A 144179-nucleotide genomic window follows, 5' to 3' on the forward strand; every position below is an offset into this window, starting at 1 on the left:
ATTGTTACCAAATCTCAAAATTACACGGTAAGGGGGAAAAATCAAAATCGGGTCCTCAAACTATATCAGAATTAATTTTTTATTGAATATTCATGAAAAAAATAAATGTGTTTGTTATGAAAAATCATGATATTAAAGCTAAAGGGCATACATTTATTTTAAAATGCTCATAATCAGATAACAGTTAGTTTTTATGGATTACATGATTACATATGGACACAATGGAAGTCAATTATTCACAGTTTGTTTCATTTACTGTTATTTTAAATTTTACTTTCTAAAGCAGGGGCCCCCAAACTTTTTTCTGTGCGGGCCACATAATTTTCTTTTCTTTAATGGGGGGCCGGGTCGGTTTATAAAAGAAAATTCCATGGGCTGGACTGACTACTTTTATTATTATTATTTTATTATGATTTTACCTGTATTTATTATACCTTTTAATGCTAGAATAGTTTATTTTATTTTTTTTATGCACCAGACAGACAAATTATCATTTCTTTTCAAAAGATATACTGGTGCTTCTCAATAAATTAGAATGTAATGGAAAAGTTCATTTATTTCAGTAATTCAACTCAAATTGTGAAACTTGTCTATTAAATACATTTAATGTACACAGAGTGAAGTAGTTTAAGTCTTTGGTTCTTTTAATTGGGATGATTTGGCTCACATTTAACAAAAATATATCTCTGGCATTGTTCAGAGGGCCGGTCCAAATGTGGGGGCGGGCCGCATTCGGCCCCCGGGCCTTAGTTTGGGGACCCCTGTTCTAAAGGAAACACTACCAGTCAAAGGTTTTTGATTTTTAATGTTTTTAAAGAAGTTTCTTCTGCTCACCGGGCCTTTATTTGATCCAAAGTACAACAAAAACAGTAACATTTTGAAATATTTGTACTATTTAAAATGACTGTTTTCTATTTGAATATATTTTAAAATGCAATTTATTCCTGTGATTAAAGCTGAATTTTCAGCATCATTACTCCAGTCTTTAGTGTCACATGATCCTTCAGAAATCATTCTAATATTCTGATTTGCTGCTCAAAAACATTTATTTGTATTCTTCTTATTTATTATGTTGAAAACAGCTTGCTTTTTTCGGGTTTCTTTGATTAATAGAAAGTTCAGAAGAACAGCATTTATCTGAAATAGAAATCTGTTGTAACATTATAAATGTCTTTATCATTATTATTGATCACTTTAAAGCATCCTTGCTAAATATAAGTATTAATTTCTTTCCCAATAAAAAATAAGTATACTGTGGTATAGTGTATAATGTTAGAAATTTTTTTTATTTCAGATAAATGCTGATCTTTGGATCTTTCTATTCATCAAAGAATCCTGAAAAAAGGTACTCAACTGTTTTAAATGTTGATAATAATGATAATAAATGTTTCTTGAACAGCAAATCAGCATATTAGAATGATTTCTGATGGATCATGTGACGCTGAAGACTAGAGTAATGATGCTGAACATTTAGATTTGATCACAGGAATAAATTACATTTTAAAATATATTCAAATAAAATCAGATATTTTAAATAGTACAAATATTTCAAAATTTTACTGTTTTTGCTGTACGTCAAATAAATGCAGGCTTAGTGAGCTGAAGAAAATTCTTACTGTTCAAAAACTTTTGACTGGTAGTGTACCTCTTATTTACATGTAAAGCCGCGGTCACACTTGACTTTGAGCATGCCAAATTCCCTCGGATGCTCCTGCAACGGTTGTGATATGACGTCATGCTCTGCAACGTCTTTTTAAAAACTTAAATTCAGCAGGACAACTAGTAATACATTTAAAATGTAAAAACATACAATCTACTACATTTTACCGCAGTGCTGCAGTTTTAAATGTTTATATTTAAGTAGGGTGACCATACGTCCTCTTTTACCCGGACATGTCCTCCTTTTTGGCTATAAAATTATGTCCAGGGGGATTTTGTAAAATATCATAAAATGTCCGGGTTTTTTACCTCATTTCACTTACCGCCATTAATTCAACACTTTAAATGCAGCCACTGCCCACCGGCATTATTCTGAGGTATCTGTCTGATGACGTGAAAGACCCAATTGTCAAAACAAAACAAACGAGGAGCTGCAAGAGCTGTGTGTCACTAACATGCCGAAACGCAAATGTAGTTTCACACATAGATATATATATATGTAGATGTCTCATTGCACCGCTCCAAGCACGTAGATGGGTCCGCCATATTGGAACGGTCCACTTGACCAACAGCTGTGCAGGACTGTGTAGAAGGGGTTCAGAAAAAAAATGGCAGCTGGCATCAGGAAGTACCTGTCATTGACAGCCGGAAGCCAGTTACTGGTATTCGGAGGGTAGGAGGAACCTGCCACTTGGTGACAGCCAATCAGCATCGACCAACTTGGCAGCAACCAATCATATGCAACTACGACAGACACGAATGGCAGTGTTTGTTGGAGCGGTACATTTTGAAATTAATGATCGGAGTAATGAATAATTGTTGCCTTGTATGTTTGATTATAACTTTTATGTTAGCGAACAACAATGTAACTGTCTACTATAGTTAATCGTTAATCTTAGTATGTTAGTGGGCTACCATTAACTTAAATTTCGTTTACTATTAAAATGAACATGATCAAATAATCTGACATCATACAAAGCCCGTTACAAATTTAAAGGCTTTATTAAACAACAGCAACAATGTTGTTTCTTGAAATACTACAAATGTAAAACTGAACCTTCATAACACAGCTTAAATTATTACAAAATAAAGGTAATAAGCCCGTGTACTTTTGTAATTCTGTCTTTAATCAGTTTACTGAATTTTTGAATATATATATATATATATATTGGTCTCTCTATAATTTTTTTTACACACACATATTATATATATATATATATATATATATATATATATATATATATATATATAGCCATTTAATGATACTTTTATTTGATAGATTTAATCGTATAGTACACAGTAATGACTTATTATATAAAAATTGGTATATATTTGTTATAAGTTTATATACGTTTTTACTATATATATATATATATATATATATATATATATATATATATATATATATATATATATATATAGTTGTTGTTTTCTTCCCCTCCGAGCGACAGCTGACGTCCGGTTTTAGTGGCAGGTACTGTCATCTGCCAGTGGCAGCCACTTCCTGCTGACAACTGCCGATTTTTCGCTGAACCCCCTCTCGGACTGTGGCATTTCGAATATTTAGTGATTACTAGGGTCAAGTCATAGATCTATGAGTGAATGTCGTCAAGTGGACTGCAGCGAAATGGCGGACGGCTTACGTATAACGGCCCATAGAGTCGCTAATAAGGAATCTACGTATATATCTATGGTTTCACACACGAATTGCAAAAAAATACCCGATGTTCAGTCGTGGTCAGTCTTCGTATTTAAGCATTTTATGTATTATCTATGTTTGCATTAGGTCTGTATAAAGAAAAGACTGAGAGAGATTTTTTTTTTTTTACAAGGCAATACTTATTTAAGCATTTTATGTATTGGAAGTAGTACAAGTATTTATTTATGTTTGTATTAGGCCAGTATAAAGAAAAGAATAAGAGAGATGATATTTTTTATGTTTTACAAGGCAATATTGAGCACTTGGGTACTTTTGTTGAATCCTGGGGAGGGTGTCCTCTTTTTGGATTCTCAAAATATGGTCACCCTATATTTAAGGTTCTTTTCATTCAGCTAGAGGTCATGCTGTGACATATCGATCTCCTGTTGGTCACAAGAGTCATGTGATGCGAATACGTTGCTCAGAGTTCACCAAGCTTGAACTTTCAAACGCAGCGAAATGCAAAAATATTTCGCACGGGCTTGCGTTTCCGGTCTAATGCATTCGCATGCGTATGAATGGAAGTCAATGGAACGAAAAGTGCAGTGTGACCGCGCCTTTACTAATAATTATGAAACAACGTTCAGCCATTTTGTGCTCTACCATTGCACCTTGATTAAAATCAGAAGTGAAGTGCATTCAAAACACCAGGAAAATGGAAAAAAAAACTACAAATGCTACCTTAAATTTTTTATATTTTCAGGTTCAGGATGTCATGCAACCTGGCCAAGGGAAGGCTTGAAGTTTTGCAGATCTACCGGCTGCTTCAGTGTGTCCAGGATGGAGATAAACCATACATAGAGAAATTAATCAGCATGGGTGTTCATGATCTCATTAATCTCACTGAGCCATGTGAGGGGAACGGTGTCCTGCACCTGGCATCGGTGGGCAACAAACCCGACATGCTGGAGTTCCTCATAGCTCAAGGTGCCCGTCCAGACGTGCAGGACAAAAGGGGGCGGACGCCCCTGATGCTGGCCACAGAGCTCGGATATGACGGTATCGTGTCTCTACTGGCCAAGAACAACGCAGACATGAAACCTGTAGACAAAGAAGGGAAAGGTAATATAGTTTAACTGACACTTTTTATATACAATATCACTTTTTCTCTTTTGGGTTAGATATTAATGAGGCTTCCAGTATTTGACGCCTCACCAAGAATTATTCTTAAGACAATTTGACAGCAACCACATAGTCCACTCCACAGAGACCATCAATGGCTGGCAGCATCCTGCCATTTTGGAGATTTACTGTATGCAGTCTATCTAATTACAGATCAGGGCAAGGCCAGGAAACTAGTGTGTAAACCGATCTGAGTAATCCGTATTCTGGCTTCTCTCCCAGGCTTGCTCTTCTACTGCATCCACCCTACAAAAAGGCACATGCGCTGCCTCCAGGTGGCCCTGAACGGCAATGCAGATGTCAACAATGTTTCAGAAACTGGGATGCCAGTGTTCTTGTTGGCCTGCGAACAAGCTCAGGACTGTGAAGGAATGTGTCTCAGTATCCTAGAGAGAGGAGCTGACCCCAATGCTACAAATCAGGTTTGCAAACGTTGTATAATTGATAATGGTATATTTAAAGCCGCTTTCCCTGAAATGGACTGTAAACTTATTTGAATGTGCACTTGCAGAGCACTCAGATCTTGTATATTTGACGTTTGTGTGTATATGTACACAGTTTTTGAACAGTAATGTTTTTAATGTTTTTTAAAGAAGTCTCCTCTGCTCACCAAGCCTGCATTTATTTGATCCAAAGTACAGCAAATATTTTTATTATTTAAAATAGCTGCTTTCTATTTGAATATATTTTAAAATGTAATTTATTCCTGTGATCAAAGCTAAATCTAAATTACATTTTAAAATATATTCAAATAGAAAAGAGTTAATTTAAATAGTAAAAATATTTAACAATTGTACTATTTTGATTAAAAAAAATGCAGGATTGGTGAGCAGAAAAGGCTTCTTTAAAAAACATTAAAAATCTTATTGTTAAAAAAACCTTTTAACTGGTAGTGTATATTTAAAAAGTGCACTTTGTAATGTCAAATCAAAAGTTTTACTTGACTGATTTTGTGTGTATCCCAGGAAACAGGTCGGACAGCTCTGATGGAGGCCACCAGAGCAGGAGCAATAGATCTTGTAAGAGTCATCCTCAAGAAAGGTGGAAATGTCAATGCCTTGGATAAGAAGCGATTCCATGCAGCTCACTTTGCAGCTGAAAGAGGCTTCTTTGAAGTTAGGATCACTTCTGTTGTTGTTTAACAATTATACAAAGAGTTAAAGATAAAATTTGCTTTTATTGAACAAAACTGCCCTAGCATTTGTATTTCACGTATGTATTTCTCCCAATTATTTATCATTACTACTTTTTTTATCCAGATCATTAAGGTGTTGTCTGCATATGCAGCAGACTTTGGAGTGGTAACATCAGAAGGGGATACACCACTGCACTTTGCTGCCTCTGGTGGCTACACAGATTGCTGCAGGTTTCTAGCTCAAAGAGGTAAATCAATTTATTTTAAGCCACACAGGATCAATAAACCAGGGGAGAATAAATTTTATTTTAAGGTGGTCGCTGTAAATTCTTGATGACAAAAAGGATATCAATAGTAAAACAACTGACTATACCTAAAAATCATAAAATAATTCACTGTATTTTGTGACTATTTTTCTATATTTTCTACATTACCATAAAAGCAGTCATGCTTGTTGATTTGAGCAAGCTTGATTTGAAATATTGTATTTGATGCCTTAAAGATTCAAGTTCCTACTTTAGGAAGCAATCCCAAATTGAAGAACCAAGAAGGTCTGCTTCCCCGTCAGATTGCTAAGGATTGTGGGCACAAAGCCACAGTAAAAGAGCTTAAGAAGGCTGAACGACTGCATGGAAAGTTCTCAAAAGGAGCGGGTGGCACAAATGAACCATGGGCTCTGATGCTTCACGACTGGTCTCATGAAAATGAGAATGCATTGAGAAGTGCTTTCGAGTCAGCATCAGACGGCTACATGGGAATAGAGATGGTGTCCAGAGCGACGTTTGTGTCTGTTCTTCAGGAACTTCATGCTCCTCTAGATGATAACCAAATTCATGCTCTTCTGCTTGCTCTTGATAAGAGACGAGAGGCCTTTATAAATATAAATGACTTCCTGAAAGGTCTCAAATATCTGCCGAAGACATATGTTATGGCTTCTTATGGGCCTAAGAAGAAGAAGGCAACCAAGGCAGGAAAGACCAAAAAGACTAAGTTCAATGCACCACTGCCCATCTGCACTGTCCCGCCTGATCATATTCATCGGCGTGATGATGGTGGGCCACCTCAGTTTTTGATTGAAAGTTACCAGCATGCTACAGACACCCACAGATATGACCGGGACCATCGACCAGGGCATCCTATCGAAGATGATACAGCATGGTACATCGATGACCCTGAAAAGATATACATAAATATGAACTACTGTGTTAAAACAGGAGATATTGAGTCTCTCAGGTTGGCACTCAGCCAAAAGATTCCTGTAGATGTGAAAGATCGCTTTTACAAGACGCCACTCATGGCTGCATGTGCAAGTGGGAACTACGAAGTGGCAAAATTCCTTCTTGATAATGGGTAAGTTTAATGAATTTATAAGAATTGACTTAGTGACTTGCGAAAGTATTTATACTTTCGCAAGTATTTATTTATATATTTTATTTATATTTTTTCACATTTTGTTATGTTGCAGCCTTATGTTGAACTGCTTTAAATTACTTTTTTCCACATCAATCTACACTCCGTACACCATAATGACAAAGCACAAAACAAGTTTGTAACAACTTAGCAAATTTAGTTGAAATAAAAAACTTAAATGATTGCATTGCAAAATAATCCATACCCTTTTCTGGGACGCTTGACATTTAGCTCAGGAGCATTCATATCGCTTGTAGATGTTAATGCACTTCGAGTTAAGTTAAACTGTGGCAAATTCATTTGAATGAGTATGTTTTGGAATAGCACACACCTCTCAGAAAAGGTCTAATAACCAAAAATGCATATCAGAGCAAAAACCAAGCCCTGAAGTCAAAATAACTGCCTGTAGAGCTCAGAAACAGGCTGGCATCAAGGCACAGATCTGGGGAAGAGTTGATAAAAACTTCTGCTCCATTGAAGGTTTACAGAAGCAAGTAGCCTCCATTATCCATAATGGAAGAAGCCTGAAACAACTAGAACTCTTTCTAGAGCTGGCCTGCTGGCCAAACTGAGCAATTGATGGAGAAGGGCTTTGGTTAGACTACTGACCAAGAAGCTGATGGTCACTCTAGTTGTGCTCTATGATCCTAAATCCAGTCTTTATGGCAGTGTGACAAAGTCAATCCTCTCCTCAGTAAAGACACATGAAAACCCACTTGGAATTTGCAAAAAAGCACCTAAAGGACCCTCAGACTGTGAGAAACAAGATTTTCTGGTCTGATGAACCTTAATTCCAAGCATCATGTTTGAAGGAAACCAGGCACTGCTCATCACCTGCAGAGTACCATCCCAAAAGTAAATTGTGCTGGTAGCAGCCTCATGCTGTGGGGCTGTTTTTCAGCAGCAGGGACTGAGGGACTTAACAGAGTAGAAGGAAAGCTCAGTGCACTAAAATATTGAGATAACCTTAATGAAAACCCAGTCCAGAGCATTCAGAATCTCAGACTAGGCAGAAGGTTCAACTTCCAACAAGACAATGACCCTAAGCACACAGCAAGAGTGGCTTATAGACAACTCTGTGAATGTCCTTGAGTAGCCCAGGCACAGCCTTGGCATGAACGCATTCAAATATTTCTGGAGAAACCTGAAAATGTCTGCCAGCAACCATCAAAGCTGACAGAGTTTGAGAGGTGAAGAGGTGAGGCGAAGAATAGCAGATAATTGCCAAATGCAGATGTGCAAAGCTTGTCGCATCATACCCAAAAACACTTGAGGCTGTAAAGGTGCTTTAACAAAGTACTGAGTTAAGGGTATGAATACTACTAATGCAATGTACTTATTTTAGTGTTTTATTTTTAATAAATTTGCGAAGTTCTCACAAGTTTCTTTTGTGCTTTGTCATTATGGTGGATGGAGTGCAAAGTGATGTGGGAAAATGTCATTCCAAACCTGTATTAAGATATTTTGAAGAATGTTGGTCACCAAACAGTTTTGATTCCGACTGACTTGGAAATCAATGGGAACTGAAACTGTTGGTTACCAACATGCTTCAAAATATCTTCTTTCATGTTCCACAGTGGAAGTTATACATGTTTGGAATGACATGAGAGTGAGTACAAATTTAAATTTTTGGGTGGACTATCCTTATAAAGGAATAGTTTAAAGTATTTTACATATTTGTAAAAATGATACCCAAATGATGATCTCGTCGCAGGGCTGACGTGAACGCATGCGATCAGTTTAGCTGGACTCCTCTACACCATGCCTGTCATGCAGGACAGCTGGACATCATACAGTTGCTGCTGGAGGCGGGAGCTGCTGTGGACTCGCCCACCCTCAATGGAGCCACTCCCCTAATGAGAGCCATTGAGAGCTGTAGGCCGTCTTGTGTGGAGTACCTCATCAAAGCTGGGGCCAAGGTCAATGCAGTAAACAAGACAGGTACAGTTCCCTTTCTAGCAAAGAACTATTGTAATACAACTTCAACATCTTGACAGATTATAAATCTATAGAACCACATGCACCTTCTTAATTTAATAACTATCTAAGTGCAGACTGTTTACGTCATTCCCACAATGCCACCTCATCTTTGCTGGAGAACTTTTCTTATGAACACCCTGATTTACAGTGCATTAAATCTCTGGGATTGATCAACTTTGGCTCTGCTGTCATTTGAGTCAGGAACTTTCAATCTTTTAATTGCAGAGCAAAACTGCTTGGACGTTGCCCACGCTTATGCAGACTTTAGGGTGGTGGATTTGATCCAGGCTAAGATTAATACGCTACCCAGACCGAAGGAGAATAAGAAGCCACAGCCTGTCAGAATTCACCGCAAACTAACGCCAGCCTCAACCCCTGGCTCTATAAAAGAAAAGGTAGAATCTGTACTGTACGTGACTCAACATATTTACTTAACATGTTTTTCAGAGTTATCGACACTTGCATAAGCAAATGACAATAATCGACGAGCCAGTCAATTTCTGACAAAATCAAGCCCTGTCCTACATTTTTTCTTAATTGAGAAGCTATTTCACTCATCTATACATTACAGTATTGAATAAAAGATGATTCTTTTTTCCCATTCACATCGACATTAACAACAACATACCTTCTCTCATTATTATAAAATTTAATACACTACTATAGTCATTCGTTTTTGAACAGTACAATTTTTTGTTTTAGTTAAATAATTCTCTTCTGCTCACCAAGCCTGCATTTATTTGATCCAAAGTACAGCAAAACCAGTTCAATTTTGAAATAGTTTTACTATTTAGAATAACTTTTTTTATTTGAATATATTTTAATATGTAATTTATTTCTGTGATCAAAGCTTTTCAGCATCATTACTCTATTGTTCAGTGTCACATGAGCCTTCAGAAATCATTCTCATATGCTGATTTGCTGTTCAAACAAACAAACATTTATTATTATTATTATCTATATTTAAAACAGTTGATTAGATTTTGTCAGGATCCTTTGATGAATAGAAAGATCCAAAGATCAGCTTTTGTAACACCATTTGGAGACAGTATAATATTTTTTATTTAGGATTTATTTAGTTTTATTTAGGATGCTGATGATGAAGACATTTATGTTACAAAAAATATTTTGGATAAATGCTGTCCTTCTGAACTTTCTATTCATCAAAGAAATCTGAAAAAAAAATCTACTCAGCTGTTTTCAACATAATAGTAATAAAAATAAATGTTTTTTGAGCAGCAAATTAAAATATTCAAATGATTTATGAAGGATCATTTGACTGGAGTAATGATGCTAAAATTTCAGCTTAGAAATCACAGTAATACTTACATTTTAAAATATATTCAAATAGAAAACATTAATTTTAAATAGTAAAAACATTTCAGAATTTTACTGTTTTTGCTCTACTTTGTATCAAATAAATGCAGGCTTGGTGAGCAGAAGAGACTTCTGTAAAAAAACATTTCAAGTCTTACTGTTCAAAAACTTTTGACTGGTAGTGTTCATAATATGAGACCAGGGATAAATATTATTTCCCCTTTCATATGCTGTTAAATATTTTTTTTAATACTACAGTAGTCCTGGACTTTATGCTGACACCAATGGCATGAATATACAGCATCACTGATGATATTATAGAAATATTCTATATATATTTTGTTTATATGTAAACCTTGGATTTTGGAGCAGTGCTAAAAATATATTATTTTTCATTACATATGTGTTGAGTACTATTCACAGTAATTCTCATTTTAAAATTGCTGTGTCAATTCAAATATAAAATTTCAAACCGCATAAGAGCTGTGATCAAACCAATCTGGCAAGGGAAATGAGATGACACAGCAAATGAAAACCCAGTTAAAGAGTAAGTAAATGAGTCCAGACGTGTCACATTACCCCCCAACAAGGCCCTGGCAGCTTTGTGACTCATTAGTGTGCTCAGGGAAAGCCTGCTGAACCTTTGTTGAAAGTCACACCATTGTCAATGTGTCATCACGTCCACTGTGTCTTGATTATGGTGTTGGTGCTTTATCTTCGCAGCAGGGCACCGTTCCCACTCCTACAGCCTCCTCAAACTCAGCAGTCAAGAAAGCAATGAAGAAAGACAGTGTTATCGTGCACAGCACTCAGATCACTAGCGGCAAGCTCAACAAATTGGACATCAGTTTTGTGCCAAGAACGGTAAGCTGGACACCATTCATAGGTGTACGCACAGAGAAATGTAAGCTAGGTGGGCGTGAGCACAGTGGGCCTCATGAGCTAATAATAAAAAGTGTTTTCATGCAAACACAGTGTGCACATAAATTTCTCTATCTATCTATCTATCTATCTATCTATCTATATATATATCTATTTACATGTATAAAAGCAGATGAGCACATTTTTTTTCAGTGGGCTATCATGTCAGTTTTTCTTGCTTTTTGTTGTAGACGTGGCAAAATCAGCTGACCACCAGCGAGCTGATGGATAGGAAAGCAAGGAGGAGGCAGCGTTTCAGTTTTGAGGTGGACTTTGATGACTTCAAGATGCCATTTAATAAAAACATTCAAAAGAAGTCTGTGGAGTTTGAGATGACTGACTGAAAGGTAAAGAAACAGTCTTGTTTGAGATCAAAAAGTAGAAATATCATTGCTTGCTAAGTCAAATGGTATTATTATTGCTAATTTTTTGGGTTAAGGGTTTGCACAGACCCCACAAACCAGAAGTTATAAATATTGGCATGTCCTCTTGCTTTTTGTTAAGTGATCAGACAAACAATTTCCACCTGGCAGATAATAAAATGGACAATAAATCTTATAAAAACAGGTATCTGTGCCATCTAAACACCAGGGGTTAAATTCAAGACAATTTTCTTAAGGAAGAATTCAAGACATTTCTTAAGGTAAATTATAAAGTTGGTAAAGAAGTGAAAGTCTTATTTTTCCTAGATCAGCGCTTGCCATTTCAACTTTGTCCCTATTTAAGTGTAAGTGAACATTATCAAAAAATTTTGTCACTTCAGAGTACTTAAATTTTGACTTCAGAGTCAAAATTGTAACCCTGGACCGCAAAACCAGTCAAGGTTCAATTTTTTTGAATTTGAGATTTATACATAATCTGAAATCTGAATAAATACGCTTTCCATTGATGTAATGTTTGTGAGGACAATATTTGGCCAAGATACAACTATTTGAAAATCTGAAATCCGATGGTGCAAAAAACAAAAATCAAAATATTGAGAAAATCGCCTTTAAAGTTGTCCAAATGAAGTTCTTAGCAATGCATATTACTAATCAAAAATTAAGTTTTGATATATTTACAGTAGGAAATTTACAAAATATCTTCATGGAACATGAGCTTTACTTAATATCCTAATGATTTTTGCCATAAAAGAAAATCCGATCACTTTGACCCATTTTTGGCTATTGCTACAAATATACCCGTGCTACTTATAACTGGTTTTGTGGTCCAGGGTCACAATTAATCTTTTATTTACATCATATCTGCACTGTGTTGTTTATGATGAGGGAATTCGAAACATGCGCACTCACCAACAGTCCTGGCGTTTTCAGCACTGACTAATGTAAGCGCCTCTGATTGGCCAATGCATTCCTAAGTTCAACAGAAACGTGTTTGATTGGTTAAGGCTCAACGTTGCACAAAACAGTGTGTAAAAGCAATCAGATGCAGTGTGAGCGAATCAAAATGTAATTCTGCGAATTGATAATTTTCATTCATTTTCACATTTAATTTTAATCGCCATGGCCATAATACATTACTTAATTGTGCAGGTGCATTTTTTGCCCCTTTGTCTTGAGTTAATGGGGCATTTTTGTTCATTTTGGTGGGATTTTTGCCACAAGCCCTTGTTAATTTCCAACCCTGTTGTGCACATTTCTAGTAGAAGTAATATGCCACAAGTTGCTAATGTTATTCTGTAATGCTTAATAATTTAAACAACCCACCTTGGGGATTTAAGACATTTAAGTTTAAGTTGAATATTATTCTAACTTTAAAGGCACAATATGGATGATTTTTTTTAATTAAAATATCCAAAAAAACACTAGAATAGTGTTACATATTTTGTTGACTTGTATATTTACATTACTCCCAAATGTTTCCAAGAATGTTTAAATCCAGAAAAATAGAAATTTAAGTAGTGTCAATGACATCAAACACCTTTGATTTCCGTGTTTATATTGTAGAAAACAGAGAAACACTAAAGACGCTTTATTTTGTTATGTGTTGTATTAGACAGGTGACAAACACACAGAGTAGCATTATAACAAAACTTTCAACACTCAAATGTATCTAGTATGACAAAACAGCGCTGTTTTACCCAACATACACATGACAGGAAGAAGCGAAAGTGGTCGACTGTGGCATAATAAAAGCTCCACCGCTTTTAAGCCGTGTGTGATCGTCTCTCAATAGCAATCGCTCATTTACTTCCATGGCTTTCTGCCTCACCCTGCTTCATACTATAGTGACGTTAATAAAACTTTAGTATATTAGCTCATCCATAAACATGATTTCTTCCTGAATCTCGTCGGACTGCATAAGATGTGGGAATAAAAACTTCAACTCCCATGATTCTACACGCTATGACGGTGTCATCAAACTACGCCTTTGTTTTGTTGTTTGTTTTGAATATGCACTCTCTAGCAGCGAAAATACATATTTTGCCTTTAAGAGAGGTTATTTACAATGATTTTTAGCAATATTCTTTTCAGTAATTCTAATTCTTCCTAAATTTGTCTTTAGAACAATCTTAGGAACCAAGATAAGAACATTAAGACAGGTTTTTTCGAATACAAAACATTACGTAGAAAATAGTTTAGAAAAATTTCATTTATAAGAATCTTTTGTAAATCCTGCCCCAAATTATAATAGAGATTTTGGGGTCAGCTAGCAACCACTCAGCACATCTTGGCAGCCTGATAGCAAAACCCTGGCAGCCTTCCAAAATGCCTTAGCATCATATCTTCAAATTTTCCATGAGCATCAGCACTTTAGTTTAGGTAACATTCTAACATACCGTGTGTTTCACGCTGTAGTTACTTAGGGATTATTCCTGCATGTCTCACGGCTGTTTCTCTGTCGCCTCAGAGAGGGAGGTACGTTAAGTAAGATTGATTATGCGTTTAGGAGAGGCAGGAGATGAGAGCTGCTGCCTACGTGCTGGCATGCAGTTTGTCTCCTCCATGTCTCAGCGTCTGTCGGGCGTGCTGAGTACAGGCCTTTCACCACAGGCAGCGCGGCGCAAAAACCCCTCATGTTGTTTATCTCAAAAATCCGAGCAATTCTATCCACTTGCTTTAACAAGAATCAGATACATTAACTGCTGATTAACAATGTCATAGTAGAAATGTATGATTGAAACTCTGACTAGTAGAAAGACTTGCAGTAAAAGCTGTTTTTGTTTTCAATACCTTACAGATTGAAGAGACATGCACCAGTTATCACCGACCTCAGAGCAGATTCTACATTCTTTCAGCTATAAGGAAATGTGCCACTCGGAAATGCACGGTTTCTCTGTTTGGCCAACAGATGGCGCAACAATGTTTACATACGAACAGTGTCTGTTTTGGATGGCTGTTCTAAGATCCTCAGGGACTCTTGTGTTACAGCTCAGCTCAGCACACCACACCACACCACAGTACTGCAAAATGGCAGCCAAAACAATTGTGATTGTTTAGTATTTTGAACCCGGTTAAAATATCATGTGATTGAACATTCATTCAAAATGTACAGGTATGTATTGTATGTTTAATGAATCATAGCTGCCATTCCATAAACAATCTCTCTGATTTATTCCCTGTTGTAATCTGTTTTAAGTTTAAAAATCAATACAAATGTACCACTAATGAGTACGAAGGATACTCACAGCGATAAGGAAATAAATATCCACATAAAAACAATGTAACAACACGTTTACTGTAACCGCCAAGCTCTGTTTAAAATGTCAACAGTGGCGTCTGAAAAACAGAGATAAGGTGTTTTGTATTTGTATGACGTGGATCTGATTAAATGCGCCCATGTCTGCTGATACCAGCGTTTACTGCTGAATTAGATCATTAGATTGCTATGCCTTCAAGGCCTTTGGGCATGGTTACATAACAAAATAAATGGTCAAAACCAACGGCTATAAATCAAGGCTACTGAAACTACAGGGTTTACACATATCCATTTGGTACCCAATCAGATTATGGAGAATTTATGTCAATTATCAGAGACTGTAACTAGCAACTGTGCGATATATATGGATTTTTGTACATGCATCTGTGTCTAAATCGAAATTTTTGATTGTTTGTTACAGAAGCTGAAAAAGAGACAACAAAAGAGCAAACATGAGAGTCATAGAGAGAGAGAGAGAGAGAGAGTTGGGGGGCGAGTCTGAGAGTTGGTGCATCAGAGAGAGAGAAGGACAGGGCGAATGAAAGCGATAGTGTGAGTGTGAACCCTTCGGTGACATTCATCCCTGTAGATGTGGGTAACGACACAGAGCAGTGTGGGGTGAGTCAGGGATAGAAATGGAGGAGTGAATTTTTAATAAAATCAATGCTCTGGGCTTTAGAGTAAACAAGATCTTTCAAGAGCGATGAGCACGCACATGCAAATTGTGTTTTCATGTGCTGAAGTGTCTGCATTTATGCATGAATGTCGATTCATCTCCATTGATGTTGTTTATTATCATAATACTCATGAACATTGTTGTATTTAATCGGATTTGTCATGACCATAATTAATTTACACTGTCAGTCAAAAAAGAAACAACGATTTCTATGTATGTATAGATACACACACACTACCAGTCAAAAGTTTTTGCACAGTAAGATTTTTAATGTTTTTTAATAAGTCTCTTCTGCTCCACAAGCCTGCATTTATTTGATCCAAAGTACAGCAAAACAGTAAGATTTTGAAATATTTTTAATATTTAAATGAACTGTTTTCTATTATAAAATGTAATTTATTCCTGTGATCAAAGTAAAATTATTAGTATCATTACTCCAGTCACATGATTCTTTAGAAATTATTCTAATATTCTGATTTGCTGCTCAAAAAAAAAACATTTATTATTATTATTATTATATTGAAAACAGCTGAGTTAAATTTTTTGATGAATAGAAAGTTCAAAAGAACAGCATTTATCTGAAATACAAATCCTTTGTACTATTATAAATGTCTGTATCATCACTTTATCATCAATTTAAAGCATCCTTGCTAAATAAAAGTATTCATTTCTATAAATTTCTTTCCCCAAAAAAATTATACTGACTCCAATCTTTTGAATGGTATAGTGTACGTTCCAAAAGCTTTTTATTCCAGATAAATGCTGATCTTTGAAGAATCCTGAAAAAATGTACTCAACTGTTTTAAATATTAATAATAATAAATGTTTCTTGAACAGAAAATCAGCATATTAGAATGATTTCTGAAGTATCATGTGACACTGAAGACTGATGCTGAAAATTTAGCTTTGATTACAAGAATAAATTACATTTTAAATATATATATATATATATATATATATATATATATATATATATATTGAAACAGAAAGCATTTATTTTAAATAGTACAAATTTTTGACTTAAAATTAAAAAAACATTACATGTATATATATAAGTAAGTCTTTTTATTTAAATTCATTCAGAAATCATTCTAATATGCTGATTTGGAGCTCAAGAGACATATTGTACTATTAGCACTTTCAACAACATTAAGCAGCAAATGATTAGCATTGATTATAAAAATCATTAATAACTGAGCACAAATACTAATTAAGCAGCAAATCTAAATAGAATGATTTATAAAGGATCATGTGACACTAAAGACTGGAGTAATGATGCTGAAAATTCAGTTTTCAAGAATTACAGGAATAAATTGCATTTTAAAATATATTAAAATAGAATCAGTTCTTTTAATTTGTAATAATATTTCAAAATATTAATGTTTTACTGTATTTTTAATAAAATAAATGAAGCTTGAGACTTCTAAACCAATTGTTACAAACTGGTAATGTATGCAAGTTTTATTTTCGTAAATTTGGTCATGTAGTGCTGTGCTACGACTTTGTTTTGCTCCATCTGAAATGATATGCCTGCCCCGTCCACCTTGTTTTCTGGGTTGAAAGTCTTTCCTTGCAGCACTGCAGTGTTTCTACTCATACACACCCCCACACCGAGCTTACTCAGCATTCTTCTTCCTCCTGGGACCAAGGGGAGACGGAGAGCTCTGGCCAGGCTTGGCCTGCGCTGTGTTTGTGTTTTATTCAGTGCCTGTCACAGCTTCTGCTCCATGCCAGGGGCCACTGATCTGAGCACAGCCGCCAGGGTCTGTCCTGACAGGGAGTTACGATGCTCCTGCAGACCACTAATTCTCAGTTCAGGGACTGAGAATCTGCATACGCATAGGCACAGAATAGAGATATAAACATCAGTGTTAGTGCTGTTACAATATCACAGGGACTGTGAATTACAGTTTTATATGAATACGCTGCGACTGTTTTATCATAATAAATCCCGGGATGCCATTATACAGCAACTTTCTTACGCCTAACTGGTGAAGAGTAGAGTCTGTCATTCGCAATAAAACAGGTGATTACTAGTTTATTAGGGTAATTCTTGTAAGATGGAGGAACGTGGAGATGTTTACAACCTTCAATGTGAAGCAGCACTTAAAATATGGACAGAAAGCCAGAATTAAAGTTTATTGGACATTATAAATCCCAGGCTTTATTTATCTGATCAAAATGCAGTATAATATTGTGAAATATTATTATTTAAAATAAGTTTTCTTTTAAAAGAAGATTTTAAAAATGTAATTTTCAGCATCATTACTCCAGTCTTCAGTGTCACATGATACTTAAGAAATGATTCTAATATGCTGATTTGGTGCTCATCATTTTTGGAAATAGCTGTGCTGCTTATCTTTTTTTTTTTTTTTGTGAAATTATGATACATTTGTTGACAGGATTCTTTGATGAATAGAAAGGTTAAAAAACCTGCATTTTTTCATAATTTATTACTTTTGTAACATTATAAACTGTTACTGACCCCAAACACACACACACACACACACACACACACACACACACACACACACACACATGTATATTTACACTACCGGTCAAAAGTTTTTGAACAGTAAAATTTTTTATGTTTTTAAGAATTCCCTTTGCTCACCAGGCCTGCATTTATTTGATCCAAAGTGCAGTAAAAACAGTAAAATTTGGAAATATTTTTACTATTTAAAATAACTGCATTCTATTTTAATCTATTTTAAAATGTAATTTATTCCTGTGATCAAAGCTAAATTTTCAGCATCATTACTCCAGTCGCCATTGTCACATGATCCTTCAGAAATCATTCTAATAATCTGATTTGCTGTTCGAGAAGCAATTTATATTAATAATATTATCAATATTTATTTTTTTCAAGGTTCTTTGATGAATAGTAAGATCCAAAGATCAGCATTTATCTGAAATAAAAAGCTTTTGTAATATCACCATTCAAAAGCTTGGAGTCCGTAGGGATTATAGAAATTAATACATTTTTATTTACCAAGGATGCTTTAAATTGATCAAATTGCTATTTCAGATAAATTATGTTCTTCTGAATTTTCGATTCATCAAAAAAACTTCTACTCAGCTGTTTTCAACAGAATAATAATAAATGTTTTTTGTATATAATTTCTATTTCTAATTTAAATAAAAGCTGTTCTTATTCTTTTACTATTCATCTAAGAATCCTGTTAAAATGTATGTATGTGACTGGAGTAATGATGCTAAAAATTCTGCTTTGAAATTAGGAATAAATGTTCAAATAGAAAACCGTTATTTTGAATAGTAAAAATATTTCAAAATTGTACTGTTTTTGCTCTACTTTGGATCAAATAAATGGAGGCTTGGTGAGCAGAAGAGACAACTTTAAAAACATTTAAAATCTTACTGTTCAAAAACTTTAGACTGGTAGTGTATGTATATTGCCTTTCATTGATGAATTGGAGCCTAGCCTAAACTTCCTTTCAACTGACTCAACCCAGATCAAATATAAGGCACGTGGTATCTCTAAAAGTAATATTCTTTCGAGTACCAAAACAGTTTTCTTTTTCTGATGAGCACAGTGAGATTTTCCTACCAGCAGCCTTAAATACAGCTGCTGTCGTTGTAGAGTAAATGATTGTTTTGGTTTGATTGCTTTACTCAAGTTCTTCTCCCAAGGAGTTGGTGTACAATTTCAGTCGATAGAAGCTGATGGCAGAAGTTCAAGTACCTTGCTGTTGAGCATTTTTCTGCAATTAGAGTTTGCATTTGGCATCTATTCTTTGCAGCATCACTTTTTGCCCACTGGCCACCTTTTACTTGCTGTCCTTAGTTTATTTTGGTAGCCACCCAAGGGAATGTGACAAAACAACATAGACGCAGACAAAAAAAAAAAAAACAAGTTTCACTGGTTTAAGAAATAGTCAGAAATAAACCAATGCCAGTGAAGGTTCAGTAACACAGTAAGTAATATAATCACAACAGAGGTCATTTAGCATTTGAATCAGAAATATGCAAAGGCGCTGTTGAGGATGGCAAACATTAATGTTTAATCTCACAACCAGATGCTGAGAGGAAAGAAATTATATTGTCTTGTTGCCATTCCAGCAGTCTGTGAAAAGCAATTTTTATGAACCCTCCAGGAATAATATCACTAATGTATGACTGTGTTGTAGTCAGGTCTAACGCACTGTGGTTGAGCAGCATGCAGTGTTGGAGTAAGTGCCCATATATCAGTGACAGGGTTCAGAGGCTTAGAGCATGGAGCTGAGCACTGCGGAGCCAGCAGGGTGAAGCTGGCAGAGATCTGCTCTGCACTCCATCGATCCGGCTGAACTGGAGTGGGTCACGGTTTCAGCACTGGGCAGCTTTGTTTTCACTGCAGTGGAGGCGTCTGCTGTTCCACCTCTGGGCACAGCCACATAAACACACACGCACACGCTCTTGCGTAGTCGGAAGCTGTGGTTCATTAAGCTGCAGAAGGCACCAAAGCACTAGTTTCCCTCTGAGCAGTCCTTAAGGGCAAGATCTGCCAGCAACACCCTGGCGAAAAAATGCTGCATCAGGTCTGCAAGAGATACTGCATGTATTTGCAGGCGTCAGACATGACTGTCTGGGTCCAGGTCTGTGCTCTAGACCTATTTTGTTTTAATGCTCAAGTACACAAATATGTGAAACAAACATTCTTGCCAATAAATGAAAATCGAGGCGCCATCTGTTCACCGTCGCATGATAGGAAATGCAGTATGCAATCACAATATTTGCAATGTGATCTTAAAATTACGAGTTAATGGTTTGAATCAGATTCACTCAGTGATGCTTATTGTGAGTTCACAACTGACTCAATGAAACCGCAAATACTTTTTTATTATGTCAGATTTGATATAAAGTGGGAATCTTTTACTCTGATATGTGACCCTGGATCACAAAACTAGTCATAAATAGCACGGGTCTATTTGTAGCAGTAGCCATAAATACATTGTATGGTTCAAAATGATAAATTTATCTTTCAAGCCAAAAATCTGGATATTAAGTAAAGATCATGTTCTATGAAGATATTTAGTAAATTTCCTACTGTAGATATATCAAAACTTAACTTTTATTTTCTCTACTTTTTAATTTTCTCAATATTTAGATTTTTTGCACCCTCAGATTTTCAAATAGTTTAATCTCGGCTAAATATTGTCCCATTCTAACAAACCATACATCAATGGAAAGCTTATTTATTCAAATCCAGCAATTGTACTCAGCTGTTTTCAACAATAATAATGTTTTTTGAGCAGCAAGTCAGAATATGAGAATGATTTCTGAAGGATCATGTGACTGGAGTAATGATGCTAAAAATTCAGCTTTGAAATCGCAGGATTAAATTACATTTAAAAATATATTCAAATAGAAAACAGCTAATTTAAATTGTACAAATATTTCAAAATTTGACAGTTTTTGCTGTACTTTGGATCAAATAAATGTAGGCTTGGTGAGCAGAAGAGATTTCTCTAAAAAAAACCATTAAAAATCTTACTGTTCAAAAACTTGTGACTGCTAGTGTATCTATATTGCCTTCCATTGAAGAATTGGAGCCTAGCCTAATCTTCCTGTGACAAATCACATTTTTCCCCATTTTAATTTTTCTGGATTCTATTTTAATTGTTAAATTCAATTTTAGTCATTAAATTCAACAAGTTATTAAATTACGTGCCACTCATTCACACAGACATGCAGAATATGCAGAATTAATATTTCAATAGCAGTCTTTTTGGATTTTAATATTCACAGACATTAGTCCGTGTTATGAATTGAAGTGTACAGTCCAACTTTTAATACATCAATTCAATATTTTGCCAAATTCTGTGACATTCCATGTTTTACTGTAAATTCCACTTTTAACATCTTGGAAATATATTGGATTTCATTATAAAGGAACTGAAATGTGTTAAGACATTCACTACAAAAATAATAATTACCTTAATTTTAATTGATTATTTTAACCTTTTGACAGAACTAATATTTTTTTCTTTACTTCCTATTTTACAGGTTTAACTAAGAAAAGTCGCAATCTTTCGCAGTACCTTCTGGAACCTATTTAAAGGGATAGTTTACCGAAAAATGAAAATTACCCCATGATTTACTTACCCTTAAGCCATGTTATGTGTATGTGACTTTCTTCCTTCAGACAAATACAATCGGAGTTATATATAAAAAAATTCTGGCTCTTCGAAGCTTTATAATGGCAGTGAATGGGTGTTGAGATTTTGAAGTCCAATAAAGGAAAGGAAGGAAAGGAGGTGAAGTGAGGCCAAGTATGGTGACCCATACTAGGAATTTGTGCTCTGCATTTAACCTATCCAAGCGCACACACACAGTAGTGAACACACACCCGGAGCAGTGGGCAGCCATTGCTGCAGCGCCCGGGGATTGGTGCTTTGCTCAAGGGACTCATCTTAGTCGTGGTATTGAGGGTGGAGAGAGTGCTGTACATTCACTCCCCCCACCTACAATCCCTGCCGGACCTGAGACTCGAACCTGCAACCTTTGGGTTACAAGTCCAACTCTCTAACCATTAGGCCACGGCTGCCCCACATTCATTCATCATAAAAGTGCATTCATTCATCATAAAAAGTGCTCTACTTGGTTCCGGGGTGTTAATAAAGGCCTCCTGAAGTTAATTGATGTGTTTGTATAAGAAACATATCCATATTTACAACTTCATACACCATAATCTCTAGCTTCCGCTAACTGTCATATGCAGGTTCATGAGAGAGTGGCATTCCAGCAGATGACAAAGGACGTAAGTGAACGTGGAAGTGTCATGAATTAGAAGTACAAAACGAGGATTTGTAAAGAAAAATGTCAAGCCAAGAGGAGACTGGTTTTCCACTAGCACTAGCATATTCTCACCGGTGCTTACGCTTTTGCCTGCATCATCCGCTGGAACACTACTGTAGTTAGCGGAAGCTAGAGATTACATTTTATAAGGTTTTAAATATGGATATATTTTTTATACACAAACACATCGCTTTTCTTCAGGAGGCCTTTATTAACCCCTGGAGCTTTGTGGAGTACTTTTTATGATGGCTGATGCACTTTATTGGACCATTAAATCTCAACAGCCATTCACTGCCATTATAAAGCTTGGACGAGCAGGACATTTTTTTAATATAACACCAATTGTATTCGTCTGAATGAAGAAAGTCATATACACCTAAGATGGTTTTTGAGTAAATCCTGGGGTAATTTTTATTTTTGGGTGAACTATCCCTTTAAGTACTCTTGGTTGGGAATCACTGCCCTACAGAAACTCAACGAAGCACAAAGAGAAACATCATGAGTGAATAGGAGTCTCATTCATCAAATGCGTATACATGCATTATGACACAATGTGGCTTGAGGACTTCCGTTTTCACCCCATCACACATTTTCTACACAAACGTGAGCATCTCTGCGTAAAAGCTGCAGGTGACGCATGGAGAGAGAACCCCCATGTTTCCATGGCAACACGCAGGTGAAGGCATCGACGACTAATCTGGTGTTAGATCTATGAAGCTTAAGCATTGTTACACTAGTCTTCGCTTAAATCCATCACACACACTCCCTCTCCATTACTTGTGTTCTACTGATGTCTCCAACTAAGCCTGAAATGATAATGATCACAAGCAGGCAGGTTTGACTCACCAACCAGAACACTGCACTACCCACAGCAGAGGGGGAGAAGAAGAGAATGAGCGAGAGACGCGGCAGTTATTGCACCATGTGTACGAGCCCTGAAAGACTGATAGCTTTCGCGACACGCTGCAATCTCCCCCACTTCCAATCTATTTTCCAAACAATAACACACAGGCGTTAAAAAATGCAATCAGCTGAAAACCTTCATGCTGTAGCAAGATGCAAGTCTGCCTGTTCTAACGGTGTTTTTTTGTTACTAGGCCTGATGTCCTTATTTTGAAAGTGCGGTCATTACGTCTGCTCACTGGACACATCAGATGTAGTCATGCAGTAAGAGCAACTCAGCTGTTCCAGTTCTTCCTGTGATGCAAATGAGCAAGTGCATCATTGCAAAAATCTTTGTCTTCATTAGAATTTTTGTCTCGTTTTCCACTTAAAATCGAAACATCCTTGGAACACGATTGATTTACTTGAAAAGCAGGGTTGTGCTGCATCTGTCTGCAAAAATAAGAGGGATCATACAAAATATATGTTACTGTTTGTCCTGAACAGTTAAACTGCCTGCTGTTCTTCTGAAAAATCCTTAAGATCCCACAAATTCTTGTTTTTTCAGCATTTTGTGTATTTAAAGCCTTTCCAACAATGACTGTCTGATTTTGAGATCCATCTTTTCACACTGAGGACAACTGAGGGACTCACATGCAACTATTACAGAAGGTTCAAATGCTCACTGATGCTCCAGAAGGACAAATGATGCATTAAAAGCCGAGGGTGTAAACTTTTGAACAGAATGGAGATTAACCGTTTGCCCATTGAGAGTCTTTGCATTAACCTCTCTTGCTATGCATTTGTTTTATGTGGATGACCAACCTTTTTGAGGTGCTTGAGTGAGTAAGTGTCATTGTAAACCTGCAATATTCAAAAAATCACAGATTTATAATGGCCAACTTCTCTTGCAGTGGCTGAAAGGGTCAACCCTTAGGCCTTCATCTGGACAACCTTCTGTCGCAGGGTTTCAGTGACCTTAGAGCGACCCACCATCTTGCAATCTCAGTGAAAATTGGAGGAATGCTGCCAGTTAAATAGGGTTTGTCATATAATTGAGGAAATTAGCACCAGGTGCCAGATTAACACCAATAACTTGGAGGTATCTGTACGTGTTCTCTAATTTTGATCAGAGTTCTTTTTCAAATATTTAAGTTTTTTAAATCGTGCTTCAGAATACAATTCATTTATGAAATATGCTTAAGAACTGCCCTTCTACTCCTGCTAGGATAACTTCAAATAGGACTGTTGTAGGCTGTTCTCTAATTTTGATCTCCACTGTATATTGCATATCTTTACATATTAAATATTAGATATTGCAGATCTTTAGATATTAAATAGGTTTTGTAGACCAGGGTGTCGGAACATCATTTTTCATGTGTTGAAATTTTTGGAATTACAAATTCTCCTTCCACTCATATAAATTCTAATTTCAACATCCTGCGTGTTGTGATCAGTTCTGTTCGATTTCCAAATTATCTGACAGAGGGCCAATTTATTAAGATGTTTTCAAAGAATATATTTCATTTTAAACAAACATGTTTAGGCTTAAAATATGTTCAAAATTATACACAATATTAGCCCATTTAAAAATAATAATAAAACAAATATAGCTGCAGGCAGTGATTACTGGGGTTCGAGTGCTTTAAGGCATTTAAGCGCATATAAAAAAAATGACATGTTTTGTAACGGTTATGACTGTTATAGTGGCAGCTGTGGTCCGATCTCCTTAAAACGTTGCATGCTTGTTTAGAATTACCTGTCGCATGTGCTCATCAGGTTTTGAGTTTTCTGTTTTTAGGATTTTGGGTACTTTCAGACAGGCCCCTTTTCTAAATGACCCCATTATAGCTTCCCAAAGGGTAATATTTGGTAATTATTGACCTAGAGAGTCCAGAGGATTGTACTGCAGTGTTTTTTTCCCAGCTTGAGCAAAAAAGACTAGTTAGCAGATCTTCTCAATCATTTAACAAAAACTATTTGATTGACAGCAGTGGTCCTAGAGGCAAAGTTGTCCGGAATAAGAAGTTCTGTCATATGATACGAATATCGCATTTATGTGCGAAAAACCACACAATGTACAATTGTTTACGCACTTAAAAAAAACCCGATATTGCCCCCCCATTGGTCAATTTCTTTAAAATTTCTCACAGACCTTTGGGGCCATGAGTCAAACAGGCCCACCGAGTTTCGTTCCGATCGGTCTCGCTTAACCATGTCTAATAGGTGCTCAAACTTCATCTGCCAGTGGCAGCCATGTTTTTTTTAAATACGCAAATGTCCTTATGGACACTTGTGGCACTTTGGACAAAGACCGTGCGCAGCGATTTTCATGTCAATAGGACAAATAGTTGCGTAGCCATTTTTATGTTTTTCCCTCTTATAATACCACCAAGTGGCCAAGCTCTGCAATTTTTTTTCCTGCGACCTCAGATTGAGCTCTTACATAAGCCTTCTGAGTATAGCAAAGATATCTCATTCTGTTCAGGAGTTATAGGCATTTTACTAAAAGTGTTCCTGCCCCTTTCGAACCTTTTGGCATCTCTTTTTGACAGTGAATCGAAAGTTGTTGTTTTTTTGTTTGATGATTATTGATATTCGCTCTCCAAAGAACCCTTCTGCACTGGTTTGGTTTTGATCAGGAGACAATCTGAAAAAATTTCCAAAAATCTGAAATACCCGAAAATTTCATCAGGCTCACAAATCTGAGGCATTTTGTCCAGCGTGAGCCAAGAATTCCAATGACATAAGCCATATGAGCGATTTTATACTTTTGATCGCTGTAGCACCCCCATCAGGCCGATTGGGCTGAGCCTTGGTGACGTTTTCACCAGTGTGAGTACTACCATCCCTCCAAGTTTCAATTCTCTATGACTTACGGTTTGGTCTGCACAATCAGTTTAATGTGAAGCTGATTTGTGACCATTCTAACAATTACAGATACTGTAAGTTTCTTGTTTTAAAGATGTTTACTGGGAAACCAAATAAAAATCACAAACATACGTTACACAGCCTGTAGAGAGCAAACAGACATCACTCTGCTATATATGCACATACATGTACAGAGCAGTACAGTACTGCACACTTAAAAGTATAAGCCATCTTGTTAATTAGCTAGAGGGGATATCACATTCCAGTCTAATGCACTCAGGCATATTCAAAACTATTCTCTACACTATCACCCACTCGAGAATGAAACATTTGTTCTTGTTCTGGTTCAACTTTGGACTGGGTCTACTTAAAACTCTACTGTGGTAACACCTGCGTATATATACATATACATAAATGCATATTGATGTTACATGACTTCCGATCAAATCAGGTTAGGTGGTAATTAACCTTTGACCTGAGTGCTACAGCATACTGCCTCAGTGCCCAAGGGATCAATGTAACCCTTTCCTGCCCCCATAACACTCTGAATGAGAATGACAGCAGTCATAAATTTAGATGCTTTGATACTAGTCCTGTGCATTTTGGTGATTATCCAAACATATTTTTAATAATAAACTTGCATTTTTTAATTGTTTTTTTAAATGACCCATTACAGTATATTTTAGTTTGAATTGAATGAAAGGGTGTGAGATAAAACTATAGTCCCATATAAAGAGAGTCAGTTGAAGCTCAGATCAATACGGATCTCTTCTGACATATATCTGCACTAGGGTCACACACTTATCAACACTGCCACCCGTCTCAAATAGCCGCTCATCAATTATCAGACTGAATATCACTTTCCCAAATTATCAAGCTTGCAGTCTGGCATTTTCACCCTGCAGGCCCAGCGGAGCAACTAAAGAGAGAAATCTGAATGAACCTCTGTGAAAAATAGGTCATGCACGTCTAGGACAAAGGAGACAGGATGTAATGAGTAGCTAGAACAATATCGCCTGCTGGAGTGACAAGACAGCCAAACCAAACTTTTGTGTAAATGCTAAATGAAAACAGCAGGATTAAGGTCACCAGAATAGAAAATGCTTGGGAAACAAACAAAAGTAGTGATGAGGAATTGAAAAAAAAGGAGATCTAAAACAATTCAAGTCTTGTGGTTATTTAATGCATGGGTTCTCAAAGCAGTCGTCATGCAAGTATAAAAAGCTACACTCTAAAAAATGCTGGGTCATTTTATTGGGTTGTTTTTAATATTTTACCCAGATGCTAGGTAGTTGTTCTGTAACTAAGCTACTGGGTTACTTTTTCTACCCAACCGCTGAGTTGAGCCTGTCTCTGATGAAACAAGCTGCTGAGTTACAGTCAGAGCGCAGGCTTTTTGCCTGTTCTCATTGCCACCGATTTGGTGCGCTTCTTCGGCAAAATAAAAGTTTGTATACATTTTATGTAATTTATGTAAATGATACTATTTTACGCAACACATGCAAGGACAAGATGTCAGTCAGCGGCATTGGCAGCAGTCATTTCGCATGATGGAAATGCCATTTCCTTGCATAACATAAATTGATTTTATTCATTATAATACTGAATTTTATTTAATTTGATGTTAAAATATGTTCTTTAATCTCAATACTGTTTGTCCATGGTTATGGAGTCAGTCATGGCATCTTTCCGCCATGAGTGAAATGCGAGGCGGCAGTTTGAGGTTCATAGATTTCACTGACACATCGGCATGAGAATTAGCACTATATTGATGAACTATATTGATGGTGGAATACACTTAAATTAAAATGCTGTTTTTAAATGTTATATTTTTCATTTCAAAAATGCTTGTTAAACATGTTTAAATGTATGTAATATTGTAAACTATGTATTCACCCAAATTAATTTAATTTGTCTTATATTTTTGTCCGTGGTTGTTCTGGCTTAATAATAATTGTTCATCTTTTGATCATTCCTGTAGTCTCTATAATTCTTTGTGATTTTTAATCTCCGGTCAATTTTAAGTCAGCAATATTATAATTTTTAAACAATAGTTGAAAAAAAAAAAAACAGCATGTTGGGTAAAAACATTAATATAAAAGAACCCAGAATGTGTTCTGTCCAATATTTACCCAGCGCTGGATTGCCAAATAACCCAAGTTGGGTTGTTTTTAACCCAGCATTTGTAGTGTAGATGTAATAATGAACATAGCAGTAGTCATTTACTCCTGACATCTGAGCCGCTTAAGAGGCAGAGGACGTTACTTTCCTTTTTAAAAGGAAAGTACCCATCCCGATCTACATATGCATCTATGTTTGTGTAAATCATTCGTGATGCAGCTGCTCCCACAGCAGAAGTGAGTATAAGGGTTTTTTTATGCATCTTTGCAAATGGCCTTTCTTAATAAAGTGCTTGTTGGCAAGTTTCGCCGATAAACGCGGCTAAATGCAGCTAAACATTACAGCTCGGTAATCCCTCAGCAGAGAGGGGCGGGGCGAGCAGAGCTCATTTGCATTTAAAGGGCCCATGCGATAAAATGAGCTGATACTTTGCAGAGCTGATTTTGACAAGGTAAAATGGTGTTTTTTACACTACTATTGAGAAGTTTTAACCAAAGTTTATTAGAGACTTTTCATTAAGACCCTAAAGCAGTGTTTTTCAACCACTGTGCCGCGGTACACTAGTGTGCCGCGAGAGATCGTCAGGTGTGCCGTGGGAAATTATTCAATTTCACCTAAACAGGCCCAGGTTTCACACTGAGTAGGTAGAAATATGAAAGATCAAAAAAGACTGTTTTCATTGTGTTTGTTTGATTCCTATTCAAGACACTTTGATAAGAATGACTATATTGTTAATTGCACTTTTTATTTGATAGAAGAAGGAATATCAGGGCTCGAAATTGCGACCATTTTGGTCGCATATGCTCCCAAAATTTAATCTGCTCGACCTCTAAATATATTTGGGAGCATTTGTGCAAGTGCGAGAAATTGTTGTGATGCGACTTGTTTTCATTTCTTTACAAAACTTTCGCTAGCCTAACTATTGCACAGACTGCTGTGAGCTGATGCAGTGACAGCCTCGCCGTTCTCTCTCCAATATTACATAACCAATTAAACGTAATCTTTAATTCTTAGCTTAAATTCAGATTTGAGATATTAGCCGTCAATCACTCCGTCACTGACACTGCGCTCCGCTCCGCTGAAACCGAACGTTTTTTTGCTCCAAATGTTTTCTCTCTCTCTCTCTCTCTCTCTCTCTCTCTCTCTCTCTCTCTCTCTCTCTCTCTCTCTCAACCTCCTTTTCGGATTTGCACAAACTGCATTGCAATTAAGGGTGTGTGATGTGACTTGATTGTGATTTTTGATTGTGAACCATTAAAATCTCTTCACAATATGCTTATGAAGAAATATAGTATCGTGCACATTCTCTCAGATGCAATTCTGGCGCCTCCGCCTCAGTATATAATGTACAAGGCATACATTCACATCAGACTTTTCGAAATCCCGTTTGTGGTCCCCCACTTTCAAATTCTTTTGTTAAATTAATGCGTTAATGCATGCTCAGCACCGCAGAGAGTTTCGTGCGATCGTCAAAACGAAACCGAAAGCAAAACACGCACGCGCATTCAAAGGCAATTTTGATACATCGGGTTTAGAGAGCGACTCCCCAATATGCAAATTAGGCTACATAGCATATCTAGGCTGTTATTAGTATATGTGGGTTATAATAGGTTCATAGGTTGCGTATTTGTCAATAGCTCTGTATCATGCTTGAAAAAATTGGTCTCTATTTGCACTTTGAAATTGAGAGAGTAGCCTACTTTGATTATGGCTGCATTTATTGTTTGCACTTAATAGGATTAAGAAAGAATTGTGTAGTTTATTTTTTGTTTTTTTCTACCATAGATTGTTTAAAAATGCAGTGGTTGCCTCTAATTTAAATGGCTCTACCTATAATAGAGAAAATAAACATCTTGTTCATGTACTCATATTTTAATATATTCTTGTCCCTTGCTTAAGGTTTAAAATAAATATTTTTTAAAAAGCCTTTTAGAATCTAGAGTCAGCCCATTTGCTTGTAAAGCATCAGCAATCAGAATCAGCCATGAAGAAATAAGTTTGGTGCATTACTAAAAAGAAATGCCAGGATGAGTGCTGGCTGATCTGCTCAATTGGCAGTTGTGGGGCTCCTTAATATTCAGTGGGTGCTCCTAAATTTTTTTTTGGTGCTCCTTACTTTTTGAGTGCTACCAAGTAAAAAAGTTAATTTTGAGCCCTGAATATGAAAGATCATAAAATACTTTTTTCTTTGTGTTTATTTGATTCGTGTTCAAGACACTTCGATAAGAATGGCTGTATATTGTTAATATAGGCTACAGAGTTACATTTTTTTACAGTTTCGATTGTTGGTGTGCCTTGTGATTTTTTTCAATTAAAAAATGTACCTTGGCTCAAAAAAGGTTGAAAAACACTGCCCTAAAGAATCATATGAACTTGTGGAAAATGGGCATCCGATGACCCCACTAATATACTCACATTTTATAGTTCACCCAGACATGAAAATGTACTCACCTTCAGGCCATCCAAGATGTAGAAGAGTTTGTTTCTGTATCAGAAAAAAATTGTAAAAAAAAATGATCCTTTGCACTGAATGGTTGCCGTCAGAACGAGAGTCCAAACAGCTGATAAAAACATCACAATAATCCACAAGTAATTCACACGACTCCAAAGCATCAACTATTGTCTTGTGAAACAAAAAGCTGCATATTTGTAAGAAACAAATCTATCATTACAATGTTTTTTCAATTTCAAACCATTGTTTTCAGTCCTCTATCCATAATATTGCTTTCTCCAGATCTCTGAATCAGTTCTGATGAAAAAACAAACCCATCTACATCTTGGGTGGCCTGAGGGTGAGTATTTTTTCCTGATCTCATGATGAAAACGTACCTGTGGGAACTTTTTTCGCAAGACGCCATCTACGTTTCGTGACATTCGATGTGAAATGTCCATTTAGTAGCGTTGAGTAGCGCTATAACTCTAATGCCCCATGACGTTTTAAAATAATATACCATCTGTAGTATCTGATAGTATGAACAAAAGTGAATGTGACATAAAAATGCAATCGCAAGCATGCTGTTTTAGCTTGTTTTTTAATCTCTCATCTTTCAGCTCTTTCATCATGAGTTGCAGAAAAAACGAACCTGATCCAAATTTTTCATTATGGATGAAAGTTTTGGAGGTAGTGTGTAAATGTGATTGACACAACGTGAGGTGGTATTTATTTTTTAACATGCAAAAATTACAGACTCCGTGTGCAATGACCTTAACTCAAAACATATCAAGTTGTAATCATAACTGTGTATGAAAACAGTGACAAGTGCTTGCTGTTTTACCGTCTCTAGTGTTCATTTCTGTTGGAAACTGCAGTGATATGTACTTATTGGTACTTATTTCGCGTCTTGCGAAAAAGTTCCCACAGGTATGATCTTTTAATGAAAAGCACATTTCAGCACATTTTCAATTTTGGGTGCACTATACCTTTAAAGGATCATTAGTTGAAAATTACATAATAGTTGAAATGAGACTTACGAAATGTCAAGCCAATATAAAACTGATATGGTGAACAGATCAAACCTGTTACCACTTTATGGATTTTCATCCATTTTATATATCATGCAGCTCTCTAGAGTACTTGATTCTGGTTAGTCACTCGCAGCATCCTGCAGTGTAATATTGTTGCATAATGACCACTGAAATTTATATCACATCTATTTCGTAAATAATGCTAGTGACTCTTTCGTCTCAGTTAATAATAAAATCAAATGAATATTTCATGGCCATTTATTCATTCAGGTAAGTAAGTTTTGATCAGCTTATGCACTGTAATGCACTGACTCTTAATAAAAATACATTTCATCCACTTTATGTATATTAGAAAATGTAATCAATAATTGTTGTATAGTGAATTTATTTTTATCAAAGCTCAGCATACTATGCTGCGTATTGTAAGATACAGCTGACCGACTGAAAATAAGACGCAAATAAGAGATCAATTTAAAATAAGTCATATAACTGCAGCTGTTGTATCAAAGCTGAGACTCTCATATTCTTCTGACTCGTATTTTAGAACCTCTTATAAGGATTCCTTTGTAGCAGCAGAGCATAAGCATGTTTTTAGGAGACTGCTGAGTCACTGGTCGAATCCATTGCAGAATCGTGCTCCCCCTCCCTTCAACGGCTCTCCTCCTCACGCTCTCACTTTCTTCCTCTCTCTGGACCGTGTTCACTCCCTACATCCCCCTCTCTCATTCCGATCGACACCCACCTGCTCCCGCCCCAACTTTTTCTGTGTCTTCATCTCTGTCAGCACCCCCCCCCCCTGCCAAGTTTCCTTTGCGTTCTCTTTCTCTTGCTCTCTTTCAGTCTCCTCTCTCTGGTTTAATTAAGGGGGAAATGAGTCTGTGAGTGACGTGTCAGAGAGCAAGGTCTAGTCACAAAGAGAGTTGATAATGCAACTACTAATTCTCTCCCGCTGCCTCTGTTCCAAAGGTGCAAAAACAGCATTGGCAAAGTCAAATGCTACAGATGAAAAAAAAAAAAAACTTCAAAGGCTTCAAAGATTCACTGAGCTTTTTTAAGCTTTACTTTAATCTCGACATTACAAAAAAGAGGCAACTGAGAGGAAAAGAAATCTGCAAGATCTGCTTTGTTTCAAGTTAAGTTAAATTTCATGACAAGCAGTTGTCTGCGGTGTTTAAAAATATTTTAATAGAAAATTATTGAAGATTTGTTGGAGCTACCTGTGTATTTAGTCATTTTTAGGTTGACAATCAAATTAAATTATTATTAATAATATTAATGATTTTTACACTACCAGTCAAAAGTTTTTGAACAGTAAGATTTTTAAATGTTTTTTAAAGAAGTCTCTTCTGCTCACCAAGCCTGTATTTATTTGATCCAAAGTGCAGCAAAAACACATTTTGAAATATTTTTACTATTTAACATAACCGTTTTCTATTTGAATATATTTTAAAATGTAATTTATTCCTGTGATTTCAAAGCTTTTTTTTAGCATCATTATTCCAGTCACATGGTCCTTCAAAAATCATTCTAATATTCTGATTACTCTGAAAAAACATTTATTATTATTAGACTTTTTTCAGGTTTCTTTAATGAATAGTAAGTTCAGAAGAACAGTGTTTATCTGACTTTGACATTTGTAACATTATATATATCTTTAACATCACTTTTGATCAATTTAAAGCATCCTTGCTAAATAAAAGTATTAATTTCTTTCCAAAAATAACAGACTCCAAGTTTTTGAATGCTATAGTGTATAATGTTACAAAAGCTTTTTATTTCAGATAAATGCTGATCTTTTAAATTTGGCTTTAAATTACATATTAAAATATATTCAAATAGAAAGCATTTATTTAAAATAGTAAAAATGCTTCACAATATTACTGCTTCTGTATTTTGGATCAAATAAATGCATGCTTGGTGAGCAGAAGAGACTGCTTAAAAATCTTACTGGTCAAAAACTTTTGACTGGTAGTGCATTTTACTCAAATTTACCATTAAATCATCACAAAACATTATTTATTGTACTAATATTTTCTCACTCCATCACTAATAGCATATTTACTGAGAAGATGAGAAAACTGTGGCTATTAAAGTGGTATACCACATAATATTATGCCACACTCTCTGCAGTATACGTATGAATGGAAGTCAATGGAAAAACAATTGTAGTGTGACCGGTCCTTTATTGCAGGAGCACCTACTTCAGCTTTTGCAAGTCATTCTTCCAGTTTTAGTTGTCCTTGCTGTAGCAGTTTGTCCTGCTGTTTTTTTTTTCTCCAGAGGGGTTTTCCTAATAAGCATGTTGAGCCATTGTCACGTGGTTTCCTGACATAACAAGTCAGTTCAACCTCATGCTGAGGGTATTTAAGTAAAATAGTTTTGACCGCATTGTTACTCTCTGAACTGAGCAAAATATGGATAAGTGTGAAAATTCCATTCCTGATTGGCTTACAAGATTTGCCATTTGACCAATGGCGGAGAGCATCCTCTGTCTCTGGTGCTCGCAGTGCTGATGTGCAGTCAAATGTGAAATTTTAATCTTAACATATTTAGGATTTTAACATTTTTCTTCTAACTGAGTGAATAAATAAACTAAAAAGGAACTATGCTAAATTCAACAAAATAAAAATTCACTCTCTCCACTCTCTTAGGCTACATTCAGAAGATACCAGTCAAAAGTTTTTGAATAGTAATATTTTTTATGTTTTTTAAAGAAGTCTCTTCTGCTCACATTAAGCACATAAGCATTTATTTGATCCAAAGTACAGCAAAAACAGTATTTTTTTATTATTATTTTTAAATTTTTTATTATTTAAAATAAGTTTTATATTTGAATATGTTTTAAAATTTAATTTATTCCTGTGATTTCAAAGCATCATTACTCCAGTCTTTAGTGTCACATGATCCTTCAGAAATCATTGTAATTTGCTGATTTGCTGTTCAAGAAACATTTATTATTATTATCAACATGTAAAACAGTTGAGTGGATTTTTTTCCAGGATTCTTTGATGAATAGAAAGATCTAAAGATCAGCCTTTATCTGAAATAAAAGGCTCAAATAAGTCAGTATAGAGGGGAAGAAATTATAGAAATTAACATTTTTATTTAGCAAGGATGCTTTAAATTGATCAAAAGTGATGATAAATACATTTATAAAGTTACAAAAGATTTCTATTTCAGATAAATGCTGTTCTTCTTAACGTTCTACTCATCAAAGAAAATTCTGCTCAGCTGTTTTCAACATAATAATAATAAATGTTTTTTTGAGAAGCAAATCAGAATCGTATAATGATTTTTGAAGGATTGTGACTAGAGTAATGATGCTAAAAATTCAGCTTTGAAATCACAGGAATAAATTACATTTTAAAATATATTCAAATAGAAAACAGTTATTTTAAACAGTACAAATATTTAAACATTTACTGTTTTTGCTGTACTTTGGATCAAATAAATGCAGGCTTGATGAGCAATAGAGACTTATTTAAAAACCAATAAACAGTTAAAAAATCTTTGATTCCCATTGTATATCCTAAAACATTCAGAAACAACTGTTTCACTTTCATTTCTACTTCCCCCCCCCAAAACAAACAAAAAAGTTCTGGGATACTCAGACCAAATTAGATTGGACTAGTTTAGTTTTTTTCTTGTCAACTCAACATTCACATGCTGCTGCCAAACAATGTTTCACGGCAGGTGCTAAATTTCATTTGGGCCTCTCCTCCCCGACAGATTTCTATTAAACGTCGCTGACGTCAAAGCGGACGCCATCTTTGTCGAGGGCAGAGCAGCACTCCATTGAAGAAGAACACACGCGCATTGGTGTTGCAGCAGCTCAGTCCCTACAGAAGGGGGTTGATGGTGGTTCGCTGTTGAAATTCGCAGACAGATACTTCATTACTGACGGTCGTCCACCGACTACGGGATCAGGTAAGCCTTATTTAAAAAAGGAGATGAGGAAAATGATTTGACGCGATTGTTTTTTCGTCTTTCTTTTAAATTTGTCTCAAAAAGTGGTTGACTTAAAGTCGCAACGCAGGGAAGAGCAACAGTGGATGTTTTTGTTAAAATTCAGTGCGAAGACTGGCTAATTAAAAGAAATCCGTAATCGCTTTTAAATACACTGTTTATAGGATGTCAGATTTTAGGGACAATCTTGTCTGGTTAGTACGCATTTGAATCGTGTGTTGGATGCGGCACGATGTGGGCGGTTTCTGCGTTTCAGCACCCTGGACAGAGACTGCATTTGCTCCATTGCGTTTCTGTCCTGAATTCACATCCAGCCCCTGCAGCTGAATTACCATTATACGTCTAGCAAAGTTTGGCGCAGAGGCGCCATCTAAATAATGATCGATTTGACCAGATATTTAAGAGAAGCAGATTGTTGATGTTACAGCATCAGGCCATTAATCACTAAATGACAGTGAGAACTAACGCCTAGAGGTTTTATTTTTATTTATTTTATAACCAGAGCAGTTCTTGTCGCTTTGCCTGCCAGATTCATTTTGTTCTATGAATATAAATACTAAAGCGTCGATGGCATCAATATGAGGATTTATCGAAAGTGATCAGCGAATTGATAGTGGGGGAGGTCAGTATGGCAAACTGCGACAAGGTGGTTGAGAATTAATGTGCGTGTTGCAGAGAAAGCCAGTCAGGTGGGATGATACAGTGATCAAACATACTGAATGAAAATGATATATTGGTTGTCTGCAGGACCAAATCTAAACCTTGCCGTATGTATGTGATGAGGCAGCGGTAATTATCAGTGCGTGTCTTCCTGGTGGTAGACGATGGGCGGGGGCTTGAGCAAAGACGAGCGGGGGCGGATGCTGGAGATACCCTCACCGACAATGATTCTTTGGGCTCACGTATGACTATGGATGGAAATCAGAAAAGAATCGAAGGATTCTTAAAGTAGACTACTTTTGAAGAACACATACTTGGAAAAAAAGACGTCTGTTGCCAAACAACGAGATCATTTCAGACTGTGACAGACTTTTTTTTAAAGCTATACATTAATTGGCCTGAGCTATACAAACAGAAAATATGGTGGCGTATTTTATTAGTCAATACCACTGATTACAACTAAACTCACAATGTGAAGCTACACGTTGTTGTATAAACAAACCAGTGAGTATCTACACTGATTTAAGCATCACAAGACTTAACACAGTAGCAACTGCCAGTCATACATGACTTTGTGTACAGAAACAGCTTGTAATTTTGAGTCACAAAGATCTGACTCATGAGAGTCAGACTTGGTGCTGTATGGTGTTGAGTCACTACAAAGAATCGACTCATTTGAATCATTCGATTGAGAATCGATCTACGCTGGTCGCGCTGTATATTCTTGATTCACTAAGAAGAACCGACTCGTGTGAATCGTTAGCTCGCGATCCGATCACTTGTACGTTTTTGATTTGCTAAAAGAACCAGTTCACAGAACTCATTCGTAATCGCTCTACATTCAGTGTTGAATAACACTGCTACAAGTGCCAGAGCACTTTAGTTTCATAACCGAAACGAAATATGACAAAAAATATGATAAAAATCGAACGGTTCTTTGTTTCCAAACTCTGTGTGATGCAGATTTAACAACGCCTTATGACACATCCTCACGTGTAAAACACATTCTGGCTCACAGAATGTACTGATTACACAATAGTATTATCGCGTAAAATCCCCCTACATTAACCGGATGTCCGTAACAACCCGAAATATCATCTAATCGGACAGTCAGATAGTGCAGTGCGACTTGGGTATATTGGGATACTGCAGAAGAGCTATTTTTTCTGTCACATGCCTTCATCTTGCACCTGCAAATGCTCTAAAGCCAGGGAATTGTTTCTCATCACGACTGTTTTTGGCCATCCTTCTGTTGTGGTGAGGTTTGTTAATGCGCATGATGTTACTGACGCATTTATGAGCAGCAGAAAATGATACTTTACTACGACGAGCGGAGCATTGGGTTTCGCTTGTTCCGGTCTGTATTTGTCTTGCGGCGGTTGTGAGAGACAGGTTGGCACGCTTCCGTTGTTGAATCTGATGGTTTAATGCGGCTTATTATGGTTTGACTGCAGAGCGCAGGGCGGCAGGGATGTTCCCCGAATAAGTGGTGACTCACGCAATGCCAGACCGCGATTCATCTTGATTTATCGATGTCCATTGCTACTTAATATATAAATATATCTAATATGAATAGATTTCAAATAATACACCGTGTAATTTGAATACAATTGAATACACTCTTAAAAATAAAGGTTCTTTATTGGCATCAGTGGTTCTATGAAGAACCTTGAACATCCATGGAATCTTTTAAATGCAGAAATCTTTACTGTTAAAAAAACCTTCTTTATATTTTTAAATGTTCTTCAAAATGGATCTTTTAGGAACTGTTCACTGAAAGGTTCTTTGTGGAACCAAAAACGGTTCTTCTATCACTCCAAAAACACCCTTTTGGAACCTTTATTTTTAAGAGTGTAGTCCACAAGATTCAGTGATTTATATATAAACTTATGGATTGATACATCCATTTATGCAAACAACCCATTTTGAACAGCACATGTTCACATATTCAAGTTTTAATAAATGGCTGAGCTCAGTCAGGAGTGATTCAATTAAATCCTACAGAGCAATTAACATGTCATCTGGAAATTGTTTAATCAAATCTTGACACTAAGACAGCGAAGTGCTATCTTGTGGTTGCTCCAATGTCTTAATCAATCACTGTATCAATGAAATGTTGCACAGTTATTGTCAGTTACATGTATAACCTAAAGGGATTGACTTCAAATTCCTAATTATATTTCATCCTTTAACCTTTAACACAAAATTGTTTTAGATTAAAGCAGCAGCTGGGTTAAAAATGAGAACTGATTTGTAATTTTCTGAATTAAAAACAGCAGCCGTTCTTGGAGGGGGGGGGGGGGCACTAAGCACTGAATCTTGAAAACAATAACATGGGTCGAAGTACAAAATGGCTTCTGGATATCTCTGCGACAGTCCTGCACAAGTGCACTTGGATGAACACTCACAGATTGAAAACATGGACAAATGCGTCACGAGAGCATAAAAGAGCGAAGACGGCTATGGATGAGAAGATGAGCAATGGGACGAGGGGGGATAATGTTGGTAGAAAAGAAAAATAGGCAGATAAGAATCGTCAGAAGAGGGGGGATGAGGATGCGAGGAGAAAAGACAAGATCCCCTGAAGTATTAGCTTGTATGATGCATGATGACTGCAGAAAGAAGCCCCCTCATGGCAAACATCTCAGCCTGTAAGCTCTGCCCACACATGTGGGTTTCCCCTCCACCATCTGCAAATATCAATAGTGCTGGAGGTTTCTGAAGGCGGAAAGAGAAGCATCATAAATCAGCATAAGGACTGACGCTGTCCTCGCTCTGTGAGCACAATTTTCGAGAGGTCACAGTGGTTAATAAGTGCAGTCTTAAATTTACAGAATAAAAGTGAGATTAAGCAAAGGATTAAGAGCTGGCTGATGTAACTTACTGTAGTTTGGACTTGCCACGTAATACTAAAAGAGCTGAAGCAACGCAGTGTGCACTGCATTTGACATCTAGTCTATGAAAATGCTCATAGAAGCCCTTATATTTGAAGAAATAGTATGCCTTTGTGGGTCATGCCTTATCAGATGCACTTGGTTAATTTAATTTTTATGCATTTGGCTACTTTTGCAAGCTGTTAGAGTGAGCAGTTTGGACCAATGCTGTGGCATCTGTTCATTTGCTCATAGCTGCAGTGTGAAGCCATTTTAGAATCATAGCTCTTTTGGAGTACTGTGAGTTCATGTAATGAAGTTTTCTACAGTGTGGCGCATATATAAGACATATAGTGTAGAGTATATAAAGGCACAGACGGATGAGCTCATGTAGATGATTCATTCTTTCTCGGTTTACATGTTAAGATTAGGCAGTCTGATTCCATTAAAGTGGAATCGTATTTCAGTATTGAGTAGCATGCTATAGTAAACACTACTTGGAAATTCAATAGTAGCCTTTGCTTCATGTTTGCATATTTATTTTCAGGATTATTTGACTGCTGACCCATGTTTGAGATGCCAAACAGTCGTTTGGTAATAATACACACTGGCTCATTTAAGCAATTCAATAGGATGAAGAAAGACAAATTTGCTATTGTTGAAGTATTAACGCTTGTATTTCTCGTTTGCTTGTCAATCACTGTTGCTCATTTAGAAAAAGTCCTTTCTATTGTCTACACTTTATGTGAATGTAGCTAAGCTAAATGTAATGAAGCGCTCTATATATGAAGAGTTCGTTTGCAAAAACAGATTTTTTCATTGTGCATTCCAATTAATCTCAAACTGCAGTTGAGTTATTTTGATATAAAGTAAAAATAACAAAAAAATACAGCTAACTAACACAATAAAACACAATAAAAACATGATAGCAATAAAAAACATATTTTTTGTAAGTTTTTGTAAGTAAGTAACAGAGTTATTTGTTTTTGCAAATAATCTCTTCAATATCATGCACGTTGAATAAATGATTTTGTGGTATTTACTATTTTTGATTAAACATATTCCAAAAATGAAAGATGGATAATTTAGATGGACTTGCAGTAAATATCCTTTTATTTTATTTTTTTATTTTATTGCACTTTTCATATGCTTATTTTTCCAAAGCAGATTTAAAATTAACAGTGTCCTGCAAAGCCAGAGTATTTTATTTTTATTTTTGCATTAGAAAATACATAAAAATCTTTCAAGCATGATACAGTTACTTGAGATGCAAAATTATTTTATTTTATTATATTTTAGGTTATTTTTTCAGCACTTTTCTTATGCTTATTGTTCTAAAGCAGATTAAAAATTAACAGTGCCCTGCAAAGCCAGAGTATTTTATTTTATTTTTGCATTAGAAAATACATAAAAATATTTAAAGCATGATACAGTTACTTGAGATGCAAAATTATTTTATTTTATTATTTTATTTTATTTTTGGTTATTTTTTTCAGCACTTTTCTTATGCTTATTGTTCTAAAGCAGATTAAAAATTAACAGTGCCCTGCAAAGCCAGAGTATTTTTGTTTTATTTTTACATTAGAAAACACATAAAAAATATTTAAACCATGATACATTTACTTGAGATGCAAAATTATTTTATTTTATTTTTGGTTATTTTTTAGCACTTTTCTTATGCTTATTGTTCCAATGCAGATTTAAAATTAACAGTGCCCTGCAAAGCCAGAGTATTTTATTTTATTTTTGCATTAGAAAATACATAAAAATCTTTAAAGCATGATACAGTTACTTGAGATGCAAAATTATTTTATTTTATTATTTTATTTTATTTTTGGTTATTTTTTTCAGCACTTTTCTTATGCTTATTGTTCTAAAGCAGATTAAAAATTAACAGTGCCCTGCAAAGCCAGAGTATTTTTGTTTTATTTTTACATTAGAAAACACATAAAAAAAATATTTAAACCATGATACATTTACTTGAGATGCAAAATTATTTTATTTTATTTTTGGTTAATTTTTTGCACTTTTCATATGCTTATTGTTCCAACGCAGATTTAAAAATTACCAATGCCCTGCAAAGCCAGAGTATTTCATTTTATTTTTCCACTACAAAATACATACAAATCTTTAAACCTTGATACATTTACTTGGGATGCAAAATGAGATATGATATACTAATACTTGTTTTCAAATATAATATCTACCCCGCTTAAATTTTATTCACTTATTTTAAGCACATTTATAAAAAAAATCTGCTTAAACAAGAATTAAGTAAAGAAAATAAATTAGATAACTTACATTTATAAATAGAGTAGATATCTTACATTTATGTTCAAGGATGTGAGGTTGTGTTTAGAACACATTGTTTAATTAAATTGTTTATTTAATACAGCTTTATTTCCTTTCACCAAACGTACCACTAGGAAATAAGAAAATAAATCTGTCAGTTGTGTTTTTGTCGAGCAAAGGCTTTCGGCTGCTTCCTGGGCTTCCTAATTGCTTTTTAATGTCTGTTGTTTATGACTCCTCAAATATTTAACACCTGCTGATATTATCATTCAGGTGTCATTTTTTCTGTGCTTTCTTCATACCTCCCACCCCTTCTGTCTGATCAACAAAACAAATGTCACAACTACGATACCATCGGTGCAGTTTATGGGATTTTCAGATAAATTACTTTTGTTGGCACCCAATGCGATTTGACTTTGCTGCAGTGTCTGTTGTTGAAGGAACATATTATGTAAATACAATAACAGAATGTTAGGAAGCCAATCAAAGAAAGACGATATTATAGCGAAATGGCAGTGGCAGTTCAAAACAGATCTTCGGCAGGTGCAAATGTTATTTTAGTGAATCTGTTTATAGAAAATATACAACATCAGCATCGACTTTCACTCTCATTTGTCTCCAGCTTTCTGATCATCATTTCTCTGAAGTTGCAATAAAAACTGGAAGGTCACACTCAGCCAGCCCTCCAATCCTTGCCCTGTCAAACTCATCACTTCATCACTCGTCATTTCGCCAAAAACCTTGGAGCCAGATGGGGAGGCGAAAGGGAACAGGGTGTCGGGGTGGGGAACACAGTGTCTGTTTTAATGGTTGTGCTGTTCATAAATCCATCCTGGGGCTTCCCCATGAGAGAGAAGTCTGACTCTGAGGTTTACAGGCGGGTGAGGAGGGAGGGCTCTCTGCAGGAGGACCTGACGCTGTTGCTGCAGAGCTGAACACAAATGGGCTTGTGAAATGGACTCTGTCAAATCAATTGCATTGGCTGTTGGATCCCCGCTAAATCACAAGACCCTTCAACCCAGTGTAAAAGAAGGATGTAGATGAGGTTCTTAGGCTGCTGCTGCTGCAGTCGTTCTAGTTTATGGCGCAGCAACATAAGTGCGTAGTGCAGAATCTTCTAGGATGAATACTCAGTATGCAGCCACATGCACACTGGAATGTATAATTTAGATCAGTACTAATGACCGTCACAGATCACAAGGCTAATGATTTTCTGTTAGAGAGTACATGGTCTGTTCTTGTAGATTTTCCTTTTAGTTTTAATTCACTGGATTTTGCAGCATTCACTATCTTTGATTGTAAATATTCCAAAAATTGGCATTTAGTTGGTCCTGCTGTAAATACGCATGTTATTTTATTTATTTATTTTTTGTCTTGGGTTCATTTTTGTAGCACTGTCCCATAGCAGACTTAAATTAACAGTAAAAATCAATTTTAAAAATATCAGTGAATATTTATTTTTACTGGATATTCATTGCAGTAAATAGCCATTTTATTTATTTATTGTAGTTTTTTAAAATCACTTTTCACTATAGTTACTGTTTCAGAGCAGAATTAAAATAAACAGTGCCCTATTTGAGAATAAATGTGACCCTGGACCACAAAACCAGTCTTAAGTTGCATGGGTGTATTTGTAGCAATAGCCAACAATACATTGTATGGGTCAAAATAATTGATTTTTCTTTTATGCCACAAATCATTAGGATATTAAGTAAAGATCATGTTCCATGAAGATATTTTGTTAATTTTCTACCATAAATATATCTTAACTTCATTTTTGATTAGTAATATGCATTGCTAAGGACTTCATTTGGACAACTTTAAAGGCAATTTTCTCAATATTAAGATTTTTTTGCACCCTCAGATTCCAGATTTTATATATTCAAATATTGTCCTATCCTAACAAACCATACATCAATGGAAAGATGAAGTATAAATCACAATAAAAAAAAAATCCCTTATGACTGATTTTGCTGTCCAAGGTCACAAATATAACAGAAGAGGTAAGATAATATAATTAAAATAAAGATAATTCAGTTTTTATGTCTTAAAAAAACATTTATTTAATTTTAAAGATTAGACAAAATAAGAAACCTTAGGAAAGCCCAGCATCTTCAGACTGGTGATTGAGTATTTCTAATTCACTGAAGCATAATTATATTTGGACTAGTTTGTGTTGAGGTCTTTTTTTTAATCTTAAAATGAATTTTCAACATGATTTACACGATTATACTTTCTTGCTTATACACATGATTTGTACAAGGTGTGTGAACAGTACAATGTGTTAGCAGAGCTTTGGGATCACTCCACACAATTCTCCACTCAGGAGGAAGGGGACTGATGTTATTAATCACTGAACTGCTCATGAGAGGAGGAGGAGGCCTGTCCTCATCTGGTTGTATTGCCTTGTGAATAATAAGCCATTGCTGTAGTTTACAGGTGGCTGGATTTATCCGTTACTCTACGGTTTTCAATCAAGGACAAGGCATGGCTGGAGACAAATGGAAGTATTAATGAACTCAGGGACTTCCCTAAATAATGCATTACCTTCTGCAGTTTATATTGTACATCTAAACATAACTGCAGCTGTTGACTAACTGTTGAAAAGATTTGGTGTAGAAGCAATTTTCACTCAGATACTTCTAGTAAATTTGACAAATGATTACAAATAATTAAGTAACCAATTGAAATAGCTGCAAGCAGCAATTAAGGCACAACAGAGGCAAAATCAGGAGCTAAGCATGGCATGGGGTGTCAGACCAACTGCAACAATGGGTAATTAAAGCCATTTTAGGATGATTTTAAGCAAAATGGCTGAAAAATTATAAATACAACTTCTAGTAATATGATTGAATAGGTTATCACTTTTGATTAATAGGTGGTGGCGGTTAACAAATCAATGTGGTGTGTTCTGTGTTGAGTGACAATGGCACGCACAAAGTTTGGTGTCAATATGTCAAAGCTATGCAGAGATACAGCCTCAGACGTAATCTGGCATCATGCCTCAAATTTATTGCAGTGCTATACAAAAGCAGTTTTGTCTATCAACCCGAAAAACCATAACTTTTTGTCAGCACAGTCTGAAGATGAACTGACTTGATTTTGGTGAAAATCGAACCAAATGTTGACGAGAAGTTCGGAAAAGTAGGTTTTCAACATAAATCAAAATAGCGGACAGGAAGTTTGGCAGACTATGGCAAAATGAGTATCTATTTTCTTGACATGACCCAAGGAATGTTTTGAGACCAGTTTGATTACATCTACAATTATTTTTGAAAATTTCATTATTAATGGTTAATAAAGTTTATAACTTTTAACCAATAGGTGGCACTGTTAGCATGATATGTCATGGTCAGCGTGAGGTGACAATGGCGCATACAAAGTTTGGTGTCAATATGTCAAAGCTTTGCAGAGATACAGTCTCAGATGCAGTTAGGGTTACCACTTTTAATACCCAAAAATAAGGGACGCATTGGGGAGGGGAGGGGGGGGGTCATCTCAAAAATGCTGCCGTTTCATATGAGTTGTGCATATAATATGGGACGTCCTGAATAAGAACTGATCATTGTTTTTTTCTACTTTTTAGAAATGGGGTCTATATACCCCGTTAAAATGTAATAATGTCCCATATCTCAAAAAAATGCTGCAGTAAAAACGGTTCTTTTCTGCATTTCTCAGAAAAGAACCGTCAAGTACATCAATAAATAAAACGGATATTAAAGCAGAAATGCAAATAAATAAGTAAGTAAAAATTCACGAGCATTTTGTAGTATTATCTCTCAGTCCTGGGCGTCTAAATGAAAAGCGCTCTGCAAGCGCGTTCTCTCTGTGTTGTTTCTGAAACTACTGTAATCACTGTAATATGCGCGCACACTTAAAATCAATCGCGGCTGGCTTGACCGTGTTTTTCTGAACCGCGGCTGGCTTTACCGCAGTGATTAACCGCATGAGACGCTGCTTTAAAAAAAATTATAAAAAATACGGGACAAAACCCGTCCCGTATTGATTCAAAACGGGACGCGCAATTTCATTCTCAAATACGGGACGATTCCGTATTTTAAGGGACGGGTGGCAACCCTAGATGCAGTTGGCATCTTTTCAGCAAATTTGTTGATGTGTTAAACAATAACCATTTCGTATATCGACACGAAATCTTTTTGTCAGCATGGTCTGAATATGATCTGAGCCAAATTTGGTGAAAATTGGACCAATGGTCTAGGAGGAGTTCGAAAAAGTAGGTTTTCATCAGAAAATCAAAATGGCGAACAGGAGGTTCAGCTGACTATGGCAAAATTAGTATCTATGTTCTCAGCATGACAAATGGAATTTATTGAGATGACTTTTATTACAACAGGCCAATTTAATGAAATGTTACAAGCATTTTTTTTTAATTTCTTTATAACTTTTGGCCACAAGGGGGCACTGCCCCCAAACTGCAAAATTTTGGAGTACTGTCACAGCATGATGCTGAAGACACATACCGAGTTTCGTAGCAATACGCCAATGTGTTTGTTAAATATAGCATTTTACAACAAAATTCAAAATGACCGACAGCCAAAATGGCTGACATGGGAAAATTGGGTATGGTTTGACTCAGCATGTTGCACCGAATCTGAAGAGAGTTTCGTGATTATTGACCAAACCATTCGTAAGTTATAAGCAAAAATAGGCATTTTCATATCTCCTGACCACTAGGTGGTGCTACGCCAAAACTGAGCAGGTAGCCTCAGATCATGGTTGTTAAAACATACACCAAGTTCGGTCTCAATATGCCAAATTGTTGTGGAAATATAGCCTCACATCCATTTTTTCATGCTCTCCATCAAAATTGGTTCGCACATTATTTGAGAGCCGTTTGACCAATCAACTTGAATTCCATATCTTTTTTCCATAGTAAACACCTGAGTATGTGTGATCGCGAATCTCGAAAGTGAAAGTAAAAAATGAGCGCACATTAAAAAAACTATTTCAATGTCCACAATTTATATACAGTATAATTTAGGGATGCACCGATCCGAATCGGCCGATCGCTTGCGCGTTTTATCAGTAAAGCCGGTTCTGTAATCAGCGGTAAATGCCATCAGGTGCATGATTTCACGTTGAGCCGTATATACTACACACAGCCGTTGTTCACTGACGAGCTGCGCAAATCCATGTTCATTATCAGTATGAATGTGCGCAGCTCGTCAGTGAACAACGGCTGTGTGTAGTATATACGGCTCAACGTGAAATCCCGCACCTGATGGCATTTACCGCTGATTACAGAACCGGCTTTACTGACAAAACGCGCAAGCATGAATCGGCCGATTCGGATCGGTGCATCCCTAGTATAATTAACCAACTGTATAATAGCGAGAGAAAGCATTGAAATATATTTTTTCTTTCCTCTTGCTTTATGTTCCATAGTACACATCATTTCCTTTCCGAACACGGTATTCAGTGTACATTAAATGCTTTTCTGTAGAAGTAACTTTCTGGTGGAACACATGATATTTTAATGAATACATGTTAAATCTACATGAGAAAACAATACTGTTGATTTATTGTGGGATATGGTTTGATTGCAATGTCTGATGTTCATTAATTTGCCAAGCATAAAAGGAATTAATAACATATGAATAACATATGGCAAAATCTTGGTTTTGAGCTGTTTTCTCTTTCTCTTTTTCTTTCTGTCTTTGTATTAGAGAAGTAGCATTCTCATAGAGACTGTGATTTTGAAACATGTCAAGCTCAATAACTCGCTTTACGAGAGTCAATCTGTTGCAACATACATAACACTGTAGAGGGGAAATACCATAACCCGATTTCAAAGGTAATCTCGTAAAACACGTCTGTTTCGCCTGACTCAGAGATTTAGAGGTCAGGCATGATAAGTTCATTCCATTTCAGGGGATATAAGGTGAAGTTAGCGTAGCACGTGAGAAAGAGAGAGAGAGAGAGAGAGAGAGAGAGAGAGAGAGAGAGAGAGAGAGAGAGCGACTTAAGAGAGACAACTTAAGAGTGGTTACTGGTGTGGTATTTAAGCTTTAAGTTTGGATGGACAGTTTTTGTGTAGTAACCGAAGTGCTGCAGTGAAGGGAGAGGCTGCATGTTTGAAGAGAGAAAACAAAATGGCAGCCAGCTCAGAGACGGAGGATGAGTACACATACACACTCACAGCTATTCTAAAAGAGCATGGGTTTGAACCAGAGCTTCCCATTGTCCTGGTAAACAAACATACAGCTACATACAATTTATAGTATCACGCAGTAACCTAATGGTTTATAAGTAAAGCTCAGGAGCATAGTTAAGTAAGAAACTTGCCTCAGTATGCTTTTAGAGTCATTATTGTAAAACTTTTATTCCAGGACAGTAATCAAGTCCAATTATAGTTTGATCTTAAATTGTGTTATGAAAAAATATATTGTTAATTTTAAAAGCAAACATTCTGCTAAATGTTTCCTAGTCTCTCACAATAAAAACTCTGCCAAAATGTATTAAGTAAATGTAAATGTGAGGCTCAAGTATGTGAATCTGTACATCAGTAAGGATTATTTTAATACCTAGAAATCATGAAGTATGTAAATACTTTAACATTGTACTCTGGACAAATAGGCCTGTTTAAACCCTTGATTTTTCCAGTTTACCAGTATTAATTTTCTTGTCTTCTCTGTCCATATAGATTTCTGTCTTATAGATTTCTAGTTTGGATATACTACCAGTCAAAAGTTTTCAAACAGTATTTTTAATGTTTTTTAAAGAAGTCTGTTCTGCTCACCAAGTCTGCATTCATTTGATCCAAAGGACAGTACAATTGTGAAATATTTTTACTATGTAAAATAACATATATTATGATTTACAGCTCAAAAAACATTAATTATTATTATCTGAAATGAGAGAAATTTCATATTTGTATTGTTTCTCTTCTATATTTAATGACTGGTAGCACACTGGAAAAAAATATGGTTACCGCTACCTAATGCATTATTAATATTCCTGGGATACAGGCAGTAGCTACAATCATTTTAATCTGAAAGCAGATGTGGATTGCAAAATAAATAAACTGAATATACAAATAATAACAACAAAACCCTAACCTTTTGACCTTTCGGTTTTAAGAGCATCTGCTAAAAGGTCAAGAAAATGAGCATCTGCTCAGGCCTGCACTGATGTTAGCTTTTTACATTGTTCAGGTTTAGCTAACTGACAGTGCAAAGGCCTGCTAATGGTGTCATTCATATTCATGATACAGCATATTACAGCAGATAACATTATGTTTGCTCACTTCAAAATGTGGAGATGAAAGATGAGAGGGAGAAGCGAATTAAAAGACTGTTTTTCAGTAGTAAAGAAGAGAGTAGATGTAACCAAAGAAAGTAAATTAGCAGAAAACATGAGTCCTGAGGTTTCACTGGCCTAGTTAAGACAATTTTCAAATGTTGTTTTGCTTGTCCACATGAGAAAAATAAAGGCAGCAAGACACTGCTTTCTTTTGGCCCAACAGTGCACTCTTAAAAATAAAGGCTTCAATGAGATGCTTTTGCCTTGATGCCATAGAAGAACCATCTTAAAAGAACCATTGGTCTGAATATAATCTGAGCCAAATTTGGTGAAAATTGGACCAATGGTCTAGGAGAAGTTAGAAAAAGTAGGTTTTCAACATAAATCAAAATGGCGAACAGGAGGTTCAGCTGACTATGGCAAAATTAGTATATATGTTCTCAGCATGACACAAGGAATATATTGAGAAAACTTTCATTACAATAGGCCCGTGTAGTCAACTGTTATTAGCATTTTTGAAAATGTCATTATTATCGGTTAATGAAAGGTTTTTCACTTTTAACCAATAAGTGGCACTGTCACCAAATTGATGTGTCATGGTCAGCATGTTTCTCTTAAAAATAAAAGCTCCAATGAGATTTTTTGCCTTGATGCCATAAAATAACCATTTTTGGCTCCCTAAAGAACCTGTAAGTAAACAGTTCTTAAAAGAACCATTTTGAAGAACTTTTTTAAAATCTAAAGAACCTTTTCTGCATTTGCAAGTTTCCATTGATGCTCAAGTTTCTTTGTGGAACCATTGATTTTTGATTATTTTTAAGAGTGTGCTCAACTTTTCGGTTACTTAAAAAATACTGCCACAAAGACTTCACCATGACGTTCACTGACCTGACATTGTGTGCACTCATCAGAATCTGAACGAGTTCATTCATCAGAGGTTAAGTGAGGACAAGCGAGAGACGTTTTTGTATTAGTGCGTTTCACTGGCACCAGCTCGGGCACCATGGCATATGGTACCATACTGCAAATTCATCACAAACATGTTTCTATTACCCTGAGCGAGCCTGCATGACTGCAGAGCTTGGATGATGGGTCAATCAATTTTAGATTGGTGCTCCCTGATCTTTAACCAAAGCCGAAGATGACATTCATTTCACTGGTGGAGATGGGAGTGTAATATTGCAGCCTTTAGAGTCTCTGGAGTATTTCACAGTAAAAGGTCAGGCAGGCGTGTTAAATTTAATCGCTTGAATACAATTATGCAATTAATGGAGGCAGTATCGCTCTTTAATACCTGCTTGGAATTCATCGGATATTTTAATGATAGTGTTGTGTATGGTTAAGATTTTTGTTTCAAACATAATTCATTAAAATGTATCTATTGCAGAAAATATTTGCTCTTGTATACGAGCATGTTTTACCTTTTAACTTTGACTAAGGATGCCATCAATGCTCACATGCAGTTTAACACACATTCACAATTATTCAGTAAGCTGTTCGTTCTAGACCCCTTGGGATATCTTGCTAGCTGTCAAGCTAGTTTTTTCAAGAATATATCTGTCAAGCTCACAGTTTCCATGACAGAGCAGGGACAAATTTCTCCTGGTACACCCAGAACCTCAGGGAAGAATTTAATCAGCTAAACACAGCAGCCACCACCTCGGCACTATTCGAGAAGAGGCGATGGGCTCCTTAAGAGCAGACAATGTCCTACTGTCCATTTCATGACATTTAATTAGCCTGTGTAAATGGAATGAGTTTATTAGTTGTATAACTCGAGCTTCCTTATGAATGTAACATCAGTGGTTTCTCTGAGGAAGACAGAGAATTGGTTTAGCACGGATATATTGTCTTTTGGACGAAATGTAAATTTGGACGAAACCTTTTACTATTTAAGTGAGTTCCATTATTTAATGTTTTCCTTTTCTCTGTCTATGTCTGATTCTTTCAGCTTCCCCCAGACTTCCAATAAGACCCACTCTTCCCAGTTGGAGACCAGCTCCACCCAGCACACCCAGCAGCCATGGCAGATGATGCGGATATGCGCAATGAGCTCTCTGACATGCAGCAACGTGCAGACCAGCTGGCCGATGAGGTAAGGCCATTCACTTCCTCTCTTTCTACACTTACATGAACAACAACCTTCAAGCTTTAACTGGTTGCAACCAAAAGACTCTAAACAAGTGTAGTGCAAACTAATGGAGCTTTGTGCAGCGTGGATGTGTTTTTGACCACCAAACCAAGTGATAATGATGAATATTTACAGTAAATGAATGTCAACTCCATTTTTGTTTTGTTTAAAGATGCATTCTGCAAAAGAGTGTTTTGACGACTAGTCATCAATCGGCCATATTGGTGGCACTGAATGTAAACAATGCCACTGAATCGAACTAAACTCACATATTTTGTTGATTATTGCTGCTGAAAATAATAATAATAATAAAAATAATAATAATAATAATAATAATAATAATAATAATCAGTTATTGTCATGTTTTGGGCTGTACTAATCAGTTGAACTGGGAAAAACATTTGGAATACTATAGATTGCCAAAAGTTATAACAAATCAAGGAGAAGAGGGCAAAAAAAAAAAAAAAAAAAAAAAACCTTTGTGGTTGGCCAAACCTAACTAGGATTTTCAGGGCAAGAAACTTGACAATTTTCATGTTTGTTCTTATTATTTGAAATTTTAGGCTAATATCTTAGTTATTACTGCTCGTACTTATCTTTAATATCTATTAAGTTAACTTTAGTTTGTCAAAATATTGCGCCATTTCCTGCTTACAAAGTCCTTCTCTATATGATTTAGCAGCTTCCACATGTTTTTTACGCAGTTTAGACAGCATAAATTAGAAGAACAATGTATTCAGTAGTACATTAACCATGCAATCCAAGCTGTTGTTTACATCCGAGTACTGATATGGCCAATCCAGGTAACTGACCAAATCGTGACATAAGTGCAAACCCTCTATAAAGAAATTAATAGTGTTTTTGAAAAAAAGATTAAGATCTTGTACACTTACACTTACATATCAGTAATAAAAGAATAAAACCAAATAATAAAAAATCCGAATAAAAACAAATTCGTTCCACATGGACTCCATATGGAGTCGGCCATGTTGACCAGGGATGCGTTTCCCAAAAGCATCGTTAGCCAACTATGGTCGCAAGTTCCGTCGTTACCAACATAGTTCAACGATTGGGTGTTTCCCGACACCATAGTTCAAACGAACATTCCAAAACAGCGTCACAAACTTACTTGGTTGGAACTACAGCTCTCGACCTGTGGTTAGAAGCATCGTTTCTTGTTAGTAAGACATGTGGGCTTAATAAATTATGTTTTTGGTCACAGTTTGCAAGCTAACACGCAGTACGGTCTATATCCTCAATTTTATCTAAATATAAATGCATTTTAATCTATGTATTTTTGTGCGTCCTCTATAAGCGTTGTTTATGAGTAGTGCGCATGTGCACAAATGCCTGAGGGAACCCCGGAGTATGACGTTAGAGAGAACACGCGATGAATCAAACATCAAATAAAGCGAAATGACAGGGAACAAAAATAGTAAATGAGTCATTAGGTGCCATGTTCAATATAGCTGCATTTTTGAGATCCCTAATCAGTTAAATAGCACAAGTTATTACTCGGTGTGACGTCATTAACAACGGCCCTAAGTTGTTGAACTAATGTGGTTCAAACGACAGAGATGCGACGGTGTTCGGGAAACACTCGTGACTAGCTAGTTCGTTTCCACAACAATGCATCGTACTATGGAGGTTTACCAGCGAGTTACATCGTTGTACGGGAAACGCACCCCAGCTAAAAGCTACGTTTTATCTCTGTAACTTCATGTTATTAAACACTTAGTAGAACTGTTTTAATTACTTTATTATAAAATTATTATTTTAAATAATTGTTAGATATTGTAGTAATTATTTGTAATTATAATTTTAGATTAAGCGCTGGGTAAAATATAGACAAACCCAGTGACTGGGTTGTTTTGACCCAGCGGTTGGGTTTAATGTTTATGTTAATGGTTGGTGTAAAATTAACTTAAAATAGGTTGTAAATAAATCTGACACATAATTACTAGAGGCATCAGCATTTATCAAAAGGTGAACATTTATTAATGAGCAATTTTTAAAAAAAAATGCTTATTTTTTATTCAACTTATTAATCAATGTTCATTTATCGAACATATTAATAAATATTAATTCCCAACCTATTTTGGGTTAATTTTAAGCAAGAAATGTAGTAATAAAGCAATAGTTGAGTTAAATAAAACTACCTAGAAGGCTGTCAAAAACAACCCAATCGCTGGTGGACAGTAATTTTAATATATGTGACCCTGGACCACAAAACCATAATGGTCATTTTTTTAAATTGACATTTATACATCATCTGAAAGCTATAAATAAGAATAAATAAGCTTTCCATTGATGTATGGTTTGTTATGATAGGACAATATTTGACCGAGATATAATCTGGAATCTGAGGGTGCAAAAAAAATCGAAATGCTGAGAAAATCACCTTTAAAGCTGTCCAAAGTGAAGTTCTTAGTAATGCGTATTACTAATCAAAAATTAAGTTTTGATATATTTACGGTAGCAAATTTACAAAATATCTTCATGGAACATGATCTTTTAATGTTAATTTTGACCCATACAATGTATTTTTGGCTATTGCTATAAATATACCCATGCTACTTAAGACTGTGGATTGTGGTCCAGGATCACATATTATAATTTTAGATTAATAAATTAATCATGGCTGATTCTGAATAGTGCATTTCTATAACTGAAAACATTTTTACAATAAGCTGCATCAATGCCATTAGCAAAATAAAATAAAATAAAATAATTTCGCATTATTTAATTTGCCAAGTCATCTGTTTAGATGAAGCAGACATTAAATTTGTTCTGCTCTTATCCGGGTCACTGACACAAGTTAATTATTTCAGATTTTTATGCTCTGTTGATTGAAGCTTGGATAAATTACTGTAATTTATGCCACAGATTTATTTATTTGTACACAGTGGGCTGTGACTGTGAGATGTCAGAGTCCATATGTGAATGTGTGTGTGTGATGTGAAGGGAGGCTTCACCTGCACTCTGCCTTACATAACGCTGCAGCATTTGCTGTGTGTGTGTGTGTATAAGAGCTGGGGGTGGCGCCTGTGTGTTTGCAGGCTGATGGAGCTCCTCACTGCCACCCCACGCTATGATTCTCACAGCTGAGCGGAATATTAAAACACAAACAGCACACCACATTGCAAAAATGTCCTCCAGCCTTACTGATGCACAGAGATATGAATTCATAATATCCATGACATTTATGTGAAAAATGCTGCAGATTTATTCATATAAATGGCATACTTTTGAAATATGTTCAGTATTCATAATGTTTAGTTAGAGGGAAATTATTCAGTGCCAACGTTTTTGGCATTTCACATTAGTGAGAGACAAAAAGATGAGGTGGCCGTAATTGTGGATGGCGTGAGATCTAAAGTTTGAAAGGAGAGGTGAATGATGTTCGGACTTAATGCTTCAGAGCACTGACCAGAGTGACATTACTTCACTCAACATTTTTTGTACATTTGTACATTTTTTGTAGTGGGTTAAATGTTTTGGTATGTGAGTGCTGTAAAAAACATCCATTGATTATTTATCTATTATGTGTGTGTTAAAAATCCTCCCACACACTACAGCTTGTGGAGGTTTTTATCTCTGTCAGTTCCTAATGAATTCTGGTTTTAACATCTTTTTCTTTCCCCCCAACAGTCACTGGAGAGCACCCGCCGTATGCTACAGCTTGTGGAAGAGGTAAAGAAACACTTTATTATATTTATATTAAAGTTATTTCTCACTGTATGCATATGCTCTTTCTTTCTGATCACAAATGTTTAATATATGATCTGTCATAAGATAGTTTATGAAAGAAATAAACACAGGAATAAATAACAATTCGAAATATACTAAAATAGAAAACAGTTATTTAAAACTGCAATTATATTTCACAATTATACTATAATTGCAGCCTCAGAAAGCATAAAAGAAAAAAATGTATAAAAAAATGAATGAACTTAAATAACATGTTAAATTGACAGCTTTTGAAACGGAACATAACTGTGTGTTTTAAAAAAATGGGAAAATAGAACAAAAAGTAAATGCAATTCAAGTCAAAAGTTTTTGAACTGTGGATAATTTTTTTTTTAAAGAAGACTCTTAAGCTCACCAAGCCTAATGTAATGTAATTTATTTATGTGATTTCAAAGCTGAATGTTTAGTATCATTACTCCAGTCACATGATCCTTTAGAAATCATTCCAATATTCTGAATTGCTGCTCCAAAAACAATTATTATTATGATTATGTTGAAAAACAGCTGAGTAGATTTTTCAAGGTTTCTTTGATGATCATTCTCTGAAGTTCAGAAGAACAGCATTTATCTGAAATAGAAATCTTTTACAACATTATACATTTCTGTCATCACTTTTGATCAAATTTAAAGCATCCTTGCTAAACAAAAATATTTATTCATTTATTTTATTTATTAATCCCTCCCAAAAGAAAATTATACTGACTCCAAGCTTTTAAATGGTATAGTGTATAATGTCCCAAAGGCTTTTTATTTCAGATGCTGATCTTTGGATCTTTCTATTCATCAAATAATCCTTAAAAAGTGTACTCAACTGTTTTAAATATTGATAATAATAATACCAATAAAGTTTTTTGAACAGCAAATCAGCATATAAGAATGATTTCTAAAGGATCATGTGACACTGAAGACTGGAGTAATGATGCTGAAAATTTTGCTTTGATTACAGGAATACATTTAAATAGAAAGCAGTTATTTTAAACAGTAAAAATATTTCAAAATGTTACTGTTTTTGTTGTACTTTGAATTAAATAAATGCAGGCTTGGTGAGACTTGTTTAAAAAGCATTACAAACTTTTGACTGGTAGTGTAAATAAAACTAAAAATAGATCAATCAAAAGATCAATACATGAATATCTAGGATCCTAATATTTTACAAATATCTCATATCAGTGTATTATGATCTTGAGAGCGTTAGTCTGCAGACGGAGCTAAGCACAAGCTGGAGGTGGCTAATCTAGGCTAGATGGGTTGAGGGTGTTAACGAGAGAAAGAGAAGAGAGATGTGTATATCTGATGAAGTCTCCGCAGCATATCTCAAGGTCATATCGATAATCGCAGCCCGTATCTCTGCAAAGAGCACTTCCCCATGTCCATTACTGGAAGATCTGCGAAGTGATAACTCGCCCCCCGAGTTGACAAATAGACAAGTTGCCTGAAGGCTGACAGACTGATAGACAGAAGAAAACTGGAGAAGAAGGGTGCACATAGATCAAGAATAATTTGTCACCGCTGACACAGTCGATCTAAGATACTACTTGTGTCAGCCCATACCAGCCTTTTCATGTTTTAGTTAGACTAATCAAATGTTCTAGCCACTTATAGACGATCAGTAGTATTCCTGAGTTAGGTCAAAACGGAGGTAAATCACATTCATTATTTATACCAGTAGAAGCATTGAGTTTGTTCCAGGCTTTTACTGCTGCGTGGAAATTCAGCGGTTTATGGCACAAACAAATTAATCCCCAAGGATCCATTTAGGGCACATTGTGATCCCATCCGGAGTGAGGGGGGTGCTGCTTCATGTCCTGCTGATTTATGCACCACCGAGCCTTATGATTATCCCAAATATCGATATCTCGCTCCCCTCAAAGCGCTGAAGCTGCATTTCCTGAAATATGTCACAGCTGCCTGTTATTTTATAAACTCCAGGAAAAACAGCACAGCAAATTTACCTCGCTGATCATTACGTTCAGGGAAAAGTCATATTTTGTAAGTGTTGGGTGAAATCTAGGATGCCAGTGACCAAATACAGTTAAAGTCAAAAGTTTCTGCAAAATGTCATACAAAATGCATGTTATTTTATTTAGTACTGACCAGAAAAGTGCTTCATGGTCCCACAAGTTATTTGGTTTTTCAGCATTTTTCTGCTCACTGATGCTTCAGAAGGGAAAATGATGCATTATGAGCCAAGGGTTTAAACTTTTAAACAGAATGAAGATGTGTGGATTTTTCTTATTTTGCCTAAATATTATATTTTTGTCATTTAGTACTGCCCTTCAGAAGCTACAGAAGATACTTACAGTACATGTTTTCCAGAAGAAAACATTTTTAAACTTACCCTCATCTTCAAATTCAAAAGTTTTCACCCCCGGCTCTTAATGCATAATTTTTCGTTCTGAAGCATCAGTGAGCGTTTGAACCTTCTGTAATAATTGCATATGAGACCCTCAGTTGTCCTTCAGTGTGAAAAGATGGATCTCAAAATCATACACTCATTGTTGGTAAAGGTTCAAATAATCAAAAATGCTGTAAAACCAAAGCATTTGTGGGACAAGAGGGATTTTTCTGAAGAACAGTGGGCCATCTTTTATATGAAATATCTTATTCAAATCAGTAATAAATAAAAAATAACATGCATTTTATATGATCCCTCTTATTTTGGTCAAATAATTATTAATTTTGCAGATTCTGCAAGGTGCATGTAATCTTTTGACCTCAACTGTAGTAATAGACATGGGTTGCTCAAAGACATTTCTCATTAAAGACCAGCCCAGTGGGAGCTGATTTATAACACAGACCTTTTCAGGGCGCTATTAAATAATAAACACGTCATGGATGACATCTACAGCAAAATATGAATTGGAATCTCTGAGGACATCTGTACAGGCCTTTATGTCCTTGCGCTAATGTCCTATAATAATTTTTACTGGGGTTTGGGAGAAGTAGGTGTCCTCTAAGTGTGTAACTCATTTTATAAGCTTTAATGAAGTGACAGATGATTTGCTGTCATATTAATGGGCACACCAAAATAGTATGTGCAAAATCTGCCCTCAATATCCACCTCTTTCTTCTTGTACGAGTGTGTGCGGCCGTTTGTAAATTTCATGGGTCTGGCTTTCGGTTTCATTCACGTCCAGCTATTTTGAGCTGTACAAAACAGCTAGTTTTGCTGCTTGATATTGCAAATTGGTGTGTCTTACCAAATTACGTTAATGTATTATCTTAATTATGAATGTACAGGTTTGTAGTGCAATTAGTTTTACCGTTTACTGCACGTTGTTATTCTTCTCATCATTTCCCTATATCTGCTAATGAACTGGAAGTCTCACTCATAGGCTTACTTCCGCGTAAAAGAAAAAGGTGGATAAGAGGAATGAAAAGGCATTGCTTGTTCAATGAGATCACACCGTATTTATTGCATTGCCTAAATATTTGGTTGTCTTCCAACACTCTTCTATTCTTCTAAACAAAAAAGTGGATTCATTCATTGCTGCCGTTTTTCAGCAGAATTTCATTGATGGATTTCTGTACTGTTTAAGGGTGAATTGTCTCAAGCTATGAAAGCTCAGAAAAGACTCTAAATAGATTCTGGCTCACATTAGCACAGAGTGCATTACAAACGATATTGATCAGAGCTGTAAGCGCCACAGTAATTAGCGTCTGCTTATTTAGTCTAAGAAAAAGGAGACGAACATTATGCAATTTGAAATGTCACCAGTACAGCCTAGAAGTTTCTCTGTAGACTGCCTCTGGAATGAGCCTGGTGTTTTGTGTGTTGAATCTCACCTCTTTTTTTATGTCCTTCTTTATTCTCCACCTCACCTTCCATGCATTTCACACTCTTTTCCACATCTCTTCTCCATGGCTCTCGATGCATAGAGTAAAGATGCTGGTATCAGGACTTTGGTTATGCTGGATGAACAGGGAGGTAAGTGTGGATGTATTTTAGAAGACAAATTTGATGCATTCTTGGCACATAAAAAATATAATATTGTACTGAATATGTCTGTTAGCTTTTCATATATGTGTATTTTGAATTTTAGCTTTATCTATGGTTTTATTTCAGTTAATTCCACTGATTAATGCATAAAACAATTTCTTTGCAATGTAATTATGATTTCCTCTGCTGCTTCTGAAGTAACTCTAAATCTTTCACTTTTTTGCTAATACGTTTCCTCTTTTATTTAATTTTTTTATCGATATACTACTTTATCAAAGAAACAGGACTGGCCACTGCAACTGTCCATTTAAACTTTTCATTTAAAATAATTTTACGGTTCAGTTTAAAAAGTAGTTGCCATCGCCTTAGTTTTTAGGCTAGCAGCTTGAAACAATAAACTTTCAAGAAAACAAATAAAGCAACGATCGATTTAGCTGGTAATGACAAATGACACTCTTTCCCATAAACTGCACTAATACTCTTTTGTATAATCCCTGGCACAATGCTAATGTTATAATAAAAAACAGATATTACCTACTTCAACAGTGTCAAATAACAAATAACAAATGATTTATTTTAACAAATTGACAAATTGACAAGGCTGTAAACAGCTTGGTACCACTTCAAAAGCACACGTTAGCTTGTTTGGCTTAGTGTGATTTAAAAAATGACATAATTGGCCTTGCTTTAAGCATTAGCTTCTTAGAAGTTCTCTGATTGGCTCTTGCGTGAGAGGGCCCCCTCCCGTCTGCAGCCAGTAATTAGTCTTTTCATAAAGGAAATGAGATCACAGTCCTTCATCCCCTCAAACTGCAGCCTAAAGCTTATTTAAACAAAACTCTCAGCCCAGAGGTGACACTAAGCTAGGCTGTTATCAAGGAATGAGGTATGTCAAAAGTTCAATTCCTTGTTTTAAATGAGAATTTACAGAATTCTGACACAAGGAAATTAATCATATAGGTTCATTTGCTTTGCCTAAATGAAAATGCCAGGGATTACACAAAACTAACTGATGTGGTAGGCTTGTTTCCCTCTTGAACCATTCCCAGTTTGCCTTTCTATTTCCTCTGACTGATACATTCACTAAACCTCTTAACAATATCGAACACACTGTCTGCACGACAAACACGCCAGACTGCATCACCACGGGTCACCCAGCACCTCAGCCATATCATCCCCTAACCACACAGAGACAAACAAACCATAAGCTGCACCCTCTTTCATTGTTCCGAGGAAAAAAGGAGGCTGTCGGCTCCAGCGAATGAGTCAGCAAACTACAGCCGCAAAGCCTTGAGAGAGATCAGGGCAGTGTTTTATTCTGCCCAAAGGTCTAATTAAAGAGACACTGTCACCCTCCTGCAGTGGCCCTTATGGGAGATTCTGTCTGTTATTGGCCGCCGGGATCAAATTCAAACTGCCCGAGTCCACTGTGACTTCATCCACTTGATGAAGCTTTCCAAGTGTTAAAGGGATAGTTTACCCAAAAATTTTAATTCTGTGATGTTGTGCCAAACCTGTAAGGTCTTCATTCACCTTTGTTAAAATTAAGATACTTTTGATGAAATCCAAGAGCTTTCAGACCCTGCATAGACAGCAATGCAGCTACTACGCTGAAGGCCCAGAAAGGTATTGCAACGTGGTACTCTCGTGAATGCGTTTTTTGCGCGCAAAAAGTATTTTCGTAGCTTCATAAAATTAAGGTTGAACCACTGATGTCACATGGACTATTTTAATGATGTCCTTACTACCTATCTGGACCTTCAACATGGTAGTTGCATTGCTGCCTATGCAGGGTCAGAAAGCTCTCAGATTTCATCAAAAATATTTTAATTTGTGTTCCAAAGATGAACAAAGGCCTTAAGCGTAGGGTTGGGTATCGAGTGAGTTTTATTGATTCCGATTCTGCTTATCAATTCTGATTGACATCAATTCCTAGTTTCGATTCCAAAAAGATTAAAAAATTTTTTTTAAAGTGAAACATTTATACAGGGTTTGTACAGATACTGCCAAATTCCAGGACTTTCAAGAACTTTTAAAGTGCTATGTTTTGTTTTCAAAGACTAAAATCAGAGATCTCACTTATGAAACAATATTGAAATAAATGAATTAAACAAAATGGTAAAAATAAAATGCAGCACATGACTGTGGCAACTTCAACATTTGAAAGGATACTATGGCAAAGATATTGCTTTCCTTATTCAAACTGATTTTTTTTTTTTCATGAATATATGATTGACCTGAAGAATGAAAGCTATATAATTCACTTGGAAAATTATGAGCTATATGACGCTCATAGACACTAGGGGAGTGACAAAACACTTAGCTCACAAGATGAGAAAAATACAGTTACTTGCTTCACTAGAACGAGACAATATTTTAATACTATTTTTAAGAAATTTTCTATGACAATATTTGTCTTTTAATCAAAAAATCAAGACAATGCAATCATATTTTGAATGGTTTTAACTAATCTAGGGCTGTAACTAATGATTATTTTGGTAGTCAAGCAATCTACTGATTATTTTGACAATTGAGTAATCTTTTTTTTGTGATAAAAATAGACCTAAGTGAAAAACAGGCTTTAGTATGACTATATTTATATATAAACTAAAGATGAGGTAATAATAACTGGTCCAAATAAAGTATCAAAACCAAGTAATTGCATTGTTTTATTGAACTATTAATATGCCTATACATAATATGAACATAACCATCTTAAGTACATTATATATTATAGCAAATACCTGCAGAGGGCATGCAAACCCAAAACAAAGGTTTAAACTTTCGCAAACAGTGCGCACTTTCTATCCCCCCTATTTGTTTAAAATCACAATAAAATGTGATCGAAAATGCACGTGTCTTATCGAATACCCCGGTTATTGGAATTTTGGAGCCGATTCTAAAATGGAACCGTTCTCAATACCCAACCCTACTTATGGGTTTGAAATGACATGAGGGTGAATAATTAATTGCAAGATGAAATAAGATGAAAGAATTACAATTTTTGGGTGAACTATCCCTTTAAATGTAAAAAGTCAACGTGAATTGCCATTTGCAACCTATTTTACTTACAAAATTTGATGTATTTTGAGTGACAAAGGATGTAAATGGCCATACATGCCAGAAATGAATTTGAGTTAGCAAAAAAACGTAAATTTAGAAACTTAAAACTGCTAGTAAAGATTGTCCAATGTGGTTATTACTTTTTAATTAAAGATTAAGAAAGTACATGGACAGATAAATGGTTTACAATGAGACCAGAAACATGCATTAAGTAAATAGGGTCCGTTTTGATTTCATGTTGACGTCTATGCATCTCTAAATAAATAAAGGATGAAGTCTTGCTATTTTAACTCTTTCCTAACTCTTTTTTGCATATGTAGGTTCATTCTAATGCATGCGTCCCCTCTAGATGCATTGAACAATTTCGCATCCAGTTCAGCAGTGCTCATTTCTCATATATACCTGTAAAAAAAAAAGCCAGTAAATTCATTCCACTGCTGTCATCCCTTTGTCCTGACCAGAACAACTCGATCGTGTTGAAGATGGCATGAACCATATCAACCAAGACATGAAGGAGGCCGAGAAAAATTTAAAAGATTTAGGGAAATGCTGTGGCCTTTTCATATGTCCGTGTAACAAGTAGGTACTGACCATGTTGCAGAAGGGTCTTACGTATGTGGTGGCGTCCGTTTTTTTTTTCCCCTTATTTTGAGTTTCCTTTTGTCACAGTGACTGTCTGAAGTTTTGTCTTCTCTTCTTTGTCCTCTCTTTCCTCTTTCTTTCCTCCCTCCTTTATTTTCCTGACACCTGCTCTCGTTCTGTTGGGGATAAATTACTTGTTGTTTAATCAGAGCAACTGGAACGCATCGAGGAGGGAATGGACCAAATCAATAAGGACATGAAGGATGCAGAAAAGAATTTGAACGATCTAGGAAAATTCTGTGGTCTTTGTTCCTGTCCATGTAACAAGTAGGTGCTGCTTGCCTTGCCTGCCTGCCTGCCTAAAATAAATCATACTGAGAGGCCTGTAGACCTATAGTCAGGCATGCCCAAGGTGGCTTGCCAAGTTCACTACCCATGATCCTAAGCACAGACAGTGAGCATGAGGCATGGTCACACATGCTCACAGAAATATAGCAGCCCGATTGCTTTTTCTCCAGGTCCTTTGATAGACAATTTATCAATGAAATGTATGAATAAAAGGCATGCTGCACAACCCTAGGCCACCCTTCTTTTAAAATCGAGGTATTAATGAACCTTAAACCAAATCACAAAAACTGTATGGATGTGCCGAAGTTGAAGTAAGTCACTAAATGTAGTCCAATTGAATAAAAAATACTGGAAATATTTAAAAATAACCAACCTATGTAATATATCTTTATTTGTGACCCTGGACCACAAAACCAGTCTTGAGTAGCACTGGTATATTTGTAGCAATAGCCGTCAAAATTATCATTTTTTCTTTTATGCCAAATATCATTAGGATATTAAATAAAGATCATGTTCCATGAAGATATTTTGTAAATTTTCTACTGTAAATATATCAAAATTAGATTTTTGATAATATGCATTGAACCCTTAGATCTTCAAATAGTTGTATCTTGGCCAAATATTGTCCTATCCTAACAAACCATACATCATCATACTTTCAGATTATGTATAAATCTCAATAAATAAATAAAAAACCCTTATGACTGGTTTTGTGGTCCAGGGTCACATTTAATAAACTGGTTACACTTTACAATAAGGTTCATTAGTTAGCTACATTAGTCAATATGAACTAAGAATGAATGAAGAATGAAGAATTAATAGATGCTGTAGAACAATACTTCTACAGCATTTATTAATCTTAGTTAATGTTAATTTCAGCATACTAAACCATTATTAAAATCTCAAAATGTGTTTGTTAACATTAGTTAATGCACTGTGAACAAACAATGAACAACTGCATTTTTATTAACATTAACAAAGAATAATAAATAGTATATAAATGTATTGTTCAGTGTTCGTTCATGCTAGTTAATACATTACTAATGTTAACAAATGACACCTTATTGTAAAGTATTACCGATAAATTATTGTTACTATCCATACTAGATAGTAAACATAACTCCTAGACTATTGTACGTGACACTCTCATCATTTTGAGTCGTTTTCTCGCGATTATAAGCAAATACATAACCTGTTTTGTGTTTGTGTTGTTGAACAAACTGATAGCTAATTATAATACGAATTATATTAATATATGACGAAAAACATGAATGAACATCAACGAATATAATAAAAGATATAATACAACTTACCAAAAGGTATCATCTGTCGTGTAATTCGTGTTTTAACCACGAGAAGAGGTCATGTCACGTGACGTTACGTTGCCTCAGGAAAGCCGTTCAAACGAATGATTATCTACGAAAATAATGAGTAAGTGTCGCTAAAAATCTTTTATATGTTGATAAATATATACACTGTTAAAATTAACTGTTATTTAATGTGTGTTTAATGTATAAAGCTCCTATTTCTGTCAAGAATAGAGGCAATTTCTGTAATGACAGCCACCAGACATAATTATATAATTAGAAAGCACTTTCCCCTTTTCATTCAGAAATATGTTTCTTGGTCAAAACGACTCAAAATGATAGAGCAACTCACACACACAAGATCAAAATATTTAGCATCTGCTTGACATTTTACATACATACACTAGCGTTTTCTTTACAACTTTGAAAGCACATCCATCAATGCTACCTGTATGACTGCTAAATAGCATGTCCCTGAATGCCAAATGCATGCTCATGCATCTCTTGCTAATTGCTGTTATTTGTTAAAGAACAATAATGCATAGCCTAGTAACAATGCTGATGACCAACTCCTACTGAAAGTCAGTTTCAAGCCTGTCTCATTCATGTTGACAGGGATAGTTTGGCAAAGAACAGGACACGCAGTCCAGTCCATAGCCGCAGTACAGTGGAGAGAGCCAATGCTTTTGCTGCTTCCCCAAGGGGAGCAGACGAGATCTAGGTCAGACAGAGAAAGATACAGTGCAGATATTCAGTTTTTTTCTAAGTGACAGCCTGTCATAAAGTCCCAGACTGATGCAGAGGCACAAATGAACCTGTGCACTTAGGCAGGTTGAATTTTGGGTCAGACTTTTAGCTTCTCTAGTTCATAGTTTGAACAAAATTACATATTAATATAATTACTGTAATGTTAAAAAAAGTTATTATTTTAAAATCAAATTAAATTTTCAGTTGATAATAGTTGAAAGAAAAGGGAAATGAATTTATTCCAGGTTATCAATATTTTAAGCACTGTTTGCCATGTGTGAGTATTAACTGCTCCTTCACAATAGATAAAACTCAACATGCTGTTTAGAAAAAGAATGGAAGGAAGGCAGCCGTGGGAATTGTAGCTTTAGTCCGTCTCTATAAATAATACTGCAGTGGGAGGCTTGGCCATCTCTCTTTAGATAAATCAAGAAATATTAGAACTAAAATCTATATCACAGCCAGAACAACAGCTGATGAATCAAACCGCCTTGTTTATGCGAAAGATTCAATCATAAATGTTTAGAATTTATAAATTAGCTTTATGATTTTCTTGACACAATTATGAAAGGGATTATTTAAAGGCATAGTTCACCCAAAAATGCAAAATACCTCATGATTTACTCATCCTCAAGCCATCCTAAGTGTATATGACTTTCTTCTTTCAGATGAATACAATCAGTTATATTAAAAAATGTCCCAGATCTTCCAAGCTTTATAATAGCAGTGAATGGCTGTTGAGATTCAGTAGTCCAATAAAGTGCATCCATCCATCATAAAAAGTACTCCACGCGGCTCCGGTAGGTTAAGGCCTTCTGAAGTGAATCGATCCGTATTTATAACTTTATACTGATACTAGGGCTGGGCGATACGGCAAAAATGTAATCTCGATAATTTTTCCCCCATATTGAACGATAACGATATATATTTCGATATAAGCTGTTGATGTTGCCAGCTTTAAAATAGTATCCCAACAATGACTAAAGCCACAAAAATGAAAGGGTTCATTAAATTACATTTAAAGTATAGTTTATTAACAAAAACAGATTACAGATTTGGCCTTAAAAATTAAAACAACTTACTAAAATAAATTTAAAAAATAAAAGTTGTGACAGAGTATGGTAAATGAGAGTAAATGTACAAAATGTAAACATAAAATTATTGTAAAAACATCATTTGTAACACAATTATTTATTTATTTATTATTATTATTATTAACACAATTGTTTATTTTCTCTATTATAGGTTGAGCTATTTAAATTAGAGGCAACCACTGCATTTTGAAACAATCTACAGTGTAAATAACAAAAAATTACGACACAGTTCTTTCTTAATTGTATTAAGTGCAGACAATTCAGCCATAATCTAAGTAGGCTACTCTCTAAATATTCAAAGTGCAAATAGAGACGGATATTTCAAGCATGATACAGAGCTATAGACATACACAACCTATCATAGCCTACATACTAATAACAGCCTAGATATGTCATGTAGCCTAATTTGCGTGCATTGGGGGGATTAAAATTGCTTTTGAATTCGCGTGCGTTTTTTGCTTTCGGTTTCAGTTTTAACAATCGCGCCAAACTCTCAGCTGAGCTAAGAGTCACTTTTTAGGTAGCCAAACCACTTATATAACGGAATTCGTGCTACCTTTTTTGTCGACAATTTCAACATCTTTGGATAATAACTCGAAGTTAGTTTCACTTTCGTCGCTGCTTCCTCTCTCTTTTTCTTGTCGTCCTGGTGTTAAGTTTGCTTCGCAAAGTGCGGTAGGAAATGAACTTTGTACTTTGACGTGCAGACGCACGCTGCACGCTGATTGGCTGTTGTCGCATATTTCTACTGTGTGATTGGCTCTTAGATTAATCCATGTCGAGCAAAAAATGTCTAGAGCCTATCATCGTTATTAACATAAATTTTATCGCGATTCGATATGATATCGTTTATCGGCCCAGCCCTAACTAAAACTGAAATCCTCCAACATTTTTCTTTTGCTCTTTTTCATTGTGCTTGCCTACATCCTATGTCATCCGCTGGAATGCGGAAGATAGAGATTATTGTTTATAAAGTTTTAAATATGAATATTTTTCTTACAAAAATTAACAATTGACTTCAGAAGGCCTTTAGGGATGCACTTTATTGGACTTCAAAATCTCAACAGCCATTCACTGCCATTATAAATATATAACTGAAAGAGCCAGGACACTTTTGAATATAACTCTAAATGTATTTGTCTGAAAGAAAAAAGTCCTGTACATCTAGGATGGATTGAAGGTGAGTAAATTATGGGGTAATTTTCATTTTTGGGTGAACTGTCCCTTTAAGGCTGTCATACTGACATAAAATGGTTTGCAATTATAAAATTGGTTTCAATCTTTCATTCACTTTGATTATTGATATTCCATAGCCCACCTCTGGCCTCTAAATGATCAGAATATCCCACTGTCATGTCTACAACAATAAATAGTAATAATCCATAATAGGTTGTTGTCACATTTGATAAGATTGCATTTGTTTTGGATAATTGCAGTGTAAAAGAACCTATAATTACCAATAATTGATAGTTTCGTTCATTTGTGGGTCTAGGTTAATAATCTGATAGCGTTACTGATCTGTCATTGTCTTTTCCTACAGTATAATATTCATTTTAGCTCATATGTAAGAGTCAGAAACACCAAGGTGAGAGGTGGCCATTGAAAGGACAAGATAGGATTCTCTTCCTCCAGTTTCTTTTCTGTTGAAGTTATTTACACTTGTCTCCACTGATGTGGCAGTCCTGTTACTCTGTGTTGTCTGTTGCCAAGGCCTGTGCTCTTTGTTATTTGTCATAATTTGAGAGGGGTGACAGCTCATGTGCCATGGGGCGGCTAGAGGTGACCTCTGAGTCCCATTTTTCTGTTTGGAAATGGCTGTCCACCTCTATTTACATCCCCCATTTTCAGAAAGGTATGTGTCTCAGCATCACGTACATGTATGTTATATGTCCGCAGGATATAGCATTACAAATGACAAAAGTCCCTTGAGAATGAGCCCATCCCTGTTATGCTTGCCTGGTAATCCATGTTTGTTGTTCATGTGTGAACACACTGCTGCTGATATGGAAGTGTCCGGTTATCCTAGCGCTCACGCTTCCCCCGACTCTGTGCAGAATGAAGAGCGGAGCCAGCAAGGCCTGGGGAAACAACCAGGATGGAGTGGTCGCGAGCCAGCCCGCCCGCGTGGTGGATGAGCGCGAACAGATGGCCATCAGCGGAGGCTTCATCCGCAGGTGAGAGGCGCCGGATTCCGGGACGCTCTGTCCAGAGGGTTAGCTGGATAAGAGCGAGGTTTGATCGTGTAGCCAAAAGGTTAAACAAATCTGGTCGCAACAGCTGCGTGTGCTCAAATAAAAGGCTTAAGAGGTCAAATGTACTGTATAGATGGCTCGTGTGTATGTGCAGTCAAATTATCGGTGTTTGTGGATTTAAATTGACGTTTTGCTGTGCTTGTGGATGCAGGGTAACAGATGACGCCAGGGAAAATGAGATGGATGAGAACTTAGAGCAGGTGGGAGGAATCATTGGTAACCTGCGCCACATGGCCCTTGATATGGGCAATGAGATTGACACCCAGAACCGCCAGATTGACAGGATCATGGAGAAGGTATGGATTAGCTCTCAAGGCCAGACTTTCCAATGATAAATCACACAATCTTAAAGCCTATAAAAAGTGCAGTTTTAAAACTCAGTTCAAACAATTAAGAGTTGAGATTAATATCTGTTTGTTTTTAAGTTGCAATATTTTATAATTATCAATTTTTCTTTAATGACAAAAATCATTAGGATATTAAGTAAAGATCATGTTCCGTGAAGATATTTTGTGAATTTCCTACTGTAAATATATCAAAACTTAAATTTTGATTAGTAATATGCTAAGAACTTCATATGGACAACTTTAAAGGCGATTTTCTCAATATTTTGATTTTTTGGCACCCTCAGATTCCAAATATTTGTATAGTTGTATCTTGGCCAAATATTGCCCATATTTCATCAATGGAAATCTAATTTATTCAGCTTTCAGATGATTTATCAATCTCAGTTTTAATAAAATTTACCCTTATGACTTGTTTTGTGGTCCAGGGTCACATATAATATTTTATTATATGATATATTTTATATATAACTAAATGTATTGATAAAAATTAAAAAGACAACATGCACCAATGATAAGGAATGTTCATTAATTAATTAAATGGGCAGTATTTATTTATTTTTTACTTGAAAAATGAAACAATATTTAAAAAAAAAAAAATCACTTCTGTATTTTACTAAATATTAGTTTAGATTAGATTATTTAACATTATTATTGCTATTTGATTAAAGAAATAATATATATATATATTTTTTGAAACAACATGTACCAATTATAAGGATGGTAATTAATAAATTAAATGGCAGTTTTGATTCTTGAAATGAAAAAATATTTTATATATATAAAAAATACTTCTATGACATTAATAATTGGAAATTATTAAAATAATATTTATTAATTTGACTAAATATTATATTATATTGTTATTTAGCATTAATAAAAAAGACAAATATTTTTATTAAAATATGTTAAAATGTTTATGATAAAAATGTTAATAATAAATTCAATGTCAGTTTTGATTTCATGTTGACTTAAAAAATGAATCAATATTTTATATATACAATTTCACTTCTATAAAATAAATAATTGGAAATTACTAAAAGAATTTTGATTAATTTTACAAAATAAATTAAAACATATTAAAAATGTCACTTCTATAACATAAATAATTGGAAATTACTAAATTAACGTATTAATTTGACAAAGTATAATTGTTATTTACAATCATTATTGTTATTTGATTAAATAAATTAAAAAATATTTTTTTTATTCTTTGTAACAACATGCACCCATGATAAGGATGTTAAATAATGAATTATAAATCAGTTTTGATTCAGGTTGACTTAAAAATGAAACAATATATATCAGTGCTATTTTAGTATAAATAAGATACTATTTTATAGTAGCTTTTTTTATAATATTTAGAATTTGATTTTATGTATATATTTATAGCTTTCATTTTCATTTTAGCTAGTTGTAGTTGTAGTGTCTATATAGTTTTTATTAATTAGAAATGTTTCCTTGTTAACTAACTAAAATCTTTTCATGTTTTTTTTTTATGGTTTTAGTATTACGCTTCAGTTAACTATGATAACCCTGATATACAGTACATTTCTGACTAATAACTATTAATAACATACTGTATATAATCCAACTCTATATAATGGCTTGATTTTGCTAATAAAGCACTTTTGTAACTGTTTCAGGCTGATTCCAACAAGACCAGGATTGACGAAGCCAACCAGAGGGCCACAAAGATGCTCGGCAGTGGCTAAGCCTCTGGTCCGCCTGCTTTTACCAACCGTGCAGTTTGTCAAAAGGCAATGCGCTTATCATGGTATTTACCTTCTAGGTTTGCACACATGCACATATCACCCGGCCCCCATTGTAAATGTCGTTCTATGTGTCGTCTGTCAGCTTTTTCAATGATTGTCCTCGTAAAATGATTTCTTATACTCTGTATCATTCTTTCCAAAGGTTGTATATAGTGCTGACTCGATGGCTCTTGCTCACTTGTGAAGTTTTTATTCTCTTTATTGCCTGTATACATATACGTATGTATGTATGTATACATATATCTGCTTTTATGTGTATACATATAGCCTATGTGTATATATATATATATATATATATATATATATATATATATATATCGAATTTTTGCTGGAGGAACTATATAGGAATGCTACCTGTATACAAGCTGTCTTTCCTTTTCAGTATATCTCAGTATCGTCTTGGTAAAACTGTCACACCACTCGGCTACTGTCATGCTCCTTATTTTGATGTTGTCATGACAATGAAGAATGGGAAAAAAGATTTTGCAAATGATATTAATACAACGAGCACTTACAATCAATGTCCTTGTTTCATATCCCTCATCACAACCATAATCAGTTACTGTTTAGACAATGTGCAACTAGATTCTGTAGCTGTAGTAGTAAAAACATTGCATTCCAAGTGATGTGAATTGTGCGTTATGCATGACAAATGGTAGATCTTAGCGTCTTATAAATAAAACTTGTTTTAAAAAGATGACCAAAAAAAAAAAAAAAAAAAATCATGGCAGTAGCAAAATTGACAAACGCATGCTCAGTATTAGGACACAGTGGAACGTTCCATATTACTGCAAGTTTGCAATAGTGCCACCATTTCAGTCGATATATATTCACAGACTGTGACCTTTGTTGTAAAATAATGCAAAAGTGACTTAAAGAGGAAACGCGGATGGGAACGAGACGAGGCTGGAGTGGCGGTCCTGCAAAAATGACTTGTTTTCTAAAATGAATATGCAGTTTGGTGTAGAAAATGATGTTCTGAAAGGTGGGGACTGGTTGTTTACTGTATCATAGGTTTTGGATGCTCTGAAAATAAAAAAATAAATAAATCATTTGCAATGTAAAGCAAAGACGCATATTTCTGAGAGACCTTACTTTTATAAGAAAACTGTATCCTGTTAGTTTACTTTCCCCGTGTGGTTTGTTATTGGTAAAAAATGATAATAATCCATTACAAAAAAAAGTTTTTTTTTTGTTGCTTCTGTACTTAGAGCTATGCACACCAAATCACTCAGATGTTGAATAGTTATTATAAGAAGTCAAATAAATACCTTACCTGAATGACACATAGGTTAAACTGTGAGATTGATGTCCTCAACGCATGTAATATTAAAACTCCCTCTGTATCCTGTCAGTCTGTGAAGTGGTTGACATTTTGTAGCTAGCTGAATTGATTAAAAGTAATAAACCCCTAATCGCTGTGGGTTTTCATTATTGTCTCAAGCAAAACCTCACTGTCGCTTGACAGCTCCTTTGTGGGAAAAGAACAGGAGAGCGCAATGAGCCAAACCTGAAACGTATCATTTCACTAAGTCAAGTACAAAGCTGCTAGACGCTTTTATCCAAAGCATACAATTAGAAGTCAGTATGTGTCAAACCCAGCGGCCTTGGTGTTGTAGGGTCACGCTTTACCAGTTGAGTTATACAAGTACCAATTCACTTATTAGTCATTATGAAGGTTATGCATTTCTGATGAGTCAAAAATGACACTGAATGATGAGACATCACAGAGTAAATTTAGACAAGGCCCTTCAGGCCATTCAGGACAAAGATGAGTTTCTTCAAAACAGCAGATAAAACCATCTCACGCCATCAGTCCATCAGTTAATGCCTTGTGAATTGAAAAGTTGCATCTTTGTAAGAAACAAATTTATGCTACCTGATGAAAACGTACCTATGGGAACTTTTTCGCAAGACGCAAAATCCCTGCACACTCTTAAAAATAAAGGTGCTTCAAAAGGTTCTTCAAGCGATGCCATAGAAGAACCATTTTTGGTTCCACAAAGAACCATTCAGTCAAAGGTTCTTGAAAGAACCATTTCTTGCTTACCTTTTTATAATCTTAAGAACCTTCTTTGCCACAAAGAAACAGAAAGGTCTTTCAGATGTTAAAGGTTGTTTATGGAACCATTTAGACAAAAAGGTTCTTCTATGGCATCGTGAAGCACCTTTATTTTTAACAGTGCAGTTTCCAACAGAAATGAACATTAGATGTGGCAAAACAGCGAGCACTTGTAATCGTTTTCGTACACAGTTATGATTACAGCTACATACGCTTCGCTTTCTTAATGTGGCAAGCTTGCTCGGTAGCTCAGCCGGCACGGAATTGGACTTAGGATGCGAAATACTTGGGTAGGAATTCCATAAAAGAAGCTGAAAGATAAGAGATTAAAAAAGCAAACTAAAATGGCATGTTTGCAGTATCGTTTTTGCTCCACATTTGCTTTTGTTCATACTATCGTGTAGGTTTAGGTGTAGTGTAGATGGTATTTTAAAACGGAGCATTAGAGTTATAGCGCCACTCAACGGGCATTTCAAATCAGAACTGCGGTGACATGTACAAAACCAACGTCACATAAAACGTACCATATGTACGTTCATCTGTTTCAGGGGGAAAAAAAAACCCGAACACACTTTTAGTGGCATTATGTGCATATTTTACATCGAATATGTCACAAAACGTACATGGCGGTACGAATTTCGCATCTTGCGTTTTCGTCATAAGATCAGGTTGAATTTATTAATAAGACGTTTTTCATTTCAAACCATTGTTTTCAGCTGAAATACAAATCCACTATCCATTATATTGCTTTCTCCAGTGAAAAAAATCATCTTGTCTGAATCAGGAGAGAAATATGCACAGATCAAGCACAGCTTACAAGCAGAAATGATCCAAAACAGTTCTAAACAAATATGCTGCACTCTTAAAAATAGGTTGCAAAAGTGTGTTTTTGTAGTGATGCCATAGAAGAACCATTTTTGGTTCACCAAAGAACCTTTCAGTGAACAGTTCTAAAAAAAGAACCATTTTGAAGAACATTTTATAAAAAAAAACTTTTCTGCATTTGAAATGTGCAGACATTTTCTACATGGAACCATCGATGCCAATAAAGAACCTTTATTTTTAAGAGTGTGGTGAATTGTATTGTGAGAGGACAACAGAGGATGGACTTTTTCCACTATTGTGGACAATGGACTCATTTTAAAGTTAAAATGCCTAAATGATGGATTTGTTTCTTACAAACACACAGCTTATTAAGATAATTGGTGGACTGGAGTTGTGAATTACTTGTGGATTATTGTGATGTTTTATCAGCTGTTTGTACTTTCATTCTGACAGCACCCATTCACTGCATGCAATTCTACACGTCTCCAGATCTGTTTTCCAATGAAGAAACAAACTCATCTACATCTTTGATGGCCTAAGGATGAGTACATTTTAATTTCTGAGAATTTTTTTTAAAAGCAATTGAGTTCACTGGTTACAGCCCCTGCTGTTTTCTTAGCCTACTTGAATGGGGAATGAGTAAAATCTTGACAAGAGTATGTTTTAATAACAGATTTAAACTCTGTAATAAAATATGGCAATGATGTAATCATCAATTCAGCTTGTTTAGTCAAAAAACATACTAAAAACAAGCTACACCAAAATAACTATAGAAATGGCAAGTAAAATTTGGAAAAAGAAAAGTGTATTTTCTTGTAAAATGTAGTCCAATATTTTTTTTATTTACCACTTAATAATAATTTATAATCAATAATCATTCAAAAAATCAAAAATGAAAATAAATGCCAAGTTCTGTCATAAAACTCTGGCGCAGGCTGATGGGTCCTTAATGAAAACTGATGATATTCACAGCATTAAATTACTTGGCAGAAGCTGGTTCATGTTGCATAAACAGCTAATGAGCTTGCTGCTTTATATTTAAATACCTGGTTAGCATTCACTAGAGCGTAGTTCCTCTGACACCCTCCACCTCCCCAGCTCCACCTGTATAGATCTGCTACGGGTTATTATATATGCTACTTGTGCAGCAGCAATATGTCTAAATACTGACAGCACTGTATCGACTGACAGCAATGTATACGTTTCTGTACTTGCTTTTCAGCAGCATCAGCAGCAGTAATAATCTACAACAACAGCAATAATTAACAGCATCAGCAATTCACAAGCAACAGTGTAGCAGATCAACTACAACAAGACCAAATACATTAACATTGTCATATCCATAACCACGATAAAGTCTTCAGAGAGTTGTCATGATAGAAATAAATAAATAAAACAGAAAAACTAAAAGACTGGACTTCCTTACCTGTAGTTAATATGATTTCTCCCATTCCTTCTTTTATAGTCTCTGTTTCAGCTCGCCACCTTGAACCGTCCTGTTTGGTTAGACAAGATTAATAAGGATGAATTTCCTGCTGCGATAAAATAATCAAGACACATCAGCCTAATTTAGTTCCATTAGGAAAGAACAACAACACAAGATAATGCTTAGCGCAAACAGCAAGATGTCTAAAGTTTATCGGAAAACTTCTTCAGAAGCTTTTGAGAACTTAATTAATCACATATGCTGTCACGGTGTGTTATAAAGAACTAATAAACACTTGATAAACAGAGGTACACTCCAAGCTAATGAAGTACGGATACAAAAAGAATGAATGCGGCAGAAATTCAGAGCTTATCACTATATATTCGATTTATTGAAAACAGCCATTAGTAAAGCTTTGTTTCCAATCATTTTTATGTTTAAACATTGGCGCTAACCAGATGCAAGCTCATGTCTCTTGTATCATCACAGACTTTCTGTATGAGACATTTGGAAAAGGTGTTGCAATATCAGGCAACACTGAGCTACATTAAATATTCATTAGCATAAAAATATCCACACTGCAGGCATTTGTAGTCGGACAGACTCTGAGTTTACCCACCATTTTCAAAGTGGAGTCGTCTCACTAAAAAGAAAAAAGAAGTGATTACAGTAATGGATTATGAAGATGAGATACATGTGGTTTTTCTAAATAATGTCTCAGCTGCTGGTTTTCTATAGGCCTGTGTGTTTGTAAACAAACCTTCATCTGTTGAATGATCCTATGGATATGTGATAATGCCAGTTGGCAGTGTGCGTCACGCTTTATTTCGAATGGGAACCGACAGACGTGTGAGACAGGGAATGGTGCGTTTTCCTTTGTGAAATCCTGCCCTTCAGGTTAATAAAATGAGTGCTGTGAGCTGCAGTCCCTCCTGAGGAAAAACAAATGTGATTTTCTTTCATTCTGGCCTTGTGTGTGGGGCTGGCTGATGAACGAGGTGCTTTAGTGTGCTTTTTTGCTGACCCAGAGGTAATTAAAGATGCTAGAGATTTACGACGAAGATGCAACCTCTCTCAGCCAAAGGACTAACCTGAGACACAGCAAAATATCTGTAAAGAGTGGCCGCTTGTTGCATTACTGTGTACAAAATGTTGTCTATCTGTCTATAGTTAAACACACATATCATACAGATGTTTGGGGACAGTTTTTTAAGCAATTAATACTTTTATTTAACAAGGATGCATCAAAGTGATAATAAACATTGTTTATTTGAACTTTTTTAGTTATCAAAGAATCATTTTAACAAAAAAGTATCTATATATACACTATCAGTCAAAAGTTTTTGAACAGTAAGATTGTTCATGTTTTTAAAGAAGTCTCTTCTGCTCACCAAGCCTGCATTTATTTGATCCTATTTAAATATATTTTAAAATGTAATCTATTCCTGTGATTTCAAAACTGAATTTTTAGCACCATTACTCCAGTCTTCAGTGTTACATGATCCTTCAGAAATGATTCTAATATTCTGATTTGCTGCTCAAAAACATTTATTATTATTATGTTGAAAAGAGCTGAGTATAATTTTTTTCAGGTTTCTTTGATGAATAGAAAGTTCAGAAGAACAGCATTTATCTAAAAAAAAGTTTCCTTGCTAAATAGATGTATTAATTTCTGTAATGTATTTTCTTTATGAATGGTATAGTGTAAAATGCTACAAAAGCTTTTTATTTCAGATAAATGTTGATCTTTGGATCTTTCAATTAATCAAAAAATCCTGAAAAAAACTATTTTAAATATTGATGATAAAAAATACTATATTTCTTGCTTAGAATGAATCCAAAATAATAATAAATTAAAGCTGCAAGCAGCATTTAGCGGGGTTCGAGCATTTAAGGCCTTTTTTGGCTTTTATGCTGTTAGGGTGTAGGCCAACATGAAATAAATGGCATATGATGTGAAGATCTAGTGTTTGAGTGAATAGATGAGCATATTTTTTATTGTAGCGATTTGAGGTCATTTAATATAGAATTTTCATATTTTGGACACATTTTTAACTGTTATAGCGCCACCTATGGTCCGATCTTCATGAAACGTTGCATGCTTGTTAAGAGTCATCAGGTACATGTTGTCACCAATTTTTGTAAAGTTTTGAGTTTTTGTTTAGGTTTTATAGGCTTTTGGGTATATATTGTCATGCCCCCTTTACTAAATGAGCCCATTATAGCCAACCAAAGGACAAAATTCAAATTTTTTTTTTGATAATTATTGATCTAGAGAGTCCAGAGAATATTACTGCAGTGGTTTAATCCAGATCGGGCGAAAAACCTAGGACTAGTTCGCAAAAGTAGGTTTTGTGAATAATTAATGAACGATTTGATTGACAGCTATGTTTATTGAGGCAAAGTTTCTCGGCATGAGGAGATCTATCAAATTATATGTATATTGTGTGGATGTGTGAAACGCCACGGGATTACAGAGCCAAAAAACTCGTTAGCACCAACTAGTGGCCGATTTCTTTCAAAATTCTTACAGACATTTAGGGCCATGAGTCGAACATGCCCACCGAGTTTCGTTCCGATCGACCTCCGTTAACCTTGTCAAATAGGGTCTCAAACTTCATTGGCCAATGGCGGCCATGTGTTTTGAGATACGCCAATGTCCTTATAGACACTTGTGCCCCTTTGGTCCAAGAGTATGCATACCAATTTTCAAGTTGATCGGACTAACCGCTGTGTATTTATAGCCAAAAATATGTTTTTTTTTTCCGTCTTATAGCTCCGCAATTTTGAGCTTATACACATGTGTACCAAGTTTGGTGAAGATATCTCATTCCATTCAAAAGTTATAGCCATTTTAGTAAAAGTGGCCCCTCACTTTCGAACATTTTGGTGGCCCTTTGTGACTGTGAGTGAAAAGTATTTCTGCACTGGTTTGGTTCCGATCGGGTGAAAAACCTAGGACTAGTTCGCAAAAGTAGGTTTCGGACATACGTCCAGTTTTCGGGGTCAACCGTACGTGATACACTTTTGACCCAAGGAACGCAACGATGTAAAGTTTTTGAGTCTACGACAAACGGTTTACGAGATTATCCCAAAAATGTTATTTTTTTGCACTGTAGCGCCAACTATGGTCCGACAGGGCTGATACTTTGTCAGGTTCTCCTCGATTTTTGCTTTATCTTCTGACCAAGTTTCAAGTCTCTAGGCCTTACGGCTAGGCTGCCTGTTCAGTAAAAATCCTTACAATTACAATAGGGTTTCAGCACTACATGCTCGAACCCCTAAATATACTGAAAATTAACATTTATTAATATGTTTAATATATGAACCTCTATTAATAAGTTGAATAATAAATTATAAACTTTTTTATGACTTATTCATACATGTGCACCTTTTAATTATTGCTGATGCCTCTAGTAATTTTGTGTCTGATTTTTAATTTTGGGTTCATTTTAAGCCAGCCATATAGTAATTTTTAAACAATAGTTAAGTTAAATTAAAAAAAAATAATTATATATTTGATAAAATAAATGCAGCCTTGGTCTGCATAAAAACATTTAAAAATATTATTAACCATAAACTTTTAAATTACTACTTAATTACTGAATTTTAATATTTACTGCCAGAAATTATTAGAGTAAACGCAATTATCTGAATCTGTTGACTTCTTTTCTTTTAAAAAAAAAAACCTTAATAACCAAAATGTGAAAATAGATTAATACATTCCTTTCTTGTGACAAGAGGATCATCATATTAAGGGCTTCTAGATAAAACATTAGAAAATCCCTAAAAATAATAGAATACACAGAAAAAAATAACATTATTTTAAAAATATTTTCACTCAGAAATTGCTTGTAAATAATTACAAAGAAATGGCAAGCCACATTTTGAATTCAACTTTAAATCTTTAGGTTAAAAAACACTTTACAGTAAGGTTCACGGAGAAGTTCACTTCCAGAACAAATATTTACATCTTGTCATCCAAGATGTTCATGTCCTTCTTTCTTCAGTCGTAAAGAAATTAATTTTTTGAGGAAAACATTTCAGGATTTTTCTCCATATAGTGGATTTCATTGGAGCCTGCAAGTTTGAACCTCCAAAATTCAGTTTAAATGCAGCTTCAAAGGGCTCTAAATGATCCCAGCCAAGGAAAATGGGTCTTATCTAGTGAAACGATTGGTTATTAAAAAAAAATGAGAGTTTATATAGTTTGTAACCTCAAATTGTCTTGTCTAGCTCTGCGTGAACTGTGTATTTCGGTTTAAGACAGTTAGAGTCCTACATCATTGCAGAAGTACCAACCCAGTGTTTACAAAGTGAACATGCAAAGGTGATAAAACGTCCTTTACAAAAAAAGGTAAAACAGCAATGTAGGATGATTTTAAAGTTGGAGGAGAAAATGAGATGGGAGTTTTTCGACATACTGTCTTAAACCAGAATACACAAAGTTCACAAAGAGCTAGACAAGACGAGCATTTGAGGTTAAAAGGTATATAAATTATATATTTTTTAAGAAAATGACCAATTGTTTCGCTAGATAAGACCCTTATTTCATGGCTGGGATCATTTAGAGCCCTTCAAAGCTGCATTTTGAAAGTTAAAAATTGCAGGCACCATATGGAGAGAAATCCTGAAATGTTTTCCTCAAAAAACATAATTTCCTTACGCCTGAAGAAAGAAAGACATGAACATCATAGATAACAAGGGGGTGAGTAAATCATCTGATTATCTGTCAATTTTTGTTCTAGAAGTGAACTTCTCCTTTAACATTAGTTAAAGGAGAACTCCGGTGTGATTTTGACCTAAAGTGTATTGAATCATGATACCGAGTGTGAACGTACCTCGCATATCTCATCTCGGTTTGTGTCCAGCTGTCCGAAATCTGGGGTCAGTTAGCCGATGCTCACAACAGGTTGTCAATGAGAGTCAACAGGGCATCGGAATAGCCATGTAAATAAATCACTGTTTTACGCCATTTACGAGGCACAAAGTAGCTCCACACTTCATTGGTAGACTTCCAAGGGCCCTGACATTTAAAACGAGACATTGAGAACTCAGAAAAAGCACCGGTAGTTTATTTACAAGAAGATTTATACAGACAGTAACTGGAAGATAAAATCCGGTCGTCGCCATCTTGAACTTAGTCACGATAAGTCGAGTGTCGAGCACCAAGGAATTTATCAGGTTATCAACTTATCAGGTTGTAGTTTCCTTCGTGCTCGACACTCGACTTATCGTGACTAAATTTAAGATGGGGGCGACCGGTCTGTTCCTGGTGGAAAATGTCTGTATAAATCTTCTTGTAAATAAACTACCTGTGCTTTTTCTGAGTTCTCAATGTCTCGTTTTAAATGTCAGGGCCCTTGGAAGTCTACCAATGAAGTGTGGAGCTACTTTGTGCCTCGTAAATGGCGTAAAACAGTGATTTATTTACATGGCTATTCCGATGCCCTGTTGACTCTCATTGACAACCTGTTGTGAGCATCGGCTAACTGACCCCAGATTTCGGACAGCTGGACACAAACCGAGATGAGATATGCGAGGTACGTTCACACTCGGTATCATGATTCAATACACTTTAGGTCAAAATCACACCGGAGTTCTCCTTTAACTCCATTAGTTAACATGAACTAAGAATGAACAGTACTTCGACAACATTTATTAATCTTAGTTAATTTTAGCATTTCAATGATTATTATAATCTCAAGCTGTTGTGAACTTACAGGAACATACAATTAACAGCTATATTTTTATTAACTAACATTAATAAAGATTAATAAACAGTGTAATAAATGTATTGCTCAATGTTAGTTAATACATTAACTAATAAATATAAAATCGTATTGTAAAGTGTTACCACTATTTCTTTTCTGTTACATTTACAACTTTGAAAAATCATTTTTCCTACAGTGTACCATAAACATTTTCTTCAAAATAGTTTAAACTCCCCTAAGCGCTCAGTCTGTCCTCCTGCTGTTTATATCTCACTGAACCAACATGTTCTCTTGCTGTCACATTAAGTCAAACGTCACGCCTTCGCTCCGTCTTCGAGTCACTCTCACTAAATTTCACATCCTCTCCTCATCTACCGCCTCAGCCCCCTCTTCTCATTCACCCTTTCAATTTCATCCCCACCCTCCCTGTCTCACTTTCTCTACACCTTCATCACCCCTCCCCCTCTCTCCTTTCTGTAAGTGATGCTGCATAGTGCTCTAGTGCTCTTCCCCCGCCCGATGTCCTGCAACCACAAAACAAGCCCACTATTAAGTAGTCAGCAGAGTCCAAATCATACAGCAAATCCTGCACTTCCGCCCCAGCACTCACAGCAACACATTAGCACGGCTTCACCGGATCTGTCCAGATCTTTGACACGTTCCTGTGGCGAGCCGAGAAAGATCACACACAGTCCTAACCCTCAGAGATTACACATGCGGCCGTTTAATGCAATCCGTCGGACTACCGCCCGTGCTTCTCAGGGAGGGAAGGACGAGGGAGGACTGAGATGGAGGGTGATGTTTGGGTAAAATGAACGTGCGAGAAGGGAGGGCGACTTACATAAGGCTTTGCGGTAGACTCTGAGTACCAGGCGCTCTAAAACATGGCAAGAGAAACAATGTTCCTCTAGAGGACTGGAATGAGGGAGGAGAGGGGGAGGGTGCTAGAGAAAGAGAAAGACTGAGTACAGAAGACTGATACGGGTTTTATGTACAATGTGCCGGAGAGAGAAGACTCTGGACTGGACTGCAGGCTTCGTGGGGAAGAGGAATGGCGTTTGAAAGATAAAGATGTTTTAGAGAAACACAAATGTGGTGGAAATACGGGAATATCAGTGCAGACAAAACAGAGAGAAAGAAAGAAAGAAAACAACACAGGAGTCTCAAATCTACAAAGAGCACTGGTCTTTTCCATTATGCTGTACATTTGGTCTCCTTCTTATGTACATAACATTTTAAACTGGTAATTTATTTAGAAATATTTTAGATGTACACTACCAGTCAAAAGTTTTTGTACAGTTAGATTTTACATGTTTTTTTTTTTTAAAGAAGTCTCTTCTGCTCACCAAGCCTGCATCTTTTTATCTGCATTTATTTTACGTACAGCAAAAACAGTCAAATTTTGAAATATTGTCTATTTATATATATTTTAAAATGTCATTTATTCATGGGGTTTCAAAGCTGATTTTTAGCATCATTACTCCAGTCACATGATCCTTCAGAAATCATTGTGATATTCTGATTTGCTGCTCAAAAAATATTATGTTGAAAACAGACAAGTAGGGTTTTTCAGAAAGTTTAGAATTACAGCATTTATCTGAAAAAAAAAAAAAAAATCTTTGTAACAGTAGAAATGTCTAAGCATTCTTGCTAAATGAAATTATTAATTTCTATAATTTATTTCCCAAAATGGTAGTGTATAATGTTACAAAAGCTTTGTATTTCAGATAAATGATGATCTTTGGCTCTTTCTATTCATCAAAGAATCCTGAAAAAATGTACTCAACTGTTTTAAATATGATAATAATAATAAAATGTTTCTTCAGCAGCAAATCAGCATATTAGAATGATTTCTGAAGGATCACGTGACATTAAAGACTGGAGTAATGGTGCAGAAAATTTAGCTTTGATCACAGGAATAAATTACATTTTAAAATATATTCAAATAGAAAGCAGTTATTTTAAATAGTAAAAATATTTTACAAAATTACTGCATTTGCTGTATTTTGGATCAAATGAATGCAGGCTTAGTGAGCAAAAGAGACTTATTTAAAAAAAAAAAAGATTAAAAATCTTACTGTTCAAAAACTTTTGACTGGCAGTGTATATTCTTTTTTTAATTTTCTAATCAAAATGTTTCAAGTAAAACCGGTTTTATTGGTAATATTGTTTTAATTAATTTAATTTAATAGATTTCTTCCTCTGTCCTTAAAGTCATTTGTTCATTACCATAAAAGTGTACTTAACTGTTACAGTACTGAATATGCACTTGCAGTATATTTTTTTAAACACTCTACTTGTTTATAATATGAATCAAATAAAAGGCCACCTAATTCTCTAAAGAGAATATTTAATTACTTTAACACATTTATGTACTCTTAAAAAGTGCACTTTGTAATAATGTCAAATTATAAGTCTTACTTTAAATTGTTTTAAAAATCTTTTGTTCTTTAAAAGAAATACTTATTTTGATGTGATGACTAAGATAATAAAGTTAATATAGTTTAAATTAAATCATTACATGTGTCATTTCAAATATATTTAAAGGAATAGTTCACCCAAAAATGAAAATTCTGTCATTGATTACTCACCCTGAAGTCTTTCCAAACCCATAAAACCTTTGTTTATCTTCAGAACACAAATTGGGATATTTTTGATGAAATCTGAGAGCTTTCTGACTCTGCATAGATAGCAATGCAACTGACACGTTCAAGGCCCAGAAAGGTAGTAAGGACATAGTTAAAATAGTCCATGTGACATCAGTGGTTCAACCTTAATTTTATGAAGCTACGAGTATACTTTTTGTGTGCAAAGAAAACAAAAATAACAATTTTACATTTCTGGGCTTTGAATGTGTCAGTTGCGCTGATGTCTATGCAGTCAGAAAGCTCTCAGATTTTATCAAAAATATCTTAATTTGCGTTCTGAAGATGAATGCAGGTCTTACGGGGTTTGGAACAACAATAGGGTAAATAATTATTAACAGAATTGAACCTTTTGGGTGAACTATCTCTTTAAACAATCAAAAGGTACTGCAAAAATGACCCCATAATTAAGTCTTTCTTTCTGACATCCTATCCATTTCTCTTATATTCTACATACCCTCAATGCATGTATGCTAAATCTGTGTTACAACACACTCCACTGTTGCCGCCTCTTTAGTCAAGTGTGACAATACACATTAAAACAAGCTCCATCCCAGCATCTCTTTATTTCCTGTGAGACTGTGCAAGCAGCTGAAGCTGAGTCATAGTAACTCAAGCCTGCCAGGCTGCTTCAACCTTGGCCTGCATCTTTCACCCCGTTCTTCATCCACCACGACCACCAGCCGCCTCTCTTTTTTTCCTTAAAAAGATCTATTCATTGCCATTTCTAATCTCCCCAAACAACGTCTAGCCCTCTCACAACAAATGACCTTTCCTGTCATCTCCACGTAAATAATCTGGAGATGTGGAAATGGAAAAAGGGGACCCCTAGTGGCAGATTCCTGTCAAATGCATGTTAAAAAGCCAAATTCACAAATATTAACATTTTTCACTTTTTTTTTTTTTTTTACAAGTTCTCTCCTTGCAAGTATTTAATAAATATAGATTTGTTTTCTAAAGTAACAGAAAAAAGGGATGTTGATTCTGAGAAAGGTTTTGCATCATTTTTCAAGCACTCTAAAATGAGCACCAATTTGTTTGATATTTAGCCATTTAATGCAATGACACTCAAACATTTTTAAGCTACTTCAGTGTCCAAGTACTGAGACCTTTAATGGATAACAAAAAAAGAACTGAGCTACAACACTCAACAATCCATTTGGCTACACAAGTCAATGCAAAATGTCTTAATTTATGTAACAACAGAGATGAATTAGGCTGAGTCAATCTAGAGGTAGGGGTAAGTCAAACATGCTCAAGTCTCAAGTAAGTCAAGTCACAGTACACAGTAGAATATTTTACATTTTTGTCACAACCTTATTTATTTTTTTCCTCAGAAATGATTTTTTTTAGTTATAAATTTAAAATAATATTTTTAATTAATATAGCTGCAAGCAGCGATTACTGGGGTTCAAGCGCTTTACTGGGTTTTAAGCTTAAGGAAAAAGACATTACATATTAAGCAAGGCTGTACCCATCTAAATCACCATAATATACCACTACCATAGAAATACAGTGTTTCTGAGTCCTTTTTAACTGTTAAAGCACCAGCTAGCTGATCAGCTGTCTAATGTGCTCACCAGGTTTCGTGAAGATTTGAGTTTTCCTTTAGGCTTTATAAAATTTTGGGTAAATTTGGACAGGCCCCTTTTCTAAACTACCCAGTTATAGCCTCCCAAAGGGTACAGTTAAAATTTTCTTTTGATAATTATTGACCTAGAGAGTCCAGAGAATTGTACTGCAATGTTTTTCCTCACATTAAGAAAAAAACCTAGAACTAGTTAGCAAAAGTAGGTTTTTGCCAATCATTTAACAAACAATTTAATTGACAGCAGTGGTTCTAGAGGCAAACTTGTCTGAAATTCGTATGATATTAATATTGCGATAAACTAATAACAACAAATAAAGATCCATGTTTTTTCTGCATTATAAAGTGTTTTCACGACACACCATATTGGAGGCACTAAACATAAACAATGCTGCTGAACCAAAGAGACTTTGCTGATTATTGCTGCTGAAAATTAATTGTTGGTCAATTATTTTTATGTTTTGGGCTGTACTAATCGGTCAGACCGGGAAAAACTTTCAGAGTACTATAAACTGCCAAAAGTTAAAACAAATCAAGGAGAAGAGTGCAAAAAACTGTTTGAGAAACAAAAGGCATTTGTGGTTAGCCAAACTGAACCAGGGCAAGAATCTTGACAACATTTGTGTTCATTCTTATCATTTCCAGTCAGGTAGGTGAAATATTAGGCTAATATGTGACCCAGGACCACAAAACCAGTCATAAGGTTAAATTTTACAAAACTGAGATATATACATCATATTAAAGCTCAATAAATAAGCTTTCTATTGATGTATAGTTTGTTAGGATAGGACAATATTTGGCCGAGATACATCTATTTGAAAATCTGGAATATAAGGATGCAAAAAAATCTAAATACTGAGAAAATCACCTTTAAAGTTGTCCAAATTAAGTTCTTAACAATGCATATTACTAATCAAAAATTACATTTTTATAGGTTTACAGTAGGAATTTTACAAAAAATCTTAATGTAACATGATCTTTACTTAATGTCCTAATGATTTTTGACATAAAAGAAAAATCAATAATTTTGACCCATACAATGTATTTTTGGCTATTGCTACAAATATACCCCAGCGACTTAAGACCGGTTTTGTGGTCCAGGGTCACATATCTTAATTAATACTGCTTGTATGTATCTTTGCCACCTATTACCTTTAGTTTGTCAAAATACTTCACCCTTTCCTGCTTACTTACTTAAAGGAACACTCCACTTTTTTTGGAAATAGGCTCATTCTCCAACTCCCCCCGAGTTAATAAGTTGATTTTTACTGTTTTGAAATTCATTCAGCTGTTCTCCTGTTCTGGCGATATCACTTTTAGCATAGCTTAGCATAAATCATTGAATCCTATTAGACCAGTAGCATCACGTTCAAAAATGACCAACGAGTTTCCATATTTGTCCTATTTAAAACTTGACTCTTCTGTAGTTATATCGCGTACTAAGACCAGCGGAAATGTAAAGATGCGGTTTTCTAGGCCGATAAGATTAGGAACTACACTCCCATTCCGGCGTAATAGTCAAGTAAGTTTGCTGCCGTAACATGGCCGAAGCAGGCGCAGTAATACCACACAACACATGTGCAAATGTTTACTTCCGTCAACATATCCAACGTGCATGCACAGCACAGACACCGTTACTCGCCATGGAGACATTTGTGAGAGACGATTTAGAAGATATTTACTTTGGTGCAGATCCTGAACCGTATCAATTTGAACCAGAATTCACTGAAGCTAAGGTTTTGGTACGCGAAAGACAAAGTGTGTCTGAACTGCCTGGGACAGAAGGGATGAGGAGAGCAGATTCGCGCTGGTGGGGCTTGCCAACCCGTGCCAACTGAAAGTGAGTGCCTGTGTTGTCGCGAGTGGGACCAGGTATTGCCATCGATGGCAAGGGTCGATCTACCTGATGAGGAAGTGGCATGTCGCAGCAACATCCGAGGACTTGGATGCAATGCTGCATCCTGCAGTAGTAGATTTTTTTTTCCCGGTTTGACAAAATAAACTAGAAAAAACGTCACACGCCGAGTGGACCTAATGGCCAGCTGTCGCAAGAGTAAGTTATTCCTGCTACATTATATAATATAAAGATTTTAAATGCATACTGTCAGTTTGCATTTTCAGGCTTACATTCATGATGTACACTTTTACTCAAAACTGACTTTAAAACACAACCGACTGTTCGCAATAACTTTCTTTTGCAATCACACATGGAATTTGGTCATAACAAATACTAAGCCAACTGTTCGCCCAAACCTAGTCGTCAGGGGTTGCATTTCACAGGTAACGTTAGCAATTAATCATGTTTCACTTACAGCCGTGGGCGATGCTCCTTGTTGTCCTGTCTGTAACGTTAGTTTGAAGATTGTTGGGATCGCAGTGTCCTTTAGACGCAGTGCTGTAGTACCGGTAAAACTATCCAAATAGTCATCTGGTTCAAAATCCTCGGAGCAAACACGCCATTTCTTGATCGTTTCTAACGGTGTTTTGAGATCCATGTTCAGAGCAGCCAGCCATCGATTCATTAGTCGGAATTGCTTTTTTTTTTTCGTGGGAATTCTATGAAAGATGGTAGTAGATTACGTCTTCGATTTACTATCACAGCCCCTTACAATGCACATAACCATAGCTAATCACACACAGGTAAATCCAGCCACTGACAATTTACCAGCTGCAACTCTGACAGCTGCAACAACCGGAATTACACAAATTTAGCACCGGTCACATTGGAAGTTACCTAGCTGGGATCTAATTTCAGGCGCTGTGTGATATTAATGCGCCTGCTTCGGCCATGTTACGGCAGCAAACTTCCTCGACTATTACGCCGGAATGGGAGTGTAGTTCCTAATCTTATCAGCCTAGAAAACCGCAGCTTTACATTTCCGCTGATCTTAGTACACGATATAACTACAGAAGAGTCAAGTTTTAAATAGGACAAATATCGAAACTCGTTGGTCATTTTTGAACGCGATGCTACTGGTCTAATAGGATTCAATGATTTATGCTAAGCTATGCTAAAAGTGATATCGCCAGAACAAGAGAACGGCTGAATGAATTTCAAAACGGTAAAAATCAACTTATTAACTCGGGGGGAGTTGGAGAATGAGCCTATTTCCAAAAAAAGTGGAGTGTTCCTTTAAAGTTGTCCAAATTAAGTTCTTAACAATGCATATTACTAATCAAAAATTACATTTTGATAGGTTTACAGTAGGAATTTTACAAAAAATCTTCATGGAACATGATCCTTACTTAATATCCTAATGATTTTTGACATAAAAGAAAAATCAATAATTTTGACCCATACAATGTATTTTGGCTATTGCTACAAGTATACCCCAGCGACTTAAGACTGGTTTTGTGGTCCAGGGTCACATATAATGTATTGTTGGCTATTGCTACAAATATACCCGTGCTACTTAAGACTGGTTTTGATATCCAGGGTCACATATTGGGTAATGAATAGCAAATGTGACATTCATTTCGCTGATTTATGATTGGTGTCCCTTTTTTCATAATAAAATACTTATTTAATGTATATACAATTTACTGTGTAGAAACTTTGATTAGGCCATTCATAGACAATGTATGTTTTAATTTCTTACATAAATTAAACATTTTCACTAAAGTGCTTGTTTTTTAAAACCAAGTATTGCACATTCTAACTAAAACTTCAACCGATGGCTTGAGATCTTTTTGTCTGAACAATGGAAGTTAGAGAAGTGTTGAGGATTCCTGTGTAAAATCCAAAGTCAGTGTCTCTTTCAATATGGCCAAATGATCTAAAAAGCATTCAGTGATCTGACTAAATCATTACACATCATTTGCATTCTCCAATGTCATATGTCCCTCAAAATTAATAAATGTGTAAAGGAAGTGTGTAATTCTCTGCCTGTTCTCATATTCATCTGCTCAGAGATGTCAGCAAAAAGGCCAAATGCTATATGCTGGCAGTTAAATGATACCGGAGCCCTGATAGCTGAGTACATCTCTGCTTCAAAGTTCTGGATTTTTGGAGGTGGCAAATCAGTCTAAAGCTCTTATTTCCCACCTGTACCGTGGTGTCAGCGGATCAGCGGCTCGCTTCATTCAGCACAGATTGGATGAATTCAATCTGACATACTGTGGTAAACCAGAACATCAGTGAATCCTGAAAGGAAATGCTGCATTCGGCCTCACTGCCACGTAACGCGAAGAGACAATCATCCAGTTAATCTGCTTAGAGGGAAATTGTCTATGTGATGCACAGCTGTTTTAACTGGATAAAGTGGATTGTACAGCTGTGTAGAACAGACAGATAAATGAGGGTTACCATATTATAAATCATGCTGTGGTTCTAGACGTGTCATTTTTTGGTGTTTTCAGTCTTTGATGGATTCCTACTCAAATGGAAGAAATTCACTAAATACTTGCAGCACTTGTGCATGCTGTGCTTCATATTGCATGCTGAGTCTTCTGTACTACTAAGTATCTAGTTTAGCCAGGAACTAAATGTGCTGAAATAGCCTTATATTAAAAGACATTTTCATTTACATTTATGCATTTGACAAATGCTTTTATCCAAATAACATATCTTTTTTTTTTTTTTTAAGTCATAACGTAATTTTAAAAATAACATTTAAATTCTATTGTTTGAAAGCTTTAAAAAAAAATCTCATGTTCACTAAAGCTGCATTTGTTTGATCAAACATACAGTAAAAGCTGAAATATTGTGAAATTTACAATAAAGTCACAATTAAATTTACAATTTAAAATTTTTAGGCATATTTACACCATTATATGATTGGCTAAAACAGTGCAGACTATGTGTCACTATGAGCAGGCACTGTTCATCTTTCGCAAATTCCCCCACACTCATATCTCGTATTTTTTCACCAGCTGTTATCTGCTGAAAGAAAATCACATCCTGTGCGTCCCCTACGCAGACACTCGAGAGAATAGGCAGGGGTGGAAAGTATTAACTGTGTTTACCCCAATGAGAAGAATCCTCAATCAGAGCAATGAAGAAGCCTCTCAATGTGAGATAATGTTCAGCACAATGGAGGTAACTGTGTCCACACAAAACCTCTCATTCTGCAGCCACTGCCAGGGAATTAGCCCCAGCAGATTAATCCCATTATGAATGAACAAATTCCTTCTCCGAGATCGCACTGAAAGAAATAAATAATTAAATAAAATCTATTGGCTTTATGGAAATTTCCCAAGCAAATGCCAGAGTTGTAGTATAAATGGAAAGATTAAAAAATGCCTGCTCCTGAAGAAAGCTGAACTAGCTAATATTATTGTATGGAATAATCTATGGCCCTGGGTGGTACATGCAGAATTGCACGTTCAAGATAAAATCAGTTTTATAGCTTGTTTTCAAGTTCTACATTACATATTAGCATGGATTTGAGAACTCCCTAGTGGTCGCAGTCCAGAGAGGACAATAACATTTGAACCCCATCTTCCTGTAGTTTGTCTGGTTCCCAGAAAGCTTGTTAAATGCTGTAAAATGAGATAAACAACCAGTCAGAAAATATTTAATGACAACCTTTTTTAAGACGAGATGATCACTAAACACTAACTGTGACTAAATTGTTGATGAAAAAAGTAAACTAAAATGTAATTAATAAAATCTCTGTATATTTCACTTACAAAAATATGCTTGTGGTTGGCAGATGTCTAGAGCTTAAATCCCTCATTAGAACTTTTCTCTTAAAGAGATAGTTCACCCAAAAATGAAAATTCTATCAAGTACTCACCCTCATGTCGTTTCAAAACTTGTACTCATGTGAACGTGCATCGAAGACTGATATGGAAGAGAAGAAACTGTTAAATTTGTTATTTTTGTTTTCTTCATGCACAAAAAGTATTCTCGTAGCTACAGAACATTCTGGTTGAACCACTGTCACATGGACCATTTTATCAATGTCCTTACTCACTGTAAAAAAAAAAAAAAAAAAAAAAGCCGTAAAATTTACGGTAAAAAAAACGGCAGCTGTGGTTGCCAGAATTTTACCGTAAAAATAGGGTAGCAATGTTTAACATTTTACGGTTTTCACATTAATTTACAGGTACATACCGTAATTTCACTGATACAGTGGTAATGTACCAACTTTTTGAAAAGTACTAAAATCTGTTTCGTACCTTTGTAACACACTGATAACCACCAAAAGCAGGTGGTGATGATAACATCACATGATGAACCAAAGCCCATCACGAGGAGGTTTTAAATAATAACTTATATAGAAGGTAAATAGTGTCATTCACACAAACACTAAACACCATCATGGTAACACACATAAAACTGAAATAATGCAAAAAACATTAATTTAACAACATTAAATGTAACATACAACCCTAATGTACACAACTGCCAAGAAAAAAACTAAGAAGAAAAAGTTATTTCAACAAAAAAACATAAAAAAAAAACAAAAAAAACTGGGAATTCTGAGAATGTCAATTTACTGTTATTCACTGTAAATTTTACGTTTTTTTTTTTCATTTCCAAAAACAGTATACTCCCGTAAAATTACACGCATAAGCTACTTAAACTTAAGTTTGTACTTAAAGGAGTAGTTCATTTTTAGAAAAAAAATACTGATAATTTACTCACCCCCTTGTCATCCAAGATATTAATGTTTTTCTTACTTCAGTCGATAAGAATATATGTTTTTTGAGGAAAACATTTAAGGATTTCTCTCCATATAGTGGACTTTTATGGTGCCCATGAGATTGAACTTCCAAAATGTAGTTTAAATGCAGCTCCAAATGGCTTTAAATGATCCCAGCTGAGGAAAGAAGGGTCTTATCTAGCGAAACAATTGGTTATTTTCCAAAAAATGTACAGTTTATATACATTTTAACCCCAAACGCTCATCTTGTCGTCTTTCTTCAGTTGTAAAGAAATTTTTGAAGAAAAACATTTCAGGATTTCTCTCCATATAGTGGATTTCTATGGTGCCCCTGAGTTTGAACTTCCGAAATGCAGTTTAAATGCAGCTCCAAATGGCTTTAAATGATCCCAGCCGAGGAAAAAGAGTCTTATCTAGCTCTTGTCTAGCTCTGCGTCAATTCTGTGTATTCCGGTTCACGAGAGTTAGGGTACATCAAAAATCTCCTTTCTCATTTTCTCTTCCAACTTCGGAATCATCCTAAATCGCTGTAGAAGTACCGGAAAAAGTGTTTAAAAAGTGAACATGCAAAGACGGTCAGACAAACTTTACAATAAAAGGTAAAACAGCGATGCAGGATGATTTTGACGTTGGAGGAGAAAATGAGATGGGAGTTTTTTGACATACCCTAACTGTCATGAACCGGAATACACAGAGTTGACGCAGAGCTAGACAAGAGCCAGATAAGACTCTTTTTCCTTGGCTGGGATCGTTTAAAGTCATTTGAAGCTGCATTTAAACTGCCATTTTGGAGATTCAAACTTGGGGGCACCATAGAAATCCACTATATGGAGTGAAATCCTGAAATGTTTTCCTTCAAAAATTTCTTTACAAACGAAGAAAGAAAGACATGAACATCTTGGATGACAAGGGGGTGAGTACATCATCTGTAAATTTCTATTCTGGAAGTGAACTATTCCTACTGTGTGACAGACTCTGTCTGTTACATATGTGTAACAGTAGCTGCCTATTACATCTACATAATTACAAACTGTAATTACAGGCCATGTGTTAAAACTTAGTTACATGGTAAGTACATTTTGTTTAATGTAAGTACAACAGCTACTAAAAAGTACTTAATTAGCCAATTACTCTGAATTTTGACACCTTAAAATAAAGTGTTACCCAAGTTTCCATTGACTAAAACTGAACTAAAATTCCCAGTGTTTTAAAAATAAAGCTTCTTTACTGGCATCAGTAGTCCATGAAGAACATTTAACATCCTTTTCATTGCTCGAAAGGTTTTTATAGTGAAACAAAGCTTCTTTAGATTATAAAACATTCATTACACTAAGGATATAATGGTTCTTTTAAGAATCGCTCACTGAAAGGTTCTTTGGGGAACCTAAAATGTTTCTTCTATATGGCATTGTCTTTTAAGAGTGAATTGTTAGCTGGTTCCTTGGAGGTCTCGTTCATCAGGCACAGTTTTTTATACATTTTGTTTTGGTCCTTATTACAGTGAGAAAGCACCTGGAAAGGCTCCGACAGTGCTGGCGAGAGAACGGGCTCATCTTGATTATAATTACGACTGTACAATCAGCATTAAACAGCTCTGCTGCAATCGCGTGCTCTGCTGTTACACATGCATGCATCTAATTCAGGGCTGTGCAACATCAAATTAGTCCTTGTGCAGCAAAACAAACACTGAATGTCACTTCCTGGCCTCTGAGGTTGGCGAGACTGTCGAATACGTGCAAAACAAATCGTATGTTGCTTTCACAAGGGCACAAGCCAACTTAATAATGGCCAGCAACGCTTGAAGGCAAGGTGGTACGTTAGGGTTTCTCCAATACATAGGAAATGGCAGGTGTCTAACACTTACTTTATGAATAACTATTCATGTCAGTGCTAATTATGAGCTGACACACTCACCGTCTTAATGAGCCCTTCGAGCCACTGAGAAATGCTAATGCTATCTGTAGCAGCCAAGGCTAGTCACCCGCTGACACAGCATTTCCCTATTAACACGCGCGCTAGGCGTTGGATCCTGCTGCGAAGTAAGACGCATGGACCGCTCAATTGTACCATGACAAAGATAGAGACCTCAGGTTACCCACTTGCAGGCTCTTGTTAATAACTCATTGCAAAGAAAAAGTGATGACGCTTTATTTCAGCTTAGTTCTCTGATTTGGATTCCACTGAGTGATTCTGAATATGTATGTGTATATATATATACATACATATATATATATATATATATATATATATATATATATATATATATATATATATATATATATATAAGTATTTTAATGTTCTGTCTCTTTGACAACATATTGCATTATTTATAATTTACTTATACTTGTAAACTCGTAGAAGTATAATGATGTAATGATTTGTAGTTCAGTGGATAAGTGACTCAATGAGTAACTCACAAGTTCAAGGCGTTCATAAAAACACCTGGCTCATAAGCATAATTTGTTCACTAATTGCATTACACTGGTTACGCCGTACGCTTACTGTTGTGTGCAATCAGCGAGGATATTGTATAAGAAAATGTGGTGTCTGTTTATTGTTTTTGTATTATTTTGCATCAACAGACTTTCTTTCATCATACAGAAATTCAGACCGCAGGCACACAAGAACAACATCAGCAACAACAACAACAACAACAACAACAACAACAACAACAAAATTAATTTATTTTGCTGTCATGCTGTACATTCAGTAGTGGAGCACTTGTATATACAGTATATTATTTTTTACTCATATTTTTTTTTACATGTATTTTTTTTTAAGTGCCATTCTAGTGGCACCATAAAATAATAAAAATGAAGATTTCAAAAACCATGCTCTTGTAGCTGTAGCATTGCAAGATGAAGTTATAATATCTTAAAAATAAAATCAAAATGTTAGAATAAATTTATAATTGGCAGAATCCTCCAAATACTCAAAGGAATAGTTCACCCAAAAATAAAAATCCTTTAATTTATTACTCACCCTCATGTTGTTCCAAACCTGTAAGACATTCATATTTGGAACACAAATTAAGGTATTTCTGATGAAATCTAAGAGCTTTCTGACCCTGCATATACGTGATAACTCTTGTGAACGTGCATCGAAGACTGACACAGAAGAGAAGAAATTGTTCAATAAAGTCATTATTTTTGTCTTCTTTGTGCACAAAAAGTATTCTCGTAGCTTCATAAAATTATGGTTGAGCCACTGATATCATATGGCATGACAGAATATTAATTTTTGGGTGAACCTTCCGCTAATGATAGTCCACCCCAAAACATGTTTGGTTCCCATTGTATTTTTTGTCCACACAATGAAAGTTAACGGAATTAAAATGTAGTTTTTAGTTTAGTTACCAACATTCTTCAAAATATCTTTGATCCACAAAAGAAAGAAAGTCTGGTTTGGGACAGCATAAGGTTTTTTTTTTGTTGTTTTTTTTTTGCATTGTAGAACATTGTTCAAGTCAGAATGCAAATGTTCAAAATGCAAATGTTCAGGAAATGTTAGTGAGATGAAAATCCCAACAGAGGCTCACTGGAAGTACGTGCCTCTGTATACATTTTTACAAACCTGAAAAAACTTACCCATATGTACGAATCACTGCAGTCTCCAGTTGAACACTAGAGGCAGTAAAACATTTATTGCATTTCACGCAAAGTATGATTTACACAGTTTTGATTAAAAAAGTCAAATTTTCACACAGTTGCTACTGCAGAATATTATATCATGGCTTCAAAAAATGAGTTTTCTAATGCTGTCAGTTTTCTCAGTAGCTAATGTGATACGGCATTGCACTTGGGTGATGAAGAGCTCTGGTACGAACCCCGTGAAACTACCGTTCGACAAAACAGCTCAAATCTGCATGAGGAAGTGATAATAGCATGGCTGCATTATCAAATACGTTTTTTAAAATCACTTGGTTAACACTATCAGTTAGGTTTAGGGTTGGGTTTGCTGTAGGGGATATTTCCAACATGATAGAGCATTAAGCTTTAGCGACACTCCCTGGATATTTGAATTCTGAACAGTTGCAATACGTATCTCAAGCAGCGTAATAAAAACGCAGCAATACGTGCCTGTACCAACGTAATAAAAGCCTGCCAAGGTCACGTATTGAACGTGTATGGAAGCTCATTTCTGCCACTGAATAAAAAATAAAAGGTAATTGCGACTTTATCTCACAATTCTGACTTTTTTTCTTACAATTGTGAGTTTAAATATTGCAATTCTGGCTTTTTTTCTCAGAACTGAGATATAAACGCACAATTACGAATTATAAAGTCAGAATTGTGGGATATAACAATTGCGACTTTGTATCTCACAATTCTGACTTTTTTCTCGCAATTGTGTTTCAGTAATTCAGAATTGTGAGATCAACTCACAATTGTGAGTTATAAAATAAAAAAGACAGAATTGTGAGTAATAACAGCAATTCTGACTTTATAACTCACAATTGCGAGTTTATATCTCACAATTCTGACTTTATAACTCACAGTTGTGAGTTTATATCATGCAATTCCAACTTTATAACTCACAATTGCAAGTTTATCTCACAATTCTGACTTTAACTCACAGTTGTGAGTTTATATCATGCAATTCCAACTTTATAACTCACAATTGCAAGTTTATCTCACAATTCTGACTTTATTACTCACAATTGCGAGTTTATATCTCACAATTCTGACTTTAAAACTCACAGTTGTGAGTTTATATCATGCAATTCTGACTTTATAACTCACAATTGCAAGTTTATTTCTCACAATTCTGACTTTATAACTCGCAATTGCAAGTTTATTTCTCACAATTCTGACTTTATAACTCGCAATTGTGACTTTATTTCATGCAATTCTGACTTTATAACTCACAATTGTGAGTTTATGTAAGTAAGAATTGTGAGATAAGTTGCAATAACCTTTTTTTTGTATTCAGTGGCGGAAACGGCATCCATAAATGTGTTTTAGCACCACTCTCTGGACATTTCACTTTGAAACTGCCACAAAACGTGCAGTAAGGTACATAGTTACGGTGTTGCAGAAACGTATGTAGAGGCACTTAAATACTCCAGTTTTGGTATTTTTTTAAATGGAAGTCGTTCTTATTCTCTGCTTTTTTTACCCCACTTATACCAGAGGCTTATTTGCTTTCATCTACTGATGCGTAAATTCTCAAATAATTGCAATTTTGAGCGTTGAGATCTTAATGGGCTTAATTAAAATTGCTTTAAAGTCTGAAATTCAGCGCCTGAGAAAACCCACATCTCCAGTCTCCATCCCCGGCTTACTTTGTATCTTATTTAGCCTCATCTTCTCTCTTAGCCTCTCTTTCTCTGTCACAGGCAGCAGGCACAGATGCTCCACTTATGTAGGTTATTGCTGGCTTTGTAACAGAATTCCAATAAATCTATGGCTGTGCTATTTTCAGAGCTGCTAATGTTCACCGTGGCCGGCGTTCTGTTAACTTCCTCACCCTCCAGACTCCGGTGCGGTTGGATGTCTCACTTCTGGTTTCTTGCTTCTGGAATATCAGAGACTGACTTTTATACATCAGAAATCATATAAAAGGATACATAAATAATAGATCCAGGATTTCAGTTGGAGATTGAAGGTCAATCACCATGTAAAATGGAACTATTGAAATGTAGCATCAAAAATGGATTGAAACGCATGCATGATTAAGTGAAATGAATTTGGATGAAGGAGTACAAGCACTTATCTATCAGAACTCACCTTGACAGCGCACATAATGACCAGCGGCACGTCGTAGCCGTCCTGGAGGGACCTATGATTACAATCTAAGAAACTGCAGGGCTTCATAATCACATGTCCATCAAGCCGACTACACCGCATACAGACACCACCGGGCTTGATAGTACACTGTCAGTCTAATTCGGCTTTGGAAATTAATGGGCACGGGTGCAGGCCGTCGCGCCATTATCAGCCTCGTTTTTCTTTGTCTTCCCTAGTGCATTGCGCTCAAAAATGACAAGCTGAAGATATGCAGAGTGCACCTACACCATCAGAAGAAAGACATAAATAAGATCCTAATGCACGGTTGCGCTTCTCAAATGATTGGACTCTCGGTTTCCAGTGCACACAGATTAAACAGCTACGTGCTATAATGAGACCTTTGTCTGGTTCGAGCTCCATTTAGGAGAGTGCAGCCTTGCCCTCTGTGCTCCAGCTCTCAGGCTCGAGTTGAGGACTCTGATGCGTCCGAGATCACAGGATGCGACGATGCATTAAAATGGAGCTCCATGCCGCTGATGAATGCCAGTGTGCACAGGGCAAATTAATTACCAGCCAATAGCACGGCTTCACAACATAATATAGTACTTCCTGTCTGCTCGGGGGAGCTGGTAAGAGCTTAGACACCTAATCATTGTGGCTCATCTCTTACACGCACATTGTCAGACGAGAGGAGTCTCGCACACTACAGCTTTTAATTTCATATTGACTCACCCTCAGAGTGCCGAGTACATCTGTAAGACAGGCGAATCATAGAGGACTTGCAGGCTGTGTCGGTGGATTTCATACTGATTTTAAAGAAGCTGGAAACGTTTAGCTCATTGCTCCTGAAATTAGGTTTTTTAATGCCATTTTGTGCCGCCATCGTGGACAGTTCAGGGTGAAATGTTTTGCGTAGATAGATTTTTTTCTGAAGTAATTTTCGATTTATTTAATTTAATTCATGTTTTAAGAGCCCTCCTAAGAGGAAAATAACATTTGTTTAAAATTACACTGTAATACCTTAATTTTTCAAATAAAAAATCTATTTATTTAATTAATATAAAGCTTTTAAAATCCCTATAATTTAAAATAACACATTATTTTTTTGAAGGTACACCTACTTCTCTTTTTTTTTCCAAGTAATTTGCATTAATTGTTGTATTTATTTTCTTTTTTATTTAATTAATGTAATCTTTTTAAGACCCAAACAGACTTTTTTTATTTACACTATATTATCTTTTTTTACTTTGTTCTTTTTTTTTTTGGCAATTTCACAGTTTTATAATTGTATGTACTTTTATATTAAAAGTAACACATTCTGATTCTGATTCTGATTATTTCCTATATTATTTTCTGAAGTTACACCCAAGTAATATGCATTTATTGTTGCATTTTTATCTACTTTAAGTAATTCTATCCTTTTAAGAATCTAGCAGTTTTTGAATTTACACCATCTTATCTTTTTTTAAACATTATTTTTTTATCATTCTTTTTTTAATATGCACTTGTATTTATTTCTTTTTTATTTAATTAAATGAATCCTTTTTAGACCTCAGAAGTTTTTGAATTGACACTATATTATTACTATATTATTGCACATTATTTCCTAAATTAACACCATATATGTTTTTCCCCAAACAAACAACTTAATATGCATTAATTTTGTACTTATTTCCCTAATTATTTAATTAATGTAATCTTTTTTCCCTTTTTTTAATATTATGTTTTTTTAAACTTCATTTAAACTTTGTGTGTGTGTGTGTGTGTGTGTGTGTGTGTGTGTGTGTGTGTGTGTGTGTGTGTGTGTGTGTGTGTGTGTGTGTGTGTGTGTGTGTGTGTGTGTGGAAATTCCATGCTTGTAGGGGCCCCTAAAAAAGCAAAAAGTAAATTTTCTGAATTTATATCTTACTATATCATACTTATATTTTTTCAAACAAGTTATTTCCTTTTTATTTGATTAAATTCAGCATTTTTAGACCTCAGTAGTATAATATTATATTTTTTATGTAATTCATTTCAAGGTTTCAGGAGCACTTAAAAAATAACACATTATTTCCTGAATTTTTAATTTTTAAGTAATATGCTTTTTTTCTCCATTATATTTAATTAACTGTTCCCATTTTAAACCATCCAGTAATATTTAAACATACACCATATTAGCCAAAAAAATTCATTACTTTACTTTTTTATGTTTTATGCAATTAATTTCAGTCTCTTATAAACTCTTCAAAAAAAGTACATTTACTGTCTGTTTTTAAAAAGTAGCTACAGTACTTTTCTCACTTAAGAGCACTTTAATTAAATATGTGATGTATTCAAAGCATCCATTACTTTTTTGTTTACTTATTTTATTTACTGACAAATACCGTTGGAACTAAAGCCTCTCACTTTCCAATAACAGTCCTATACAGGATGTGCGATGGCATGTTTATGGGAATGCGAGCGGCATGATGTGTTTTGACAAATCTAGAACGCTTCTGTTCTAATCAGTGAAGCTGTCTACACTGAAAGCTGTGCAACGTCCGTACAAGGGTATAGTGGTGGTATGCACACTACAGACAGACTTCAACTACAAAACATACCACTTTGAAATGCTTGCAAACCAAGCATAGTGCTACTCTTTTAGAAGAAAAAAAGACCCTTGGGCTGATTCTGAGAAAAAGTAATGCAAAAGTATCTTGCAAGTTTCTTGCCATGAATATTACGTAATTAGTTACCTTACGCAATAAAGCAACATTTTACTTTCAAAAGTAAAGTTCCCCAGCAGTTTCCCAAAAGCATTTTAATAGTATCAGATGCTGTTTATCATCTTCAAGACTTTCCTCACATGAGCACAGCGGTCCATCAAACACATTAGCGCTGTGTATACAAGGCAGACAGAAAAGAGAGAAATTTGAGGAAAGCAGAGTCTCCGAAGGCAGAGCCGTCCTTGGTTGATGCTGTGGATGAGAAGAGAGCTGGCAGTCCCAGCATGCTTCAGCCCACTCTGCTGTCTACTGCATCACTTCCTCCATTTAGCCAGGAGCCATTCTCCTCCCCAACATGGACTGCTACTGTTCAGAGCCCACAAAATACCTTTTCTCCTCCAGGTCTTTTCACAAGACAACAAAAGGAGTCAGTGTCACCCTCTATGTGCTGGGGACATGGAAGGGGAATACTAGCTCACTCTTACTCTCACTCTCTCAATAGATATACTGAGTTTCATCATATAGACTTCAGTAAGATTTCTTAGGATTAGGGCTGGGTAAAAAAAATCTTGATTTAATTGATTCTCATTTTAGCAAAACAATACTGACTCCTAAATTCCAATAATTGTTTAGTCTAGCCTGTTTTCAGTTAGCGAATGGAACATTGGAGGGCTCCTCCCATCTAATAACTCGCAATCAGCTTTGTGCTTTGTTACTTATGATATGAAGCAAAGTCTCAGATTTCAAATTATATCCAATTTATTACAGTGCTCAAACCATAAATGCTGTTTTAGCACTGTTTAATGTGTGACAGATCACTGTAGCCACTCAGTTTAAGAGAAGTGAACTGATCATCTCCGATTTAATACCAGTTTCAGCATGAAATAAACATGAATGAACATCTGAAGGTATGTTAAAAGAAACTTATCCAAAACCAAAATCCATATCCTGTCAGTGTTTCAACCACGCAAAGACGTCATTATAACAAGCTTGTAAGCAATGTCACGTAACATCACGTTCAGCTCAGAAAAACATATTCGGTGACCATAAACGTGAAAAATGAACTGTAGAGAGGAGCATTTTGCAAAATATTTATTTATATTTATGGTTGAATAAATCTGTTTTTTATTTATATTTATTTTTTTATGACCATCAATTTCATAGCCACCATTTCAATGTTTAGACTTGGATTAGATTGGTGACTTGGTGTAATTGTAACCTTATTATTATAAAAACTTAATTGAGTGTAATATAGTACCAACTGACTCTCATATATATATATATATATATATATATATATATATATATATATATACACTATACACTATGGCATTAGTTCAGAAAAAGGCATGTGAACCTGATATATCCAAAATAATAATTATTAAAATAAATAATTATTAGTATTATAATTTGAAAAAAATAAATAAATTAAAACAATCATTCAGCAAGGCATCAAAAGTAACAATAAAGACAGTAAAAGATAAATAAATATGGTAACACATGTATCAGTTTCCACAGAAATATTTAGCAGCGCCACTGCTTGCAGCAATTATAATAATAATAATAATAAATGTTTTTTGAGCACCAAATCAGCATATTACAATGATTTTTGAAGGATTTTTAACTTGTTTTACATGTGACATTGAAAACTGGAGTAATGGCTGCTGAAAATTCCGCTTTGCCATCACAGAAATAAATTACATTTAATATTATTTTTAAAACACATTGTACAATATTACAGTTTTTACTGATATATATATAAATATATAGAATATGTATGTATATATATATATATATATATATATATATATATATGAAAAAGAATAAATATATATGGACAGTATATATATATATATATATATATATATATATATATATACTGTACATATATATTTATTCTTTTTCAACACCTTGCTGAGCATTAGAGACAAAAATGTAAAAAATAAAAACTATATTAAAATCTAATCAAATCTGACCAAAACCCTAAACTGTTCTATTATTAACTCAAAAATAAAAATGCATTATTTACTCACCCTCAGGTCATTTTAATGCTACAAAAGGCTAAAAAACAAAAATGATGCATTTAACATTTAGCAAACTGAAATTTAACTTGTTTTTCACTGATCATTTTTAAACTTTTCCTTTCTATGATCTTAGTCTGGTTAGATCAAACCAAGGCTTTGAGAAAACAAGACTTTGAGGGATAGATTACTTTACAATGGCACAAACTGTGTAAAGGTTCTAAATTGCATGATTTTCAAAACTCACTGTTTTATGTCTACTAATGAGTTTCTGTCTACTGAATTTTTTCTTTGGAAAGATGTTTCATCAGCCAAAACAATAGTACGATCCACTCAACGCACTGTACTTCTATCCCTCACAGCTTTGTTTTCAGTCCTGTCAAAAACTAAATACAGCGCTTCACTCTTAAAAAATAAAGAATTTTGAACATCCATAGAACCTTTCAAATGCAGAAAAGGTTCTTTAGACTTTAAAATTTTCTTCAAAATGTTTTTTTAAGAACTGTTGACTAAAAGGTTCTTTGGAGAACCAAAAAATGTTCTTCTATGGCATCACTGCAAAAACACTCTTTTGAAATCTTTATTTTCAAGGGTGTACCCTGTCTAATGGTCAGTATGAACACTCAGAAATGTCTGTTTTTGTATTTCACTAAACAAATAACAACATACACATTTCTGAACAGCATGTGGGTGAGTAAATGATGACAGAAGTTTCATATTTCTTTAAATGTGAAAACGGCTAAATGTCATTCTAACATCCAGCAGGAAATTGTACAGTATAGCAGTGTATCGCAGATGTGCAAACACTCGAAAAATTACATTTTCCAGCTGAAAACACACGCCGGATAGACATCTCTCTAGACATGTGTGCCTGATATGAGGCAGCATTTATTGCATGTTGAAAATATGATTCATTGTTTCAATATTTGAATGTTCATAACTGCATATTCCAGAATAACTATTCAAATTTATGTGGCCGAAATAATTATCCGTCTAATTATCAGCTTTCCCTATTAAAAAAAGTGCGAATGGTAGAGGATAGTCGAAGCCATCTAATTGCATGCAAATGTGGGGTGTCTTCTACCTGTGAATAGCAGAACTCAAATCATCACCAAAATAGTACAGGTCATTATTTTCCAGCCACCAGCACTGTTCACAGATGCATGTCAGTACTGGTCGAGATAGTGTGGTGAGCGCAGATGTGATGGAGGTGGCGCAAAGTCTATATGTCAGTCTGACAAGCTGCTTGTGAATATTAAAACAAATGGCATAATCAAACTCCTCATTCAGACTTCTGAGAGATGGAAAAGAGAAATTCCTCCACCCAGCCCATCTCTGCTGTGCATGTTTGTGCGAGACGTAGAGAGAAACAGAGCAAGAGAGTCTTAGTGTTTCTTTGAAGGTGTGAAATTTTAATGGAAACCTCCTCTCGTTATAGAATGTTAATGGTTTTCTTCCTCTCACTTAAACAGGCCTCCTTATTGTGAGCTCCGCCGGTTTTGCTCTTCATATTGAAATTGTGACTTTGCTTAATGGATGTATTCACATGCATAAGTGCGCTGCGTCGTCTATGAGGGAATGTCTCTTCCATTTCCATAAATTACATGCAGAAGTCTGGGGATGGATGTAATTTTGCCTGACAGACAACCACTCATGAGCTCCGCCAGCGTTGTGAAAGAGCACAGCGACTTCAAATTGATTTTCCTTGTTTCTCTCCCATTGAATCTGCGGCTCTCCAGCTAGAGTTAGTTTTATGAGGAAAGATGTGGTGACTTCATATGCAATTTTATTTGAACATACAGTACAAAACAAACACATGCAAATGTGTTTTGATAGAAGCCTGAACACGTTAATAATCCACGCTGTGCTTTATTTAATATCGCCGCAATGATACAATTGACTCAAACAAATCAAGAGAGAACATTGAAGTCTTGTTTTGTTCTAAAGCTGCAGTATTTTTTTTTTTATTATGCTACACAGACTTAATGTATGACTTTCTGGTTTCATTTTGTCAAGGACGGCCTAGAATTCGTAACTCAATTCAGAATAACCTTGCAGACTTCATTATAATGTGGTTTCCTCTAAATACGCTCTCGCCCCCCAATAAAATCACAGGTCCGACATTATGGGATTATCCGACTACACATCCTTTCATGAATATCTGATTTTCTGTATTTTAATCGCCAGAGCGGGATGGATTTTTCACAGAGAAGTGATCTAAAGGAATCTGAAGGGGATTCCTGCGAAAGGTCATCTTAGCGGAGTTTAGATCAGGATTGCCACACAGCGCGGCGTGAGCCAATCAGCGCAGGGTGTGACACGGATATATAGAGCGTATTCTGTAAAGAGAGAAAAGCAGGCCAGTTCTTCAGAGTCTGAAAGAACAAAGATCCTGGAGTAGTCTGGGTAAATGTTAGACGTTTACAGAGGTCAGAGAAAGTGAGCTGCTGCAGAATTGTGAGAGTAGGTGTCGGCTTTTTCGCATTACTTTAAGATCAATATGGAATTATATGGCATAAAAATGACTTAGAACATTATCGGTGTACAGTGGGTTTCAACAATCTTAGGCCCAGAGCTGAGAAGATTACTTACAAATTGTAATACGTTACTGATTCCAAAGTATTTGACAAAAAAAAAATTGTAATTAATAATGTAATCTATTACATTACACATTTTATGTCACTTAGATTACCTAGCTTTTGACTTAGCTCCTTTATCACATTAATTTAAATAGGATAATCTTATTGACATAAAAATACAAAGAGTGTGTAAATATATTCCAATTGTTGTTATTAACAATATAAAGTGCAGTAAACATTTTATTACGCCGATGTTTCCCAAACTGGTTTGTGAAGGAACTGGAGGGGGTTTATGAGTTTAATGAAAAATTAATAAATTATTAAATCCTAAAAAATGTTCAATTAAAATAAAGAGCCTAAATTTAAAAAAAAAATTACCTGCATGCCATGTGACCATAACCAACATCAGAGAACCAATAAATATGCAAATGTGATACTTAATTATTAAAATATTTGTTTTAGAATCTCAGGGGTATACTTCAAGAAAATAATATTTACTTGAAGTATACCCCTGAGATTTTAAATTGCTATAAATTAGGTGAAAGAGGATCAACCAACAGTTTGTGAATTTGTGCATTTTAATGTGTTTGAAAGACAAAAGCCTTCAGAAGACATCGAAATATATGGTTAAATAACTTACAATATAACCTAAACCTGAAATGATTTTCATAAATCAGTGGCCAAATGCTGTGTACACTGTAAAAAGTTTTCACCAGTTTCAACTTAAAAACTTAAGTTTAGCAGCTGCATTAAAACTTTAAGTTAAATCAACTTTAAAGTACGAGTAATTTTAACTCATAAGTTAAATCAATTTAAAGTCATTTTAATTCATTTTATTGTCGTGAGTTGAATGAATAGTAGTTTTAAGTTGATTTAACTTAAAATTTTAAGGCAGCTGCTGAACTTAGGTTTTTAAGTTGAAACTGGTAAAAACGTTTTACAGTGTTGCCACCTGACTAATGACTGATCTTTGTGTGAATGTCCACAAAACTTAAAGACTTATTGAATGTATATAAGCAGTAGGCTATTTTAGAATAGAACATTTAAAAGATGAAAAAGAAGAATTAGGAAGAATCAATAAATTATAAATAATTAATTGCTATAGTGTAAATAATATGTAATGATGTAATCCATAAAAAGTAACTGTAGTCTGATTATGAGTATTTTAAAATATAATGAAATTAAGTACAAGTATTTGTTTTTGAAATCTGATTATGTAATCCATGATAACATGATTACAATATGTTTGAGGCCATAATAAAAATCTGGGAATAAAAAAAAGATGTAAAATGAATAAGAATATTTAAGATCACTCGCATTCAAAATTTTGCTGTTTGATGCTTTTGAAATAAATTTTTATGCTTACTGAGGCTGCATTTATTTGATCAAACATACAGTAATATTGTGAAATAATATTACAATTTTAAGTCATTGTTTTCTACTTTAATATATTTTAAAATATAATTTATTCCTGTGATGGCAAAGCTGAATTTTCAGCATCATTACTCCAGTCGTTAGTGCCACATAATCCTTCAGAAATCGTTTTAAAATGCTGATTTGGTGCAAAAACACATTTGATATGTTTGTGGAAATGGTGATACTTTTTTGTCAGGATAAAAAGTTCCAAAGAACAGAATTTATTCAAAATAGAAATCTTTTATACGATATAGAATCAATATAATGAGATGTTAGCCAAATAAGCTTATAATTAATTTCTAACTTCGTATCGATGGCCAGATGTTCTTGACATTTTGAAATATTTTAATTCAGTTATTAATTCAGTTCTCAAATTGTTATACTGATTAAATATTTCATAATTAAAACATTTGCAAGCATTTTCACGTGCACTTTCGTACTTTTGGATCCCATTGTATAATTTTACCAAGTTAAGTATGTTTTTGTGACCAGTACTTCGTACATCCTTGTACCTCCACAAAATATTTCATGCAAAAGCTTGTAAAGGTTTCCATGTATAATTTATGAAGATATTATTGAAAATGTAGGATTTTCTGGTTCCATAACTTAAGAAATTGTTATAGTAGAGGGTGTACTGAACCTTGTAGAAACTCAATTAGTTTCTTTATGGTCAAAGTCGAGGGCTGCCTATGCTACTTGATTCTGAACCTGAAATGGTGTATTGCATTTTTAAAGAGTACGAAATTAGTCTGCTCCTCAAACTGTATAGGTTTGCATCGCTAGCTCCGGGCCTAGCGAACTTAAAACTCTGAAAAATATCACAGCGCCGGAAAACAAATAGGCAGGCTGACGCATTTAACTACGAAACATATGGTTCTAGGTATGTTTTTTTGCATAATGGCTTTCGTTGCTTTAGGGAGACATGAATTGCTTCACATTTCTCACCTTGACATCGGTACTATTCCACAGCATAGCAAACGCACAGGGAGTCGATGTGGGAAAGGGGGGGGGGGGAGTTCGGAGCCCCCACGTCTCTCATTCCTACACTGACAAATTAAAAAGGTTACATTAGATTTTTATCATCAAAGAGAATTAAGTTCTGTAAATGGAAGCGTAAAATGCCTCCTGGGCTTTCTTTCAGAACTATTTTAATCAGCGTTCGGCTCTGGAACAGGGCCTCTGATGAAACAGGCCGGCACAGAGCCTCGTACGAGTGACGGGGGACAGGTTTCTATCGCTCCCTCGCTTTCTGTTACAGCCTGTTCCTCTTTTGCGCACAATAAAATGGCTTTCACAAGGCTTCAGTGCAGCATATTGAGAATATGGTACAAATTTCTTTCGTTATGCAGCTGAAAAAAGTAGAAATGTATCAGGAGACGCGCTGATTCTTCATCAGCCTCGTAATTGTGCTCGTTGCCACTAAACCACCGGCCATAATTTTCACTAATGTAACTGTATTGCCAACCAGTGTGAGTTATCAGAGTATTGATTTACCAGTCCGTATTGATTTTCTCTGTATCATTCAGAGCGTGAGCAGAAGATAATTTCAGCTTTCTCATTTAAATGATCGCCCTCCCTTTAATAACTCAGAGCGGGTATTAATGTAGCTGTCAGGTAAACCTCTGGCCGTCTTTCCTCATGCTGGCCGCTCATGGGAAATGATGCACTCCATAAGAAATAAAGCCCTTATTAAGAGAGCCAGTAGACGAGACCTCAACTGAACGCTGGGGGACTCTCATTAAAGCGGAGAAGAATATTACGAAGGCCATGGATTCACTTGTCTCTGTCTGCTGGAACGGTTTGCCTATTGGTTAGGTGTGTACGTTTGGCCTGTACGTTCTGGAACATTATTTTGTTTAAATGTACTAATGCTGCGTTTTCTGAACACTGGTTTTATCTTAATTGGCTTGCCACCTCTTGACCATTCCTTCTGCACATTGAAGCAAAGTTTAAAAGCAATTACTCGGTTATTCTAAAGGACAAATTAGCTTATAAATAAACCAATTTAGTTCATTATCAGGTCTGCAGCATTAAAGTTGCGGTTGAGGGTCAAAGGTGAACTTTTTCCAAAAACTGCTGCTAAATCTAATTTGAAAACAGGTGTGAAAATAAAAATGAATCAATTAAGTATTTAATTAGTTATTTGTTACATTTTGCGGTAACTATGTAATGTACTAGCAGGGTTGTGTTTCATTTCTTTTAAGCAGATGTTTGGTATTTTAGAGCTTTAATTTCATTTTAAGTGAATAGATAATGACTAAGCAGAGGTGTGGAATATTATTACACGTCATCCACGTTGGCTGACATACAGTAGGAAAGCTTTTTAAGTTATTTAATGGTGAACTAGACTGTACGTTTCATCAAGGAAAAAAAAAAGGTTTTGAAACACCATAAATGATATGTTGGATGCCCACTTTCACAAGTTCACAAATTGTTAGGATTCTTCAGGGTCTTGATGAAATACATTGGTTAAAATTCCTCAATGGAAATGTAAAACAACACCCTTTTTACCTTGTCAAAAACAGTTTTGTTCACAGGGACCTGTTTCGGTGCAACGCTCTTTAAATGATAATGAGCTACTGCTCGCCCCACCCCTCTCTTTCATTTTTTGTGTATTCGGTGGTGCGTTGCCATCCAAAACTAATCCACTAAATCCGTTTTGTTCACGTTTACATCCAACTACAAAATGTTGTCGCTACAGCTGCTCACTCGTGGGAAAAAAGCCGGACAGTGTTCAACTGGCTGAGAGCGGAAATAAGCTGATACGAGACAGTCCATCACCGGCCGTGGGCGGGGCCTGAGCAGTATGACATCATATTGCTCAAAAAAACAAAACGGCTTAATAATTTAGACTGTTTATGTTTTGGGGGGATTTAAAAAAAGAGTGGATTTTTAATCATTGTAGGGTAGTGAATTTTGCATCCACCTGACTAACCACTAATGTTAATTAAAGTTACAGTTGAGGGTCAAAGGTTAACTTTTTCCAAAAACTGTTGCTAAATCTAATTTGAAAACAGGTGTGAAAATAAAAATTAATCAATTAAGTATTTAATTAGTCATTTGTTACATTTTGCAGGAACTATGTAATGCACTAGCAGGGTTGTGTTTCTTTTTGCATTTCTTTAAAGCAGACGTTTGGTATTTTAGAGCTTTAATTTCATTTCAAGTGAAAAGATAATGGCTATGCAGAGCTGTGGAATATTATTACACGTCATCCACGTCGGCTGACATACAGTAGGAAAGCTTTTTAAGTGATTTCATGGTGAACCAGACTGTTTCATCAAGGGAAAAAAAAGTTTTTGAAATGAAGAAAACCTTGTGAAACACCATAAATGATACGCTGACAAATGATCAGAGAGCTCTGAAATAGATTTGAAAGTAACGTGGACATGTGTTGTGCAGAAAAGCTAATGTCAATTCTGTCGAATGCGGCCCAGTATGTGGTCCGCTACATTTGCGGCAGTGCCAACATGTGAAATGAGAAAAATTGAACCTTCCCTTCTTTAGAGAATAACAGTCATGCGTCTTGAGGTACCTAGTGAATATTTAAAGCCCTGTGCGATATGGGTCACATTCTCGTCTATTTCCGTGTAAGTAAGAGAGTCTGTGAGGGTGAAAATTGTTTTCACCTCTCTGTTCAGATCATTTAAATGCATAACATCAAATCTGTGCTTCCTGCAGATGTGGACTCAAGCATTTCAGTGTTTACTGAAGGTTTTTTATTTTTGTTTTTTTAAAGACTGAAGAAAAATGGCTAGGTCTATGTGCTACTGTATTCTATATATGTAAGTGAGAAACAGTGTGACGTTTACAGTAACGTACAAATTGCTGAAATTCACTTAGGATTTCTTTGACAAAAATTGATGACGACATTGTGAAAGTGATTAAAGATGAAAATGATGTCATCATTCTAAATGAACATCAAGTTCTATCTAAATTTAGTTTGCAATGACTGTAGGCAAATTGCATTTGTATGTTGATTTTCCCTTGAAGCATTAACCTGTGGCTTTGTTATTAAAACATTGCTCTGTTTATTTAGCATCTCAATGACATAGTAACATTGTTTCAACCAATAAGTTTGGGGTTGGGCTGTTTGTTTGTTTTTTGTTTTGACCAATGGCAGTAAAGTAGGGTGTTTGAGAAACCTGTCTGGCAACAAGCAGATACTTTTTGTTGCCTGTCTGGCAACAGCACAAAATGCTTGCACAAGACAATTTGGTAACACTTTATTTTAAGGACCAATTCTCACTACTAACTAGTTCCTTATTAGAATGCATATTATTAGCATATTAGCTGTTTACTAGTACTTATAAAGCACATATTAATGCCTTATTCTGCATGATCACATTTCAGATCCCTTAATCATACCCAATACCTAAACTGAACAACTAATTTGCTAACTATTAATAAGCAGCAAATAAGAAGTGTGTTCAGGAAAAACTCTTAGTTGATAGTGAATATGTGTTCCCTATTCTAAAATTTTATAATTTAAATAAATGTATTTTACGCTTAAAAGGGACATTGGATGCCTACTTTTTAGTTTTACAAATTGGTATGATTCTTCAGGGTCTATATGAAATGTCTACAAATACATTGGTTAAAATGCCTCAATAGTCATGTAAAACAACACCCATTTCACCTTGTCAAAAGCACCTCTGTTCACAGGGACCCGTTTCGGTGCATGACTCTTTAAATGATAATGAGCTACTGCTAGCCCCACCCCTCTCTCTCATTTTTTGTGTATTTGGTGGCGCGTTGCCGTCAAAAACAAAACAAATCCATTGAAACCATTATGTTCACGTTTACATCCAACTACAAAAAATTCGCTATAGCTGCTCGAGTGTGGAGAAAATGGCGGACGGTGTTCAACTGGCTGAGGGCGGGAATATGCTAATACGGGACAGTCCATCATCAGTTGTGGGAGGGGCCTGAGCAGTATGACATCATACTGTGCAAAAAATCTAAACAGCTTGATAATTGAGATTGTAGTTTTTTTTTTTGGAGAATAAAAAAAGAAACTGACTAAATAGCTTTTTAGCATTGTGAAATGGTTGTGTTAACACACTGATAAGATTTATATGCAAACACCAAGCAGAAGTGAATTTTTGCATCCGATGTCCCCTTTAAACATCTAACTAACCACAAATGTTATTGTAAGGCATACTAAAGCATTCTTAGCTCTATTTTGCACATAAATCATGGATAACAGTTCTGCTCCAGAGGCCTAATATACTGTATTTCACATTTTGGCCTTTAATGAAAGGCACAGGAGATTAATAAATGAGCATAGGTGTTTTTTTCCTTGTTTGCACAGCCTTTTCTTTTTCTCCAGAGTGTAGTACTACATACACACTTGGTGATTAATCCATGAGTTGCATCAGTGTGATAGCGAACATGCTCGCCACCACCGGCCTATCACGGCACAGGCCACATCCCAGCATGCGCGGCATGTTAGAGCACCTGAGTGGAGCAGACACGGCCAACCAGGTGTAAAATCAGCAAGGCCCGAGCCTGAATGCATGGTGACAGCTCTTCATGCTTGGTAGCCTTCATCTATCCTGCTTTCGACCCACACCTAGTCCGCATCCAGTCCTCCCGATTTCTCCCCCCGCGCTTCAAACCAGAGCCTCCTCCATTTATCTCCATCCCGCAGGTCACACATGCACACCAGGCACTAATGAGTCTGTCCTGCTGTCCCTGTCACCTGCACTGATTGATTGATTTATTAACTTTACAGATGAGGTTCACGGTGCTGCACTATCGCAGTCTCTCGTTTGGGATCTTTACATGGTGGAAGCTAAAAACTCAAAGGCTATAGAGCAGGAAAAAGCTTTACTTTTTTCTCTCTGCAACACAAATGTTGCAATGAAACTTGAGTAGCAACAGATCTGTTCTTTCATATTGCGACATATATCCAAGTGTAAGTTGACTTGACTCTACTTTTTTTGAAAAATCTACTTAAAATGTGAGAATCAAATATGAGACATCAAGCTTTTAAAGAAAATGTGTTCATCTCTGTGTCATCATTGTATTTTGTTGCATTATTTGTTTTGCCCCGACATTAAAACTGCAAAGCTTTGATCGTAAAACTATCAAATATTATCTTACCAAGACATATTATTGGGAGATATTGAGTGACAGCTGATATTTATGCATTTTATGCAGGTAGTCTGCTTTTGCTATATAGATAAGCTATCAAAATTCCATCTTTTTTGGCACAAAAATATCAGCAAATTCACTGTATTGCATATTTTTCTTTTATGCCAAAAATCATTAGGATATTAAGTAAAGATTATGTTCCATGAAGATCTTTTGTAAATATCCTACCGTAAATATATCAAAACTTAATTTTTAATTAGCAATATGCATTGCTAAGAACTTAATTTGGACAACTTTAAAGGTGATTTTCTCAATATTTTGGGAAACCCTCAGATTCCAGATTTTCAAATAGTTTTATCTCAGCCAAATATTGTCCTATTTATTCAGCTTTCAGATTATGTATAAATCTCAATTTAAAAAAAAATTACCCTTATGACTGGTTTTGTGATCGCAGGGTCACAAATATGATACTCACCAAAAAAAACCATAAGCAAACTTTTTATTTACCTTTTAGCTGCCTCATTTTAAAACAAGCATTTTCTGATTATTATTTCAAAGGTTTTAACGGGTTAGACATTCTGAGGTAAAGAAAAATATAACCATGAAACATATGCATGGATGAATTGTTCACAATAAGATCGATAACATGCCTTTAGAAAACAGGTGGATTTTTATTTCATGCCTACTTCGAACACATCGGTGTCTCTGAAGAGGTAGCGGTCCACCGACAGGAACGAAGCGTCTCTTAGTGTTTCAAGGTGTTTTCACAGGGCACATAATGCTCTCCGTGCGAGCGCGTGTATATGTGTTTGGTTGAAAAATGTGTTCCCTGAAGAAAGTGCTGTGTTTGGGTAGACTGCATCCACCATCATAAGCTGCCAAGCCTTTGGCTATGTAATGTTTCATCCTTTTCTACTAAGTGCGTCTTCAAAGGGAGTCGGGTTTAGCAGCGTGCGGGGAGGGAGAAAAGAGTGGGAAAGAAAATAATGCGGTGATGGAAATGAAAAAGCGCACACACACACATAGGTGTTCACATCTTTCGGCAGCTGCTGGCATCGCAGCGACGAAGCCATTGTTGCTTAGGAGGGGAGACAGAACAACAAAGAGAGTGCTATCAGGAGCTCCCACGTTCTGCCTTCTCTGGCCTGCTCTCTGCCTCGTTCTGAGGCAGCTAATGCGATAAGAGGCACGTGCTAATGCGTGTGGCTAGCGGAGAGAGGGAAAGACAGAGCGAAACAAAGAAAGAAAGAGTGGGAGATGGAAAGGGCAATGTTAGAAAAGAGCATTTGCCTCTTTGAGCTCAACCTGCTTGACGGGGCCTCCAGAGTCCGACATTCTTTGTACTTCTAGTATTAAACTGCACTGCGGATACCTGCAACACTGATGATAACCGGAGCATTTTTTGATGCTTTCTGGAGATCTATTGATGCTTTGTTTTTTTCGCCACTTTTTTGTTCCTCGGCTTGGATTGAAGATACTCGAAAATGTCTTTACTGTGCCCCTCTCCAAGCTTGTATGCTCATATGCTTGTAGGTATCCCGGAATTTATGCAGCCTCTTTTGCCTTCTTTGCCTCTGGTTTATTTGTGCGGTTCTGTCTGAAGTCAGACTGCTAAGGCCTGACTTGATTATTGAGCGTGTACTATACACTCATGGGGCAAACAGTAGCATGAATCATACATGTTAGCCAAGTTGTGTGTGTCCACAGTGTTGATGTTGTGCAGTGTTTCCTATGTGTGAGATGAAGGTCATAAAAGCTTAAGGTTGTTTGGTTTTCCTGTTGGGTGGAGAAGTTGTAGGTGCATATCTGGTCAGAGAGATAAAAGAGTAGCTTTATCTAATTAGCTCCTTTCACAAAGAGTGTTGATCTTGGAAAATTGTTATAAAATTGCCAGAGTGCCTTTTGTGTGAGCGCAAACATGTCCTGGATTGATCCCAGGATCGGAATGAGCCCTGTGTGAACAACAAAATAGGACCAAAGCCCTAAATGGTGTGTCATAGGGACACACCATTTATCGTACGACTCTTTTACCAGTTGTTTTGAAACCAGTTCATCGTTCAAGGACAAAAAAATACAACCTGGTCTAATAACAAAAAACGTACTTGTGGGAACTTACCAATACCACTAAGTACCATATCACTGCAGTTTCCAACAGAAATGTCCACTGCTTGGCGTTAAAAGTGTTCAGGTTTTTTATTTTCGAAACAGATAATTGTACACATGGTATGTTTCTAGATGGTACACAAATTTACTGTACAATAATTACTGTTTTTGCATTATTGTAAGGGTTATGTTTAGGGTTGAGGTAGGTGTAGACAGTAATAACACACATGTAATACGTAACTGTAATGCTCTGTGGCATTTTAAAATAATGTACCATCTGCACTACACCTAAACCTACCTGATAATATGCTAAAAAGTGAATGTGACATAAAACGCAATGTTTCCCGAGTCATGTTTCACATAGGTTTTGTACCCAAGGATTCTCCATCCTAAGTCCAATTCAGTGCCTGCTGAGCTACCAAGCAAGCTTGTTACATCCAGGAGGTGCTCGCTGTTTTACCACCTCTGGTGTTCATTTCTGTTGGAAACTGCAGTGATATGTTTATTTGGTACTTATTTTCGCGTCTCCGGAAAAAGTTCCCACAGGTAACTTTTGAAAGGAAATTTGTACTTGACATTTTAATATGATTTAAAATATTGTTTCATAGTATATGGCAAAATGTGTAAGTATATACTTGTATAATTTTAATATTTAAATTGTATTGTAAGGTCTTGAACACGCCTGGCCTGGCCTGGCCTGACCTTCGTCTCTCTCTAATGGACCTTTTGGTAGTGTTTCTTTGTATTAACTTTAAATTGCAAACTTTCATTCTGAATGTCAGCATCTGCAACCATAGGAACGCTAGAGTTCAGTCAGTATGTAATGACATGGATAGAAAAATGCCTGAACGGACTTGAAAGAGAGAGTCAAGTCTAAAACGTCATTGTGAATATAAAGCTCATTGTCGTTCCTTCCACTGAAATCCTGTATCCATGGATGTGCGTTCCTAAGCGTTTATCTCCAACATCAAGGCGTTTATCTCCAATCAGAGCCCCTGCGAGCAACTCCATTTGTTTAATTGGACAGCATCTCCAGCCATTCAAAGCCAACTCTATAAAGAGATCACATAGCTTTGCCTGGATGAGGTCAGCTGTGCGGTATCTGAACTCAACAAACTCTCAAACCACAAAGCCATGATCAAAGTTAAACTTTGTGCGTTTTGCCCAAACCGAGGGAGTGGAAGAGAAGGGATAAAAGGAAATTCAAGAGAGAGTTATGTGTAATTAGAGTCATAAATAGTGAAGCACTCACATAATACCCGCACCGAGACCGGAGGGACTCGACCGGCGGCTGCCACTGATCGTAAAGTTCGAGAACTTCTCCCGCGATAACTATATCATGTTCCTACCGCCGATGTACAGTGAAGAGCCTGTTGTCATGACAACAAGGTGGCAACACTTATTCAGTGGACCAGGCAGGGAGAATAACAAGAATTTATTGGACATTAAGGAGGAAGGCTTTGGAGCTTATAACCATTAGGCACCGACAATATGTGTCACGGTGTACAAAACAACACATTAGAGGATGAGACAGCCCAACATATACCCCCTATGCAGTATTAAGTTATTTATGCCTTTACAAATCCAATATAGTGCACGTAAATGTCCAGCATGAAAATTTAATGCGGACTGTATATATTTATATAGTGTCTTTTTTTTCTTTCCAATGCCTAAGGAAAATAAATATAAAAAGATTTTAACCTATTACCATAGCTGGCTTAATGCCACTTACTAAAGTGTGGAGCAAATTGGATAATTTGTCATAATATAACCTTAGGAAATCTTGGAGAGTGGGACTCTAAACACAATGGCCAATTATCCCAGTGAACAGTCAGTGTCAGACAGCTGGGGAGCACAGGAAATGGTAACGGTGAGGGATACGCGGTTTACTGCTGTGGCTTGCTTGCATTTTTCATTTCCATTGTTTTCTCTGGACTTCGAAGGTTGCATTATGTTAAAATGAAAAATTCAAATTTTCTGAGGAGATTACCGCCCAGTCTTTTCCTCACACGAAAAGACAATTCCTCTCTAATTTCGTTTCCAGTGGAGACACGAAAACAACAGTTTAGACGCATCTAACCAAAAGACAATTGTAATCTCAATCAGAGCGAGCATCTTTCTTCTTGTTGTTTCTCATGGATAAAGCGTAAAAATTGATGGACAGAAATGAAAACAATCTGTCATTTACTCACCCTCGTGTTGTTCCAAACCTGAGTTATGAAGAAATAATGAACACAGACTGAAGTTTTTAAGCTTCAAAAAATTGCAAAAGCACTGTAAGTGTATCATATAAGTGGTGTATATAACTTTAAGTTTTCTGAAGCCACGAATAGTTTTATATAAGAAATTGATTCAATTTTGTCGTTAAGGACATCAACCGTAGCTCTCTGTTTAAAGGGGTCATCGGATGCAAAACTCACTTTTACGTGTTGTTTGAACATTAATAATTATGTGTTGGCAGTTTGTGTACACAACCACCCTACAATGATAAAAATCCATCCAGTGGATTTTTTTAAAATCAGGTCATTCTCAGCTTCCCACGATAGTTGATTGACATGAGCACCTTACCATAGACCCGCCCTCACTGAGCTGAAACAGTCCGACTCCGATCGCCATTTTGTCGACTCAGGTGCGGGGGAAGACAAGAATGTCTCCAATTGATCGATTGAGGTGTTCTATTGTTGGATGTAATAATGAACATAGCAGTCGTCATTTACTCCCGACATCTGAGCCGCTGAAGATGCAGAGGATTAACGTTACTTTTATTTTTGAAAGGAAAACGCAGATCCCGATCTACATATGCGTCTATGTTCGAAATGCAGCTTCACCCACAGCAAAAGTAAGGGTTTTTTATGCATCTTTACAAATGGCCTTTCTTAATAATGTGCTAGTTAGCGAGTTTCGCAGCTAAGCATGGCTAAATGCGGCTAAAGTAAACATTACGGCTTGTCATCCCACGGCAGAGAGGGGCGGGGCCAGCAGAGCTCATTAGCATTTAAAGGAACATGCAACAGAATAGCTCGCTCTAAAAAAGCGCTGATTTTGACAAGGTAAAAAGAGTGTTTTTTTTACACTGCCATTGAGAAATTTTTACCAAAGTATGTTCTCATTAAGACCCTAAAGAATCATATCAACTTGTGTAAAATGGGCATCCGATGACCCCTTTTAAAGCAGTGATGTTGATTCGTGAATGAATCATTTTGCAAGTGTGATCTTTTGATTTGGTCCGGAAAATCTGTCTGAATGATTCATTTACGAATGATAATGATAAAGTCAATCAATTTATAAGCTAAATATAGTTTCGTTTTTATCATATTTTTTTTATAATATGATGTAATCCTAATATGACGATATTAAAAATATGATGTAAAAAAATTATATTACTGTTGTTATTAATATTTATCTTATAATAATATACAAATAAGTTAATATATTTTCATTCAAGTTTTATTAAATATCCATGTTTGAAATATTTTATTTTGTAATTATTGTGATGAAATTAATATAATAAACAATTATTATTGTAACAATATTTCTAATATTAATATTATCATATTAACATTCCAGATTAATATTAATATCAAAATAATAAAATATTTTGTAATCTTAATATTTTATCATAGATTAGTGTTTGAAATTATATAGAAAATTAAAGAAATGTTTAGTTTATATATTTTATTTTGTAATTATTGTGTTTAAAAAAAGTTTTTTAATGTACAACTATTTCTAATATTAATATGATATTAAAATTTCAGATTAATATTAATAAAAAATAAATTAAATTAGTATGTATTCTTAATATTTTAGCATAGACCGGTGTTTGAAATTATATATGTTTAAAAGGAAATATTTAGTTTATTTTATTTTGTAATTAATGTGCTAAAACATAATAATAATTACATTGCTATTATGATATTAACATTCCAAATTAATATTAATATAAAATAAATAAAACATTTTGTCATCTTAATATTGTATTTTATATTGGTATTTACAATTAAATAAGATTGAAAATAAATAATTAGTTAATATATTTTATTTTGTAATTATTGTGATAAAAATATAATACACAATTATTATTATAGTACAAATAATTATAATATTAATATTATTATATTAACATTTGAGATTAATATTAATATAAAATAACTAAAATATTAGCTATGTAGTCTTAATATTTTATTGTAGATTGTTGTTTAAAATTATGTGTGAAAATATATAAATAAAATATATATAAATATTATTGTGGTAGAAATATTTATAAAATTAATATTATCATATTAATATTTAAGATTAATATATTTAAAAGGAAATATTTAGTTAATGTATTTTCTTTTGTAATTAATGTGATAAAATTAGTATAATAAACATTTATCATAGTACAAATATATATAATATTAATATTATTATATTAACATTTTAGATTACTATTAACAATATAAATAAAATATTAAATAATCGTAATATTTTATCATAGATCGGTGTTTGGAAATATTTAGTTTATATATTTTATTTTGTAATCAATGTGAAAAAATAATAAACAAATAATATAGCACTAATATTTCTAATATGAATATTATCATATTAACATTTCAGATTAATATTAACAAAATAAATAAAGTCTTAAATAATAATTTTATATATATAGTTTTCATATTTGAATTGAAATTTCAATAATATTTTATTATATGTTCTGATAAAATGTTAATATGATAATCTGAAATTTTAATTTTTATATGGTAATTTTTTATTTTATATGATAATATGATGATTTGATCAAATGATTCCTTTTTAATAATATTTACATTTTATGGACCCAAAACTGAGAGTTAGAATGTACGATAACTGTACAGACTGCTTTTCTGGTGAATACATATGGTTGAGTACATGACAAAACATTCATATCTGAGTGAACTATTCCTTTAATGAAAGAATGGCAAACCAATAAATCAAATCAAAACATCACAGCAGTTACTCCGTGCCATCAAAAGCTACGGATGCTATCGGTGCGAGAGAACTGTGCTTAAAGCCAAGTCATCAGTCATTCTCTGTAATTATGATGCTTCTCATTTGTCTTCTCTTTTGTGAGGCAAACACTTGGAGATTATTCACAGTAGATGAGCACATTCTGCTTAAAGGATGTGCTCCATCCCGCTGAAAAGCCAGCCATGAAATACAGCCCGACAAGAATTTGGCAGAAACGTCCACAGTCATCAATGCCGTGAGTGACGTCATCGTTCCGGGAGAAGCGTTGGGTTTCCACGAGCCTCGGTCCCACTCATATTCTCGGCATACGCGGCGAGACCTAGGTAGCTTTGAAATGTGTAACACGATTCCCCTGCCCACAGGACATTTGCACAATGGATGCTGTCTCCGCGTGTGTTTGTCGAATGGAAGTAATTCATAAAGCTTGCCACTCAGCCACATTACGAATACATTTCCTAATCTTCCAGCTCTAGTGAATAGGGAATCAATATGTTGTGTGTTGTAATGATTATCCTTCCGTGCTTGACGAGTTTGCATGTCTCTGAGACAATCCATAAGCAAACATATCGATTTTTTTCAGATGCCGTTATCGTCGTCAATTAAAAATTAGCTGCAGGCTGAAATGCCAAATCTTGGCTCCCATGTTCTGTTCTATTTCAGAGCAATATGCTCACAAATGAGGTAAGCGCTCTGCGGTTGGCACAGTTCCTGCTCAGCGTTTATTTAGTTTAAAATCTGTTAATCTCCCAAAGCAACTGTCTGATTTTTCACAGATGAAGAGGAATGATGGGGAGGCGAACAATGCAAACAGTTGTAAATTTGGACTGGGATATCAGAGGAGCTGCTGTGGATGCCAAATATTCATAGCACTGTGATATACTTTTTGGCCTTTTGTTGAGAGAGCACAGAAAATGAGAGGGCAAATGGGATTTGGAGATGTAACAAGCCAGATTTGATCAAGTGTGCCACTATGCTGTGGTTCCAACAGGTGTATTTTTTAATCTTAAACATGAACTATTTTAATATCACATAGAGATTTAATTTAATTATTAATCAAATTGAATAATAATAATAATACATAGTTTAAATTCAGTGCTGTTATTGTTAAGTAAAACATCTTTGTTAATTTAAATAAAGCTAACATGAAATAAAATAGAAATATTGCTGAAAAACTGCTTAACTGAAATTTCGAAATGTTGCAATAAAATAAGTTTAATTACTAAATTTAACTAAAGTTTAACCAAAATAAATGAATATATTTTTAATATCCATTTTTATTTAATTATTAATCAAATTAAATCATAGTAATAATAATAATTCATAGGTTGAATTCAGTGTTGTTATTAAGTAAAACATCTTTGTTCGTTTAAATAAAGCTAAAATTAAATAAAATACAAGTATTTGTTATAAACAGCTGAAATGAAATTTAGAAATGGTGCGATAAAATAAGCAATAAAATAAGTTCAGTTACTAAAATTAAGTAAGGTTGAACAGAAATAAATATATAAAATTAATATATTTTTAATATCCATTTTACTTTAATTGATAATCAAATTAAATCATAATAATGCATAGGTTGAATTCAGAGTTATTGTTAAGTAAAACATCTTTGTTTATTTAAGTAAAGCTAAAATGAAATAAAATAGAAGTATTGGTGATAAACAGCTTAAATGAAATTAAGAAATGTTGCGATAAAATAAGCAATAAAATAAGTTCAATTACTAACATTGACTCAAGTTTAGCAGAAATAATTATAAAAAAGTTATATATATTTAATATCCATCATAATTTAATTGAATTATTAATCAAATTAAATAATTTTAATAATAATTCATAGGATGAATAAAGTGTTGTTATTGGTAAGTAGAACATCTTTGTTAATTTTAAATAAAGCTGAAATCAAATAAAATATAAATATTGGTGAAAAACAAAGTTTAAAAACATAAATGTAAAAAATAAAATTAGAAATGTGAAAATAAAATAAGTTTCATAACTAAAAATTAACTAAAGTTTAACAGAAATAACAGAAATTCACTTTAATTGTTAATCAAATAATAATATTTAATAATAATAATAGTAATAATAATAATCAGTAAAAATTGTGTTGTTATTGTTAAGTAAAACATTTGTGTTAATATAAATAAAAATAAAATAAAATAGAAATATTGATATTTGAAAAATATTGAGTTTGAAAAAAAAACTTAAATAAAAATGAGAAATGTTGCAATAAAATAAGCAATATAACAAGTTTAATTACTAAAATTAACTAAACTTTAAAAGAAATAAATATAAAAATGTATATATATTTAATATCCATAGCAATTAAATAATAATTAATAGGTAAAAAACCTGTTTATTTACATAAAGCTGACATAAAAAAATATATAAATATTGGTGAAAAACAAACTTTAAAAACTTAAATTAAAATTATAAATGTTTTAAAAGTTTAATTTAACTAAAGTTTAACAGAAATGTATAAAATTAAATACATTAAAATTAATAAAAAAAAGACAAAAGCACATAAAATTACTCAAATTTAAATAAACAACGAAATATATAGAAACACAAGCAAGTTCAAAATATTAAAATACTATAATAGTATTTAAATAAAAACACTGGTTGAATAAGGTTTTCAAATGTTAGCCACAGTGTTTGGCTTAGCCAATGGCTTTGGTTTGGGGCAGGGCTTTCTCTTTGATTGACCAATGAAAGTTATTTCTCTTCAGTAATGCTACCCTGATAGCACACGTACATCTCAGAGACGTCTATTTGACGTCTGCATTTACATCTGCAAGACATAGTTTGCTCGTTTCCTATCAGATGTCAAATAGACGTCTATTAGATGTCTCTAAGATGTTTGTAATTTAGAATGTATGTAAAACTGCCAGACGTTTGTACACAGCAGATGCTTTCCAGATCAGGAGATCTGTAACAGACATCTTGCAGACATACATGTCCTATCTGGGTAGTAGTGCCAAAATTACACACATTAGCAATCATACAGTACAAGAAACGGCTTGAAATTTGAGGGTGGGAAAATTATACCAATAAAGGTAATGAGATTTTGTGTATAAGCATTTTGTTAACCCTCCCACGCTCTCACATTAGGAGAGAAAACTAGACAGTTATTGAGCAAGATGCTTCTTTTTCTAATTGTTTTCTCATTTCTGTTTCTTTCCCTGATAGTCACAATTTGCATTTTTATTTGCTCTTGTTGTGTTGATGAGACTTTTATCTTTTTATTCTGCCGTTTTTGGTTGGCAGTCCAGACTACCGGTCCTCAGTAATGATTACCTCTATTGAATTTCGCTCTCCGGGGAAAGACAAGACTGCCAAGCAGTACGGCCTGAGAAACCCCTTTCCATGATTGAACGAAAAAGACTTCTCGAGAAGTAGGTAAACATGCTCAGAATAAGTTTTGGCGCCGGGGTTGGGAAAAGGAGAGAGGTGGGGGCCAAAAGAGATCTATCAAAATGCCATCTCGTTTCCAGTTTAGCGTATTCCCCCTCTTTAGCGCCACATTGTGCCGTTTGATCTTTGATTGTACTCTGCAGCTAAGTCTGCCCATCTGTCTCCCTCCTCGATCTCTGAAGCGTTTACAGAAACATTCACGAAGAAGCGACTAGGCCACTCATATCATACTAGCACTTGAAAAAGAAAGAGTGTGAATGTTATTCATGCAGTTTCCCAAGTGCCCCACTGGCAGAAATGGGCTTATTCAAGCCGCATATCTTCTGTGAGTTTCACGCTGTGAGCATAACTCCTCATTTGCTAGTTAAATTAAAAACCCAATCCAAACCAAAAGCTCACAAGTTACAGAGCGTGTGACGTACGTCTGGTCTCGCTGCCTTTGTCATTGTAATCGAATGAGAAATCTGCTAAATGCGAGTCTAGAACTTCACAGGGACTCGCATTCAAGTTTGGAGCAGACAGGACTTCTACCTGCTCGCTTTTCTAATCGCCTCCTTATCTAAGAAGCTCAGAACCAATTGCTGAGCTGATAGACTTTAAACCTCCCGACACTCGCCGTGAGAGCGGCTCTATACTGTTGACTCTTGGGATCATTCTAGCACAGTGCCTGACTGCTTAAAATACTCTATTTCAGATATTACAGCTCTGTGTGTACAGGCGAGCAATTTTTCCACGTGCGTGGTGTCGGGCTGAAAAGAAGGACCTGGGATGTACGTGATCAAATTGAGCTTTTGAGCATTCTCATCTTACAGTCAAATTTGGGGGAACGAAGCTCGGCAGCGCTATTTCCATTTCACACTTACGGAATATCAATAGGGCTGGTGCGGATGAATCACGTACTGAGCGCAGGCATTTCATTTTCGCTTACATTATGATCGTATGCGTGATCGTGCGACAGGTCTTTGAACTTCCACCTTGCATGCTGACACATGGAAGAAGCACCATTCTTTTGTCTGTCTCGCCACTGTCTAGTAACAGGCTTCTTGTTGCAGTTTTAATGCAGCGGATGAAGGCTCCGCTCTTCGCTACGTGACACGCCGCATGAACTCTTCAAAGGGATGTGCCCTTGTTGGTGATTGTCCTTTGCGCTGATAAGAGTATCAAAGCTGAGATGAGATTAGAGTGTTTTTTTTCTGGGGTTATAAACTTTACAACCAAAAAAGGTGAATTACCTCTAAATTAATTAAAGGTGCAGTGTGTAGATTTTTGCGGCATCTAGCGGTAAGGCTATGAATTGCAACCAACGGTTTAGTCCATCGCTCACCCCTCCCTTTACAGAAGCTACGGTAGCCGCACAGGATTAAGATGTCGTCCTTTTAGACAGCAAAGAATAATGAGATTTCTTTTAAAACGTAAATTAGGGAATTATATTTACTTAATCATTCAATAAAAATATGTTATTGTGAATATTACTGTTATTTGTTCATCATTGTGTCAGTGTTTTTCACAAAGAACAACAGTGATGAAACGCGATCTGTAGAGCAGTTTGTCCGTTCAGGGCTACTGTAGAAACATAACGGCGACTTCCATGTGAGGGGACCCGCGGTGTATGTAGATATAAACTGATAATTCTAAGGTAATAAAAACGTCTGGGTTACGTATGTAACCCCTGTTCCCTGAGGACAGGGAACGAGACACTGCGTCTCCATAGTGTCCACCAGGACGCAGCGTAGAGTTCCCTCCGGAAGGGAACATAATGGTTCATTAAGTAAGGTATTTATACACCCCGAAAACATAGTTATGTATATTATATTTCATTTCTGTCTAGAGATCATCTTAAATATTACACACTGCACCTTTAAGTATTGGTGTCATTGTCATTGGTTTCATTTCTAAATGTAAGGCCCTATGAAATTCATTTGATTTTTCCCAAATTTCATTTCAATTTTTCTAGACTCTATCGAATATCTATCTATCGAAATATTAATCAAAAAGCATGTCTAATTAATTGAAATCATGAAACTCAATTGTTAACAACAATTTATTTAAAGCCCTATGAAATACATTTTAATTTTATTCTCAAGCCTTTTATTAACCAAATTCTGTTTTGCATTCATTTTCTGTGTTGCATTTTAATGGTTTCATTAAATTTTTAATAATCGAAAGCATCTCTAATTAATTGACATTATAAAAAGCTACCTGATCTCATGACGAAAACATACCTGTGGGAACTTTTTTGCAAAACGCGAAATACGTAGTCTACCAATAAATACAATAAATACATATCACTGCATATCACTCAACAGAAATGAACACTAGAGGTGGTAAAACGGCAAGCACTTGTAATTGTTTTTGTACATAGTTATTAGGGATGTGCAATTAATCAAAATTCAGTTTCGCTTTTGATTTTGGCTTCAAACAATCATGAAAATACATTAATCGTAATGTATTTTCATGATTGTAAAAAGTAATTGTTTTAGAGGTGTTTTGGGTATTCCTCTCAGTCTTAATTTTGCAATCTATCTTTAATTCTAATTATATGGATTTTGAACTCTGAGAAGGTAGAAAATTGTATTTATGTGTGTTATGATTTCAAAATGTGACATTTAAAGCGTATTTAATATTTAATAAGCACTACTTTGGGGTTGGGACCTACAGTGTTGTTTGCTATGCAGTTGCAAAACATTATTTCATATTCTGTATTCCCAGACATGTGTTGTTTATACCTTAAAAGGTTTCAGTAACATATTCACATCAGCTATACAGACAAAATTACACATATCGCATTGCAGTGTACGTAAATGTTAGGAAAGGTCCGGATGTTTTCCATTTTACTCTGCAAGATAATTGACTGATTATTGATAATTCAGTCTATGTCCCTGGAAGACCGTCCATTAAAGGCAGAACACCCTCCATTTGAAGAGATACCACTTTTTTACCTAATGGAAAATTTTAACCAAGGCAACCATTAGTGCTCGAAACCTTAAAATAAAATCCAGAGGCTTTGGGAAGTACATTGTATGCGTCTCAATAAGTCCTTTCTTCTTCTTCTTTTTTTTTCCGTCGGTGGGGTTCTGTCCTCATTTGAATGCTTATCAGGTTAAGATTCACATTAGCTGGGTTGTTTGAAGCTGGCAGCTAATTTATTAAAGAACATTCTGCAGGCAGGCACTGCTTTTGAGTAAACCGTTGACACTACTTCCTCTTTATGAAAATGTTCCGCTGCATTTCCCTTTTACGTCTTAATCCGAAACACATCACCGCAAATATCGGCGAGCTCATCAAAATGCAGAAAGGAGCGACACACTTAGGTTTCTTAATTGTTTTAAAAGCCTCACAGTCATTACATGTCTGACATAACAGCGCAAGTCTAGAGCACCTCCAAATCATTCAAAAAAAGCCCGTAATAACCTTTAAGTGCTTTGGAAGTAAAAACGCAGTACCAACAGAATTCGTGCCACTGCTTATGATATTAAATGCATTATCTCTGAGTAATTTTCATTCAAAGTCAGGCACATATAAGTGCAAATGAGGTTCAGTTCCGTCTTGTCCGTAAATGAAAGATTGCACCTATGGCAGCATTGCATCTCCAGCTGTGACTTCCCATTGTGTATCGGTGAGATCTGTTAGAAGTTAATGACGGATGCGTCGCCTGTAAAGGCAAAATCATAACTTCTTGACGCATATGGATGTATCTCGCATATACATTACATGCTGCTGCCCCGATGACTTGCCAAGCTGTCGCGGGAAAGAATCGCTGAAGTCAACGACTCAAATTGAGAATGAGAGCCGTAAAGGGATGTCGAGTGGCAGCACGTCTGAGATGGAGGGGGCGATATATTGTGTGAGTGCATGATCCGCTCCAGGGCCAGATGTTCCACTTGACAGGCCCCTTGAGTGGAGGGCAGTTCTGCCAGCTGTCCCCTTTCCTACCGCACATGCAGCCATTTGTTGGTAGAGTGTTGAAAGCAGGGGGAAAATCAACTTTTCCTCTCTTGCAACTGTTGTCCAAAACAAATAGTCCTGTGAAATTGCAGTTTACCCAACAATGCTTTTGTTTACCGCAACACCATTCTCCAAGTTTCAGTATGCGTCCGGTCATTTCGGAAAGAGTTATTGCCCTACCTCCATTCCAGGTGAAGCCTTTTGCGTTTACCTTTTCCCTCGTATAATGCATGATAATAGCAGAATTCATTCATCAAAGACTTCTGCTGTTATTCCCTGGAAAGAGTTATATTTAACTTGGATAGGTCACAGCATTTTGCAGCAGGCTCTGCTGAGAATATGAGCCTGAAGAATTATGACTTTTCTGACCCAGGTGTGGGCATTATTCATGCTTAAGATCCGATCGCTGGTGCTACGAGAACGCGGGTAAGAGCAGCCGCTGACAACTTAAAAATGTCAGGACTTTTCTCAAAGTCTTTGGCCTAGTTGGGGAAACTTGAAGAGGACATTTCAGTGGCACGTCATTGGTTCTTGTACTATCAGCGTTTGTGGATGTGACAATGTGTGGGGTTATTCGAGTTTTCTTCCTGCTCTTATTTCTCTACTGCATTTGGAATGACATTTAAGTGGATTTCATGTTTTTTGAAGTTGTAAATAAAAATACTACTTCATTTTTTCTACTTCTGAATTTCATGTTACTTGCCATTCTTTGTAATTATGTGTGAAATATACTAGTCATTTTGCAGTGCACATTTTTTAGTCTAGAAATAGGATGAATAAAGTTGAAGCTTTTTTTAGTAGTTCTGTGTGTGTGTATGTATGTATGTATGGGCCTCTTTGATTTATATTTTACTTTGGCTGAAAGTTCATGCTAGCAAAGTGTCTAATGATATTAGGCTCAAACTTACTTTATTTTTTATTTATTTAACAAATTAAAAGGTTCTTCTGCACACAGCTTCCTAAAATAATTAGTGTCTTGAAATCTGTTCAGAGTCAAGCCCTTGGTAATACAATCTAATCTTTGCATTCTCTTTTTGTGTTTTCCAGCTGGAACAACATATATCTTTGGGAAAGGAGGAGGCCTCATATCCTTTAACTGGCCGGCCAACGAGCGCCCGAGCACCCGTACGGACAGGCTGACAGTGGGCTTTAGCACCTCGCTCAAGGATGGCATCCTGATCCGCATCGACAGCGCCCCCGGCCTGGGAGACTACCTCATGCTCCACATTGTAAGTCAGAGTTTCTTCTAACTTGATCGGTCACATCTGCAAATTTCAATACTAAAGGTCAACAAGAAAAAAGAAGCCCAAGCACATTTCTGATGCCCTGTTCACACTGGGCTTGATCAGTAATCAGCTGCCAAGCGATACATTCAATGATTTCATTCAAATATTTATGCACAGTTGAGGTCAAAAGTTTACACCCCCGTTTAAAATCTGCAAAATGTTAATTATTTTACCTAAATAATAGGGATCATACAAAATGCACGTTATTGTTTATTTAGTACTGACCTGAATAAGATATTTCACATAAAATATGTTTACATATAGTCCACAAGAGAAAATAGTAGTTAAATGAATAAAAAATGACCCTGTTCAAAAGTTTACATCCCCTTGATTCTTAATACTGTATTCTTACCTGGATGATCCACAGCTGTTTTTTTTTATCTTTTTTTTGTTTAGTGATAAATGTTCATGAGTCCCTTGCTTGTCCTGAACAGTTCAACTGCCTGCTGTTCTTCAGAAAAATCCTTTAGATCTCACAAATTCTTTGGTTTTCCAGCATTTTCCAACAATGACTGTATGATTTTGAGATCCATCTTTTCACACTGAGGACAACTGAGGGACTCATATGCAACTATTACAAAAGGTTCAAACGCTCACTGATGCTTCAGAAGGAAAAACCATTCATTAAGAGCCGGGGGTGAAAACTTTTGAACAGAATGGAGATGTGTGCATTTTTCTTATTTTGCCTCAAATATCATATTTTTTAATTTAGTACTGCCCTTCAGAGGCTACATTATTATTCATTCATCGAAGAATACTGAAAAAATATTGAGCAGCACAACTGTCTTCAACATTGAGAATAATAAGAAATATTTCTTAAGCACCAAATCAGCATGTTAGAATGGTATATAAGGATCCAGTCAAGACTGGAGTAATGGCTGCTGAAAAAAAATGTTAGCACAGGAATAAATTTCATTTTAAAATTATTTTGATCAAATAAATGCTGCATTAGTGAGCATAAAGGATTTTTAACTACATTTTTAAAAAATCCCACACTTACAACTTTAGAACAGAACTGCTTTATTACATAAATAATTGAAAATTGAAAATAAATGTCTTTATTTATATCTTACAATCAATTAATAGACCAAAGGCAAAGAAAAGGAAAAAAGTGAAATGATATTTAATGAGTGCATTAATTCTTTATTTTTTCATACAGACATGTCTAATTAAGTGGTAGGAGTAGCTCTGCAGCGTCTCAAAAATAGACAGTCTCAATGCGACACAACATATGCTTCCAGTGTATGCATCAGTGCCGCATTGATTATAATAGCAGAGATTTAGGGTGTCGACAGGGTGTTATCATTCTGTGCATTTCATACAACGCAACACCTCTGTGAGTAGATACCTTGTGGGCGGTTTCTTTTTCTTTTCTATTTCTCTTTCTTTTGCATGTCCTTGTAAATAATCAATCCAAGAATAATGATGTCTCTCAAACGGCTCTTTTTTGAGTTGCAAAGCTTCAGTTCTACATTAATCTTTGTATTGTGTCAGTGCCAATAAGAAGTTTGTCACTCCACAGCTACATTAAAAAAAAACTTTTCCTCAGATCAGCCATAACAACTGTGAATTACTCTAGAAGTGGTGTGTTTTATTTTGCTGAGCTGCACAATGTTCTTTTCAAATTATTAAAAATCAATGCGTATGCCACACGGAAGCCCAGCAGCATTTTTCCTACAGTTTATCCACGGCGAGAGCTTCTGTTTGGCCGGATGTGTCCATAATGTAAATAATTCAGCACTCATGTAATGGATGCTGGTTTGGTAATTAACCTGCTTTTCTGAAAGACAAAAGGATTCATTTTCAGACAATGTTTGTCACCAAGGGGTCTTTAGCTCATAAATGAACAATGAGGTCATTAGACTGTTTCCTCTTTTTATTTATACCGCACATACAATATATATCAAAAAATGTAGACACCCAAACACAGACTTATATTTGAAATAAAGAGGCAAACTCCTCAAAGTCTAACGTAAATTCATGCCCCAGTCACATTTTCTCGGATAAATATACTAATATAAAATCTATTTTATATTTTTACATCAACAGTGTTATCAGTATTCTGTTTATCAAAGCCAAGTATGAATTTCATCAAGTTAGTGTTTCAAGCATTTTACATTTATTCCAAAATAATAATTCAAGTAACATTTTATACAATATATTTGATTTTGTTCGGCTATTCTTTTTATTAGTTAACTTTTAACTATTTTTGAATTTTTCAGATCGTCAGTCATCAAAGCTTAGTGAATATTGGTCACAGACACCAAGCTCACTTAAAACTCCTTTAAAACTCTTACATGTCATGATCATGTTTTCAGGCCATTTCAAGTCTTATTTTGGCCTAACAAAGCGGTTACATCTAAGTATGTGTGTTGTTTATCTACTTTTTAAATTAGTCTTCCCATTAACATTATATTGTTTATTCAAACTGATTCACAAACGTGGAACGTGCACGAAAACAAGAGTTGGGATTTATCGCATTAACCAATCACAGCAGAACATAACCAGTCATATACAATCATATCGCAATGGAAGCATTGCCTCCTCTCGCATGACTTTACTCCATTCATTCTCCATTCAAAATTACCCCCCACCAAACTCACTGCATGCTTTAGGGGGTCTGTCAAAACCCAATGGGCTCGGCGGAGGCGAGAAATGCGGACTACCGCTGTAACTTTACCTGCTAGTGTCACTGGACAAGGTTTCGTTATATTGGTGTTGTTTTATTTTTGTACTACATTTTCTTTTTCTCATCCAATACTTTTGCCTCCTCGGAGGAATCGTCCCTTATATATATTAACACATATTCGAAAACTGTTCAGTATAGTTTACTGTGACTATATATTAAAACTGATAGTAAACAAACACAAAAATCGTATGTTCTTAAGTTTGCACATAAACAAGTGACCTTGTAGTATAATGGGGGACTGGATGTCTTTTTTTGTTAGAATGTGAATGGGGAATATTTCTCTGGCTATCTCCATCTGTCCACTCGTTTTATTGTGGCCCATGTTGGTGGTCCACAGGGACTCTTGGGGCTCTGTAATGGGCAATATAACTAAGGGCATTTCACTAAACCCTCACCCCCTGCCTTTACCCTTTATGACACACATGGACACACACATACACACTCGCCCTATTATAGCAGTGTAGCGCTGATGGAAATAAGCCTCTTCTGCCAAATGAACTAAATCTAGAGCACAACTCCAGAGTAAAGGGAATTAAGCCGCCGTATTTTATAGGCAGTTTCGAAACTTACGTAACTAGTGATTGGGAGTTGCCTTTGATTAGCATGTACTGGTGTGGAATTAATCTTTGCATTTGGAACACTATACGGGGCACATTACGTCTTTGGTCTCTTTTTAGATTCGAGCGCTAACCGTTTAGTTCTTGGAACGTAAATCCGCTTTTATGATGATTTTAAACCTTTATCATGTTTGCCTTCTCTTTTGGGAAGCGCAATAGGTGATGACGGCTCATAATGTCGCTGCTTTATTTTGGGCTGATTATGGAAGTCTCCTTCCACTCATTTCTTCTGCGCTGATAATGAGTGAGCTATTTTCAGCTGTAAACGTCTGCCTCTCTTACACTTCTGAACGGAGCGGCTGGTGACACCATGGAATACCTTGTTAGACAGTTTCCGGCAACAAGGGAAATGTCAGTGCCATTGCCCTTCAAACATGCCACCTCTGAAATGGCAACCTCTGTGATGGAGTCTGCTAACCAATCACTTTAACTCTAAACTTTAACAAACCATATAATCTAATGAGCTCAAATTTCTATCAACATTTAGATTAAAATGCTGCCTCATGACTAGCATTATCATTTCCCTGCTTTCAATTTTATAGGGATAGTTCATGCGAAAAATTAAAATACTGACCCTCATGCAGTTCCACACCTGTATGACTTACTGTGAGGCACAAATGAAGATATTGATGTCTGTTATTGTCTATACACTTATAAAAATAAAGGTGCTTCAAAAGGTTCTTCAAGCAATGCCATAGAAGATCCATTTTTGGTTCCACAAAGAACCATTAAGCCAAAGTTTCTTCAAAGAACCATTTCTTGCTTACCTTTTTATAATCTGAGGAATTCTTTGCCACAAAGAGCCTTTTGTGAAACAGAAAGGCTCTTCAGATGTTAAAGGTTATTTATGGGACCATTTAGACAAAAAGGTTCTTCTATGGCACTGTGAAGCACCTTCATTTTTAAGAGTGTACAATGAAAGCCAGTGGGGTCCAAAAAAATCTTCTTCACAGAAGAAAGAAAGTCATACAGGTTTGGAACAACATGAGGGTGAGTACATGATGACAGGGTTTCTATTTTTGGGTGAACTGTCCTTTCAACTTTTGATTGAAATGTCTTGCATTTCTACACATCAAGGCAGGGAACATCTGTAAATTTTGGCATTTCTCACTTTTAAAGTCATCTGATGTGTCTTCAGAAGAAGTGAAGATATAGGCATGCCATCTGCTTCTCGCCATGTATTCTGTCCATGTGACACATTCATCCAAATATCAACAGGTCTTGTCACATCCTTACTTCATAGCCCTCATGATCTTAAAGTCAAACCTAAAACATGATTTTCAACTTATTTTACATCTGTTGTGTGATGTATTTCTGAGTGAAACTGTTAAAAGTGGGTGGGGTTTGATTTTGTCCATCAGAAAGTGACTGGATTGTGAAAAGTGGTTGTTTCAAACTTCAAAATTCATGCTTTTAAATTAACCCTTAAATGCATGAATGTTTCGCCAATCATTATTACATATTCAGATCTTTAGCTACCCGGACTTATATATCCAGCATGGATGGATCTCTAACTTCTGCAACAGCAAAAAACTCTCTTGATATTTTAAGAACAGTTACAGAAGAATAAAATAAAGCATATTTCATACCTTTTGAAACTTAGAAGGATTACATTTGAGCAGATGATTTTACAATCGCCATACATTCAGCATCTGGCTAAACCATATTCTCAATACTATCGTTTTCAATGACTTCAAAGTCAATATTTTGATCACTGGCAGCTTATTCACCACATCTGCCATCAAATAAAAGTGACATATTTTATTGCATACAGTAATTGCTCTGCAGTAATGCCATTCAAACCAGTTCAATTTTTGCTGATGACATTGTTTTGTTTTATGCCTGCAATAGTTATGAGTGAAACATAATGTAAGTATTGTTCCTCAAACAGTGCCACCTCGAGGAATAAAGGTGTATTGCACATATTGAGTCATCAGATATTTACATATTTTTGCACACGAAAAATATACTTACACTATTACACACCTTGGGTCTATAGCGACCCTATACACGTTTAACAAAAAAATAATCAAAAAACATATATTATTTTATATTGTGTAATTTTTTTAATTGTTATATTGTTTATAATGAATAGATTGAGGAATACTAAGAAAGTTGATCTCAAACCTTAAAAAATGAAGAGGTGGTGAATGTTGCCCCAGGGTACACATTTAAGGGTTAAATGTCTTCAATCAATTTCATATCATACATACATCACAAGTTAAAAATTTGAGCACACCTGAATGATCCGAAAGAACATGACGTATCCAAACATTTTTGAGTAGTACTGGTCTTATTCCCTCAATAGGGAGTAGTGTAAAACCTGCCAAAATCTGTGGACGTAAGTGTGAAAATGCTTTGTGTGAGATTTGCTGATTCTCTTTGTGAATCTACAAAAAGTTGTCAAATCAAATTAAAATTTCTCACATAAAAGCACACATTTGTTGTAGGTATAATTAGCTACAGTACAATGAATTTTATTTTTAATTTAACATGTACTTTAAAGACGTTACTGGCATTAACATTTAAATGTGTATAATCTAGTAAAAATGAATCCATTGAAAACCATTTATTCCAGTATAAGTCATTTTGACGCCCTTCATTCTAGAATTGTTATTTTAACAATAATAAACCCATTAATGACACACACACAGATTTAGCTTCCACTGTTTCCCTGCTACAAGTAAACCAGTCATGCCAGCATGCTTGCCATCTGTTGACCATGGTGGTCTCACATGGGAAAGCGATGCACTTTTGTAAGTCGCTGTGGATAAGAGCGTCTGCTAAATGCCTTTAATTTAGACGTCTTCTGCTGGAGAGAGAGGAAGGGGCGAGGAGAGACTCTAGTGAAGATGTCCCTGCTGTTCCGGCTGATTGTAACACTCATCGCACGTTCATTTGAAATTGCCATTCTGTTTCTCTGTTCCTTAAGAGTTAAACACTTAAAGAAAGTTTCAAATGACTAAAGTTAAATGCATTTGGAATTTGCTTCCTTCCTTAATACGGACAGCAGCGCCTGCACAGCATTACGTATTTTTTTGTAAGACCGTTGGATACTCATTAACAGCAAATAGCTTCCCTCCACCAGCTGCACAGCTGGAAGTAAGTGTGTAATTAGGGTAAAAAACTAAGCGTTTCTACAAATTGCCTGTGCCCCCGTGTTGTATTACCGCTACACGAGTGGACGGGATGTTTCAATTTGCTTTAAAGGTCTTTTTCACCCCCTACAAAGCAAAACACGCTCGCTATTGCTGTTTTAAATAATGTTAACCAATGTCTTTTCGGTTTCGAAACTTGCACTTTGGCCAAATAGACGGAGGCCTTAAAATGACACGGTCCAATGATGAGCCAGTCATTTTAACTGAATTACGTCGCTGGGCGCTTTCCACATATCGACAGAAGAGGGAAAGGATAAATGGCTCCGACACCAGCAGTCTTTGCCACCAAAGCTGTTGACTGAAATCCTATAAGAGAGAATGATTTAAGTGTACAGAAAATCAATGGTGTTGATCTCTTTTAATCAGTGAGCAGCATAACTACACATTGCCTGTTGATTTTCAATCCTGCAAACCTCCCTGCGCTGAATGGCCCCTGCCACAAGCATCCCACTCCACTTCCATTCAGCCTTAAAGTGCAGAACGATTCTGAGTGAGAAAAGTGAGCACAATTACCCGGCTTGTTCCATTTGCTGCTCGGAGTTCACAGTTTCTATACCAAAGAGAGGGGGATATACTTCATTCTGACAGACTCTTAAGACGTGAAAAAGCGATGTGACTAAACCAGAATGCTCTGGTTGTGGGGGGTCTGCGGCTCGTTTTTCCATCTAAGTATTATAAATGCAAATATTTCGTCCCTGTTTATACAGACGAAATACACAGAGGAATTCATCGTAGGTAACTAGGTAATTTATTGACGTCTTAATGCAACTAGTTCACAAGTTTGGACTATCAATCTCATCAGTGTTGCGAAGGTTACCTTGGAAATGTAATGGGTTATAAATTACAAGTTACCCTATTTAAAATTGTATAAGTAGTGTAACTGTTTCAATTATTTTAGTAAAGTAATGTTACTGATTGCATTTAATTACTTTTTGATTACTTTTCTTAATTTTTAACAAATGTTTCCAACTGTTAATCGTTTTGAAATATTTAAATCAGGCAGGGTTAACCCTGGATTTTAACTATGCCTTGGAAAATACAGTTAATCTTAAAAAATGAAGCACATATATATATAAACTCAAGGCTAAGGCTATTAGTGGTTCAGTAACACCCTGAAACCGAGTTACACTACAGTGGTCAGGGTCATACAGAGGTTTTCCAAAATAAGTTCCATTCAAAACAGGGCTTGCAAGGGTCGATCAAGTTGAGCACTTGTTCTGTGCGTCAGGTGCAGAACCTGGCATCAAGAAACAAATGCACGAGTGCTGCCAAGTGCACTGTGCACTGCAACAAGTTGGTTTGCATGGGCGTCATCCCAGAAGAAAGCCACTTCTGAAGCTGGCTCACAAAAAAGCCTGCAAACAGTTTGCTGAAGACAGCCTGTCCAAAAGCATACATTACTGAAACCATGTCCAGATAAACTTGTTTGGCTCAGATGGTGTCCAGCATGTTTGGTGATGCCCTGGTGAGGAGGACCAAGAAAATTTTGTCTTGCCTACAGTCAAGCATGGTGGTGGTAGCATCATGGTCTGGGGCTGCATGAGTGCTGCTGGTACTGGGGAGCTGCAGTCCATTGAGGGAAACATGGATTCCATTATGTACTGTACATTCTGAAGCAAAACATGATGCCTTTCCTCCAGAAACTAGGCCGAACAGGTTTTCCAACATACCAACCCCAAACACACCACCAAGATGACAACTGCCTTGCTGAGGAAGCTGAAGGTGGGGTGGCCAAGTATGTCTCCAGACCTGAACCCTATTAAGCACCTGTGGGGCATCCTCAAGCAGATGGCACCATGTGTCTTAACATCCAGCAGCTCGTGATGTCATTATAGAGGAGTGGAAGAGGATCCCAGCAACAACCTGTGCAGCTCTGGTCAATTCCATGCCCAGGATGATTGGTGCTAACACAAAATATTGACACTTTGGACAAGTTGACTTAGGGTGTACTCACTTTTGTTGCCAGCTATTTTGACAATAATGGCTGTATGTTGAGTTATTTTCAGGAAAACTGAAAACTCCATCTGAGCCAAACAAGTTTATCTAGACATGGTTCCAGTAATGTATGCTCTTAGACAGGTTGTCTTCAGCAAACTGTTTGCAGGGTTTTTTGTGAGCCAGCTTCAGAAGTGGCTTCCTTCTGGGACGACGCCCATGCAAACCAACTTGTTGCAGTGTATAGTGTATGCTTTGAGCACTGACAAGCTGACCTTCTACTTCTGCAACATTTAAAGCAATGCTGGCAACACCCATGCATCTGTTTTTTTGAAGCCAGGTTCTGCAAATGACGCAAAGAACAAGTGCTCAACTTCGTTGATTGGCCCTTGCAAGCCCTGTTTCGAATAGAACTCATTTTGGAAAATCTATACTGCAATACAAGCTGCACATTGACTACTCTACAATATATTCAAGTTTCATTTCTATAGTATTGTACCTTGAGAAGATATACTAAAATGGTTGCTGAAATGTGATGGGTGTACTCACTTTTGTGAGATACCGTAGCACAGGTATATTTGTAGCAAAATAAAGACGATTTTCTCAATATTTACTTTTTTTTTTTTGCACCGCCAGATTCCAGATTTTTAAATAGTTGTATCTCGGTCAAATATTGTCCTATCCTAACAAACCATACATTATTAGATGATACAGACCGTACTCTCTAAAAAAGAAATTACCCTTATGACTGGTTGTGTGGTCTATGGTCACATATTTAATTATACACAGTATATTAAATTATACATTATATTGGGTTTAGCAGTATTTATTAAATATACTAAAATGTATATAAAATATATAAAAATGAACTCAAATGAAACTCATTAAATGACCCTGCTTTAAAATCAAGAACGTTTTCTTTCCTGTCATACAATGCACTCTGCAAAGCATGAGAAGCAGATGTGTTTTAATTACAGTGAATGCAAACTTCATGAAAACCTGATGCAAATACCCCTTCTGCAGGAAAATGTCAATAGCAAACAAGAGTGTTTGCAAAGCGTGTCTTGATGTGAAAAGCTAGAAACAGAAGTGGATAAAATTATAGGAAGCTGTTGAGCTTGTATATCTCATTTTTTCAAAAGCCCATTTCCATAATCCATCGATAGAGCAAATCACAGCACAATCACACATGGCCTTATTCCAACTGTAGCTTAGGAATGCAGGTGCAATACAATGTTTCTGCTCGATTTTCTCCATCTTTCCTCTGATATGGTTGTTTAGTTTACCTGGCACATTCAGCAGTGTGTGGTAGTTTAAGGTTCACAGCTGGTTTGGCAGCTCTGATCAGCTCCTTTGCTCTGTGTGTGGTCATTGTGGTAAGAAAGCCCAGCTGGATAAATGAACTTGACATAGAGGAGGCTGTTCTAAATGCGTTCTGAGTTTCTGTTTTCATGGTCACCCTCATCAAAAGAATCCAGCTTTAATCTCTCATACTGCTGAGTTATGAATCAATATTTCAGAGTCTAATATTACCTTCTAATGTTGTTTGAAAATCGAAACACTCCAGGCTGGTAGCTTAAACCTTCACCTGGCCACCTCTATAAATAATCACTCGCCTATTATCAGAAATGACATGGCCACATACATGTTTATATTGTATATTAATCAAATCACTTAGTATATTTCTAGAACTTACTGCACATACACTGCCGTTTAAAAGTTTGTGATCAGTACGATTTTTAATGTTTACTAAAGAAGGCTCATCAAGGCTTTGTTTGTTTGATTAAAAATACAGAAAAAAGGTATTATTGTGAAATATAATTGCAATTTAAAATAACAATTTTCTTTTTTAATATTTCTTAAAATATAATTTATTATTGTGATGCAAAGCTGAATTGTCATCAGCCATTACTCCAGTCTTCAGTATCACATGATCCTTCAGAAATCTTTCTAATATGCTGATTTATTATCAATGTTGGAAACAGTTGTGCTGCTTAATATTTTTTTTATTTTTATTTTTGAACCTGTGACACATTGTTAAAATATATTGAAATGTTAAAAAAGAACAGCATTTATTTAAAATAGAAATCTTTTGTAACAATATACACTACTGGTCAAAGTTTGGGATCAGTAAATTAATTAATTTATTTATTTGAAGATACTTTTATTCAGCAAAGATGTGTTAAATTGCTAACAAGTGATAGCAAAGACTTATATTGTTAGGAAAGATTTCTATTTTGAATAAATGCTGATCTTTTAAACTTTTTATGTATAAAGAATCCTGAAAAAAAAGTATCACATGTTTAAATATATATATTACTTTTTTTTTTATTCTGTATTTTTGATCAAATACATGGAACTTTGATGAGCATAAGACACTTAAAAAAATACAAAATAAAAAACTATAAAAATCTTACTGATCCCAAACTTTTGAATGGCAGTGTATAACGTACATTTGATTTGATTTAGATTTTTTTTTTTTTTTTTTTGGACACTATAAGTTCTAAAACATAATATAATGGTAATACAAGACAGTAAAATAAATACATATTGGTAAATAATACACACAAAATGGTTAACAATACAATAATGGATTGACTGTATGTTACAGTGCATTTTCCTCTAGAAAATCAATATTCCATATACAACTGAAATGTGTAGTCTGTAGCAAGTCTATATTTAATATCTTTTTTTTTAATATCTATGAGACAGATATTATGAACTCTATATTACCTATCTTATCACTTTATATTATAAAGATGCTCAGTGCTAAAAAAACAATACCATATAGAGGACAGCAAATTCAGTTTTTAGAATAGAATTTTTAATAAGTTGTCTTCTGCTACTGTTTTTTTTACATGAAAATAATTTGACGTGTTAACAAAAATTGATATAGATGGAAAGAACATAACATATTGCTGTATGACTACTTCAGTATTGCTCATTATCACACTATATTTCGCTACTAGCCAGGGTTGCTTTTGCCCCAGACGTGGGGGTGAAACCGCTAAACCCTGTATGTCTACACACAGTCACACTTTTTTCAAATCAGCAAATCTAAAGCAAATCAGTTTACAATTAATGCCTTATTTGGGGTCTGTGATAACGTACTGTCGGGCTCCACAGTGGCTAGAGCCGAGGATGAGAGTGGTGTAACGCAATCCCCCTAAGGTATTTTTGATCTGGAAATTGCGTTAAATTGGCCAGCAGTTGAAAGCAGATGAATGCGAGCCATGTCTGAAATAGAGCATAATGTGAACGCAGATGGAGAATAAAAAATGCAGATGCCCTGGAAGGTCATTCCGATCAAAGTGCATTGATCCTCAGGGTTCAGTTTAGGAAACTCAGACGCGTAAACAAGGAGGAAATCGACGCTTCCTCATGGGTTTTGCACAAAATGGGTTGAATTTCAGCGACTTCCCAGTATTTTTTTTTCCTTTTTTTCAGTTGTCTCATTAACCTTGACATTGATTGGTACGTGCACACTTTTACCCTGGCCACCTGAAAACGGCGCATAGTCAACGTTAATGTATTCCAGCTAATGATAATGGTAGCAAAGCTTCCCCAGCGATCTTTCTGGCAATTCTCGAAGGACTGCCAAAAAACCTCAGCTCGTATTAAGGAAAGCTGGCAGCCGCAGGGCACGAATTTGCATTATTTTGTCCAGCCACATGTTTTAATCTGTGACAGGCTTGCCACTCAGCCCAGACCTTCCCTACATGACCCACTTTCCACACAGCATATGCTGTCAAGCGAGATGTGCAGATTTATGAGGAATCAAAACCGCTCCAGCTAAATAAACTGGCCGATCTCCTTGATGGCACAGATGAAAGACACAGGTGCCTCATCTCAGTGCACTGAGGCCATTTCTTTTGGATTTTTTTTATTCTTCTTTGCATGTAAGCCTCTGTATTTACTGAAACACTTGGGGAGGGTGAGACTGGAAGTATTATTTCCAAAAGTACTTCATTGTGTCGCTTTGCATTCACCTCACGAAGATGGTAATTGTATGTTCTAGGAAAAATTGCAGTCTGTCTGACTGCCTCCCCTGCAATTCAGTAACCGGGGGTCTGTACAGAAATCAGACAGGAAATGTGTTCATTTGGAGTGACCTCCCCCTCAAGCTGTACCTTCAGATGGGGTGAGACGAGCTGTGTTATCCACAGCGGACACGTTTTTGTTAAAAAAAGAAATTTGATCAAACACACCATTTTTTCCCCCGTTACTCTTCTTTGTGTACTAGTGTTTTATCCTTTCTTCATTTTAATCTGTTGAAAATGCAGTATGTTTCAGTTTAATTAATTGCATGCATTGCCAATCAATTAATCTTATTAATCACAGTTAATTGCCATAAAAAAATTTGGGTGCACTACATTTTTATGTATTTAAAGTGGCAGACAAATGCAAGTGAAGGACAATGTAATACATATTTTGAACTTTCTATTCATCAAAATAATCATTAAAAAATGTATGACAATTTCCACAAAGATTGTAAAAAGTGTTTTCAACATTTATGATAATATGCAATGTTTCTTGAGTGTCTAAAAAGCATGTTCGAAGGATTTCCAATGGATTGTGTGACACTGAACACCTAGCATTCATAGCAATTCATAGAGGGAATAATTTAAATTGTAATATTTTCGCAATATTACTATTTTTAATCAAATAAATGCAGCCTTGGTGAGCATACAAAAACATTTTCAACATCAATCCTAGTGATAGAATATTTACAACATTAAGTAAATTCTATTTTATTTAATAAGATTATATATCATGTATGGTTATATACACAAACATTTTGTGGACAGCACTGGGTTGGATTCCTTTCTTTTCATGTAAAGGAACATGAGTTTTTTTTTCTATTTTTTCTTTATGAACTCTGGTTGTTTTATCAGTGCTCTCTCCAAAAAATTATTTCAAAATGATCTAATAATGCTGCATAGTGGTATATAACAAAATCACAACCATAAGGCAATATATATTTCTTCTTCAATCCTGTAAATACAAAAGCAGTTACAGAGGGATTTATTCAGCTTTGATTTATAGATGCCTCACAGAAATAGATAAGTGCACCTGTCTGCTTGAGCAGCGTTGCTCGTGGCCAGCGGGCATCAAATCCATATTATATTCAACAATTCACTAGACCGTTGTTTCCCGACACTTCTCTGCAGGATTTAGCCCAAAACCAATCATCAACTTCTCGTGCATCCATCAGTGTCTGCATATCGCAATGTAATATTCATGCGATTCCTCTCCATTTGCTTATTTGCTTTTTGTATTTAAGAAAAATGCTTTTAGTAATGCCAATCTGAGCTGAAAGGAAGAAAACGAAGGGACCGTTTCTTCGCCACAGCCAGCAAGGTACCTTTTCTCTTTAGAGTGCATACTAAAATCATTTTCTCTGAATGGTTGTGTAACTCAATAAAATCCTTTCTGCCGGTAGTTAAGAAAAAAGTTTGATTGGTCCAGTGCCAAATGGTTTTGTCCAGTGATTAAATGATAAAATTTGCTGAACAAGTAGGGTTTCAAAGAGTCAGTGCGTGGCTTTGTCTAGGGATAATTTGAGATAACTACAGCTGAGTGTTCTCAGAGGGAGAAGTCATGTTTACAGCATGCTGTGAAGTCGCTGAACGTCTTTCCCTTTTCTTTTCATTTCTGAGGTAATGCATGTGATTTAAGCCCTGCTGTGATTTTAAGACCTGTGGGGGAAAAAGTTTTAAGTGCTCTGGAAACTAAATTTCCCACGATCCACAGTAGGAGACATCAGTCTTAGAACAACCTAACAATTCCTAGTAGCCATCAGACAGGTTAAAATGGCCTACTCGTATTATCCACTCAAATGTACCAACAATTAGGCTAAAATGGGAAACCTTCAGATTGCAGCTTTAGATGTCGAGTCTTTCCTTGAGTGGACTTTTGAATACTTCGATGGCTCGGGTTGAAGGAAAAGTAAAAAGTATTCCAGATAAACCTAAAGAGTTCTTTCTGATATTTCTGATGCTTGATGTCCAGAGGCTTCACTTCTCAGACTTGGATTCTCTGGGTGTTTTATTCAGCCTTTTCCTTTTGTAGAAAAAAAAGAAGAAGCTGTGATTCTCTAGCTGGAAGCTTGGATGGCTGATAATCAAGAAATGGTGTGGACCCGCTCTATCATTGATTTTCAGGGAGTCGCTCCAAAGACGTTGCGAAATGTATGATCCGGGGTTGTGCAACTGAAGACCTACAAATCCGTCTTTTAAAGTTATTGTGTCAAAGTCAAAGAGAAGAGAGATGAAAGCAGTTAAGGATCGTAGGGAAGTCTGACTGTAAAGCACCTTGGCGAATTCAAACAGGTCAAGTTAAACGGCTTTGTGTTGGCGAGTGGGAATCGCTAAAAAGGAGCAATGATGACATTTCACATTTACATTTATGCATTTGGCACATGCCTTTATCTTTTGTATTCTAAAGAGACATTTTTATCAGTTCCCTAGAAATCAAACCCATGACCTTGGGGTTGCTAGTGCCATCTGAACTCCCTTTACAATATTTTCTAACTCACTTACATTCGCAAAAACAACAACAACCAAGTCTTTGTCGAATCTTAGCTGGTCCTTTAAACTAGAGTGGTTTGTAAATGAATTTTGAGGTCATAAACGTGGACCTTGACATTGTGACATTGCAAAGCTGTGTTACATCAGTTCGACTTTTAATGAGAATGAAACTTTGTCTAATTTGTGATTTCCAGCTGTTTGTTTGGATTACTCTGTGATGCTTCTTGGCTTGTTGAATGGAGAGAGCTGTCCATCTTATCAAAGTGTTAATGAGTGTTTGCTAATCTTTTTGTAAAGCGCTTCAAATCATTTTAATTACTTTAGCATGTACTTCAAATATTGTGTGCAAATCTGCATACTAAGTAGTTCTGTCAGCCTACCTGGTGCTCTCTAATCATTGGTTTTATCTTACAACTGTTTAGCTGCTTCATTTGCAAGTCCCAAAACTGAATGCATTTCCGTGCATATGTTAATCCTAACTCGATGATTATCAGTCCTGGTTAGAGAGACAGGTGAAGTCAGACGAATCTGTCTCCAGCCTGGCGTAGTCTTATGCTTCTGTCACCGACTAAATCACTGCATCCATAATTTAGGAACACTACATCACTTTGAGTAGTTCTTATCCCTAATGACCGCTTTGTTTGCAGACAAGCCAATGAAGAATGACAGCCCTAAATGGCTTCACATGATGCCAATTGATATTTAAAGTCCAGCAGAACAAATTATGGCATGGTGCCAGCGTCGCTTTCAGTGTGAAGCTGCTCAGAGACAATACAACAGGGGTGATGCTGTGAGGAGGTCTAAGAAAAGCATCACATATGTTCAGAACCACATAGTAGATCTTTGGTGGAAACAGCTGCATACCTGATTTCGTGCACCGTATGAGTGTGAAAGATGTAGGAAATATCTAATTGGATTCATCCAGATGTTATGAACTGTGCATAGTGCATAAATTACAGTGCATCATGTAACATTTTTTTCACAGATACTAGGTTGTCCCCCAGTATCTGAAAAGTAAGATCTTAGGCAATTCTTTGGAAATGAGAACTTAAGTAAAAAATAGAAACCTGTAAATTGCAAATGTGACTTTAAAGTCTTTTATATCATTATATAATCAAATTATTTTGTCTGAGGGCAAAATCTCATCACATTATATTTGATGTAAATTTAATTATTTATATCAGAGTGCTGCCTTTGTACTTTTGATTGAATTGGCATGCAACTTTTATGACGGCTGTTGTTGTTTATTAAATAATATTTAAAATAAATAATATTAGTATTTAATATTAGTATTTATTGGGAAATGGTGTGTGCTCGTGATTTTAGTTACATTGTTCTGCTATTAGATGGTGACAAGACACTGTTTTTATGAGTGAGTCAGAAGACTTTTATATTAAAAAAGACTGAAACAGGGTTGTAAACAAGGAAGTTATTTTTACTTTGACAACACCTTGTAAGACACAGCCAACAAATGCACTGAGCAACGCTGTCACTGGAAATCACCCATAACAAATGAAAGGATAGTATGACAAAGATATTGCTATTTCCTTAGCAGACATTCAAACTAATGTTTTATTGTAAATATGAGATTAAGCTGAAGAATGATTGCTTTATCAGATGCAGGTACTCACACTCGCTCAGTACATCACTCTTCTTTCAAAAACATTGACCCCAGACTTTAAATTATATCATTTCATTATTTAATCAAATCATTTTGGCTGAGGGCAAAATCTCATCACATTATACTTTTTGTAATTGTAATGCTGTACATCAGAGCGCTGCCTTTGTACTTTTGACTGAATTGGCAAGCAACTTTTATGATGGCTGTTGTTGTTTATTAAAAATATTAAAAATAAATAATATTAGTATTTATTAATAGTATTTAGTTTTGGGAAATGGTGTGTGTTTGTGATTTTAGTTACATTGTTCTGCTATTAGATGGCGACAAAAGACTGTTTTTATGAGTGAGTCAAAAGTAAAGACTTTTATATTGAAAGACTGAAACAGGGTTGTAAACAAGTTATTTTTACTTTGA

The 144179-nt window shown here is 35.5% G+C and overlaps 3 protein-coding genes across 3 annotated transcripts in view; all 3 read left to right on the forward strand.

The window, feature by feature from the left end:
- Nucleotides 1–4067: 4067 nt before the first annotated feature.
- Nucleotides 4068–11587, forward strand: ankef1a (ankyrin repeat and EF-hand domain containing 1a). Its single transcript, XM_073817137.1, has 9 exons — nucleotides 4068–4420; nucleotides 4703–4902; nucleotides 5446–5595; nucleotides 5740–5863; nucleotides 6137–6965; nucleotides 8740–8966; nucleotides 9231–9400; nucleotides 11046–11186; nucleotides 11435–11587. Exons 1-9 carry the CDS (start codon nucleotides 4069–4071, stop codon nucleotides 11585–11587), a joined length of 2346 nt encoding a protein of 781 aa, XP_073673238.1. The 5' UTR covers nucleotide 4068.
- Nucleotides 11588–35463: 23876 nt separating this feature from the next.
- snap25a (synaptosome associated protein 25a) lies at nucleotides 35464–71497 on the forward strand. The gene is made up of 8 exons (XM_073852899.1): nucleotides 35464–35622; nucleotides 50701–50844; nucleotides 54532–54573; nucleotides 58510–58558; nucleotides 62425–62542; nucleotides 67766–67885; nucleotides 68115–68259; nucleotides 69954–71497. Exons 2-8 carry the CDS (start codon nucleotides 50773–50775, stop codon nucleotides 70020–70022), a joined length of 615 nt encoding a protein of 204 aa, XP_073709000.1. The 5' UTR covers nucleotides 35464–35622; nucleotides 50701–50772; the 3' UTR covers nucleotides 70023–71497.
- A 54535-nt stretch (nucleotides 71498–126032) lies between these two features.
- LOC141348466 (neurexin-3a-beta-like) overlaps nucleotides 126033–144179 on the forward strand; it is a 48353-nt gene continuing 30206 nt past the window's right edge. The window contains exons 1-2 of the mRNA XM_073852763.1: nucleotides 126033–126120; nucleotides 126977–127158. Of these exons, the coding sequence (XP_073708864.1) occupies nucleotides 126033–126120; nucleotides 126977–127158 (270 nt within the window). The remainder of the gene's footprint in view (nucleotides 126121–126976; nucleotides 127159–144179) is intronic.

Source organism: Garra rufa, chromosome 13, assembly GCF_049309525.1.
Source record: "Garra rufa chromosome 13, GarRuf1.0, whole genome shotgun sequence".
NCBI classification, from domain to species: domain Eukaryota; kingdom Metazoa; phylum Chordata; class Actinopteri; order Cypriniformes; family Cyprinidae; genus Garra; species Garra rufa.

What these genes read in the sequence shown, in the direction of transcription:
- ankef1a (XM_073817137.1), top strand. Translation starts at nt 4,069, where the DNA reads ATGTCATGCAACCTGGCCAAGGGAAGGCTTGAAGTTTTGCAGATCTAC. An exon ending in CTGAAAGAGGCTTCTTTGAA is followed by an intron (nt 5,596 to 5,739) that starts GTTAGGATCACT and finishes TTTTTTATCCAG; the next exon opens with ATCATTAAGGTGTTGTCTGC. An exon ending in TCAGTTTTGTGCCAAGAACG is followed by an intron (nt 11,187 to 11,434) that starts GTAAGCTGGACA and finishes TTTTTGTTGTAG; the next exon opens with ACGTGGCAAAATCAGCTGAC.
- snap25a (XM_073852899.1), top strand. Translation starts at nt 50,773, where the DNA reads ATGGCAGATGATGCGGATATGCGCAATGAGCTCTCTGACATGCAGCAA. An exon ending in CAGACCAGCTGGCCGATGAG is followed by an intron (nt 50,845 to 54,531) that starts GTAAGGCCATTC and finishes TCCCCCCAACAG; the next exon opens with TCACTGGAGAGCACCCGCCG. An exon ending in TGCTACAGCTTGTGGAAGAG is followed by an intron (nt 54,574 to 58,509) that starts GTAAAGAAACAC and finishes CTCGATGCATAG; the next exon opens with AGTAAAGATGCTGGTATCAG.